General features: G+C 44.1%; 3 protein-coding genes across 5 annotated transcripts; all 3 read left to right on the top strand.

Annotated features, from left to right (window-relative positions):
- The first annotated feature begins 27,225 nt into the window (after positions 1-27,225).
- HSD17B12 (hydroxysteroid 17-beta dehydrogenase 12) lies at positions 27,226-103,297 on the top strand. Its single transcript, XM_066997592.1, is given in 13 exon segments — positions 27,226-27,270; positions 27,272-27,346; positions 27,349-27,637; positions 54,485-54,531; positions 58,306-58,381; positions 70,927-71,037; positions 75,691-75,755; positions 76,716-76,760; positions 86,689-86,723; positions 91,922-92,003; positions 96,086-96,151; positions 101,008-101,157; positions 101,358-103,297. Coding segments are annotated over 13 exon segments (1,179 nt in total). The 5' UTR covers positions 27,226-27,240; the 3' UTR covers positions 101,466-103,297.
- Positions 103,298-103,596: 299 nt separating this feature from the next.
- On the top strand, positions 103,597-122,315 carry ALKBH3 (alkB homolog 3, alpha-ketoglutarate dependent dioxygenase). 3 transcript variants are annotated; one of them, XM_066997593.1, is made up of 9 exons: positions 103,597-103,733; positions 104,693-104,808; positions 106,002-106,036; positions 108,051-108,098; positions 109,602-109,705; positions 110,935-111,023; positions 114,069-114,278; positions 121,304-121,402; positions 121,947-122,315. In XM_066997593.1, exons 1-9 carry the CDS (start codon positions 103,664-103,666, stop codon positions 122,037-122,039), a joined length of 864 nt encoding a protein of 287 aa, XP_066853694.1. In that variant the 5' UTR covers positions 103,597-103,663; the 3' UTR covers positions 122,040-122,315. The 3 variants fall into 3 exon arrangements, with proteins under 3 accessions (XP_066853694.1, XP_047913709.2, XP_047913715.2); XM_048057752.2 differs by lacking the exon at positions 103,597-103,733 and adding an exon at positions 103,903-104,217; XM_048057758.2 differs by lacking the exon at positions 103,597-103,733 and adding an exon at positions 105,146-105,247 and having other exon boundaries at positions 104,260-104,808.
- A 9,570-nt stretch (positions 122,316-131,885) lies between these two features.
- On the top strand, positions 131,886-132,994 carry C5H11orf96 (chromosome 5 C11orf96 homolog). Its single transcript, XM_048055651.2, has one exon. It carries the CDS (start codon positions 131,901-131,903, stop codon positions 132,609-132,611), a length of 711 nt encoding a protein of 236 aa, XP_047911608.2. The 5' UTR covers positions 131,886-131,900; the 3' UTR covers positions 132,612-132,994.
- The last annotated feature ends 9,722 nt before the right edge of the window (positions 132,995-142,716 follow it).

The following is a 142,716-nucleotide window of genomic DNA, read 5'->3' as shown; positions in this document are numbered from 1 at the left end:
CTATCACCATTATTTTCACAGAATCATAAAAGCCATGTTTTCGATATTAAGAGAAGTTCTATGCATGTCATTTGACCCCTAGAGTTAACTTAGGCAAAATACCTACAACCTTTAAATCTACTTTCTAAAATTACATTTGTCTGGGGAAAAAAAGTGCAGAGGTAGCTCTATATAGCCTTTGTTTGTATATATTATATATTGTGAAAGATTATGAAAGAGATAGGTCATCTTACTTATATAGAATTCAGACTTGGGGGAAATTAAAAATTTAAGTATAGTAAAATCTAGGAAAAACACTATAGGACTACAGCCATCAGACAGATAATTTCAGTGGGCAGCTTGTTTAAAGTAAATATTTATACTAAGTGGTAACCAGTTGAAAAATCAGTTTCAGGGAAGATATTTTCCTGTATTATATTCTGGGAAGTTAGGCTCATAATAGCCAAAGTACTACGCAGTATGCAGCTAAATATAAAACAAAGTAAGCTCAGTTATCTAATATAGATATAAATATAAGTATTTGTGAAATCTATTTAGAGCAAGGGTGGGGTATTTCATACCTTAATAAACAGAGAAAAAAGCTGAAGAGGGAATATTGTTTACTTTAGCCAAAATCTCAACTGACTATTTTTTCCTTTTTGCTGGATTTATTTCCTAATAGGAATAAAAAATATATAAATTATCACATACTTCCAAAGAGTAAGCATACCCAATGGTTAACAAATTCATAAGGTAAAAGTTGGGAAACAATTGGATTTTTGATTCCTGTGGACTGATCCTGCTCTCCTAAAATCTGCTGTAAAATTCCCTTTGGCTTCAAAGGGAGCTGAATTTCATGTCAGCTTTTTAAATATAATTTATTAACTATTTAGAATTTTGCTTGAAAATAAAACTTCACTGTTTCTTTAAAATCAAAGTAACAAAAATGTTAGTTTAAAATATAAATAAACAGGAGTAGCAAATACTGTAAAAAAAAAGCTTTTAGGTGGATGCTATTATTAAGCTATCAGCTGATAATTGATAAAAAGAATTCAGTCATATTTGTCTACTGTTTTTCAGTGGTTTGTAGAATTTAGATGTTTTATATTTTCCATTTAACATATACAGGAGCTGAAACAAAAAAAGCCCTGCCCTTGCAGAACAAATACAGAAATATGTTTTAGCAATTAGAACAGAAATGATAAAGCTGCTGAATCTAAAACTTAGTTACTTAAGTATTGACATTTTTATATTAGCAGTAGAAAATAAATGAGAGAAATTTTTGCATCAAGAAAGAACTTACTTTAATAAATATATAAATTCGATCTTTCAGACATGAAAAAATATTTGTATTTATCAGTTTGAATTTATAGTTTAGTACATACATTGTTTTAAATAGGGAGAGATAATCTTCAAAGAGGGGTATTGGTAAGATTAAAACTTAAAATTTGTATAAAGAGAAAATATTTTGATAAGAGCAAACAGAATCAACAGAAGTCAGTCTGGGGTTTATTACTATCCTGTGGATTCATATAGTTCATACTAATTCATATGGTTCAAAGACTAAAATATTGCAACCATTACTCATCCTTACTGAATATATTTCTATAGAAAATTTATGGTTTTTTTTTCCTCTTTTGAAAAAATTGCTATTGACTTTTCTACAGAGAAACAAACAAAAAAAGTCAGTAAATTTGATCTTAATTCACAAATACTTCTTATCTTGAAGCAGATTTTACTTTGAAATTACTAATAGGAAATTATTTTAACTTTTTTTTCAAGTTAATTTATGTAAGAAGCTTTTTGAAGTTTATAATATTGCCTTACTTATAACTGACTGCAGCTGGAATACAGCCCTTTCTCAAATCGAATACTATACAAAATAATTAACAAAACGTGGATGTAGGTACAGTTACAATTATTAGGAACATTAATTTGCATTGTTGAGTCTTAGTGGGGGGTTTGTTTTTTCTTAAGGCTTTTAAGCAGTTAGTGATGAAAATAAATTGAGATTTAAAAAAATCTATTTCAAATCTTCCTTAAAAACTTTTAAAATGTTTATAAACCTTTAAATGTCATTTGATATATTTTTGCCTATTACATATAGGTTATTTATAAACCTTCTTACGATAAAAGATTTCTATTTATAGATAGTTCATATCACGAAACTGACTGAACAGTCGGGGTTAGATCCTACTTGTTTGTAAGATTAACTGAGACATACTTAACAGAACAATGAACCATATAAATATTCTGCATGAAGTTTTATCCAAATAATACCACTTGTAATAACTAATGTATGTCAACTGTCCCATACTGATCATGTGTCTGGAAGCTGTCTTTTCTAGTACTTAGTACTGTTTTTTTGTTTTTGTTTTTTTTTCTTTTATAGCTTCCAGAATAATGAACACCATATCCCTGTTGTTTTTGAAATTTTAATAAATAATAAATACTGATTTTGTTTTGATATAGGAAGAAATTAGTGACAGAAAGAGATATACAGCTATTGTGAACAGGTAACTTTATGCAACTGAAGTTTTAAAGTAAAGTTCTGAAGTAAGGGAAAGAGTTTAAAAGAAAACTGCAAACTAAAAAAAAATAAACGAACTTGAATCAAAATATTTTAAAACGCTGCACATTTTTCAAGAGGGGAAAAGAGCTTTCTCACTTTGTTGCTGTATTCAAATTCAAAGAATACTATTAAAACTCATGATGCTAGTTCCACCACAGAATTGAGCTTTTCAAAAGAGTGGTCATCTCCTTATATTTAACTGAAACTATGTAAAAAATGGTGTGTTTTCATGTACCAAGTAAACCTAAAGGTTTACCTTGAAAAGAATAGCTGCATATGTATGAGCAATGGAGATATGAACACCACAAAAGTAATTTTTTTCAAGGAAAATAATTATTTCTACTTAACTTTTAAATCAATGGGCATATGTTTATTGGCCATATTTGTGCTATAATCAGTACAGTAAACTAGGCTTTGCAAAATAAATGGAGGGTAGGTAGAGGTAGAGCTCTCTGAAACAGGAGAGAGCGGTGTGTGTGTGGTAGCAGGACATAAATAAAAATGTCAGGAACTTGTTCGGAAGTCCAACTTCTTTGATTACAGTTCCCAGTGAAATACTACCTTAAATTTGAGTTTGCTAATTTTATGTGCTTCAATGAAATCACGTGCTTTTAAAAGGTTTATTAATAAGCTTAAATATGATTGTGTTATTAAATATTTCATTAATTAGAAAAGTGAGTTCTGTAAGCCATTGTGTAAGACCAATATGGAAAACAGAACTGATGTATTAGTAATATGCTTCATTCTTTATTTATTAATGAATGGCTTTAGAGGTGAATAGTAAATTCTCCTGAATAAATTCACAAATGCATACCTCTAATACCTTTTATGAAAACGTTTTGTTCTCCCCTTGAACAAATTTTGTACCCTTTTTCTCTCTATAAATAATGCCAAAGTTGCTGAAAGGGTCAAACATATTACCAGTTTGGTTTAAGTTCTGAAAAAAAGTTTTTCAAGCTTTTTATATTTCACATTACAATAAGGTAGATGTTGAAGATGATTCAATGTAATCCATTAATTTTAAATTTCCCAATGATGAAGATTCAGCTATAAATTATTATTACTTTAAGACATTATTATATAATTTGATGTGAATTTCTTCTGTAGGACACCGTAAATATAAGACAAAGTCCTGCAGTCAAAATTCCCATTGATGATATCAGGTTTGGCAAAGCAGGTACTGCAGGATTTGCAATGTAGTATCCAGAGTAATGCCTGCATTTGTGGCTGTAATCTTAAAACCAGAGAAATATCTACATTAGAGGTTTAAATTTTAGTATTTTTTTTAATACTACAGCTATCTAGATTTCTATTCTATTTACTAATACAAGCCCTGCTGATGTTTTCATTGTTAACGTATTTCAAACAAGAAGACCCAATTGCTTGGTCTGTGTTCTCTAAAAGTCCAACCTGTCAGGATGAGAATTAATTATTATAGCTTTGATTAACTTTAAGCTTTCCCCCTCCCCTTTTCTCCCTGGTTAATTTGGGAGAGGGGAAAAATAGGACTCAGATTAGTATAATTTCCCAACTTGCATCAAATTCTGTGTTTCTGTAAGACAGATTCATGGGGTAATAATGACATGCTGCTACTAGTATGCATTTTTTAACCTAAAATATACCATTAATTAAATTTATTTCACTGAAAAAAATTTCCATTTAATTGGTCAGAGGTTGCAAATTGCGGTTTTAGTTATTAACTCTTAGTTTTAATGGTTGTTATTCTTATAGTAGCTGTATGCATCAGAATGCTATTTAAACAACCAGGCCTCATGCTTTTAAGATTTAAAGCAACCATTCAAATAATGTTCACCACAGTTCTTTTACAATAATGTAGCAAATCTATATTTCATGATGTAGGGATATGAAATGAGCTGGCCGTGGGTGCACAAGGGCATCTAATGGGAGCTGAAAGGAGAGCGCTCAGAATGCGAGGGTATCTGCGGTTAAGTCAGTTAACACCAGAACTCTTTGTAAATAACTGCTGGCGATTTCCAAGTTGAATTCTTATGAAATGATAGCTGTGAAGATGTGAAATTTATAGACGGCCTGGTCTACCGAAACCCAGCCAAAAAGATTGTCGGTGATCCCTGGCTCACGTGGTTGCAGTGACCGGTGGTGCTGCAGTTGGACTCCACACTGAGTTTGTTGGTGACGCTGGGATGGGGTGGAGGCAGCGTCTGAGCTTCGTGGGCTGGAGGTGGGCCTGGCCCCTTCGAGCTGCCCAGCCCTGGCATGTGGACGGCTCCAGGTCTGTGGTAGTCGTCTGAACTACCCCAGTCCTCTGGACGATTTGGGTCAGGCCTCCTTCTGCAAAAATTACTTGGCTCCGTTCTAGTGCTCAGTACAGTTGATTTTAGTCAGGCGGTATTTTTCACAATATTCCTGTGTACTGTGTTCTGTACTTAAGGGTTATACTTTATTCTTTCTGCTGTGCTTAAGTGGAACTGAAACTTCAGGAATAGATATCTACTACGTTTTTTTTCCAAAGAAAAACTATTTTTATGTTGAACAGATTCCATATAAAATAGATGATACGTCACCATGCTGCTGGGGTGTTCGTTCCTTACCACATGAGATGGAAAGTAACGTGGAGCTAGAAGGTGTTAATGGCTGCTGTAAACTAACAACAGGTAAAAAGCAGGTTGATGCTGGCAGGTTCACTCGCCATCCGTGAGGGCTCCGTGTGCGCCTCACTTTGCAAGTGTAATTGAAATTAAGAATTTTTCCCATATTCCACCGTCACTCTCTGGAATTTCCAGAGGTCACCAGTTGCACACAGAAGTGCAGTGACGGTGCAGCATGGGTCGGACTGTTCTTCCGCTGCGTGGCCTATAAGCGGGAGATAAGCTCTGGAAGGTCAAAAGGGAAAGAAATCTTAGCTATGCTGTGTTGATTCACAGTCTGCGCCCTCCGTTTAGGTTATGAAGGAGGAGTGACAGAACAAAGTTTGAATTAATATGCTTGAACCCTGTCTTTTGTTAGACTTTGTACTCTGGCAGCTGGCTGGGTCCCTGTACGAAGCACAGGAGGACAACCTTCAGTACCCTTACTGAGAGAGCAGAAGTGTCTTACCCTAATGTAGGAAGTGGCCACTTCATACTGCTTTGATCAGGAGTAAAAAGTTGGACCCACAACCCCTGTGTACAGATAGGTCTATAATTGAGTGACAACGTGTGCACAAATACCAGGCCCAACTCTTTTTCTTCTGTGCACATGCCTGATTCTTGATTGTTCCAACTATGTCTGGGTAGCTGGGGAGGACTAGGTTGCTATTAGCAATGGCTGGAAATCCTGCAGTATTCAGAGAAATAATGGAAACCTTTTTATGAAATCTTCATTTAAAATTGGGGAGCTACAAAATCATATAGGATGGTAAGATATTGCCATGGCAAAGACTGACAAGACCTCATTCTTCATAAAAATCTGTAGGATCTGGTGTAATTTTTATGGATCACTATTTATTTATTTATTATTTTCTCTCTGTCCCTTTTGTCTCTCTCTCTCTCTCTTTTTTTTTTTTTTTCAGCAAGAGATCCAAATCCCACCTGGAATAGTTCTGTAAACAGAATGTTTCATTTTCTTTATACAGAAGTTCTGTACTTTGAGAGGTTGGAATTAGCTGATCATTAAGGGGTCCCTTCCAACCCAAACCATTTATGATTCTGTGAAGTCCATGGGATTTTGTTTCATTCCATTTCAATTGTGTCATGCCTGGTACTGCACTATTTCAAAGCTCTTCACTTGCTCGGTGATAACAAATATGCTTTGCTATTTGGGAATGGCTGGACCTGGTGTCCAGGAAGAGGAGGCTGTACCAGTTTGTCCAAGTTTAGCAGGACAGACCTCCGTTTACAAATCATGAATATTTATTCTTGGGGACTAGATGCAGGGTATTTTTGGATGGTCTTCCTGAGTGAGTGTAAAAATGGATGTTCTGGTCATCCTGGTAGTGGATGGTTTCTGACCTTCATTATGATATGAAGCAAAAAAATTTCTAGCCAACCACTTTTGATCAGGGGGTGTTATTTTGTTATGCTAGCTTCTTAAGAGGTCAGGAGAAATAAGAGGTATTTTTTCTTTTGCAAGCAGTTTAATATAATATGGTGAATTGAGGCCATTTGCCTAGGTGCCCTGCAATGTAAAAAAAAAAAAAAAAAAAAAAAGTAGAAATAAGTAAAATATATTATTGTCAAATTTGCTGTAGGAGAGATGGAATACCATCTCGCCCAAGCTACAGCTGGGAAAGGACCTTGGGAGTGTACAGAATTGGTCTAAACACAGGAAAACCAAAGGGCTGTTTGGCAATAAGTTGTTTTCCTAGCTGAAGCCTTTCAAAAAGGTGGAGGGAAAGAGAGCAAACTCATCAGCTGTCTCCTTACAAGCCAAAATAAATGACATGTACCAAGGTCATGATACATTTTGAGACAATCAGAATCTTGGGGATTTTTCGACATGCTGAGCACTTCTCCCAGCTGAGATGAGTGGCGTGTGGTTCTTTCCTCGTCTTCCCCTAATAACTCATTCAGGAGGACTAATGGTTTTGGACTATGAGGATCGTGGCCTGCTTTTTAATCTTAGAATGATACTGAATATAAGGGGAGAAAAATAGAAAAGGTAACCGCTAAATGAAGCATTGATCAGGTTAATTGGTCGGGTCTTCTGTCAGTCAGCCCACCAGTAGGAAAAATAAATACTGTCTTTCTTTTATCTCAGATGGTTGCATGGCTCAGGTACTAAGTACGTGTGGTGTGGCTCCCTTTCTTGTTGGTGGAAGCATATGTTTTTCCTTCTTTGTGACCTACTGTACGCAGTTTCATTACGTCCATTACTTAGTGCTGTATTTATCAAACTTTCTTAATCTGTGACCTCCTTTTTGATTCCTCTTTCTTGTTGTTATGTTCTTGAAATCTTTGTTTTTACTAAGATAGTGACTGTCTGTAATCACTACCTGGAAACTCGCTCCCTTTCCCCTGAAGCACTGACTTGCTGACAGCAAGCAGAGGTAGGTAGCCAGCCTAGTGGCTACCGCAGATACTTGCAGCTGCATCCCAGTCCCCTGATGTCAAAAAAACAGAGCCACTGCTGATGAACCTTGTTTTTTTCTGACACTGTGAGTGTCTTTAAGTTCTTTTGGAGCCTCTATTTCATGAAATACTTGTGAACACGGAGGTAAAGTTCCTGCCTTTGTGCGTACCGATGAATTTCCGAGCAGCACAGATTCAGCAGGTGGCAGAACCAGGTTTGTTGAGCCAGGGTGCAGGGACGCTCTGCCCATGGTGGCAGGGGATCTGTGCATTTCACGACGGTGCAATGTGCATATGATCATGTAAGTTACAGCTGTCTTCTCTCGTGTTCCTCTTCAAATGAAAGTATTCTTGTTAAAGGACATGGGTGGTAAGAGATTTTGATGTTGGTATATTTAATTTCAATTTAAGGGAAAAAAAAAAAATCCCGTGTTATATGTCTGTTGTTTCAGATCCCGTGATGGGTTGTTCAGGGTTGGCTGGTCTTTAGCTGGAAGTTGAAAAAGATTGTACTGGAAATCCCTGGGGGCGTGTTACGTTGGTTGGTTGAAGTAGGGGTCAGAAGACACGGATAGCACCTGTGCTGTAATACTCACTGTATCTCTGTCGGTCCCCTTGCGGATGCTGTTGGCTCGCAGTGACAGGCGAGGCCCTCGGAGGGACGGGGATGCTCTCCTCTGACCCGTCCCCAGCAGCTGGCCTCGCTGCTGTTGTGGTGTCTCTGGTGAGAAGGCCCCGCCGAGCCCGGAGCAGGACAGTGCTTCGGGGACCGGGAAGAGGTAAAGACAGCCAGGGTCTGGGGTGTTCGAGACTGAGCTGGAGCGAGGACGGGGCGGAAAGTCAGCACACCTGTCACAGGCGCTGTTTGGCCTGTTCACATCTCGGTGCCTTGGTTTAACCCGCCTGTCGTGACCGTCACTCTCAGCTACAATTATTATTAAGAATGTGACTGTTACATAGCACCGGGGCTATGCCTGATGCCTTACAAAACAGATCCATTAATGAGTATTTGCTAATGCTCCCTTCCTCGCCTGCGGATGGGAGGAGGAGAGGAGAGGCAGGCTGCTGGGGCGTCCATCTCTGTGCTCAGGAGAGGGCAGCGGGGCATTAGGAGCCCAGGGAGCTGCTGGCGTGGCGGGGCAGGACACCTCACCCCGGGGTCTCTCGTCTGCACTCAGGAGTTAGTGTAACACAAAGCATCAGGGGAGGAACGACCACCCTCCTTCCCTAGGCTTCGACCCTCTGCCCTGCTCCCCGTGTTGGGAAGGGTTCGTTGACAGTGCTTGCTGTGAGGCATTTCTCCTTAGTATCAGGAGACAGAAGATAAAGAGCAATCACACAGCTAAAATTATCCAGTTAAAGTCATATAAAATGTAGAGTAAATATTTATATGAAAAGCAGGTAAAATACAGGACAGAATTCTCCAGAAGGAACTAATTTCTACCAGCACACCAAGAGCTGCATTTTAAGAGCAAGCCTAAGTTATGAAACACTTCCTTTACAGGAACCATTTTGAAACATGCCATTTTATTTCCCTGTGCTTCTTTCTGTCGTTGGTAATGGTCCACCAGTATTAATTGATGGATAATTACTGATTTCACAAGTGCCTCTAAGTTAAGCTTCATTGTTTCTTAAAGAAATTGATACAATTCGGGGTCTTTCCTCCTAAAATCAAACGCAGTGAAAGATAGTGGTAGCAAAGTCTTTTTTTTTCTAGGACCGCTGTAGGACTGGGGGAGATGTAGCCCTGGGTGAGAGCCTGGTGCAAACTCCATGTGATAGCTGCCTCCCACCAGAGCGCTGCATCAGCAGCTCACTTGCACATTAGGAAATCAGGGACAAACAAGTCTGAGACGCTGCATTTAGGCAAGAATGAATTTCACCCTTTGGAAGGAAGTTGGCTACACTCGGACATCCAGGTAGCGTGTTGTGTGTGCTTCAGTGACATTCAGTGTTGCCATCGTGCCTTGTGGTAAACTGAGCTTTGCGTGATCCAGGGCATCGCCGTCGCCTTGCACTGCGTGGCACAGAATCGCCTTACGGCACGGGTGACCCGAGTGAGTGAACAACCCCGCTGATCACGGGAAGGGCATTTCTATGCTTAAAGTTAAGTGTACGTGCAAGTCTCATGTCGAACTGGCCTTGGAAGCATGAAAGATGTCTGCTGGGGAAAGGAGAGGAGTGGTGGAGGAAGGCAGAGAGAAATCGTTTGAGGGGGTTATCCTTTGCTTACTCTGCTTCTGTGCGGTGGCACCAGTGCGCGGGAGCAGGGGAGCGTTCGCTGCGCACTGCCACGGGAGCCGCGCGTGTCTGGGCGCGCGGCGTGATAACATGGCAGGTGCACGGCGCCAGGCGAGGCAGGAGAACGTGCACGTGTTGGTGGAGGGGTGCGTGAGCACTGCGCGATGCCCCGCTTCCGTTTGTGTGGGATACGGTGCAATAAAAAGGTGAGGTAAATAAAACCGAGATACGAGTATTCTTAGGGGAATTGCATACGTAGGCTTTTAAGATTTAACATTGGGCATGTAAACAGGAGAATAATTACCACAAGCAGCTAATGACAGTTTCTGCGTGTGCTTGTGGGACAGAATTCCTGGGGAAGAGGTTGGAAAAGTGAATGTTGCACAACCCGTATAAACCCTAAAGTCTTTCCCAGTAAGTCCCAATGTCTCAGGAACCCCTATGTCTACAGAGAGAGAAATTGCAGTGCCTGGGTTGCTGGAGCAAGGTTTCGTTGTACGTGTGTGTGCATACCTGTACATCCGTGTGAGTTTATGGATGCGTTTTAGGGTCTGTCATAAAGCAGGAATGGAATTTAGAAGGGAAGATACCTGTTCTGAGAATATAAAGGGAAGCCATTTTTTTTTTTTTCTCAGCTGTGGCTAATTGTAGTTTCTGAAAGCATTGTGGTTTGTCCTGACAAAATGAGGATTAAATAAGCGTATGTTTTGGAAACTTTGACTAACCAGAGTCCTGGTGAAAGACAGTAGTGTTTCTGTAGCGCTTGGGTGTTTCGTGCAGCTTGCCCTTGGCACAAGAGGCAGAATTAGTTATCCGCAGTTGGCAGCAGGGAGGTACGGTGTTCCCCCTACCCGTGCAAGCCAAAGTCGATAGATACCCTCTCATTTCATATGGCCCATGTCAAGGGTATTTAGCTAATTTAAAAGCAGACAGAAAGGTAAATGCAGCAACTGTTCTGTTCCCCCCCCCACTTTGAGTTTGAATAGGAAAATAATTAAAGGCAAGCATCGCGTTTTATAAGCAACATATTAGTCTGCATGTGGAATTTCTTTGTTGCAAATTACAGACCCAGGGCCTGATCCTGCTGTAAGGGACATTAGTGGCACATTTCCTATTGATTTCAGAAAGAAGGAGCAGACCTCAGCTTAACATGTGACAGGTGAAAGCTGCTCCTTTAGAAGGATGCTGCCCATTACTTTTAGGCCCCCAATTTATGCTTCCTTAGTGTCCCGAACAAAAGATAGACGTGAATTGTACATATTGTAAGTGTAATGGGGATTGTTTGTAAACGTAAATGCTGTCTTTAACATTGCTGAACCAAAAATATAAAAGATTGTGCCAGTGAATGAAAGTGAAACTGGCTGAGAACAAAAGTGAAACCAACAGGCGCCTTTCACTCCCCAGGCTGAGTAAAATGCAGAAAAGTAAATCCTGAACAGGTGATGTTGAACAGTAAATTTGAATTTTTAAAATTTCCTTACTTTTATTAGCGTAGAAAAGTGTTGCAAGTGATCCAGGTAAAGATTTTCCCTCTCTAGTATAGGTGTTTTCCTTGATGGTATCTCTTTAAAAAGTCAGGGTTGATAAGAAATGTCTTTTTTTTTTTTAAATCTTTTTTTCGTTATGATGTTAAGGGGCATCTCCACATGTCACCCCCTTTTCCCTCTTCATGCCTTGCATCACAGTTTTCCGAGCCATTTACACAAGTATGCTGATAGGAGCATGTACTAGAGCAGCACAGGGCTCACCTTGCTTTGCAAAAATATGGGTGCCTGTTCAGCAAGTTCCTAGAGAAGGAAAAAAAAAAATGTAGCTCTAAAAACGTATGAAAATGACGGTAGAATATGTTTAATCTGTGAAATACTAAAAAAGTGAGACAGTGTAGCAAATGGGAGAGAGAGACATTCAGTTCTTCCTGCCCGGTCAGCAAGAGACAAATATACAGAAAAGTGGGCGAAAGCCAAGCAAATAACAGCAGAGGGTACAATAAAAGCATAGGGTGCCATGGAGAAAAAGAGAGAATGGAGGAAAGAAAAGGTTTAGATACGATAACCTCGTGCAAAATGCTTCCTTGGTTAACTTTTGTCAATGTCTAGGAAATAGGGTGGAAAAATACATGTGGCAACAGTCTGTAAGGATCTAAGCACTATGAGGAGGGGAAAATATACGGAAAGAGAAGCGTAAAAGATGGAAGAAAAGATTTCAACATAGGCAGATCTTTTTTCTTTCCTTAAAAAAAAAAGGCGAAGCTATTTACTCATAAATGCTACACACTACACTACTGGGGTTTTCTGACCATGGCTTTCATTGATAATGTTTATTAAATGACAAAATTGAAGCAAGGGCTTTTTTGGGAAATTTACTATGCTGTGAATTTGTACTCATTATCTTAACTGTTTTTTGTCTGAAGTTTGTTTGAAAAGGCACAGAGGAAAAAAAGGGCGTAAAAATGGTGTATAGACAGTGATTTTAGCTGGCAGCTGCCTCACAGGTGAAGGAGGAGATAGAAGTCTCAAACCTGCAGGCCTGTGTGAATTCTGTGTTATAACAAATAAGTACGCAATAACACAAATCCCAGAAAAATGGGTAAAGCAAACATTGTATTTATCTGGGAAGGTGTTCAACTTTTAAAACAGGGGAGGGAAAAGTTGTTGTGGGAAGGAGTATCTCAGGACTCTGTCCCCCATATAAATTGCTTTAAAAAAAAATTCAATTTATGTGAAATAAGTGATTTTTTTCTTTTTTAGTATAAGGTCATGCAATTTACAGATTAAATGATGCAAATGAGATGCAGTTTGCAGCAGTTTACGGGCCTCTAAGAACTTAAAAACAGGTTTGGAGATTCTCGAACTTGTGTTGAACATGTAGGGGGATAATTTTTAACACGAGTACCTGACTTATCAAAAACAGTTTTGATGGCCCTAGTTAGAATATAACAGGAGTTTTTTAAATGCTTTTCAGCATGAGAAATAGAAAGCCTGGTGACGGCCAGATAATTGGAATGATGAGAAATGGGCCTAAATGTATAATAATTTTAATGTATTTTCTCTTACATTGTAGGGAATGTGGCACAGCCCCTGCTTCGGACAGAAAGACAGCCGTCCAAAGGAAATGAGCATCAGTTCTCAGGTAACGTGCTGTTACTCATTGCTTTTGACATAGAAAGAAAATAACTTTTCTGTTCGGATTAAATAATACCTGACCCTTTGGCCTTCTCGGTTTTGTAGTTTGTCGGTGACATTTTGCACAAGCCCAAAGATTTTTGTTTTATTTTGGGAGAGGTGAGGAGGCAAAGTGTTGTGAGGGAGGGCACTAAATATGAAGTCCTTCTGAGGTCTGGTCAGTTGCATGAGAATAGCAGTGCTGATTGTGTTGTACTGGATTTTCCCATTAAAACATGTAAACAATAGGATGTTATAGAAAGATAGATGTATTTGTTAGCTGTGGTGTGTGTTTCAGTTCCCCTTGTATTAGAATACCAGATAAATTTGAAGTGGTTGCTGTAATTTGTGGTTGGTCAAAGACAGGGCTAAAAAAAATAGTTCTTTCTAATTGTTTGTGGCTTTATTATATTCACAAATATATTTGATGTCGTAGCAATTAAAAATAGTCTGTTTTGATTAATTTGAAGGAAAGATACTTGTTTTTAAAGCATGCTGGTTAATTAAGCAAGAGTCAGTAAATGGCATAAAGCTATAGATAGGATGCTTTCTGATAATATGCAATTCCTTGAGGTCAAATTAGTCATTAAGTAAAATTTTCTGATCAGGAAAGAGGCTATATTTCTAAGAGGTTGTATACTTTGTGTGAGCTTATTATACACCAACAGAGAGAGGAGCTGTGTTAAAGTGTTGGACGTGCTGTTGTATTACGGTTCATAACTTATTCTATCTGGTCTGGATTGTTTATTTAACTCTGATAATTTAGACAAGAGAGAAATGTAAATTCCATTTACCAAATTGGTGTTTGTAGCATTTAAAAAAGAGAGAGATTAAAAATGGCTTGAAATCTCTAAAATCTATAATGTTGCTCTGCAGCCTTTTAAAAGGCAAAAATTCAAATAATAATATTTCCACTACCAAAATAATATACAATATTTAAGAACAATAGAAATTGTTGTTAGAAGGACTTTGAAATAAACAATACGTTCAGATAGAGAGTTAGGTATTTGCAGTAGTTTTCTTCCCATATTCTCCCTCCTTTTTGGAAAGGAAAATTGAAGGATTTCTTTTAAATATAAAATGAATAAACAAATACAATTGGAATGAAACGTTATGCTTGATATTTGGTGAAATTTGTTCTCTTAAAAGTATTTAGTTTTTTAAATGCAAGTGCTGTGAAATAGTCCATCTCAAAGTTTGTGGGTAGAAAATGTTTTAGCATTTTTGTTCATACCTGAGGAATCCATTTTAGAAGTCCATTTTTCCTGTTTGCAAAATACATTTTTATTAGATCTATGTATTTGGGTTAAGACTTACTTAAAATTACTTAATTAGGTTATACCGAAATTCTAAGTGATTTAAAAAGAAGGATTATGGTAATATGACAAAACATAACACTATTTTCATTGAAATCCTTAAATAAAGCCCTTTTAACATGCCAATTTTAAAAATCTATAAATTTGTGGTGTTAAAATAGTACAAAATATAAAAAGGCCGAACTCATAATGGAATATATAATCCTGTAGCAGAGAGCAGGGATTTTGTAGGTACGTCTGGAATATGGCAGGAGGTCATTTACACCTTCAGTTTGTTTTTGAGCATTTCTCTTGTGGTATTGTCCTTTTTAAGACTTTGTCGTATATATGTGGAATACTTGTAAAATGTTTGTGATTGATTAGTGAAGAGAAAATGTAGAGAAAGAGGGAAAAGTGTAGGTGCGCTAACCTGGACGGGAATTGATTGTGTTTTCCAAGGAAATTTTGAAAAACATACCAAAGTAAAAATTGCCACAGTAAGGAATAAATTTCAAATAATTACGTTTGTGCCATTTGGAATAGCGTGACTGTGAATTGTCTTTAAAAACCTCCTGTAAGTGTCTGAAAAACAGTACAACATAAAAAGGCTTTCCAATTGTGTTTTCTCTAGATAAACCTATTGGCTTGAAGGCTGATTTAGGGGACAGGATACCAAAAAATAATCTTAAAAAAGCAGCTATATATGTGCTTTTATTATCGATACTTTTTTTTCTTTTTTAAAGGAAAATGTGTATGTGTTTCTTTCCTCTCTGTTGATTGTGGTCTAAAATAAATAATAAATTTGTATTGATTTATTTTTTAAAAAGAAGTATTTGTATGAAAAACCTGGCAGTAAGCTTGTTTTACTTAGTGTTTTAATTCTGGAGAAATAGCAGAATGTTTCTGGATATTTGCATTTGTTTGAGAGGTTGGAGCACAAGCCAGATTTCTGTGTAGTCTGTCAGGCAGTTACACGTCTGAGCATGTTACAGTTTGTAGCACTACAAATTAGAGCCATTTGACTTGTATTTGCTGTACGGTGCTTTCTTAAAAAATATTACAAATGAAATAGACGTACAGGACACGAACTCTGCGTGTGTTGGGGGGGTCTCGGGGCGCAGATGCACAGCTCCGGCGGGGGGCCGGTGAAACCCAGGGAGTTTTACTAGGAGGTTGTACTGTGAATGAACTTATATTGTCTCCCCCCTTCAGTTTGTGACTTTAGAAATGGATTCTGACTGCGTGGGTTATTTTTTAGCTCACAGTAGGTTATTTGTATGCACATAATTTGCTGCTTATTTTAAGGCAGGAGTTGAAAAAGTGCCGCATGTGTTAATAATACGTATACTGGGTATCTATATGAAGAGCGTATAGGAAGCAGGAGAGGGCAAAGTGTGATAGCGTGACAGAGTTTTCACACTACTTTCTCTGCAGGGCAACACAGTATTTCCTGGTGACGTCGTCCCAAAGTTTCTGGGGGCTCGTAAGGCTGTTTTTGAGTTAATTTACTTACTAGAATTTATCTTTTGAAGTAATAGCACTAAGGAAAAAAAAAACAAACACACCAAGTCTGAGAGGACTTGTCAGCAGCTTGTTATTAGCTGGCAGACAGCGGGCAGCGCACAGCCCCGCGGCCGGTAGCCAGGAGCTGCAGCGGGGACCGGCAGCTCCGCCGCGGGAGCACAGGAACCCGGCGGCCGCCTGGGCCGGGCCGGGCCGGGCCGCGAAGAGCAGGCACCGCGGGCCGGGCCGGGCCGGGCCGGGGGCGGCCGTGAGGAGCCGGGGCCCAGCGGGGGCCCGGTGGCGGCTCCACCACGAGGCAGCGGCGGCCGCAGGGAGAAAAGAGGGGCCCGGGACGGGCGGCGAGGGGCCGGCGGCGGCTGCGGAGCCCCCTCGGCGCCGCAGAGGGTTAACGGCGGGCGGCCGGGGGGCGGCTGGGAGTTGTAGGCGCCGCGGCATGCCGGGAGCGGGCGGAACAAGGCCGCGCCCGCCCGACATGGCGGCCGGCGGGGCCCGGAGGGTGGCGGGGCCGTGGGGACGGGCTGCCCGGCTCTGCCTCTGCCCGGCTCCCGGCCGGAGCCGCCGCGGGAGCGCTGCTTTTGTCCCCCGCGGCACGGCACGGCCGGGCCGGGCGCCCGCAGGTCAGTGGCGGCTCTGCGCCTTCCCCCGGGGGTGGCCGGGCCGGGCTGGCCGCCTCCTGCCCGCGCTGCCCGGCACGGCACGGCCCGGTCCTGCCCCGGCGGGCAGCGGGGAGCGGCCCCGGCTCCGGAGCTCGGCCGCCCGGGTCCGCTCGGCGTGCACCAGCCCGAGGGGAGGCCGGGTGCTGGGACACCCGGAGCTCGGGAAGGGATGTGTGTGTGTGTGCAGGTTCTAGCCACGGGGGCACAGGCTGAGCAAAAATAACGATGCGAGAGGGAAGAAGCGAGCTCCGTGCAGGAGGTGAAGCGCCTTGGAGTTCTGGAGGGACAGATCTGCAAAGCTCCCGGGACTCGGCAGCAGGGCTGTTTTACCAGAGCGCCAGACGGGCAAGGAAGGAAGAGGAGGAAAAATATTACACGTTTGTTTGGTTTTTATTAATAGTAGGCCCAGAGGGCAAAATCAGGTGCTCATTAAGCATTCTGGTGTTTTCAGGGAATCCGTTCCATTAGCTAGAGATAGCTTCTGTTATGTGGGAACGGAAGAGAAATAAAAGTATGTAAAACTAATCTTAAATAGACTTGAACTTTAACTTTTTCCCTTTGTTCTTAGAAGGCAAATCTTGAAAGATACTGTTGCATGCATCAGCGGTTAACTGAACTTAATATTGCTTAATGAACTTAAGCTGAGCGTGTTTAAACACTTCATGGGAATGGTATAGGAAAGATTTTTGTTAGGCAATCTCATTTTATTGTAATTGCAATCCTCTGGAAACATGGAAGAAAGCCTAAATTATTAGTTAACTAGTAAATGATTATGTGCAAAAGAAGAGATGTTGAGATGACCTGAAAAATGGGAGTACATCATAATTTTGTGTTCTGTCGCGCATGTCATAGTTCAGGTCTGAGAGGAGGTATGGGAGGAACTCTACAGAAGTCTTTGTGTCAGAAAGTACACCATATTTTGCCAATAATCACCATCTGTAATATTGCTGTTAAAGTATATGTGGATGGATGTAAGTCTCAGTAGAAAGACAGCAAAGAAATGTGGGTTTTTTTGAGGGAAGGTATGGTTCTAGTGGAGAACAAATGTCCTTTTGCTTACCAAAAGAAACTGTTGGTTGTACGCAAAATGGGATAAGAGTCTGTGTGCCTGCTTTATGTACCCTGGTTGTTCGGACTTGCAGAGTTAAACTGTTGAAGATGATTTGAGATTCAAAATCAGCAATTCCAGAGCAAAATAAAATACCATAAAAGAAAACGCCAGTGTCTATGATCTGTTGTAACATATTTTAAACTTCTTAGTGCATAGCCTACTCTTCACAATTGAAAAGAACCATTGCTTTTCTAGTTCTTCATTCCAAAATCAATTTTACTGGGTTCTGTTTTCTTATTTCAATAACAGTGGAATTACATGAGCGCAGCAAATAGAATATATTCTCTTTCTAAAAGTGTGTAACTTTAAATACCATATAAATAGTGGAAACTACATGTAAAGGGTGGGAAATACTTGAGGATGCCAAACGGAAGGACAGAGTTTGTAATACCTGTTTTCTAATCTCATAGCCATAATCCACAGGCTTTGAAGGAAGAAATAGACAAAGATAAATGAAAAACGCAATGAAACGCAACATATTTTTAGGAAAAACAGATTGTGCCAGAATAACTTGTTATTTTATGTTAGGATTTTCTCGACAGAGAAAATTCAGTAGATCTAATATGTTTTATTGTCAGGTACAGTGATATTGGACCATGGGGGGAAATTTGTAAAATGGAAAAAATTGGGACTAATGAAACTGTAATGCAACTTCGGAATGCATTGAGAGATAATAGATGGAAAGAGGATGTACTGATGGAAAGGAGGCTGCAATCTGAGTTTTTTTGACTGTGTCAGAAATTATGTAGTGTTTTCCTTAGTGACGCTTGTACAGAAGTCGAAGTGCAGTAAGGAAATTTTATGACACAGAGCTGGGAGATGGCATCAATAGAGAGTGGGATTGGAATATCCATGTACCAACAAGATGAAGTAAGGCTAAGATTAATAGAATTTGATGGGATTTGCTGATGCAAATAGAAGCTAATCACAGTCTCTCCTAGAAGAGCTCATCAGTTTGGCAGTGAATTAGTAGGTGGTGTAGTAGTCAGCAGCAGAATGATAGCATACTGCTAATATGATGTGGCTGAGAGAATAAATAAATAAATAAGGTGGTATCCTAGAATGTATTACGGGAGGGACTTCCACTACCTATAGAAGATATTGTTGAAGCGTGTAGTTTTCGTGAGACCTTATCCGGAGCCCAGCTGATCACCCACATTCAGGTAAACTGTTCCGAACAGATGGATTGAACAGATGCAGAAAAGGATTACATGGATGTTAAGAGGAATAGAGAGACCATTTCGTGAAAGATCCAAAGTTGACAATTACACAATTTTTTTTTTTTATATATGGGAGGAAAAGAGCTATGTGAGCTCAAGGTTAGTGTAAGCAAGCTAAGACAAAATGCATGTGAAAGGGTTAATAAACATGATTTGCTGGAAATTACAATAAAAGTTTTAACTATCAGGCCACAGATATTCTGGAGAGGTTTCAAACGAGATAGAAATCTAAATTTCTTTTAAAATGAAGTTTGGTAAATTCACAAAAGAACGTCAGCATGTGGTTCTGCAGAGTGGTAGGGAGTTTGACTCAACAATGCTGGATATCCCATCTCCTGTGCTGTTTTATATCAGCAAAATGGATCATGAGATGGATGTGTACTTTTGCGTTGGGCCCATTTTGAAAATGTTGTTCTTTGTCATCCTGGTTTCCTTTTCCATTAATCACGTTACTTTCTTTCGGACCCTTACCATCAGCAGAAGAGTTCAGTTATATTTGTGGAATCATACCGGTTGGAGAAGACCTCCACGATCATCTGGTCCAACCATCTCTCTGCCACCAGTATCACCCACTAAACCGTTCGCTATCAAGTACATCTCATGTATGTTTTGAATTGTGCTGGCAGAAAAGAAGCCATGTTTTTTACCCTGCTGCCATCAGCATTTGGAGTTTCTGTACGCTTTGGACATGTTGTATATCAAATAATGGCTGAAGGTGTACTCGCACAGCACTGCAGGACTTCTTTGTCCCTGAATGTGCTATTTGTAGATGTATTCATGGAACAACTTTTAGGAAAGTATTTAAATGAAAAGCTTGAAGTCATCTAGGGCAAGACAGTATTGCGTTCACAAATGCGTGTATAATCAGCTCCCTTGGGATGTTACCTGAGGCCTTGTATCTTTTTTCTGCTTTTGTTCTTAGACTCAGTAGTTTTTACACATAGTACTTAGCGCAACACTGAAGAATTAACAGAAGAATCTTAAAATCTAAGAACATTGCTTTCTGAGCAAGGCTGCCATAGCCCAGGCAGACATTTTAGATTTTTTCCTGACGTCACTATTTGGGAAATTCAGAAAATTCCCACAAAGCAGGGAAATACACAGTCACTGCTCAGCCATCCTTTCTTATTTTATCTTTCAGTCCACAACTGTCTCCGGTTATTCAGAGAGAGAAAGAATTTGTTTTAAGGAGGTAACTTTCCATTCAATGGTCAATAGAAAACTAACCGATGGAATCAATCTAATCATCAACACATGCATTAAGTGCTACCAGTGGCACTTCTTCTAGTTGCTGAAACAGAGTAGTGAATGGATTATAGGGATTAAACTTCCTTCATCCCCCTAGAGGTGAACAAGTCATGTGAAAATGGAAGGCTCATCTGGTAGGAGATGGAATGAAAGACTGGGAAGACAAAGAAAAGAAATATTATCTCTAAATGGTTTCTTGCACACTTTCCCTATAATAGATGGCAGCGTGTGAGCTGCAGACAGAAACTTGAAGCTTACAGGGCAGAAATGTGACTGTAAAGTGATTCTGTGAGTATGGAATGAAATGTTCTTGGTCATTATTTAACTTGGATTCCTGAAAGATTTTTCTCTTCCATCTTAAGTTTGATTTTCTAAAGAAATACATACCTACCATAGCATATGCTTTCTCCTTTTCTTCTCTTGACCTTTTTGCATTAGAAGGAAGTCGTGGTCTTTCCCACTGTAATTCCGGGAATACAGCAAAAGGAAATTTTCTGACCTGATGTGCCCGTGTCATCCTACAAGGCTGTCTTTCCACTGCATAAAAAAGGCACTTTCACAAATGTCAGCAGTTATTTTCATTCTCTCATGCCGTAGTGCACCTTTTGGAATACAACTGGTCGGAGGAGCGAATTTATTAGTGAGAAGCGTGCGTGTAATAAGGCTGGTAATTACATCCACATTATTCAATAATGAAATCAAAACAGGAACAGAAGGTAATGTTTTAATATTAAAGATAAGGCGTTGATACTGTTATTAAGAGTAGAACAAATCCATTCTTTTGCTGGTTTATCGAGACAAGTATGGGTGATTCATGCCACCTGAATAGGTGGTCTTCTGCATGGGGGCATTTTTACGGTGTCTCCTGCCTTATTATGTAGTTCACTTCCTCTTATTCTCAGAATGAAAAAAACAAAGGAGAGGTAATGATCAGGTCCCCTATAAGCTCCTTCCGTAGGAAAAAATAGCTCAGAACCCCCTAAAATGATCGTATAGTTGCTACAAAAGCTGTCGGATGTTGTTGTTATAGCAGCATCTACAGGAACAGAAATAGCAAGAAGAGAAAAATGCAGTTTGGCATTCCCTCGGTCTCTCTCCAACTTGTGAAAATCTTAGGAAGGAAATGACATCTCTTGGAGCTACTTTTTCTGCAGTGCCTTCTTATGCAGAAACTTACCTTGAAATTTAATCAAAGCAGAATAACTAATAAGTAAGATAAAAATATTGTTTGCACTTGTTCCAGAGTGGTGGTGGTCATTTCTGTCTCAAGTGTTTCTGTGGAAGGAGGCCAAACGATCGCTACTATTCTTATTCTGGTATTCAGGGAAATGACAGCTCGATTTAAAATACGAATGTGAAATGAGTTTTGCTGTCCCACCGTAGTGCACAAAGAATATTTCAGTTAGAGAAGACAGACCTCGCCCATCTGAGCAGGGCAATACCATAAATTCCCCAACATCTTATCGCCCTTTGATACTGCTTCTCCTCTCACCATCCCTGAAGGAAAAACTGGAGCATCTCGGTGTCTTCTCAGCACCTAAAGCTCAGGTTCAGCCCCCAAGCCACCTGCTCGGGTGCCACCCGTGAGAAGACCTCCGTTGCTGCCCCTGCCATCTCTGAGCGCTGCAGGGCAGGGTGCTGCCGCGGGGCTGTCCCAGGAAGGCCCCCCCCTGCCACTGCCACGGGGGGTCTGCCCCACCAGGCGCTCCTGCAGCAGGCCAGCTGGGTTCAAATGGTTAAAATTCACTGGTAGAAATCTCTGGGAAATGTGGAAGCCAGAATTAGGGGAGGGGAGCATAACTGGGTGTTAAGGATATGCAACGTTTTTTTTCTTCTGTTCCTGGTAGTGCCCTCGTTAACTCTTTGTTCCCGTTTCCTCACTTCGAACCATCACTCTTCAGGGGCATTCTTCAAAGCATAATTCATGCTCGTGAAATGCTGGGAGTGGCCCAGACAGAATCTTCTGGAGGTACCAGGTTACGGTGGGGGCACCAGAACTATCAAGCAAACGGACCTTGGAGGAGGCGCCCAAGGAAGAAGGATTTTTTCTAAAGAATATAGTGACAAAGCTAGTCCACTGGAACACGGGAGGGGGGAAGTAGGTGCGTGGAGGGGAGGAAATGCTGTGTGTTTTCCTGTCCCGCAGATAGGAACCAGCTTGTGCTAGACAGAGCCCCTCAGAGACATCGGTTGCGTTGGTCGGGGGTGGGAGGAGGGCTGTAGGCACAACTCTGCATTCAGTACACTCCACAAAAGGATCCAGTGAAAGAGGGATGAGTGTATATAATACAGCGCGGTGGGTGAACAATAGGTTATAGTTGAGGAGACAAAGGTTTATTATCAAATGTAGTCCATCATCTGGGGCTGAAAGTGAATGCAGCATGCAAGGTGACATTGCGTGTTGGCAGTGGCGTGAGGGACACGCATTCCTGAACTTTGTTCACTTCATGTGGACAAGTGTCTGTATCACTTATCTACAGTTGCGAAACTGGATAGCGGAGACATCAAGGATTAGACAATGAGAACACAGTATTTTGTTTCTACAGATGATATTTTCAGCTCAAAATCAATACACTTCAGTGGGCTGTAGGATTGAGGAAGGTTAATCTTCTGTTGCCGTGGCCCATACCCTGTCTCTCCAATAAACACGTTCTGCACTTGGGCTTGCAGCATGCACAACTAGTACAATTCTTTTGAAGAAGTACTTACTTGATTTCCAGCATTGCTGGTGGCTTAAAAAACCAAACAAACCAACCCAAACCAAAACTAAAAACAAGACCAAACCAAAACTAAAAACAAGACCAAAAACCTGCACGTGCACGTTCTGCTCAAACCTTTTCCAGTGTTGCATGAGGAGGGGATCTGCAACTCTCCATTTTAATAATTTTTGGGAACTCTGAACAGAGAATGGCAACAAAAAGGGGAATACTGAGGCTTTATGAGAGGCTGCTGAGCTTGCCTGTTAATCGAGAGTAAGTAAAAGTAAAAAATCCCTGTATAAAGTGCTAGAAGTTTATAGCGTCATTTATATTGTTTTCTATTCATTGTAAGAGGAATTGAACAGATCTTCTTGTAAAGACCCATGTGCACCTGTGTGACATGTTAAATTTACAGTCTAGACTTGACTGGTTAACACACAGACAACTATCTTGCTTTAGTTTCTATTTAGCTGTCACTGCCACATTTATCTGGAGTGATCAGTTGTTGAGAAATCAGGGATGTTAATCCCTAACGCAGAAGGGTATGTTCCTGGTGCCTCGGTTTTATTTAAGAAAGAAGAAGCAAGGTGTAGTTGTTACACGGTATGGTAACCCCCCAAAGCCTGGATGACTTGGTTTCAAGGACTTGTGTTTCTGACTTGTGTTGGCAGGTTCCTGTCCTTCCAATAGAAACTGCAGCCGAAAGTGTTCAGTTGCAGGATTAGAGAAACGTTGAAATCAACAGCGGTGCTCCTTTGCCTACTTAGTGTGGCCCTTCGTGTCACTAGTTCTGTCCGTTTCCCTCAGACTGCCCCTGTCAGCCGCCCCTGCACCCGACAGCCCTGCAGAGCAGGGGCGATCTGCTCTTCCGTGGCTGCTGAGGGCCCGGCAGGGCCGGGTGCCCCTTCCTTCTCCACGGGTGCTTGGTGCCTGGCGCTAGGCCCATGGGTGCCGTGCGGGCTCAGAGCCAGCCGAGTCAAACAGATCCCCACGGCCCTGTTCCCTCTGGGAGCACACGAGGGGTGAGGAGGGTCACGCAGATACCTGCTTCCAGCGCTGCCCATAATAAGTGCTTTAATAACTGCTGCCTTAATGAGTGCTTGAGGTTTACGTATGGGACAGGGACGAGAAAGCTACCTCCAGCTCCCCAGTCTCTCCGATCCCGCTGGCTTTCCCTGTCCTCGCTTAGGCTGACGGATGGGTGATTATCCGTGGGTGCTGTGGAACAGCTCGGGCAGGAGGGACTCGGCCTCACCTAGCCCACGTTCGGCTGGTACGGACATGCTCGGGCAGAGGGGAAAGCTGAGCTTTGAGCACCTAGGTGAGCGCTGACTGGTGTGTGGGCTGGGAGGCGTACGGTGAGCGCTGCAAGGGGGGTGGAGTAGGGGCCTACGAAAGGGCTCAGGATTGGGAATCCCAAGCCAAGGTATCTTGCTTCAACCCCGAGTTAGGATTCACTGCTATTTGAAGTGTCTTGAGAGATCTGTGGACGTGTCCAGCTGGTTCACATAGAGAGTTTTTCACTTCCCGGGTTGGTTGGATCCCCGTGTTGGATACTCTTCTCTGCTGCTTCACACCCTGAGGCAGGGGGTCTTAATTCGGAGCTCTGGATTTGGGCAAGGCAACACTGCAGTGCTAGCCCTGTGCTGGATGTGGCCTCACTGCGATGTGTGTGAGTAATGGTAGCAGAGGCACAAGAGCAGGATGACTGTACAGGAGAGAGAGCTGCACTTGACTTGCTAGAGTGAAAAACGTATTTGTAAAGGGATTAAATTAGTGCTGGGTACAAGAACGCCACTTAGTGAAACAAATGACTCTACTTCTTCTCAGCGGCAGGAAAAGTGACACATCCCGGATAACCGGCGGTCCCCGCTCCTTTCTCAGTGTCCCTGCGGGGTGGATGGCGCCAGAGCCGGGTGAGGAACGAGCGCCAGCTCCGGCCTCCTGCGTGCCGAGACCGGTGGCAGCGGCGGTGCTGGTGGTGGCAGCGCTGGTGGCAGTGGTGGTGGCGGTGGCAGCGCTTCCCAGCTACGGAGCTTGCGGCAAGGCCTCTCCTCGGTGCTGCGAGAGCGGGGCGGGAGGGAGCAGGCACGTGTGAGGTGCTGGAATGAGATCTCACCCAGCTGTGGGACCGCTTGTGAGGTACTCACGTGGCACAAAGTTTTAGGAAATAGCGACGGTAAAAATTGAACATCTCTAATTACTGGCTGCACTTTTATCTTTGTTCTGTTTTATTTCTCCTTCTTGTCTTCTTTACATCTTTTGATTTCTTCCTGTCTGTAGCTCTGCGTCCTTATTTTCATTTTTGTTTACTGTTGCTTTTTTACTCAGGCATGTACTTGCTCCTTTAGTTTTCCTAATTTCTTTCTCTTTTATCTCTCTTGTGATCTGCCATAGAGTTTGGCCACCGTCCATGTGATGGAGCAATGGGAGCAGTGTAGCTGGGTTGTGGGTTGACTTGCGCTTGCATCACTGCAACCCTGAACAAGATTGCATCTGCAGTCATCTGACTTCATGCCTGGACTGATAAACGGTGGTGTGGAAGCGTGGATCTCAGGGGCCTTGGCAAGGTACTCGTACACATGTGCGTGCATGTTGATGTGCGAGCACATTCAAAATGTCTGTGGGTTTGATCAGCACAGCTGTCTGGGTGCTCCTTTAGGCTCTGCAGCAGCTGGTGGGGAGTGAGAACAGGTCTGTGGGAAGACCAGGATGAACCCTGGAAAGGGGGATATGCCTGTTTCCCAGGAATGTATGATGACCTTAAGCAAGAGATCTAAAACCCCTCACTTGACCTTTGTATAATTCTTTCCCTTCCAGTGAGTCCCTTTCCCTGCTGCCTGTGACTCATCTTTGTCTAAATGTAGGCTGTAAGCCTCTCAGAGGACTGCCTTTCTTTCTGAACAGAACAGCATAAAAAATGGCAATGCTGTTGAATAACCATTATTATTTTTTAACACTTTCTTTTTTTTTTGAGGAGTGCCTTGCTGTATTTGTGCTTCTCTGTCAAGGGATTTATTGGTTGCCTGGGAGAACAGTGGGGCAGGTTCTCTCCTGACCACAACAAGAAGGTTTTTCAGATGAGGTCTGGGGAGCAGCACGACAGCACTACTGTGGGCAGCAGACGGTTTAAGAGAAGACAGTGGGCTCTGACAGAGGCCAGCAGGTCTTTCCGTAGCACCCCAAGTTCTGACCCCTTTGTGAGTGGCAGCATCCCCGTGGTAAATGCAACCTACATGGACATGCAGCGCTTCCGTGGGCTGCCCAGTGCCCGTCTCCTTTCTTCCAGCCTCTTCCAGTCCACTGCTGTTCTCCACACTGTGGTGACCCTGGTGGTACCGTTCCCTTCCATCCCTCACTCGAGCTGGTGTTTGTCTTGACTTGGAGCAGGTCTCTTCCTGAACCTTTCTGAACCGCTTCCTTTTCTCTTTGCAGATGCTTTTGCAGTATCCTGTCCCCTCGTTGTGTTGTCCTCTGGAAGGCAGAAGAATGAGAACCAGCGGTGTGCCAGTATCCTGCAAGCAGTTTGAGAACTCCTTTGTGAAGAAAAGCAACCGTGCAGTGTGAGCGCAGCAAACTCGTGCTTCCCGACAACCTGCAGTTGCACTGTGTTCCCCATGGGAACTGAAGCTAGGTTCTCCCTCTGGTTTTCTGTGTTCTTCTCTGTTACCGTAACAAAGTTGTTGCTCTCCAGCTCCCACATGTCCATGCAAAAATGCAGATATTCTCCACGCAGATTAAACAAGGTCTGACATTCAGGAAGGGCTTGTATGGAATGGAAGGAAAACGAAAAATTTCCAGCAGTTCCGCACCCGTAATCGAGTCCTGCCTGTGGCCGTTGTCACATGAGGCAAACACTTGGTGAGGGCTCTGGGAATTTTCCTCGTGTAGAGTGCAGGATTTAGCCCTAGCAAGGGCACTGGTCGAAAAGGGGTAGCAAGAGGTGAGCTTTCTGGGGGAAAATAGTGTATTTTTTGTACATGTATTTTTTGAGTGAAAAACCACCGTGTACCTATGTTTATGTAAGAGATGTAAAAACAATTTATTTTCATTAAACTAACAAAACGGGTGAACCTCCCAAAGCCTGTGTTAATCTCTTTTTTTTTTGCGGTTCCGTTCCCCTGGCGCTTGGTGACCACCCCACACGCCCCAGGGGTGCCCCCCCCGCGCCAGCAGCCCAAGGGCACCCCGGAAAGGACCCGGGGGCGGCTCGGCAGCGCGGTGCCACGGCCGGGGGGGCCTCGGGGTGCCGGGGGGGGGGACACCCGGCCGAGGCAGGGCCTTGCCGAGCCCCCCCGCACCCCGCGCTAAGGGGCAGGGGGCGGCGGGGGGGGGCCCTGGGCCCGCGTCCGGGGGCGAGGCGGAGCCTGAGCATTTTATGAATGGGCTCATATGACGTCAAGGGGGGCGGGAGGAGAGGCTCCCCTACCCGCCAATCCCGCGAGGCCCCCGTGCCGGAGGGCCAACCGCAGCGCGGCCTCCGCCTGACGGCCACCTCCGCCGGCCAATGGCGGCGCGGGAGCCGTGCCGACCACGCGGGTACTCGGGCCGCAAGTAGTACGGGGGCGCGCGGCCGCTCTCTGCCTCCCCCCTCCCTCCCGGCGCGGCGGGCGGGGCCGGCGGCGTTGCCCGGCGACGGCGGGGGCCGAGCGGCGGCTCAGCCAATGGCGGCCGCGCGGGGGCGGGCCCGGCGGCGGCTGCGGGGCGGCGGTGGCCGGCAGGGCCCATTGGGCTGGCGGCGCCCGGCGGCATGGGGCCGGCCGCGGGGCTGCTCTGGTGGGTGGGCGCGCTGGGCGCGCTCTACGCGGCGCTGCGGGGCGCGCTCGGCCTGCTGGGCGCCCTGCGCGTCTGGGGGGTCGGCGCCGGCCGCGCCGCGCTGGGGCCGGCCCTGGGCGCGTGGGCAGGTGAGTGCGGGCGGGGGGGGGCGGGTAACGGTCGGCGGGGGGGGGGGGCTGGGGAAGGGTTTTGGGGACCCCCCTCCTGCCCCCAGGGGGCTGCCCCTGCTGGAGGGCGCCTGCAGGGAGCCCAGAGCCCCCTCTGGAGAAGCGCCCCTTCCCCTGCTGCCCCCCGGCCCTCCCCTTCCGGGGCCGCTGTGCACGCTCCCGGCGCCCCCGCCGTGCCCGGCTCGGGAGAGCCCCACAAAAGCTCCCCCCCCCCCCCCCCACGTAGGAAACTCTCTTCTCTTTTTTTTCCCCCCCCCTCTCCGTGCGTTCGCCCCTGGCTGGGCTCGGGGCTCCCCGCGTTCCCCCGTGCCGGGGGCGCCGTGTGCGCGTGGGGTCTGCGGGCGCGGTGTGAGGAGTGCGGGGAAAGTTCCTGGCCGGCCGCTCCGTGCCGTGCTTCCCCCCGTGAATCGCTCCCGGCGGCCGGGAGCAGCGCTCCCCTCGCCTCGGAAGCGCTCCGGCGAAGCAGCCCCCGGGCCTGGTGCCGGCGCCGTGCCGAGGAGCCGCCGCGGTGGCCCGGCAGGGACGGGGCCGTGCCTCGCCTTCCCCTCCCGGGCAGCCCCGTGGGGTTGGACCCCAGCCCCGGGGTCCCCTCCTGGCCCCCTCTGGGGCCACGGGGACTTGCTGTTGTTTTAGGAAGCCGCCTCTTCTTCCTGGGTAAGATGGGGGGGGGACAAAGAAAAAACAAAAAGCTTTCTCTCGTCAGTAAATGGTGAAATGAAGTCGAGGTCCCGTGGTGCTTCCGTCTAGAGGGAGCTCGGGAGGCCTCCCCTCCAACCTCCCGCTCGGAACCAGGGGTCCCGGGACAAACTTTATCTTTTCTTTTCCCGGCTCAAAATTGCGAAGCTTGTAACGAGAAGTGACTTCTGCTTTCGCTTTCTTGCACCAGGAGTGGCGTGTGAACTGGAGGCGAAGTTTATTCTGGCCGTTTACTTGGCCACGTTACACCCCAGGAAAAGCCTGGTTGTCTTCCAGGCCTCACAGCGGCTTAGCAAAGCGTGCTGCTCTTCCCCGGCGCCTTCCATGCAAACCACGCGGAGCGGTGCTCAGGCGCTGGGTGATTGCAGCGTCCTGTTCGTGGTGATGCCTTCTCATGTGGCGAATACAGCTGTGCAGTTGTATTGGGGCCAACAAACGCTCGCAAAGATGAGCCTGCCTTAATTAGCTTCTTGGAGGTTATTCATTAATGTGCAAAAATAACCAAATGTGGGCAACTCGCTCTAGATTTCTTAAAAAAGAACTTGGAAGAGACCATTCATCAGGACGGTGCTCGCAACTGCCTCTGTCTGTCTGTAACTTATTTTTAGACAAAAACCCCACGTTCAGTCTTAAGCTGTTCTTTTCCTGTGCGAGCGCTGAGCAAGCCCGTCCTTCAGCAGCAGCGGGGGTGGGCGACCGCTCCCTACCTGTCCTTGCTGGCTTCTGCTTACCAGGGCTGGGCTTTGCTATGCGTGGTCCAGCATCTAAAAGCAGTGATTTCTGGGGGGCTGCTAAAGAAGATGTGAAAAATAGACGTAACTGGGTATACGAGCAGTGGGGTAGACAGCAATGTCTTAACAGCTAGGTCCTTTAAAAACCAAGAAAGTGCTGGGTGGTTCCCAAGCTCTGAGTGACTAGGAAGCTGGGGTAGGAGCAAGCTCTAAAAAGACCTTAACAGTGATCTTATTATCGTACGTAATATGATGTGATGCTTACATGAAGGCGAAGAAGTGACAAGCTGGATTTTGTGCTTGTAAAGAGTTTGAATTAGATTTCATCATGTTCGAATATGCTTCCTGTAGGCCCCGGAAACAGTGGCTTATAGAGCAGACCCCGATCATTAAGTTCTTGGGATAACCATAGTAAAATAACTCTGGGGATAAATCATTTTAGTGACGATTTAGGAAGTCCTTACAAAGCACATTCACTTAAGCCCTGACTAGAGCGCTAGCCAGGTAGTAACTTGTTGATAACTGGGAGAACGGCTTTTGCAAGCAATATCAGTTTCAAGCTCCTTTGCATTATGTGAAACGAAGCTCTGTTACCGGAATGGTTTGTTCGTGTTTACTTTTTTCGTTTTCTGAAAATAAATTTCAACCGCTTGCACAAACGAGTGCAGTCATGCTTTGCAGGGCCTTGGCGCTGTGCAGCGGCAGTTGGCAGACCCCCTCGTAAGTCGCTGCTGCAGACGAAAGCGGCCAGCCCGGCGCAGTGTGTGATGAGGCTGGGGAAACGAAGCGGGTGTCAGCACTGCTAGCACTGCTCTCTGCAGGCTGTGAGAGGAGAGGCTCGCTGACACTCCCCCTTTTCCCTGCACCTGGAAGCTTGGCTGGTGTGCGGAGAGCTTTGCTCTCTCTCGTGCTTCAGCAGAATCACTTGCTCAGGGGTTTATCGTCTCCAGCGCTTCGATCTGTGGCAAGAGATGTTTCTGTAATGCTCACAGTAATAGGTGCTCTGCAAACACTTGTGTGCTAGTCTGAAATAAAGCGTGGCACTTGTCAGCCCCAAAAGTAATGCTACAAACACGTGAAAACACAGCAGCTTGCTTGTAACTCCTGGTCGTGACAGCACAAGTCAAACACGCAGACGGGAGCACGTTACTGTGTTCTTGTAGGGTTGTTTGCAAGGCGCTTACGAAGGGTTACTGCACTAAAACGTGCCTCTAGAAACAATCTGCTGCAAGCCTCCTAATCCTGTCTGAGCTTCCCACAAGGGCCGTGCTCTAGCACATATGGCTTTTTCTTCTTTTCCCATTTGCCATGCGTTCTCCTGTGTTGCCGATCATCCAGCTCTCTCCCAGCGATCAGACCGGCCCTCAGCCTCTAATTTAGGCGATTTCTGCCAGTGTCTCCCCGGCCTTCCCTGCGTGCGGCCAAGCAGGCGCGGTGGAGCTGGGCTCTCTGACCCTCGAGCTCTGTCCGGGCCCAGCAGCTGGTGCCGTGCACTGATCCTGCTGAGACCCGGCCGGCTCTCGGAGGGGCTCCCTGCTGCTTTACGGGGGCTGGCTCGCTTGCTGGACGGTAGACAGGAGCGAGGCGTACCGGAGCCTGTTTTCTGAGATTTTGCTGCCTGTTTTTTTTTTTTTTATTGCTCCATTTAGGTGCACTTTGCGCTTGCCGTTTCTGCCTGCTTAAAATGTCTGCTCGGTGGGATTGCTCAACACTCGCCAAGCGCTCCTTTTTGCGCGCGGATACGGGGCAGAGCCAGCGCTCAGCACCCAGACGGCCGCGTCCCGTCTCCAGTTCTGCTGCCTCCCTGCGGACAGGCTTCGGCAAGTCACGGCTGGGCCTGCGCCGGCTCCTGATCGGGCCACATGCTTACGTGCAGTCACTGCCACCCACGGCGCCAGCCCCGCTCGCCTGCATCGCCGGAGCTGAGCTCGGTGCATTTCCGTCCTGCTGCTGCTTTGAGATACGCTTTTCGTTTTTCAAGTGAGGCCTGGACGGGATGCTTCAGCAAGGCAGAAGTAATGCCACTGGGGAGCTTACCTCAGAGTACGGGCGGGCTTTGCCGTAGTTAGCTGCAGGAACAGGTGCATGTGAGGGGGAGTTCAATGCTGTAGCATGGTCTCTCCACCCCAAAAAGGGGTTGTGGTGAGTAGAGGGCGGATGCTGTTTGCATTAAGAGGGAAGGGCCACCCATCTCTGATAGCCTGGGAGAAGTGCTTGTGGGGTTATTAGCCCAGGGGATGGATAGCTGTGTTAGTTGAAGCTGGCTTATTCCCTTCAACCTTCTGTATGTTATAAAGTATGAATGCTTCTAATGGAAACCCGTTCCTTGAAACTAGAGAACTTAGGCAAGGAAGTAGTAACTTGCTTCGCTTTCTTTATGACACTTTGTTGGCCAGCGTGCTTCCCTCCCCTTGGGGCGGATGACACGTGAAGCACCCACCTGAACAGGTGGAAGAAAAATTGCTTTGTGCAGAGTAGCATGGAGGTGACTCTCAGGTAGCTCCAGCAGTCAGTCACACTGAGCTGTGCTGGGCGTTGGAGGCAATTGGTGAACGCGTGCCTGTGTGGGGAATCCCGAGGGTCACTCCCAATCCATGGGGCTGGGGACACCCTGCTGCAGAAGGGGTGGCAGTGAGAAAATCTTTCCTAATGCTTCTAACAGAAAGGCCAAATGCGATTCTTCAGGACTAGGTATGAACATAAGCAGAGAAGCTCGTGGGCAGAGCATCTCATGTTGCGTGTATTGAACGCTCGCCTGAATAGACTTAGGGTTGCTGCTCATAACTTCAGATGACTTCTGTTGATCATTTATTGATAGGCTTTAGGAAACCTGGGTTCCTAGAGTAAAGGAGAACACTAAGTACATTAATACGTGAAAATGCTAGAAATAGGGTTTCTTGGCTTCTTTAGTTTGGCCGTGTAGTATGTATAATTGTGCAAAAGGGTTCTTCTACCTTGAATCTGTTGGGTTTTTGTCTCCTGATTACTTAACGTTAATGTAATATTTTATGAAATCTGTGCAACTTCCCAGATTCCTAGAGGAGTAGAGCAGTACAGTCACCCACAGGATGAATCACTGGCAGAGCTGAAAATCTGATCCACGACAGAAGCCCCTCTCCAGCTAACACTGGATACAGGCCATTTGCAGACTTTTCTGCTGAGCTTCCGACTTACTCCTGTGCGCTCAGCAGGAGGTGGTGACACCTGAAATCCTGGAGCTTGGCTGCAGGTTTTGAAACAGACCTCTTGTGCAGCAGCTCTTAAAGCTGGAGATGGGATGTCCTGGAAAGCAGAGCCTCAGGAAAACGGTGCCTGTTCCATTGCTTCTTGTCCTTGTTTTTTTATTTTTATGGTGCCCTCCCTGCTTCTGTCTCTCCCCCAGTTCTCTCACACTTCTCTCATGACTCGGTGGTCTGTCCCAAAGAGGGTGGGAGACCGCTGTGCGGCCCAGGCTGAGGCAGCTCTTCCTGCGCAGTGGTGGCTGTCTCGCTGGTGTGGCAGGAAGCAGCATGTGTTCTGCACACACTCCGCACCTCTGTCGGTTCCTAAATTCTGACCCCAGATCCTCCATTTGCTGGATTGTTTCTTCACCTTTCCTGATTTTTGCCAATTCTAGCCTGCTTTGCCTGCTCGCTCCGACCTTCGGGGCCTCCGTGTTCGTGCTGCTGCTCGGCCCTGCCCTGAGCCGTCTCGATTTGCCCGCAGCAGGGCGGGCGACATCCAGGCTGTCCTCTGGGGTGCAGCGAGTGGCTGTGGAGGCCTTGCTGGTGGGCTCCCACAAGCTCTTTTCAACATCTGGGATGATGCTAGGTCTCGTATTGATCTGCTAGGTACGGAGCACCTTGCAGGAAGCAAAACTTTCAGCCAGTCCATACACCATAGCTTCAGTGCTCTTCTTCCCTGGCCTCATCTTGGGGACGGGCCAGTTGTGCTGGGCTATATCTAAACCTTCGTTTTGTTAACTGAAATCCTGATGTTCTCTGGTGTCGAAAATGGGGGTGGGGGAATCTGTTCATCCAGAAGTCATCTCAGCAAAACTCTCGTGGTTTACAGAGAAAGAGGTGGATTTTCTAGCTGCCAGCTCTGCGGAGTTACGGAGGGATCTCACCCCAGCTGCATCCGTCGCTTCCACGCTGTCGCTGGTGGTGGTTAAAAGCAAAATGTGGAGGTTCTCATAGCAAACATTGCCTTGCCAACATGTGAAAATAATGTATTTGTTCAGGGAAATGTTAGTGTGACATACCAGTGTAGACTGACTTGTTTCCATTTGGATCGAAACCATGTCTCTCATAAACTAACACAGAATTCATCTCCTTGCAGTTTTTTTGGTTCCAAAACTTACTGAACTTGCTTGCTTTCAGCACAAATTCTGTACAAATAGGGAAAGTAGGTTTGAGTAAAAAATGTATTGCGTTTTATAAATACATATTGTTTTAAGATAGTCTGAGGAAATTGGTATATATTTTAGCACTATGACTTGTATCTAAGCAAGGGATGTTGATCATAACTAAGTGTTCAGTCTGTCCCGTGTGTCGTCTTGCTAGCTGTGGGTTTTCTGCAGTCTGAAGCCTTGCGTTCATTCTTGAAATATCTTTATTTTTTTAATAAAAGAAAGGACAGTGATTATGATATGTAATTAACACAATTTGATGCATTTCTTCCCTTTATGGTGTGCCTTGATAACTTTGATGCAAGCTACTTCCTCTAGCCGTGGTGGTCATTTTTGGGGTGAAGGTGTTCCCTAATTCAGCAGCGTGTTGGTTTTTGGGGGGTGGTCTTTCCTGGAGGCACTGGTTAGTTTCCCCAGTGGTGGCAGCACGGGGCTGTGCCGTGCCCCAGCTGGCCCCATTCGTGTGGTGAGGCCTGCATAAATGCCCTGTCTCTTGTGGGGCAGCACTGCCTGCCTGGCCTCGTCCTAGGGGAGGCACACGGGTTCTGGTCAGCCGGGTCAAGATACCCTGGTCAGCCTGTGCAGAGGTGGTGGTAAGAACAACCTCCTGTGCTCTTCCTCGTGCCTGGCTTCTAAAAGGTGCCAGGGGGTTCTCTTGGGCCAGAAAAGAGAAGAGCAATGGCAGGCCCCCCGTCCACGCTCAGAGGAGTGGGGGGCGCTGCTGGAGGCCACGTCCAGTGTCTGTTCCCCTGGGGGAAGCTGTAAGGCGTTCTAATCAGGAAGCTGCCGTGAGTCGAGACAGGAGAGCTGCAAGGGTAGGGCGTCCAGAGGCGTGCGTGTGGGAGAGCGGCGAACAGAAAAGGAGGGATGGGGCAGGAGGCTCATAGGGTCAACGAGGGGTCCGGAGGGGTCCGACCTGTTGCGGCTGCTGCTTTCCAGAGCAGTCGATGGATGCTTCTGTAGTGTTGCATCTTTGGATGAGGGATGGAAACTCCTCCGAGCTTCCTTTTCTGCATGCTGGGGCTGGGAAGAGCTGAAGAGCCCCGTGGCCCCGTTGTTTGGCAGGGGGCTGTGGGCAAGAGGTGGGCGGATTGTGGCGAGGACCTTGGGAGCACCCAAACCTCGGCTGCTCAGCAGGAGCCAGGACAGCGGCCGGCCCCCGTGCGCCATGCCGCGTCCAGCCCACGCTGCACCCACCGGTGCTTCCTCTGCCTCCCCGACCCCGTCCTCCAGCGGGAGGACTCCGACCCTCCCGTGGGGAGGCGGCGCGGCACCTCGGCTGGGGCTGGGACGTTTAAGGAGGCTTCCTGGCGGCCTCGTTTATATAGGAAGATCTGGGAGTTTTCCACTAGGGAAAACACTGCAAGTTTTCAAGGGCTCAGAGTGAAATATAGAAGGCGTCGGTGGCTGTTGCTTTATTTAGAAGCAGGAGGGGAAAGGGAGTGCCTTCCGAGCTTTTCCTTGAGTCTTTAACGCGAGCACCTATTGCGAGACAGCCGATGCAAATAAAACACTCAACGATTTCTAAATCGCTTTAACGTACGTCTCCCCCTAATGCTTGATGGTAAGATACCGAGTGCATTTCTTGTGAGACAGCTGTTACCTTCCAAATTGATTCATCTAGGTGTGTTATCACCCCCCTCCCCGAATGGTGGACAGAAATAATTAAAGCAAATGTAATCAAGAGTGTGGGGTGAAAGGGACGTCTGTGGAACGTAATTCCCAAATAATCACATTTTAGATAGAACAATATAAATATTCCCAGGCCAAAAAATAGAGGCTAGCCTTCACATTTGATCGGTCTCTAGCGCTGTGTATTCGTCTTTCAGCTCTACATGACCCCCTTTTTATGAATGGTAGCTTTTGCTCGATTGAGGAGACATCGGTTCTGTGTTCCTGCTTAAAAATCTGCGGGCTAGAGGGTGCTGGCGAGCACTTGAGTAATCTTTCTGACAATGCGGAGAAGAAAGACTTTTCCGAAAGGTGTGGTTTGAGCTTGTTTAAGCCTCCGTTCGAGAACTGCAGTGCACAAAAGCAAGATAATCAGATGACTTCTAATTTGAGCAAAACTGCAGTTGTGTATCAGATCCTAGTGCATGAGCTAAGATGTAAAATGCAGGCTTTAAACAAGATATTGCAGGGTACCTCTTGCTTTTTGTCAAAAGCAGGGTATCTTTTGAAGATAAGTTTAATGGCTTTTCAACAACTTCAGACTTTGTCTTTTTTTTTGTATGAACAGTCTATTTGAATAGATTGCTCCTCATCATAATTAGGTAACTTCTGTTCCAAAGACTCTAGACATTGAAATTATACTTGTGTTACTTCTCTTCATTTTTAGGAGTTGTCTTTGTAACGTCTTGGCAGCTGAATAAAGGCTTGCCAGCTACATCAGCTCTTATCTGTGGTTGCCATTGCATCTTTTTAACAGCACATTATCTACTAAATATGCTCTTAAGCCATCTTTGCCTATGACAACAGGAGAAGCTATTTCCAGTGTGACCGTGAGGGCTCTGCTTCTAACGGGAATAGGTCCTGTTTAGGGTGGGGGGTGCCCTGTAAGTGAACTAGTCTGCCCTGTTCTGTGCTTGGGAACTGGAGATCGGTGTGACCTGAAACTTTGGGTCGTCCCGTTCGGTGGGAAGAGAAGCACTGCCTTTTACCAGAAGATACACTAAGATCTCAGAAGAAGAAGATATAACTTCTCACGTAACGTGTGTGCTACTCGCAGGAGCTGTCTAGGCTAATTAGTGTTCTAAACCCTGCAGTTCGGTTCCCTAATTTAAGTGCTGGAGGCTCTCACCTGTAGTTGTCGGATCAGCTTCAGCCCACGCTTAAGCATGTGGATTTAGCAGGGATGCAGGAGGTCGACCACCTCACCTCGAAGCTGCAGGCGAAGCACAGTCCCGCGGGCCTTGCGTGGGGAGCTGGGGGCTGGGGGAAAGGGGAGCAGCCCTGCAGGCTTTCACGGCAATGCGGTAAACGTTTCTTGTCCCTGTGTGCAGGGCTGTGTAAAATTCCCTGGGTGATGCTCCCCGTGCAGCTGCATTGGGGTTTCACATGCCGAAGCTTCGGTGCTGCAGGTTTCGTGGTTCAGGCGTGCTCTTGTTGCCACTTGAGCTGTTCTGCAGAACCCGTATTTTCATACCTCCGTGTCCCTAGAGCTAGTGCAAACTTCTCGGTGTACTGCTTGTTTTAATGGTGCTTCTAGCCAAAATGAATAAAATATCACTAGGTGTCTTCCTGCCTCAATTTCTGTTCTACTTCAGAGCAGTTAGGATCTCTAAGAGGTTAACTCCCTGTTCCGTACATGGCTTCTGAGTGAAATCTCTCCAAGTCTCACTGTGTGGTCGTGCTCCTTTTTCCACAGACAGGTAGAATCCGTAAAGTCTGCAGTCTGAATCTGTTTCTTGATGCGTGTGTAGAAGGGGGAGAAGTAACCATACTGTGTGTAGTGGGGAGGCAGAACTGGACTGCTCCCAACAGCGAGCAGTTGTCAGCTCCTCCACTTCTGTCTGCCTCGTGTGGTCCGTGGTGTGATGAGAACACACCAAGAGGGGAAGACCTTGGAAACATCCCGGAATAAAACAAATGCACTTGGTGCACTCAGATCCTGCCCTCTCCCTAGCTGTCAGGAGCCAAAGTGTCAAACTGGAAGCAAATGTTAATGCTGCCAGTGCTGACTGCAGGCTGTGCAGACTGGCCTGGGGAGTGAGGAGCAGACTGACCCGAGCTCGAGTTGTTTTTTGTTGTGTGGCTGCCTAGAGAATCATCTGGCCCTGGAACATCAGCAGGCCAGTAATGCAGAGTTTACGTAGATCACGAGCAAAGGTTTGGCTCTACAAAAGCAGCAAAACCCAGGCTAGACGTGAGTTGTTATCCACATGTGGTGCATGTAGGGGAATTCCTCGTGAGCACTGAGTGCTGGCCATGACTACTTCAGACCGTGATAAATGGGTGGTCTGAAATAGCAGGTAGGAGCTGCTATATATACCCTGCGTGTGTTAAGCCGAGGAGTTGAACTCTGCATGGCAGCAGGTTTGGGCTTGTGGATTTATTAATATATTGAGTATGTGACCACGCACTCAAAATAGTAAGTGCTTTTTTTATGTCCCCTTTATGTCTTCCTCTCTCATAGCCCCCTGGGGATCAGAAGTCAAACAAAAGTAGCTGCTTGTGTGGTTTTGACTTCAGGAGTACCTCTGTTTTTGGGGAGGGGGCAGCTGGAATTTGAATTTATAAGGGATTGGTGCAAAACTTAGAAGTATGTGTGAATCTGTTGTACAGAGGTCCCCCATGGCTGCTGGAAAACCTAAAGGGTCCACAGATCCAAAGGGCTGAAAAATCCCTATTCTACTTTAAAAATAAAAATAAGATTTAAAAAAAAAAAAAAGGGCCATGGTATTTCTGGAACATTTCTTGTTTAGAGGATTTTTAGACGTTAAAACAGTCACATAGCAGAAATGTGTCTTAGCAGTTGTCAATTATACACTTTTTAAAAGGTCTCTAAGAATGGAAATAGCTTTCAGAAGGATTAGTCTTCGTGGGCTTTTCAAAGTCTTCACTGAAATTCAGCAGAAAAACCCACAATCTGTTTCATATTCTGTCGGAAAATCAAGAGGTCAGAAAATCCCTGTACAGTGTTGTGTAACTTTTTGTCATACACAGTGCAGGGCAGGTGTATTTGCTGATAGATGTGTGTATACTTATATTTTTTTCACTGGGTGTGTGAAATCTGAGTCTTTCCTAGAATATATAACTTTAGAAAGGGTTATTTCTGTTGTAATACGCTGGTGCAGAGAATGGGAAGGTTACAGCACAGGGTTATTATGTTTCTTGTAACGTGTTTTAATATGGCTTGGGCTCTTAAATGAAAGGCTCTGGGAGAGCCCTTGCAGCTATTGCATCACTTGCTAAAAATAGAATCTGTACTGCATAAGGCAGCTTGTCTGCAGTGTGGATAGACTCGAGAAATTAGGGTTTCTTGTGAATGATGTTCAGTCATTTTTGCTTCTCGGCTAAGCAGGTTTTTAGTCTTAATTTTGAGGCAAAATGAAGGAAAAGGTTTTCTTATTTTTTGTCCCTGGGGGTGGGCTGGGTTTGGAAGTAGCAGCGTCCACAGTTCTGTCTGCAGCATGAGTCTAAAAATACATTTTTAATCTTACTAAAACTACAACTTAAAGACACTGATAAATATGTTGTTATATTGTAATTTTCTAGGGAAGGAGAGAAAAGAATTGCTTTGTGCAGCACAAGGTAGTTGTCTGCCACTCTCATCAATCACTTAAAATTTAGGAGTATTTTTTAAATTGCAATTATACAATGCAAACAAAGTATAAAGCTAATTTGAATTCTTATTAAAAAAAATCTAAATCCTTTCTCTTGAAAATAAAAGGTATGTTCTACAGTGATTTTTTTCCTCTCTTATTCTGAAATCTTAGTCAAGCTGTACCAGCAAGGGAGTGTGTTTGTATTCCAGTGGTGTTGCTGAACCAGACAGGTCTGCAGCACAGCATTTTATTTTTAGACTCTAGGTTGCCATTTTTATCCTGTAAAAAAATATTCATCAGCGTCTGGGTGACAGGCCATCAGTTTTTATAAATGTGTCAGACCACGTTTTTTCCACCTCTCTCTCCCTCCTTCTCCTTTTATGCCCTGCTGTATACAATCCCTTTTGGGGGGAAAGGGAGAGGGGTGCGGGTTTTAATTCATGCATTGGATTTTTCAATTCACAGATCTTTAGCGTCACCCGGTTCATTCATCTTCTGTGCTCGGCTGCTTACGCAGCTTCGCTTATTGTCTGTAATGGGTGAACTGCTGTGGTGTATAGAGCTGGAGGGATGGGTGGGGGAAATGGCTCTGGTGCCCCACTGATTGCATCGCCACGCACCCCCAAAACGCACGGATGTGGCCGTGGCAGCGCTGCCGAGAAATACCCTGAACCTTTATGTGAAGCTATCTATCGGGTATAAAATTACTTCCTGGAGAAGCTATTCAAGATCTCCTTGCCGTAAATTTGTATAGGTCAGATGGCTTCTGAAAATAGAAGTGGGGACACCTCTCGTGGCCTGGGATGAGGAGAAGGGGCTGGTGCGTGCTGGTAGGAGCTTTAAGGAATGAGCTTTTAGGATGATCAGGCAGCGACTCTCAGCAAGCACGAATCTGTAGCACAGATTTCCTCTCGTGGCAGGAGTGCCTTGTGCTACAGGTGCTTGCTTGCATTGAAGAACCTCCGCATTGTGGCTGCCCTGTCTGTCCACGGGTGGACTTTCCTATTCCCTGGTCCCCAGCACTGTCACAGCTTGTTAGCGAGTGGCTTTTGGCTTCCTTGTGCTGAGGAGGAGCTGTTGCTTGGGGCAGCGGCGTGCAGGACCCAGGTGCTACTGGAGCTGAGGTAGCTCGCGGCCTAGCAGGGCCCTGGGCCGCGCGGTGCGCTAGCTGGGCACGAAGGCCTGGAGCAAATGGCGGGGGCCTCGCGCTTCAAACACTGGAAGAGAGTCTCGCTGGGTGAGACAAGGCAAAATGGTGCAAGTATTCCACCTGTAGCTGAAGGTCTGGCCAGCTCTGGCCTGAGCAGTTTTGGCTTATTGATAACTTTATAAACTTCTGAAGTCTTGGCAGCACTGGTACCCAAGGTGGTTCATTGGGGCACTTGAGTGCTATTCGGGGTAATAGTAGGAGGCACTGGAGTGCTATGCTGGGTAGTGATAGGTAGTCACAAATGTAAAGGCAACAAATTGATTAGGATGGATGGTCACTTTCTTTTCACCCTAAAAATGGAGATTCGGTGTGCTTAGACTCCACGTGAGCGCGTGTTGGTTAGTTTTCTTTAGCAGGGGAGGAAGGATTGGATTTTGATCTTATTTGTAGAGGCACTGTAGACTTGAGACCTTCCTACGAAGGATTCTCAGGTCCAATCCATGCACCTTTTGTCTATGCACATATAACATATGGAGCATGTGGAGTGGTTTATGTGGTAACCTCCCTATGTGTGTGTAATTAAAAAGTAGCTTATCAGAGGTATGCTTTATCAATTATATTTCTGCTGTGCAAGATAACGATATGCATTTCTCGGGGTTAAAACTTGTCGTTGCTTCTACACAGATAAGTAGCTGTCCTGATTTGTGATGTTCTTTCCTAAAAATGGAACTTCTTCCCCTTCTCATTTTATGTGCTAGGGTTTGTAAGCCCTAGGAAAGTGGCCCTGTGGAAAAAGAGAGAGTGGTAGGTGGTATTCCAGCATAAATGAAGTAGCCTATATATTTCAGATTTTTGATCTCCTTTGAAATCAAGTTGTAAATAAGAGGTTAAGAATTTGGGGCTGGACCTAAAATGGCTTACTGTCACGAGGGGTAATGATACCCAGGTCGGATAAATGTTACTGGAGAAAGCAGTGTAAGGAAGAAACACTTCAGTGACCGCATGAAGTGAGCACAGCCGTGGCTGGTCCAGGCTAGCTTGTCCACACGTGAGGCTGCTCCTGTGCAGGAAGGCTGATGAAGAGGATGGTGCAGCTCTGGCTGGGTTCATGGTTCTTGAGCTCTCCAGGAGATTCTGTGGGAGATGACTTGGGTCTGGATGGCCTTACCAGCTCAAAGCTGGCACAGCTGTGTTATGTGATTGTCGGCCCCTGAGAGTGTCTGTAGCTCTCTTTCTTCCCAGAAAGCATCTACTCATCTTTCCCAGAGAATGTTTTGTCTTGGGCACAGTGACACACGTAGACTTATGTGCTGCAAGTGGTTCTTATCTTTGGCACAAGGCAGAGTGCAGATGAGGATGATGAAGAAGTGTCTGAGCAGTTCTGCAGCTTGGGGGTTCATTGCGGCTGGATTTTTTTTTTGAGGTCTTGCCAATCACCATCTACAGTGTTGCTTTTCTAGTGTGTGCTGTGCTCCCTGGCTTTCCTATTTTTGGTACATTGTTGATGGATTGAAATTTTTTCCAGCTCGCACTTGAAGTGAAGATTTTAATCATGGAGATGGAAAAGGAGCATGATTTTTCTAGTAGATGGAATACCTTTAGATCATTTTGATATTTTAAATGTATTTAATCACTTCTTAAAATTCGTTTTCTATCTGCAAACCTCTAGTCAAAAGACATTCTTATAGACTTCTATCAAAGGGTTGCCTGAATGTCTAACCTTAAAACATTTTTATATGTTGGATTTACTAGTTTAGTAAATAAAATGACTTGGAAGTCCACAATGTCAATTTAAAGGGTGGAAGGAGAGCTAAGTGATCAGTGTCACTGTGATTAGGAGCTGGTAGAGAAAGCACCAAATCTAAAGCTCGCACTTCACTTCCAAAAGGAGAGAAGGAGGGGGTGCTATTTTCCATGCAGGGTGTAGTTAAGCTGTGTAGCTTCCTGTTGCAGCCTGTATTAGATGCTAAAGGCTAATATTGACTTAAAGAAAAAATACTAGTGTAGTAGATCTTGATAGCTTTTTTTTCCTATAAATCTGTCCAAAGTCTCCAGCTGTAGTCCACCAAATCCTGGAGTTGCTAGCTGGAAACAGAAAGAGTTGTGCTTGGCCTCTTCTTAAATTCTCTCCTCAGCACTACCAGAGACCACGTCTTGGGTGCGTTGGATCTCTCTTCTGAGGTGGAAGGTCTGTTCTTGGGATACAGCTCTTCTTCTGAGGGGCTCATCTGCTGGTTTCCCCTCACTTTCAGTGTACCCAGTTGGCTATGTGCAAACGGAGGGAACAGGTGAATAATAACTGGGTGTTTTTATTAAGTTAGCTGTATTTTTTTTTCTAGTGACCTGATGCTTCAGGATGTGCCGTGACTGTACTGAATGATGCATTAGGCTTGAAAATGTACTCAAACCTTCATTTAAAGGGTTCTTCGAGACCATGTTTTGTATAATTCTGAGTAGTTCAGGACCTAATTATGAGGCTATGAAATGTCAACCAATGTTTTAAAGCAATAGAGAGAAGGTTTTCTTTAGCCAATGCATTATGAGATCTCTTATGAGGTACAGCAAAGAATTATGGCTTTTAACACCTCCCATGTGATCTTAAAAACCTGTTAGATGGCTTCATTGCTTCATTCATGCCCCAAATTTGTTTGGAGGCTGATGAATTCACTGCAAATATGGAGATGCTTGTGTAAGATGACTGAAGTTATTGCCAGCACAAATGATGGTCGTCTGACATTTTGGATTGCTCTGCTGCCTGCAGAACACCTCGGAAAACGTAGCATCGCCCCAGCCCCGAGCAGCGTGCTTTCACCACTTAGTGGGGGGGGGCTCTTATGTCTAGCTGCGATTTGTAGACCAGCTCTAATTCACTGAAACCTTTTAGTTGCACACTTATCCATGAAGTGACACCTCTGTCAGTGGCTACCCAAGTAGCTTTACATTGTCTACTGCAGACCGAGCTCAGCACTGAAAAGCTGTCCTCCACCTCGTGCCCTGTGTTGATGTACTCTGGTTAAATGAGGAGAGTATACTTGCTGCACCTGTAGCCTAAGAGCTACTCTCCCCTTCCTTTAGAGGCTCTTAAGGATGGACAGGTTTGGTGTTTTTTTCATGTTTTTGAGAGGGAGTCTGGGAAATACTCGTGCTATCTTGCTTTGGCTCAAATGCAGAACTGATCGCCTGTATCATGGGGTCATGGGCTATTTGATGGATGTGGAAGCCCAGGAGGATAAAGGGAACTTCTGTCTTCCTGTCTTGTGCATACAAAAGCACTCACCAGCATCCTGTTACAAATGTAAGAACTTTGCTACTTTCAAGGTTTTTATTTGGGAAAATATGCAGAAGTAAGGAAGTTCAGATTATGCTGTTCGTTAAGGGAGAAGGGAGTGTCCCTGTTGATCCAAGCCCTTCCTGATTCAAATCTTGTCCATGCAGTCAAGCTCCTGAAATCGACCTCGGTTCTGTTAGGACCACCGTGCATTCATCTCCTGTATCTAGCTGCAGCCAGCCTCTGTCTTGTTAAAAGATGAACAGAGATGCTGGAAGTCAAATTGTGCATTTAGATGGGGAGGGGAAGAAAGAATTTTTCTACTACCTTCTGACAACCTGGGGGAGTCTTAGAAGCATGGGATTAATACAGTGTTTCAAAAACAATCAAACAGCAGTCAGTTTTGTTTTGTTTTCCATTTTCCCTCCAGTCCATTGAATTGGATACTAATGAACACACCAATTCCTATTGCAAGTTTTTCTTCTGTTTGCAGAGTTACGTCTGTCTTGCTCTGCATTGCTGTCTTGTATCTCGAAGCTCCTTCAGCAGTTCAGCTTCTTTGCCTTGTGGTCTCCAAAGTCAGATAGGGAATTTTTCTCCTTTGAGACATCCTCATTTCCAGGAGTGCTTGTGACCACCTTGCATTTTCTTCCCAATGTTAATCTGAGCTTTTCCTTTTCTGGTGAGCTCATGAAGAGCAAACAAAACCCTTTTAAACTCATCTCCCAAAATAGGCAGCTCTTAATCATCTTAGCAGCCCTTTTTCGCAACTGTTCCCATTTAAATTACTTAAAATGTATTATTGCTTTCTATTACGACGGGAAACACCTCGGTGGATGCAATAAGGTTATATAAGTTGTCTTTATAGCTGCATCAGAATGGCAGTTTATAGTCCATTTTATATGCAACCACTGCACCCCAGGTACCTTTCTTCCATTGCCTCCAATTGTCACCTCAACTCCAAGCAAAGTTAGTCTCAAGAGCATGACTTGACATCTGGTGCTGCCATGTCACTGGGTAGTATCTGGTAATATTGTGTCTTTATTACCATGGTCTATAAAATCCTCTCACTCTGTGTGGTGGGATGCTGCGATCCTTCTCAGGAGTTAGGTTGTCTGGGAACTCCATAAAGCATTCCCTTCTTTGCGCAGGGGTCACCGATACCAGTACTGAACAGGGTCTGTGCTGAGGTCAGTCTGTAAGGAGTGTAGCTAGTAATTTGTTCCTGTCCTGGTAAATTCCCCCCTTTTTTTTTTTGGGTATGAGCAGTTGTAGACTCCTCCCCAGCTAGTTCCTGACGATATTTTAAGATTCTACATTTGGTCCCAGTCACCTTCACACTAGTAGTTTCCTATGGTCATAATATAAAATGATTTTCTCTTGCCTCATGGGTCTGGAGCATTATTCTTGTCTAAGCTAATCACGCTTTAAAAAAAGAAAAAAAGTTTGGCACAGATTGCCTTTTGATTAAAAATGGATCTCGTGTTGCATTTGATCCCATCTCTGCTTTTTTCTATGCTCCCGATTATTCAGAAAACTTGCGTAGCTCTGAGTTCCAACGAATACAGCCATAGCTTGCCAACATCGTGTTATCCTTGTGTATTCTCAGGTGTTGGGTTTTGTTTGTTGCTGTGTCACCAGCTCAGACTTATTTTTCTGCCTGTTACAAATATATAGTGAAAAGAAGAAAATCAAACTTCTTCTAGTGACTTCTCGTATGGAGCCTCCTCCTAGTCTTGCAGGCTTCAAACCTGGAGGCTCTTCCACTGGCTTCTTTGCTCCTTCTCAGAAAAGCAATTTATCTATGCATATTTCCGAGCAAGCACGCTAAAAGCCTTCAGATGGTGCCAGTCCTGAGCTATCTGATCTTTAAAACTTACTGTTTGTGCTCTCCTAGAGGCAGGAAGGATCACCAAGGGTGATGAGAACGACCTCCGTGCATGTGCTTTCTCGGAGTGGCCATGCTCAGTGTGACAGTGAACGTCCGTCACGTATTTCACAACGAAAACCACATGAGAACTTGTTTTTTGCCCGATATTGGTGACCTGCAGCAACTCTTGAGGTAGTCTTACTGAGCAGAAGGCAGCTGGAGGCTTCGCCTGTGCTAAACTCGACTTGAACAGACCTGGGCAGGTAACGTGGCCGGCCTCCTCGCTGCTGCAGAAGTGAAGTATGAGGCTTTCCGGCCCGCCTGATGTTTCCTAGGTCACGAGCCTGGAGAGCAGCATAGCTCTGAGCTTTGCGCGGGGTGCTGCCAGAGCTGCTGTGCACGGGGGAGAGGAGGAGGAGGAGGAGAAAGTTCTGCCCCCCCAGACCCCGCGGCCGTCGCACAGCCCCCGGGGCCAGCCGGGAGAAGAGACCTTACGGCAAAGGTTGGAGTTTAGTGTGGGTGAAAGGAATCCCTGGGGCCCCAGGAGATGTAGCACAGAGGGAGTGAGAACCGATAGCACGTAAACGTTCCCCGCGGCTTTCGTGAACCGTTCTGCACGGCTTGCTTGCTGGGCTTTCTAGATTGCTTCTAGCTCTCAAGTCTAAAGAAATCTTAGGAGTGTGCTGCCCCAAAACCTTTCTTGCTGTAGTTCTGGATGAAATGGGAACTTGTCAGTGCTGCGATATTTATAGAATATTTTTCTACCCACAATCCTAGCTCCTAGACACAAGCTGTTACCAAGTAAGTGTTTGGTTCTGGGAATTGAACCTCTTTCTGTAGCCTGTCTTTTTAGAGCCTGACCATTAGGCGTTAGCTCCTTTGTGCAGGAAAAAAAACCCTTTACACGAAAAAAATACACTGAAATTCTGTGATTTCAGATGAGATGCAGATGGTCTTTCTGATGAGGCTTCCTATTTCAGCAAATGAAACCAGGAGCAGAAGTGAAGTTAGTGTTATTTTTGCCCCCAGTTTTCTGTTTTTATTTCATAAAAATGCAGGGAGTTACTGCCGTCTTATTAACTTGCAGCCGGCATGCTTATCTTCTTTGTTCTTTGTTAAATATGAGCTGGCATGTGTTAGACTGCGTTAGTGTTCACTCTTTGGGACTTCAGTGGTTTCTAAATTTGGCATTGCTAAGCCGGTGCCCTGTTTGCTTGAATCAATTGGGGCTGCTATTTTTAGCAACAAAAGGGAATTGAAATAGCAATTTTCTTTCCATGTAATAGATCCCCAGGAGGAATACTGATGCAAGCTCTCTGTCATTCCATATTCTCCCCTTCCCCAAAAGCACTCAGACGAAAGGCAGCTGTCACGGTTTGCGGCTGTATTAATCTTTAATCAATCGAGTGTTTTCTGCATTCAGGTGTTCAGGGAAAAAAGGGTCACGACGAGGATCTGCCTAGAATAACTAAGCGCTCGTGCATGGGCTGTGCAGTCAGGACTCGGTGGGTAACGGCAGGGAATAGACAGAGCAGCTAAAAATAGCGTTTGCTTCCAGTGTTTCTCCAGTCTATTTTTGATGCTTGATTTTGATAAGGTTGATTGGGCTCTTACTAAAAATAGCTGTTCCTAGCAAGCTGAGGACAAAAAGTAGAATATTTTTAACCAGCGCAGACTAAAGTACTTTTGTTGGCTGGAGATAATCTAGAAGCTCGGTATTGGTCAATTGCCAGTGATTTATATAAATCTGTAATAGATGAAGCGCTGCTTGATGCCAAGCAGGGATAGTCTCTTCTCCCCTTGCCAGCTTTTGTTTTCCCCAGGAGCTGTCATATTCTTAATATAGCCTCCGTGTTTCGTAGCAGAAGAATCTCGACTCTTTAGTTATTTATGCATTGTACTTTAAACCTCTGCTAAGGTTAGCTGTGCTGGGAAGTTTCTCTGAACTGTATTGCTTTAAAAAGCCACGTTAGCTTCCTAGCTTATTCCTTTTGCTGCTATCTGCTGCAGCTGGGGATTGTGCAGTGATGTGACAACCTCGCTGCTATCTCCAGCCTGTCTTGCAGGACTGGGGCTGCTCTTCTGTAGAAGATGTAGCTGGGAGAATTACTCTGCAGTGGCCATTTTGACAACAAATTTGAATACCTCTCAGTGGGTTGGAGCTGTAGCTGAGCTGCCCTCCTTGAGATTGGGTTGTTAGCTTGATTTTTTTTTTTTTTAATTTTTTGGCAGAAAGAAAACAGCTGTTCCCAGATTGCAGGACCCACATCTTTCTAGGGGGAATAATGCTGTTAGTAGCTTGAGTCCTCCTTCTAGGCAATGCTGTGCATGAGTGCATCTGCAGTACTTTGAAGGATCACCTAAAAACTTACTTCTCTTAATGAGAACAGGAAAATGGCCAAACTTAAATGAATTTGTAGTTCTAGGAAGCCAGTAGAGAGCACACATAATAGCTGTTAGCTTCATTGTGCAAGGAGTATGCCTGGATACAAGTATTCCATGTTTTTTCTCCATTAGGCAACTCAAAAAGCTTATTTTGCTGTAGAAAACGTGTTTGTATCTGAAGGCAGGCTTGATCTCTTTAAGCTTTGTCTCCACTGTAGTCTAACCTTGAATTGGGGAGTCACGAATCTCTAATCTTGTTTCAGCGTGAGTGCTCTGCAGAGCTGCAGTCGGATTCTCTGCGCTTGCCGTTGCTCGCTCTCCCCGTATCAACACTGCTCCTTGCTCCTGTCGTGAGACAAAATGATTTCTGCATGCCTGCCTCATGCTTTACTGCACCGTTCTGTGCTTTTGTTTTAAGATGTCCTGGCTGGATAAGAAGCAGATAAAAACGTTCGTTCAAGGCCTCGAATATTCACTCCAATTGGTAACCAGACTGCCATGGTCTCCCAGGTGCTGCTTTTGCTGGTCTGCACGATGGAGTCACCCTTTTAAGAGCAGACAATGGCTATCCAGTAAACCTCTCACGAGGTGGTGGATGTTCTCTAGGTCACCTCTTCCTTGGGAAGGCAGCGGCTGCTGCTTGTTGCAAGCAGACAGAACGTGAGCACAGGTCATGCCCTGTGCTGCTGGTGGGGGGGCCTCGTCCTGTGCACGTTTAGCCCTGGGGTTTCTGAAGGATGCGGGTGCTACTGGAAGCATTCACTTATTCACCCCTTTGTAGCCCATCTGGAAAAAAAAATACTTTTTTATAGTCCCTGAAGCCATGTACCACTGGGCATATTGGTCTTCTGAACTGAAGTCACTGCCTGTGTATGCAGCGTGTTTTGTAGGCCTGGTCTGTGGCCCTCAACAGCAGGAGAGCTCTTCCCTTTTAGCGCAGAGCAGGCGTGTCACTGACCACTGAGCCCAGTGATCTTTGCTCCTTGTTTGTCAGGGGTTACCTTGGGTTTGCTACCAGATCGGAGGTGACGCAAGTGCTTGTAAACTGCATCATGGCTGTTGTATGTGCCAAAAGCTGTGAAACACGAGGAGGCAAAGCGGCTAGATGGCACTAAGGCTTAGAGAGTTGTGTCCATTGATAACTAGCCCAGTAGTGGAGGTTGTGATGGATTCCTGTGTATCTTTATCTTAAATTTAAGAGATCACTGGAAGAGGTCAAAGATGTTCGAGTAAACTCAAGGTGGAAGTTGTGATCTTTTTACCGTACAGGAAGCAAAATTCTGGCACAGTCTTCAGGGCAAAGATGCTATACTGTCCTAAAGTGGAGATGGATTTATACAAGCAATTTCATGATGTGGTGGGGATCTAAATGTAACTAAAAACATAAACTGGTGATATGAGTTCTTGTGCAGTTGATTCGTTAGTATGTATTTAATGGTAATTGAAAGGTCTGGAGACTTTCTGTGCTGTATTTGCTGCAGTGTACTTAATCCTGTATTTTAGGACTTTGATTAGTTGCTTGTAAAATTCTGCAGTAAATACCCTGAGGTTTTAGAGAATAAATTCTGCCCTTTCTCCTCTGCCTTCTGATGGTGTGCTGAACATGGCAAGCAGTGCTCCAAGCCCCATCGATACCTCGTGGGGAACCCAAGTGCACATCTTGCTCACATGGCTGAAACTGATTAAATCATGGGAGTTCAAGTTAGAAAGGTTTTCTCCTCCTCCCAAGCCTGGTGGTTTGACTGGACCATTGCACTTTGTACCGTAGCATGCATTGGGAAACTTCCCGCTGTTGCACAGACCTGAGGTCTGTGATCCTGACCTTTTCTATACTCTTCCTGTGGCATTTCCTGTGGTCAGAGATCACAGGTCATAAATTTGTTGGGTGTTCTTTCTTGAGTGGTGTGGATACAGGGGAGTGAATAATTGTTCGTTCACTCTTATGTGGATAACAACTATTAAATGAATAGTTTTTGATTGCAAGGGCAAGGAGCTGGAGTCAATAACTTAAGTCATCTTTTAGTTATTAGTCCTGATGGAATAAGAGGCTTGATGTCAATACGACACAAGTGGAAATACACCTGCCATGTTCATTGTACACATTCATTTTAAGTTCACGTTCCAGCGAGACCAGCCATGTCTTTGCATGTGTTTCCTACTGATGCTCTGGCTGCCACCGAAGCTGACAGCATAAAATACAAAGCTGTTGAATACTAGACAAAATCTGTTCGTTGCTTTTCTGTGCGATGCTTGCATGTGTTGTTTTCCCTGTCCCCCAGTTTTGCAGAAGGTGACAGTAAATGCTGCTTGAATGATGGTTCTGCAGATCCACGATGCTTCGAGTGCCAGAGGCTGTGGCATCAGGAGGATGAGAGTAGGGGCTGAGGCTCAGTGAATCCTAGAGACAGGAAACATCCGGATTGTCTGGTACCTCTGTCTTAAACGGGCCTGACTCTAGAATCTGCACTGTTATTACTTAATTGCGTGTTTAAAATTAGTTGTTGCTGGACGCTGCATATTTCTTAATAATACCGAATTTCAGGGGTTGGGAGAAGATATTTTGGTATTCTAGAGAAATTCTTAGCTTGTAGTGATGATTGGTACAGGCTTTTTTAACGAAGCACAGGAAAAGTTTTCCTCAGCTAGAATCTGGCATACAAACAGATCTCTTTTTTTTTTTTTTTGCCTTATTAGAAAATCCGACTTGCTACACCTTACGTATGGCATAACCTCTGGTGGGGGGAGCAGATGGCACCCCGTATGGCTTTCTCTGGGGACCTAGGTACTATGTTGTAAGTTCCTTTCTATCTGCTTACACCATAGAAAGGCTATATTCAAAGCCTTGATGGACTTAAGTGACTTATAAGTCACCACAGTGTGCGATGTACGCTAGTGGCTATCATGAATAGCGATTCCAAGTGTTTTACCAGCTTTCCCACCTCTCGCCTACCGTTCTGAACAATGTAGGGTCAGTTGGAAGGGGTGCGCAAAATAAGACTGTTCATGCACAGCAAAAGTGAAAGCGGTGACTGGAGGATAAAACCCGGGCACACGCCTGTAACCCGTTGTAATGACTATGTCAGTCTTAACCAATTTAGAAAGTGTCATTGTATAGAAGAGCAAGAGTTTCCCCTTTCAGTGCGTTGTGCGGGGGACAGGTTGTGCAGGCTCTGACATGGAACAGGTCTTTGTGCAAGTGTTTCAGAACTGAGAAAGATTTTGTAGTTCTGTACATGTTGACTCCATATTTACGTGTGTGGTAGTCAGAAAAGTGTGTTGTGGCCTGGGAATCTGTTTGACATGCAGTTAATTATTTTGTAAAACAGCTTGTGTCCAGAGTTACTGGACTCTGGCTAGTGATACCTTCCAGTGGTAGAATGTCCAGCCCAACACAAGCCAATATGCTGGTGTATTGAGTGATGACGTTCTCTGTTTTCAGAGTGTTTTATGTTACTTGATGCCTTCCCTCATTTTCCCTTATTTCCTTTACAGTCCCAAAAGTCGGGGGAAGATGGGTGTTGACTCCTTTGCCTAAAATCAGCCAGTGCTTTGGTCCCAGCTTCCATTCAGACAAACTTTAATTCAGTCGGCTCCTACACAAGCTTCCTGGGCATTCTTCTCGCTTCCCCTTGGGAGACAACAGATGGCTGAAGTGGGAAGCTCCTGCAGCTAGTCTGACTACTGAGTAAATGTGTATAGTCACACTTAGGAGCTGGTGCAGCTTTCTTGCACAGACAATAACTTATTCCCACCCCGCTTGCTTTGCCTTCTTTAAGCTCTGCCAACTGCAGTCAGTTTGTAACTTCTTTGTTGGAAGGCAGTCTGGAGGAGAAACAAAATTTAAAAGCTTACTCCACACTCGGAGTTAAACTAGCTTCAACACATCCGGGTGATGATTGAAATTTAGTTAAACTGGTGCAGTTCTGCACGTAGCCAGCGCGGTTGAAACTGCAACGCTTGGTTTCAGAATGGCAGCTAGAGATTTATGTCATCAATGTGAAAACTAGGTGTCTTGCTAATGCACAAAACCTCTTCTTATTGCCCTCTCCATCCCCATAGCATTCACACTTTAGGTAGTCCAAAATGTGGAGGAATGTGAGATAGCTGAACCTTGGCTTCTGTGACGTTTGTCCAGTTTGGTTGCCTTCACCCCTCCCGTTTCCTTGCTTTCGGAACATCAGGTGTAAGCGTTGCTCTCTGCTCTGCAAAGTACCTCTTCGGGCAGCCTTCCTGACCCAACACGCTGCTCGGTAGGGTCCTGTAAATGGGGAGTTACTGCAGCTTGCTGGCTGGACTGGGCCCTCCTGGCCAGCAGCAGGAGGTCTGTTTGTCCACGCTTGCCGTCACAGTCCTCCAGTGCTGACCTCGACGCCAGCATAGCCCCTGATGGGAAAATCATTCGCTTAGGCTGGGTGAGAGCTGATCTAGGCTGCTTCCCTTGCCTTAGGAAGGGAAGCGTGGCTTGAAGCGTTCTCTAGGTTATGGTACATTGGAAAGCAGTCCTCGCACTGTGTTTTCCCTTCAAGATGGTGCAGGAGCATGGAGCAAGAGACTGTTATCCCTCAAAGAGAAGCCACCGATAAAATGGTGTTAGTGCCGCCTTGTGAGATGAGGGTTTTCCTAAGGAAAAACTAGCTGTGGACTTTGCTGTAATGTGTATGCCTTTACCTGCAGCAGAAGCAAAATTATGTGTATCAGCTAGGTGTGCCTTAATGTAGGCCATGGCCCAGGAGTTTTTTCTTCCTGGTGGGATTTTATAATGTTTTTCATCATTTACCTATATCATACTAATTTTCAAAACAGAACTTTAGAAGTGTAGGCTACTGTAATCTCTAGACTATAGGTCCTTTCAGTATGAGCTAGGGCCTAAAAAGGGAGAAAATATCCTAAATGTCCTGTTACTTGTAGGTCAGTTTGAAAACCCTGATCTCCAGCTCAAGTCTTATGCTCCAGCCAATTCTACTACAATTTACTTAAGCAATGGATTGAATAACTGGGGCAAATATCTGAGATTGAAATGGTATTTGCACTCTACTAAGCCTTCGAAGTGCTACAGATGCTTTTCTAAGTCCCTGTCTTACAGGGCATGCTTTCTCACTTTCTCAGCCTCAGTTGCTAGAGGCTGACCAACTAGTGATGTCAGAAAACAAAACGCTATTTAAAAATGCTGAGCTTGTTATCTGGGAGCAAAACTTTTAAGTCCATGAGTTCTGCGTTGGAAGAATGAGAAACTGTCAACAAGTGCTAGGTGGAGGGGCTGCTCTTTAGATGCCTCACTAATTGGAACGAGGAAGCAACCCGTTTCCGAAAGTCACTGAAGCTGAATGTCTTTCACATTGGGTCAACTTGAATTATGTCCAATTATTGTTGTAAGACCAGCAGGGAGTGGTGCTGCTGCAGGTTTTCTCTATGTTCTTGTTTATTTCGTTATTTTGTTTATGCATTTTCACAGTTGATTATTGCTTCATGTGAAACCTAAGGTCAGCAATGCTGAAATTGAAGCCCGGCAGTCCTTGAGCTAAGGGGAAGGCACCATCCTGCAGGGCTGTGCTGCCTTCTGGATCAGTGGGTATCAATACTGACACAAGCCTGGCTGCGGGCAAGCAGGTGCCTTGAATGTATTCTTGATGTTTTTTCCAGGTCTACCTCTTCCCATTGTTTGGACCATTGCTGGGACCTTTCTAAATGTGTATTTGTTTCTACAAAAAGATTTTACTTGCAGTTGCCTAATTATAGTGGGATAGGAAGTGGCAAAGCAGTGTGAGACGCACGTAGGGCTTTCTCAGTGCAATTAGTGGGGGCTGACAAGGCAACAGCTACAACTCCGATAGCTGCAGCGGTCTGTGCCTGCAGAATGTGCTTGTGTGGGCATCTTTGCCGTATCGGAGCTACGGCATCTTGCGACTAAAGTTGGAAACCAGGGAAGGGATAAATGTAGGTATGTATACGTTCATGTATGGTTAGTACTCAGGCGGATGAGGGGCACCTGCATCGAGTCACCTGCAGACACGTCTGTTTTTCTGAATCATTGAACAAGCCCCGTTATTTGAGGCATGCCTAGGTTCAGGGGTAAGCAGAGGAGATGAAACAAGCTGTTCTGATCTGTCTGGGGACAAGCAGGAAAACCCAGCGTGTTCTGTGGCCACTGGAAGAGTGAGAGCAGAGGTGGATAAATGGGTGGAAAGCTACACGGGTAAGGACACTGAGGTGTGGAAATAGGAGTTGATGAGAAGAAGTTGAGAGAGAGGGGAAAAAGTGCTGAATGTGCTTGTTTAAACGGTGGTTGGAGGAGCAGATTCTGGGTGGAGGAATTGCTGTTTAGTGAGTACACTGAGATGATCAGCTACTGGTGTGGTGAGAGCCCCGGAATAATCTGTCAAACTAATGGCATGTTGAGTCACTCAGTGATTCTCAGCATGTGGTAAGGAATCCTAGAAAGACGTGAGGCTTGACACAGATCCCAGTCCACCCACAAGTGGAAAAGTTTGAACTCTGGATGCCCAGCTTGCGACTGGCTGCATCAGTTAGGCACACTTACTGGTGGTAGGCACGATGGTCGCAGGGGTCTGAAAACTACTGGGGAGTCATTGAGCAGATGCCTTCTGCTTTGAGACGTGTCATAAAATGTTTGTTTTATTGAATTCTCACAGGCTTTAAGAAGCTTTTTATTTTACTATATACTTAAAACTAAGTTGAGAGCAGATTTAGTAGTCATAACTGAGCTTTTTCAGTTTAATGACTTTCTAGAAATCTGTCAAGCCACAAAGCTTCTGAAGAAGCGTACCAGGACAGAAACCTGGCATGAGAAGAGGTGCTGAGCATGATTCTGGAAACAACTACTAGGTTCCTAACTCTCTCTTCCTCTGCTTTCATATATATGGAAAGGCTAGTGTGAGCTCCCTGAGAGCTTTAGTGAAATTTTAAATTGCCCACCTATTCCAGAGACCCATGTGTCTCTTGGCTGGAATGAGTACTTGAATAGCCTACTAATGAACACCCATTTTAGTTATGTCTGTGAAGCAACTAATGGATATCCATCTTTCTTTCCTAGTGGTCACAGGAGCTACTGATGGGATTGGGAAAGCCTACGCAAAAGAGGTAAGGATTCCTATCATTTGGAGCGGCGTTCTTGATCCTGGGCAAGGTATCAAGCAGCGGCCTTATTCCTTTACCTTAACATACATACGTGGTGAGATTGAGGTCTCTTGTATCGTCTCCCTCAGGTGACCAGCCAAAAGTCGGATCCTTTTTTGTTCCTTTCCATTATTTTTGACTTCTGTCTTCAGCCCTAACCTTGTCCTTCAGTTTTTACTGTTAGGTTTTTAAGTTACTATAATTTTAACTTTCCCAACCCTTGGGATTTCCTTCTAGTATTTCTAGGCATTGACTAAACAGCATCTCAATCTGCCTGCAGTATGTTCCAATTATTCCCTATAGTTTATGAAGTCTCTGAAGCCTGGGTTTTACTTCTCTCCCTTTTACTGTAGTTTTGCTCTTGATGGATATGTGGGCTCCAAATATGGTACTGGAACGTATTGCTTAAGACAGAAAGTCCCCGTTAGTATGGGGCAATTTAGCCTATAAGCCCAGAAGAACATCATGACAAATAGTGCTGACTACAACAATTCATAGCAAAAATAACTTTCAGCCCCAGCATTGGTATCAAAGTGAGCCTGTCTGTACTCATTTTTTTTATGAGGGTGAGGAGATGAGCTGTGAGAGGTTCTCTTCTGGATTTTTTTTTTTTGTTGTTCTGCAGCGCTCACAGGGAAAGTACCATTCCTCTTTAAGGGTAGTCCTCACCCTTCAGATTTCCCTTCCATCCCTGTGTGCCCTGCCACATGCACACCCTTCCCCTAGGTTCCTTTCTGCTTTGCAGATTGTAGCACCTTGCCCTACTAGGTCAAGATGGGGATAGTTGGCTGCAAAGGGAATTAAGTCTGATGTCAAGAGCACCTGATTCTTGTGCAGAGCTGACAGCTCATACATGCCAAATTATCGCAGTTACATGGCACTGTAACAAATTATGCAACGCTTAAATAACTGCCTTGACTGAGTGGAAGCAGGTCATTGTGCCCAGGGCTTAGAACTATGGGGAGGAAGTCCTCTGATGTGGGAGATGGCCCCCTGAGCATCACAGGAGATTGATGTGGGGCCTTATATGTTAGGTTATCAGGCGACTGAAACTGCAGCTTTGTTTTAGGTTCTGCTGGTGTCTCTGAGATGTAGGCTGCCTTCAAACACAAATATGTGCTGCTTGCAGACCCTTGTGTATGTACTCCTAGCAGGAAAGCTGTTCACAAGTATGAGGTCTTGCTGGGAAACACTGACTGCTTCAGCTTTTTTGCTGTAGTTGCTGTGGGCACAGAGCACCCCAAAGGGTACAAGTAGTCATTCTTGGGCTGTACAATAAAACACATTTCACCCGTTGCTAGTTTAGGTGGATGTAGAATCCTTGATGAAGTCGAGTGGATGCAGGTGAAATACGAAATACCTGAAAAGACTTCTCAATCTTTCAATTAACTCCAGGGATGTCTTCATAAGACTGCCAGCAGAGGCTTGACTTTCTACTAGGAATTCCCTTCAGGTTACTATAAATGCCACTGGCATACAGCTGCTTGGGCATTCACAGCTGTGAATAGAATCATGCAGATTACTTCTTCTTGGAGGAGTTTAAGTGAGAAATACAACCGTGGTGAGAGTCTTCTCTTCAAAGGTTTGATGTTGTCACCAATTATCAGTGGAAGAATGTTACAAGATTGTGTGGATTCATTGGTTTATACTCTGCTCTGGTTATTTCTTTTCCAAGCAATAACCTGTTTTTATAGTTTTCACTCTTACAGTATTTAAACCTTTAGTCCTTGCTCAGCACCAATATCCTTTTCATTGCTTGACCATCCCTTCAAGAAAGGTAGTGGCCTGGTAAACATAAGTGTTCTTCTCTGCCCAGGTAATTCTTGCTCAGTCAAGGTTCCAAAGCAGTGCATGTTCTTTTTTTTTCTTTTTTTTAAAAAAGATATACTCAGGAGTTGCTGTTTATTGCCCCTTTATTGCTGTACTCCTGATTAAATTTCTGCTGTTTGCTTTTGCTAATCTTAGATGTGTTTGTATGCTCATGATAAGCTAGCAGTTGTGATCAAGTTGAGTACACTGCGGTGCACATCTACATCTCCTTAGTACTGCTTTTTGTAGATCCTCTTGCTATACATGCTCTAACAAGAGCTTTAACTCTGCTTTGGAGGGCTGTCAATCACGTTCCTTTATATTTTGGAGAGAAAGGGTTTTAACGGCAGCTATATTTTGCTGTTGAAGTAGAAAATGTGGTAGTTACTAACATTGGGTTTATGGAAATTAGACACCTACATCCACCAACTCAATTTAGAATGGTGACTTTTGCTTGCATCAATTAATCCTTAAGCTACAGGAGCATCTTCCCATTGTACGCTACTCTGGATTAGTTTTTGTGATTAGTTTGTCCTCTTGTTCAGGCTTTTTGTGATTCCAGGGCCATCAGTTGAAGATCCAAGTATGATGGCAGGTTATCTACAAAGCACCTGGGTCTTCCTCATTCCTTATGTAAAAAATGTGATTAGTTACTGGAATCTCAGAGGATCTCTTGCTCTTTGGACTGGTGTGTTTTATTTCAATTCACTCTGCCTCTGCCAGTGAATATTTGGAGGGACTCAGCAGGAACCAGTCAAGTTGCATCAGGCTGCAGGTGAACTTGCCAGCGAGCACTCTATCTTTTTTCCAAGATTGATCAGTTTTCTTAGGTGCTATTCATTCCTAGTTACAGACTCTTTCCATGGTCATTTTATCTGCTCCGTACTTAAATAATTCCTCTTGCAATTTGGTTTCCATTTCCAGACTTAGAATTAGCTTCTCAGTGCATCCCTTCAGTGTCAACGTGGCAGCGATTTCTCTCAAGCTTGCTCTTGTGGTGAAAGTTCTCAAACTTGCTGAGACTCTGCTAATGAGTTGCAATTGCGTGGCTTTACTTGATCTGTTTTTGTGTCGTGCACAGTTAAGGTACCTGGTTAAGTAACCTGTGAACCCAGAGTTTATGACTGCTGAAAGAAAGCAAATGGCACGGCAGCAGTCTAGAGCTGACTTTAAAAAGAAAAATGGCTTCAGTAAACTATGTGCCTATAACAGGATATATTGTTTTTACTTTTTACTGGAACGGGCAGTTATAATAGAAAGATTAGTATTTTCCATGCTGGTTCAGATATGTAACTGTCCTTCTGCAGAGTCTGTTAAATTGAGTTGTTAGATCCTATTACAAACATGCAGAGGTAGGTCTGATTTGATGACCGGGATATATCCTGGCCACAGCTTAATTTACACGGGTGGGTTCCCTAAAAGAACTGTGTGAGTAAATTGAGCTTTATATCTATGATTAGCACAAAGTAAGAGTGGAACCCACATCCTTCGTAAATCAATTGATAAAGGAAACAAGTATCAAGTGCTGGGATAATTTTGCAACACAGATGTTCAAGTGACCATGGATATCTTAACTGGGCATTTTGAGCTTAATTGTAGGAAATAACTTCGCTTGGACTTGCAGCAGTATGGGGGAGGGTCTGTAAAATATCTGTTGTTGCTTTTCTGTTGTATAAATGTGCCTTATACACCTGGATGGGATGACTGACAAGATGCTAAATTTGGTGTGAAGGAAATTTCAAGAAGTAGCATGCCTGTATTTGTCCTGTTTTTCCTCCTTCATATCTCTATTTGAAACTGTAATTTTTCAAATCCACTGGTCAAATATTGTTACCATGTTTGACAAATCGTGCAGTTCCTGTAATTAAGGTACTAATTTGGAAGCAATTTATGACCATTCTTATGTGTCCTGTTTTTGTTTTGTTTCAGTTAGCGAAGCGTGGAATGAAGGTGGCTCTAATCAGCAGGTCAAAAGAAAAACTGGACCAGGTTGCTAGTGAAATAAGTGAGTTGAAAACTTCTTTTCTAAATGTCACATGCATGCTTATAGATAAAATAAATGCGACTACATGTGAATTTATTACAGGCTAATATATACAGCTCTAATTAAAAAAAAAAAAGGTTCTTGTACACAGTGCAAACATTACAGATGTAAGTAGTAAAGAACTTGCTGACTAATTTTACAGGTGTTCTTATTTAACTTCTGAGAACAGTAGAGTTTAATTCTGGAATACGTACTTCCAAGACTGTTAGTCTTGCGAAAGAACAGCCTGCCAGGTCAGACAAAAATACCACCTATTGCCATAGTAGGTGTCTAAAATCATAACGAAGAGAGAAACATATAGCCATTACCTCACCTGAATATGCAGTTTGAAGCAAATTTGATTTCATGGGCTTCAACCACAAAGGTGGTTTCTTTGTAACTCAGTCATTGAATACATGTTCCTTATGATTCTCATTGTATTACCAAGTAGGCACATTTATGGTGGGTGGGTGGGTGTGGTCATCTTCCCCTCACTTCCCTTCCATTTTCATTTTGGTTTGGGTAAACTACTCAAAGATCACTTTTAAGAGCTGTGAGCTCAATTGGGCTCAAGTGTGCGTAGTCATTAGAATATGGGGATGAGCAAGTGTGCTGAAGAACCTGTACTAGGGATTGTTTCTTCAGTAAGCATGTAGTAAATGATTGTGTAAAAAAAAAAAAAAAAAAGCATACAAAAAAACCCACCCAGTAACTTAAGTATTCCAGTCACAAATGTAAAATCACTATTTGTACAGGGTCAGTTAGGCTCGTCATGTTTCTTGCTGACAAATGTTTTTCCAACCAAGCCAAAGTATAGCCATAATGCATAAGAATTCATATTGTAATCTACATCTTTTATTAAGGCAGATTTAATGTGAAGCTATTAGTTTATGCAGAGTATGTCAAGATAAAGTGAGAAATGTAGTCTTGCGTGTAGAGGTTTTTGATAAGTAGGAGTGGGAGTCATATACTATAAAGCACATCTCTCAGTATAAGGATGTTGGGTACCAAAACCTTTAAGATCCTGCTTCTGTTACCCTCCCTTGTTTTTTCCTGCTTTCCTAAATGGTTTGTGTACATAATACAGGTAAGTGTAAGAGCTGTCTTTCCAAGGACATAACAGACTCAAGCCAAAATAATACAGTTAAAACGTTTATTAAATTTGCTGGTGGCACTGCTTTACTATAAAGTATAATCTAGAAGTAACCTCAACAAACTCTCCTCTACTAAGTTGTAATGGGTTGCGTAGTGAATGTGATGATGACTAAGTCACTCAAGGGCTTCAGCTTGTTTAATGACTATTTTACTAGTTTGCTGAAAAACAGAGGGCATACAGTTCTCTGGATGGGTTTAAATATATGTACCTGTAGTGTCCATTGTAGGATGAAACTGTTTCCTTGACAGAAAAGTCTTTGTGTGTATATCTATGGTAGAGAGCATCCTTAGAGTGCAGATGGCATCAGGTCCTACCTTCTGCTAGTTTGGAAGTAATTGTCCCTGTTCGTTAGCATCCTGCGTTTCAGGATGTCGCTGCAGTGACTGACCATACCTGTGATACTCTAGTCAATACAGTCACAGGGGAAATGTGAGAGTAGAGGTATCACTGCTCAGGTAACCTGTGTGAGTACCAAAGCTTACTGCAAATACCTAAGTAAGCTGCAACTACAGTCTTTTTGGTGATTGACTGCAGTAGCTGGATAGTAGTTTGTGTATGTGGGCATATGCAGTCACATTTTTTACTACGCTGTATAGAGGTGTCTTGCTAAAAAAAAATGTAATTGATAAAAGTATCTACAAATATCTTGTTCTGGAATCAAATGGTTTTTAGCGTGAAATGACAAGCCTCCTGAAAGCGGTCATAACCCTTTCTGTACCAGTCTGGAAATCTCTTCCTCCTTGGGACTTAAGCATGATGCTGACAAGACAGATAAATCTACTGCTTTGAGCTTCCAGCTCTGAAATGATGGCTGCTAGGAGAGTTTTTCAGATTCTAAAAAATAAGTACATCTACCTTTGCAGAGCAGCCTGTAATACATAATTACCGTTAGGCCTCACCCAAACATTTTTCTGCTTTCTTTCCTAAACCATTCTGAAATGAGATGACTCATATTGGGTTTTCAGAACATTCTTTTGACAACACCGAGCTAGTGAAATGTATACCTTGTTCCTTGTAGCATATGCTAAAGGATTAGGATAGTCTGCATAATCAAACATGTCTGAATCGTGCTTTCAGGTCCTGATAGGCTTTAGCTGGACAAAGTTTTCTTGTCTTCAGGCTCCTGTGATCTCTGCAGTCTGTTCAGATGTTGTCATATATAAGGTGGGAAAGTGTGTTTTTCGTATTATTTTGTTAAGAGCTAATGCTTTAACTATCTGACTGCTTCCCTTGCAGACTCCTAAGGTAGATTTATACTTCTTCATGCTGGTCCTGCAGTTGTTCTTCAAACAGAGCCGAGCTTGATCGTTTCAAGTAATGACCCTTAATCACTTGAAAGCAGAATGGCTGTTTAACTCTGAATAATTCCAGTTCTTTGAGTTGTGTGAGCCATGCATGTTTTCTGTTCCTTTGTCATTTTCACTGACCAGAGTCCTGCTGATACTAGCAACAGGTTAGATGCCCTCTGCCACAAATAATGAGAAGGTTTCTGAGGATCAGGTACATTCATTCTTTTCAGAAGAATCCTTTCTTTTGCTCTTTGAATGTACTTACATTAGGAGTTATATCTGTGTACAAAGCACAAGTTGCATAAGCACTGTTGTAAGAGAAGTGCTGATGGGACTTCATGAATGGTAAATGCCAGCTGACCTGAATTAGATTATTTTTTTTTTTGGTGTGTGTGCGTCTGCATGTGCACATTAAACTGGCTGTACTGGTGTAACAAGAAAGCCAACTGTCCTGAACTTGTAGCTCAGTTTGATCAATGAAAGTTAGTGGATGAAGTGTAAGTACTTCAAGATTTCAGGCACGCTGGAAAGTCTCCTACAAGCACGTTGTAAAGCTGAGTTTGTTTGCAGAATGCTTAGGTGCTGTAGGATTTGACACAAAAAGGAAATTCTCCTTTGTGTCCTGTCAGTGATAGGACTTAGGCCACAGAACGAAGAAAAGATTTTGAATTTCATTTTAAGTGATTGCGGTCTGCATATGCATGAAGTTGGATAGGTTTTTCTTTAATTAAAATATCCTTATAGGAACACTGACTTACTAGGTTCACTCTACAAAATTCTTGATCTAGTTTAGTTCATAATACATCAATGTTCCACAACCTTTTTTTAAGGTGTCTGTTGTATTATGATGTTAAACACTTAAGCAGGGAATGCGCTGTAAAGAGAGCTTGCCAGTAGGGAAATTGCCAAAAGAGGAATTTGGTATTTGTACATGTTCTTAGCTTATGGCTTCACAGGACAGGTGGTAGAGTTGTGAGTGACCTGTGAGGAGACAAGAAAAGGCAAGTCATTGTTTTCCAGTCTTTAATGCTGCTTAAGAATTGCTGTCCAAAACTTTGATGGTTTTGTACCTTAAGTCACTGATTTTTAAGTTGCTTGGTCATGGTAGATTCATCTTGAACTACTCTGTAATCCAGAGACTTCAGCTGCATCATAAGCCGGTAGCTTTCCTGTTTAGAATTGGGACCTATCATGCTCACACTGCTCTGGTGCGATTGCTAGTAAGCACAAGGAAGGAGTGGGGTGTGGTGCCAAAACCAGAAACATTCCTTCTGTTTCCGAGGCAGATGGGTCTTACTGCTTTTTTTTCCCAGCTTTCTTGATAACAAAGTTGTGGATGGCATTCTGAAGCGGGTCTGATGCTGATAACTTTGCTCGTGCCTGAAGTGTTGCTGTGATCTACTGATACAAATGGCCAACGACCTGCTCCGGCAAAGCTGTCCTCTGCACAAGTTTTCCCAGGCTGTAGCTCAGCTGCGTCTACCTTGGAGTGCTTTGCCACGTGATCTCTGACCTGTCACTGGCATCTCCTCCCTCCTGCCCTGGTAAATCCTTCCCACCAGCTCTGAGAGGCAAGGAGAAGTGTTTGAATTTAATAGAGGAGGCTGCAGAGCAGACATGCTCGATGAGGAAGGGGACATCATCTTCTTACTTTTCTTGCATAGGATTGACAAGGTTCACTTTCCTGAGCTTAACTTGAAGACTAACACTGTCTGGCAGTTATTTTGACCTTTTGTGATCTACTTCAAGGTAAATTAATGTTTGCAGCCTTCCATCATCTGAGCTAGCTTTGGCTTGACGTTCTCTGTATCCTCCTATATTTCTTGGTCTTGACAAAATGGCTTCAAATATTTTGAACTCGTCTTGGTGCACTGAAGTCACATTTCACATGCTATACCATAAGGATCTTGGATTCAAAATGAGCTCTTGGTTTTCACTTGGAAACAAGTTTCCCTTGGATGAGGTGAAGGTCATTTCCCATGGGTTTGTCGTGAATCGTGCCAGCCACTTACTCGACGAGCAGCTGTCAGACACCGTAGAGAGCTGAAGGAGGATTCACAAATTTTTATTAATTTTTCAGTAAATGAAATGAGGAACCCCGAATACTATCAACATGACATGTAAAAGAGTGATTGTGTAGGGAGCTTATTTTTAATTTTTTTAAAAGTCCTGCTTCTGTGTTTTTTTCCCCCAGTCCCTCTTTTTTATCTGTTTCTCATATAATTTCTCAGTGAAATTTTGCCCAGATTTGTGTTTAAAAAAAAAAAAAAAATGACCAGAATCTTTGAAGAGAAATATTTGACAGGTGTCCAGCAAACTGCAGAATGCAGTCCTGGAACAAGTCCACCCTTTGGGGGAATTTTGAGGCAGCAACAAGGTAGGAAGAGCCAAGAGTAAAACATTCTGCAGGTGACTAGTAAAATTCTTGCAAATCATTGTGTTTTCTTCACACATGGCAAGACCAAGGTCTTCTCTTGCAGACAGAAGAACTGGAAGCGTGCTGGCTGTGAGAGCAGTGAGACTGTTTCTGTGCAGTGTTTGTTGTGTTGATTGCTTGTGAACACACACATTCCAGGAGAAGAAAATGTGTAAAGATTATTTAAATGTGAATTAGGTGCTTTGCATTTCCTTTGCTGACTATAAATTACAGCCGAAGTAGCCTCTTCCACACCTTAAATACTGTGTATATTGTGTCTACAGATTCAGGAATAACTGTCCTGTTGGTGTCTTGAGCCATAATATTTTAGCTGCTAGGTAATTAAATTGATAGGGCAGCTGACTTGCTCAGGAGTTTTGAAATCCTGACTAAAGAAGCAGGAGGAATTAGTTATCCCCACAGGCATTCAGGGTCACTGCTGCCTCTGCTTGGCAATAGCGGAGTGGGGAAGAGCTTGCATTTTCTTTAATGCACAGAAACTTAATGACTCTCTCTGCTTAAAAACAAACAAAAAAATAGCACAGAGAAACCCAACTATTTGTAACATGCTTTCGTGGATGCCAAAAATGAGAGCTCTTCTTGTTAACACAAAAGCTGCGATATATTGCTTATCACTTTCAGCAACAAAGTAAACTTAGTATTACATGGAAAATGAATACTGGATTGTTTTCATTGAGTGAAAGTCTGCATTGCAAATCTGTTTTAAGGCAAGGGGTGGAAATCCTGTTGTCTGAGAGATTTAAAATCAGGACTTCTAAGAGGCTCTAGAGGCTCTAGACCAGTCTCTCTCTGGCACAAGGAGAGGACCGGATGATCCACACAGTGCTGTCTTCCTTCTACAACTTCACTACACAGGTGACTTCTGTAGCAAGTTGAATTCCATTACAGCAAGTCCTTTCTGCCTGTCAAAGCTGTGAAAATCCACAACAGACTTCACAGCTAAAGAAATGCTGATAGCCACTTCTGTGTTTTTCAGGAGCATGTTGTGGCAAGGAAAATAATGACAGTTACTAGTTCTACACAGAGAAAGGAGACTCAGCTGATCTGTTTTTCACTACAGATTCTTCAGGAAAAAAGAAAAAGATTATAAAAAATAGATAAAATAGTGCGACTAATGGATACAAGTATGCTAAACAGGTTTTGCAGCCAACATGTGCAATGCTTCCAGTGCTGAGCTGTGTGCTATGCTATTTTATGTATTTTATGTAATTACTGGACTAATTAACAATGTATTTTCTCTTGCAACTAATGCTTCGGAAAACCCTGAAGTCTGTGCTTTTAAGTGCCAGGCTTTTGACTGCACTTTCTTCTCTGGATGCCAAATCCAGATGAAACTATCAGGGACTTAACAAATAATACTGAATAACTGAGAAGCTGTTGGCTTTAATTCATGCGGAGTGACTGACTTAAACGTCCTGAAATTGTCTTGAGAGTAAAGGCATTATTTTTTGTTAATCCCTAGTATGATACCTTTCTGTCTCTGTAAGTGACTCTTAAATTCTTCTAAATAATCTTCTAAATAACATACTAAATAACTCTTCTGGTCATTCTGGAGTTCAGTCTGTTTAATTTGAATCTGAGGAGTTAAAAAAGGGGAGGGAGGTCATCATTACTGTTGCTTTTAATGGTAAGGGCTGAAGAAAGTAGATTTTTATTTGCAGAAGTGTTTTTAAAAAAATCAGCTTTATATACATCATGCATATACGTTGTCACAATCATACCTTAGCAATTATTATAGGAAGTATTCAAAATAGGCTGTGTGCCATTCCTAAAATGGAATGCCATTCCTTCAGTGAACTAAAAATAGTTTTCTCCGTGCCGTATAAAACCCAGTACCACCAATGAAGATCAAAAAAAAAAAAAGTCTTGGAGGGGCAGTTGAAAGTAGCAGCAGGGAAACAGGAGGGAAGGAACTGAATTTGTGCCGTCTGTCGCGTAACGTTGATCTTCCCCTACCTCTCCCTGCGCTTACCTCTGCACCAGTCTGCGACTGCACCCTAGCAAATTCTTTGTGAAACTTCAGCCCTAGTGGGTACTGTAAGGCAGCAGCGAGGACAACTACACGCCGTCACGGTGAGACGTGTGGGTGGGCAGCACTCCTGACCCGTGCAAGGGCAGTCACGCTCTGTGTCCGTGGGTGCAACCTCCATGCCTTACCTGCAGACCCGTTTCGGAGCGAGGAGGGGTGCGCGGCGAGCAGCAAAGCTGTGCTGGTGTTTCCTGCGGAAATAACGTTGACGTTTGGAAGCGCTGGCCTCGCTTGGCTCTGCGGCCCCCCTGGCTGTTCGCGTGTGCAGCTGTTCTCGCAGGCTGCTTGATGCTGTATTTTTAGTTAGCTGTGTAATTGGGGCAGGCTTGATTTAGGAAAGCTTACAATATTGAGCATAATATTTGGGTGAATGGGCTTATTGATTGATCCTGTGTGTTGCTAAGAATGTTCTTCTGACTTGATAAGTGTATCTTTGAAATGATGTATTTTGATGTGACGGGATTCAGGGGAGCAAATAGAGGCAAGTGTTAATAAAGCACGTTTTCTTCCTATATTTTGTAGTAACAGCGCTGTTCAGGCACATTATAGAAACTTAAACGTTCCATATGGCAGAAGGGTTCGTGGACTTTGGCTTTAAAATCCATTTTCTGTCTCATTTAAAGCTGAGAAGTGAGGAATTGATTTGTGTGTGCGTACTGAAACTTAAAGCTGTATAACCATTTTAACATTATAAATAAGGTCTGACATTTTTTCTGTTCTATGCTTGGATGTGATTAGATTAAGTATTCACTTTTTAAAGGACATTGTGCAATTAGTACAGTATATAAGGAATTCCCTGGCAGTGTTGCTTGTGTAGTAGAATGAAAGGAATCTGTCCCTATTCTTCAGTGCTTGACCAAATGTGTATATGCACATGCTTTGAAGGGTGTGTTTTAACACAACAAGTTCTGTTAAATCGTAGGTAGGCATCTTGTGATGCTATACAGAAACTGATGCAGTATGGTGTTCCTACATGGAGACTTCTGTGCAAAACAGGTGCAAACAGAGCTCTCTTTTAGGTATATTTCAACTGTTTATTATTCTGTTGGTCACCAGTACACTGTTTCAGAGTTTTATAAGAATATCCATAACTTATGGAGGGGTTTCCATTTGGATACCTATCTGTTGCCGTGTATCTGCTGCCCTTCTGAACACCCACGTTCTCTTCCATTGTGTCTCCGTTGTGCAGCATCCCTCTGAATTAGGGTCAGCAGTGACTCTTCCCTGTCTTTGGAGCCGCTCTGCAGGCGCTGGTCTTGTTTCCTCTTCCACTTTTCACCGAAGAGACAAGTGTGATCTGTCCTCTGGGACAAGGGCTGATACAGCTGCACAAATAGGGCATCGCATCTCTTCCGGAAGGCCAGTGGTTTAGGTATTCAGTATGTCAGTGGACTTGGTAATTCAAACAAATAAAACACAGGTGGTTCCAGGGACTTTGCTCTAATCACCCTTTTTCCATCTGCACTACTGTGATCTTGTTCTGAGGGCTGTTGCAGGTTCTCCAAGGTTTCTGCTTTTTTTTTTTTTCAAATAGGTGTCCCCAGGTGCCTCTGGTTATTCTGTATTTCACTGTGTCTATGTTTTGTATCCCACTTTAAATATCTTACTCAATGAAGTCCAAGATACTGAGAAACTTAAAACCTTAATTAGCAGCAGGTCACCATTCTTCTGTAAGGCAAAGCTCATACCTTGCAATCTTAAGTTCCTACAAAATGACCAGACAAAACTAGGTCGTGTTATACCTGGCTGATTTTAAGGTGTTTCTATCTGGGGAGTAACATCAGTGTGTAGCAACAACCTGCTCTCACCAGTCTGGAAGTTATTTGATGGTCCTGGAAAACAGATTCCACGTGTCCATGGCATTCAGTATGCTACTCCTGTGAACTCTGAAAGGCCCGAAGTGGATACATTCCTGAAAGAAACGCCTCTGCCTTAATAAATAAATAAATTGTAGAGCTATCTGCAGCCACTCTATAGTCTTAAATTCTTCATGTCTGCTGTGCATAGATGCAGTACTAAACACGCAGGAGGTTTTCGTGTTTTGACTTCATCTCTGTACTTCTTTAGAAGGTATTGCAAGATTACAAACTCTGCTTCTAGAGGCTTGGATACTGGATTAGTGTGAGTCTTGCCACTGCTGTGATACTGGAAATATGAGGTTTTCATTTGTGAACGGTAGTTGAATCACCGTACTTTTACTTGACCAAACTTCTTTCCTGTGTGCTGAAGAGTGGAGAGATGTTTTTTGTCTCCTGCCACTGCTTTGCTTGCATCTCCGGCCACCCTGAAGCTACGGACCAAGTGAAACTCCTGGTATGTTTTTGCAAGCAGTTTCTTTACCGCGTCGCTGTGGCAGTGATGTTTCTATCAGACTGAATGTAAACAGCTGAGATTCTCCTGTTCTAGCAAGAGTTTTTAAATGCAACCTTGAGCTTGCAATCACTGTTCCCAATACCTCCTTAGTGTGGACCTCAGATGCTTGATCCTGAACCTCCCTGTTGCAAAGTTGCCTGGATTTGTTTCAAAATATGCAGCATAAATCATGCTGCTGTAGCCAAATGCTTTTAACATTATTACTATTATTTTTCTTTATGGACAATCTTCTAGTTTTCCTGTTCCTGCAGGGTTTTTGACCACAGACCCCATTAACACTGATGCTGCCTGTGTCATGTAAACAGCACCAGGCTGAGGTCTGTCTGCATTTGCAGTGAGGCACACAAGGCTACTCCTCTGGGCAAACATTCTTTCAAGTGCAGTTTATTTGGGTGTGAAAACTTCATTTCCTTAGTGTTTTTTGTAGCTTGTCCACCAAGATGTCAGCTAAGGGAGGGCTGCTGCTTTCAGCTACTTGTTTCCAAAAAAATAAACTTTAAAATGTTACCTCCCAGCCACTTTCCAGTACTTTTTTTTTTGTTCTCCAGAACTTCCATGATCTTTAATTTTTTTACACATTATGTAAAATCAGGAGTTTATGAAGACTATGCGATCTGAACTAATAGCATAGCACATCATTTCTTTTCCAAGTGCGAGTGTACTCAGTCCTGTGCTAAGAAGCATTTGAAGCACCAGTCCCAAAGGCGAAACGCCAGATTCGCTTGTCAGTATATCAGCGAGAACGCTGGACACACGGGCACATAATATCAGCTGCTTCAGATGTTCTGGTTGCTGACTGCAAAAAATGGTTTGTCCTTTCCTTCCCTGTGGCCCCTGAGAACCTCAGGGTCTTTGAGCTGGAAGCTCTGTGAGGGAGTTGAGGTTTTCTCTTCCTGGGTGGAGAAGAGTCCAGTCACTGCTAGTTATCCTGGATTAGGATGTAGCCTTCTTGCTTCTTCCTCTGTTGCGCTTCATTTCAGTCTTTCTGGCAGATAAAACAAGGATATGTGCTACTGTCTTTTCTAGCCCATCTCTTTGAAGGCATCTTAATCGTTAAGATCAGGGAAACTCCCTTTTCTGGTGTTCCTACAGAGCAGAGCACACCTGTTCTGCTCTGCACCTTGTGCTCTGACTACTAGCACAAGCATACGCAGCAGTGACTTAATGCTGTCTGCATCGTTACTTGACACAGAACCATTTTACCAGATGTGTCTGCTACTCTTTTCTCCAAGCAAGTGGGTTTTGCCACCTATTTCAGGTTCTGGGGCTGAGTGTGGGGACTCTGGCTGCTATGTGAAACAGGGAGGTAGAGCTGGGTCAGTGCATGGAGTCTGCTGCTGGGGCAGGAAAATCTGGAGTGTCTGGAGCGAGCAAGCAGCTGCACAAAGACTCTGTCCTCTGGCCATACCAGTAGGCAATCTTTTGCTTTTCGTATGCTTTATACGTTCTGCTACCTGCCATCAGCCCACAAAGGGTGCTGCGTGTTTTTGTAGGGGTATTGCGCAGCTACCTTGAATGCAGTGGCTAATTTTCTGAAGGCTTGGAGAAGTGATCGTATACGTGCAGCGGTGTGAGGGCTTTTTCTTTTTTTCTATTTATAGCATTAGGTCTTATTTTTTTCTTAACTCTTCCTCTCAGCATCTCTGTAGTGATTTCAAAAAGCATAGAGGATAAATGGGTAACAATCCTAATGAAGAGTGTTTAGCTTAGAAGGGCCAGGAACAACTGAGCAAATTTGTGAGGATGGTGTTTGGGTCCTTTAAACAACTTGCATTTCATGAAGCATCTGAACGGCTGTGAAGACAGCTGCAGATACAGTAAAACAGTTAAAAACAGCGTGTGTGTGGAAGTGTTCTCCTTCGGTTTCGCCCGCCCAGTCCCCTTGCACATATTTGATGTGCCTACAACGTTGCCTTTAATTCAGTGTCCTGTAAGAATTCGAATGTGTATGTTAAATATTAGAACAGCTGTGTCCAAAAATAGAACATCCCCCCCCCCCCCCCAAATGTTGAACTTGATTTTCTTCTGACGCGATCACAAGACTGCTGCTGCAGTAGGGGCTTAATGCTATTTACGTCGTCATTCCACATAGCAACATCTCTCGGGGGATTTTTAAACAATGCAGCTGTTCACGAGAGATGAAGGGGTTGAGGGGTGGGGAGAGGGAAAGGAGGAGAAATAATTTCATCTGCCAGGAGGGATACTGGCGGGGGAAGGGAGGCAGCCAGAGCCCAGCGAGTTCGGTGGATTCATGATTCTGCATGAATGGACGGCAGAATCCTGGGAGCTGCGACTTCCCCTGAATGGGAAAGAGCATCACGGGAAGCTGGCTGCTTCTAATCTTTTTGTGAATGATTCTTTTCCTTCAAATTGACACCGCTTTTATGAATGGCCGCAGGGGCAAAATGCTGCAAAATCCTTCCTGAGATGTATACAGCCACCTTGGGGAGCGCCAGGGTGGGAAGTTAGGCGCAGCAAAACTCAGAAATGCTTCAGTGTTAAGCTGCTGGGTTGTTCTTTTGAAGTCCGAGAGGACATCGTACTGATGTTAATTAAATGTAATTAATCTAGCTTGATGGAGGCAGAATTGCTCTTTACATGAGGAAATTCATATACTTGCTTCCCTTTTCTATTTCAAAATGCAGTTGGTTGTATGTATTTCCCCTGTTGTGTTAAAGAAGGAGATAAAAGCATATTGGAATGGTTTTGGAGTGACTGAACTCACAGCTCTGCTCTCGTTCACCCACAAGTTCCCTGTTCTCACTGTGTTCAAAACACTAAATATTTGAAACGTTTTATGGCATCGGAAGTGAGAATGCAAATGGAGGGCAATAAAGAACAGTTTTGCTCGATCTGAAGCCACTCGTTTACCATTTGCCATAAGCTGGAAGAAAGTGTCCTTGTCAAGTTGTACTTGGACACTGCTGTGTATGTGTATTTTCTGATTTCAGCGTTTTTTGGCTTCCGTGCAAACCTGTATAATTTGTTTTCTTGCCATTTTCACGGTCCCTTACAAACAAAACGTGCTGAATCATTTGAGAATGCATGTTCTCACCAGAAATAGCTTAATGTTGCAAACTTCTTATGCAGGTTACATTAAAATTCGAGGATTCCTGTTGAAGACATTAAAATGTTAGTGTAATATTAGCTACTTAAAATAATGTTGTGTAAAACCACATATAGTATTAGTGTTTGAATGGTAATTCAACTACTTCAAACTTTATAACTTTTTTTTTTTCCTAGCGGAGCAGTACGATGTGGAAACAAAAGTTATCGTGGCAGACTTTGGAGAGAGAGAAGATATTTACAATCGAATCAAAGCGGGACTGGAAGGCCTGGAGATCGGTGTTTTAGGTTTGTATCTTGTCTTTCTAAATCTTTCACACTGTGTTTTGTTTCAACACGCTTACTGACTTTTTGACATTTAAAAGTTTTTTGAAAACAATTCACAAAAACTAATCATTTGCCTGACTAAGACTACGTCACTGTATGCTCAATATGCTTTTTTAGCTCCCCGATGATGCACTACACGAGCTGGTGCTTGCATGTGTGCTCAGGTTCTAGGAACTGAGGCTTATTGAGTGTTTTTTGTGTGTTATTCTGCAATTGTTAAAGGCTCCTTTAGCTTGTGACTGCATGCACAGTTACTTGACCCAATGCCATCTCAGAATCCGAGCAAGCTCTAGATACTTAGATTCAGCTTAGCAGTAGAGCCCTGTGGGAGAACTGGTAACTTTTAATTAAAGAGCTGTTGAAATTTAATCATTAGAATATAGCATCAAGTAACTGTCTCCTGTCTCAAAAGCTTTAAGTACGTTCTGGTCGTGTTGGGAAGCTGGTGTCCTTCTGCTAGCAGCAGCACAATACGCCCGAGCGTGGCCTGTGACGGTGCAGAAGTGTAGGTGTTACGGGAGTCCTTGAAAAGACAAGGTGATCCCCCCGTTACGTCGCAGAGTGTAGAACTGAAGTCATTTCGGGAAGGTGTCTATCATGTGTTAAGAGGAATTTAGCCATAACAGTGGTTTACGTGAATCTTACCTGAACTGTGGGGCAGAAGCACACATACCTGTGCATACCCTAGATTTCTACAGTTTCTCAGTATGGGGATGGGAACCTGTCATGCTAAACATAAGGCATGACATTTTTATGAAGTCCTGTGGCTCAGATGCCTGCCAGTATGTCATCTGTTTAAGTTATTTTGTTACTCCAAAACTCATTTTACTAAGCCAAAGTGCAGTAATTGGAGCTAGAACTATTCTTTTAAAAGCGTATTTCAAAATAAATTTGTCACATGTGGTAATATTGTATATGAGCTCTGTTTCTAATAGATGGATCTTGCTTTATGATGCCTGCAAATAATGCCCAAGAAAATAGTATACATAAAAACTCAATTTAAAAATGCTGTAATTAAATGATGAAGCACAGAATGCTCCCTAATACTTCTGACAGATTTGAGTACGTGCAACTCATGACATCCAGTATTTAATTACTATAAAAATTCAAATCCACCTAAAATTGGAGTAAGGGCAGCTGCCAACATCTCCCCAACATGTTGCCTGTACAGTAGTTATGACAGAGCTGTGGATACCTCGTTTTTTCTTTCTGAAGGAAATAATTTCCAAAGAAACTTTGAGGATTAAAATTAATGTTTATTCTGATCTGTTGCAAGCTGTCTGTCACATAGCAATTGCGACAGAATAGTGTATCATGTAAATATCTCAAAATTCAGCATATCTTTTACTGTGTGAGGTACGTATCCAAACTGAAAAGGCTTTTTTATTTGTTAGACTGTGCTAAAGTTATGGTGATGCACAGAATCATGAAAATCTGACTTTCTGTAGGCTTCGGGCACGAAAGCAGTGAATTTGTTTCAATTTCTTTTTGTCAGCTTACTACAGGAAAATGGCATTCTTCAAACAGAGCTTGGTTATTTGCACAAGCACCTTGACTAAAAACATGGTAAAAATAGCAACTAAATGCTTGAGAGTCGTGTATTCTCTAGCTGAGTTCTTTCACCATTTTCTTGCAGCCATTGCCAATGCAGGTTTACAGATGCCTTTTTTTCTGGCTAAGCAGGATGTTCACTTGCAATTTTAGTAGGTCTCATGCTTGAGATCATCAGATTACATGATACGTAGGATTTTTTCTTTCCCCAGATACAGCTGTATTAACAAAAACCACTTATCAGTGTAATTTTTCAGCACAGGCTATGGCTACTCTAGAAAGACCATATTTAATTTTTTTTGTGGCAATTAAATTTCATGCTTTAGTGCCTTATATTTTAAATTCTGTAGCATGTGTTGTAATCAAGAATACAGCTTTTGCAAATCTGTGTTTCGCATGTCTTTGCGAGGAAAAACATGGGTTTAAATGAGAAGAACCATGAGGGATGAGTTCGCAGGTTACAGCTTATTTTCTTCTTTTGCGTCTCATCTAGAAGAATATCTATGAGAACCCTTGGCAGTATAGCACGGTTGCTGATGATCTGTGGTAATTATTTTTTTAACGTTGCACTTCGACACAGGAATCTCCACATATACTGCTGAAGATTGAGCTTCTGGTTATATAGTTGCACTGAGTCTAACTAAAGAACTTACAGATTGAAATCCTTGTAAACTTCTTATTTGGAAGCTTCTTCTCACCCACGTATGAAGGCTAAAAGAGTTTGCATAATGTTTTTGCTGTGTGTTCAAAACAGCGTCTGTCAGTGACTTCGAACATGTGCTAGCTACAGCAATATGTTAAACAAGCAGAGGTGGGAAATCTTGCTTTTGCTGTTCTTAAATCCCTGTGATTCTCGAAACGAGTTAGAGCTGGACAGCTTCTTATCCTGTTATCCAGTTCTTTTGAGGTAAAATATGCCTTTACAAACTAAAAAACATTAAAAAAAAGTGTTCCAAACTACAGAAAAATATCATCTGGTAGAAAAACGATGGCTAAAACTGGAAGGGTACATAACTGGGTCGCAGTTTCTAGTAAGGGGTGTGAATTTTGTGCAACTATCCCTGTAACACAAGTCATAGGCGATATGCTGGATTTAGAAAGAACAACCAAAGATAGTCCCAAAACTCTTCTGCAGTTCATGGCAAAAATCCTTTCCAGAGAGATGGGCTGAAAAATGGTTTAATATAGGATGAAAACCAGGGGGAAAATCTTCTCTCTTGCTCTGGAAATAACAAGATTGGACCTTGCTCCTTTTTAAAACTTAGGTCTCTAAATGTAACAAACATCGGTTAGGAATTTGTCAAACCCTGTTCTCCTCGATTCCTTTCTTTTTAAAGATTATCCAAAAGTTAAAATTTTAAAGCACATTATGACAAATCAGCTAAGGGTTTCCATAGATATACCGAGAGGTCTGGGGTAAAAGTGCCGTTGTTTGAGAGAATCTGTGAATGAAGCATGTGAACTTGTGCCAGAATCTCCTCTGCGTGTTGCCTGCGTGTCCTGAACGTCTGCTGATGCTTAAATAGCTTTCACGTTGGGTGTAAAAATTACAGCTTTTGGCACAGGTGTAGGGGCTATTCAAAAACACAACCTGAACTGTCAACATAAAAAAAAAAGGCATCAGTACCTTTTAACTGTGTTTCTTACCCCCCTGTAGACTGTACCCTAGAGGTGAGCAGTGCTGCTGAGCATATATAGCACTTTAGGATTCTCTGGGGTGTAAGACGCTATATAAATGTAAAATGTTGCCACAGCAACCAAATGTCACAAGATTCACTTGCGTAAGATGAACAACAGATACTTAGGAAACGGAGATCCCATTTGCTTGTTTTTTGTCTCCATACCAATCTGCTTTATTAAGTTTGAATAAACTGAGGCTGCAGAGCTGCATTGTTTTCTAATGATAGCAGAAGTTTTCCACTACTTGGGTTAAGACTGGAGAATGAATGCTGGTTTCAGGTCTCAGAATAAAACCTTGCCAGGCTGAAGTGTTGCGATGAAGGGAGGAAAAAAAAAAATCAGGTTTAAGTAATTAATACATTCGCTCAGTTAATTTTAATGCTGCCAATGGGGAGGGATTTTGCAGATGTGAGGAGCGTGTTGGGGGACAGGAGAGCAGCTTACTGCGATGGATCTCCGTGTAGCACGTCTGCGAACGCCCAGGGAGAGCAAACCAGGAACCATTTCTAAAGGCAGAGGCTCTGTCAAAAACACAGGCTGCTTAATGTACGGAGACTGTCATTAATGTGATTTCTCCTCACTCGGAGCTGTGCCTCCTCCTTCCCCCAGCCTCTCCGGGAGCGCTGCAGCGCCTGGGCTCTTGCTGCCACCTACTGTCCTCTCCTCTCCTCTCCTGTCCTCCCTTCTCTGCTGTCCTGCTCGCGGGCAGCAGTGTATTTCCTTCCTGGGGCTCTCCTGGGCAAAACCCAACACACGTGTTGTTTTTCCACCCCAGTCTAAGACTGAGGAGGGCTTTGGTGCGTGTCCCATAGCTGTCATCAACCTGCATGCCTTGCAACGGGCGGGGAACAGAGCGAACGTCCCAAGGAAGTGTTGAGGGATCTTAATGGGAGACTTCTCCCTCTTATTTTTGTTTGGTTCGTATTTATTTATCGAAAAAGATGCTGAACGGCTTCACCGAATGTCCTGCCAGGCACTGGGAGCTTTCCTTTGGCGCGAAGCTCTGGTTCTGTGGCTGCATTGCCTGTTACAGCAGTGGAGCTCGTCCGCCGGCACGGCATCTCCGCCGGGGGAGGTGGTCCTCTGCTGCGCCGGGGGCAGCAGCACGAGAGGCGTGCGGTGGGCTAGGCCATAGAAATGCATCAAGAACATATGGGACACCATGTGAACAACTGCAGTAACATTTGTGTTAAAAACGCCTCGCGTACTTGCTCTCGCACCCCGCTTGTGTACAAGTGGATTTGCAGTTAAGGAAACTTGACTGAAGGGGTACAGTGGTTCGACTGCAACATTTTAAGAGTATTACTTGAAAGTCGCGCTTAGAGCGTCGGAAATCAGATAGATTTGAAGCAATTTGAATAAAACTTCTTGCTTTCATTTCAGTAAACAACGTGGGAATTTCGTATTCATATCCTGAATATTTCATTGATGTTCCAGACCTGGATAATGTGAGTGGTTTTTCTGTTGCTTTGCAGTGTTCTCATTGTTAGCACTCAATGCTTAATGGCTGAGGCAAAAGTACTGATATTTGGTGAAGGTACACAAAAAAACACCCAACAAGGTTCTCTGATTAGAATTAAGCCAAAAGGGTTCTAAGAGCCTTACATAGGCAACATAGTACAACTGAGATGATGGCAGTCTGTTTTTTGAGCAGTGTTTTTTATATGTCAGATGAAGAACAATGGCAGAGTGTAGTTCTATTTCAGACAGATGCTCTGGTCAGTAACTGAACACCACTCTTGTCCATGGTCTTATCTGGCTGTTGTTCTTGAGCTGCTTTAGCTTGTGGGGTGATTTTTAAGTGATGGAAGGGAATTAAGCAACCTCATGAATGGTAGCTGTATATTCCAGAACACTGTTCTGAAACTTAAATGTGACCCCTTTAGATGTTTGGTAATGTAGAGACAACTGTGGTTGCATTGAGTACTTTGTAATTGCAGGTTTTCAACACTTTCACTGGTACATGAATTTGTTTCCAAACCCTCTGTAGCTAACTGTATACATTGTGGTTTTGGGCTTTCTGCTTAGAAAAGTAAGCACTGAAACAATGTTATGAAGTGGTGAAGAGCACAATATAAACATGAATATATGAACATGTCTGAAATATCAGAATTTATTAAAGTTCATAAATATTGCAAATGGTGTTAGGAAATGCAGTGTCAATGAGATATATCTGTGTTGGTTTTTATTAGCAGGAGTCCCTATTCAGGGATAAAACTTGGTCAAAAGCAATTGTGAGACTGCTCTGAAAGTCTGTCACTGCTCCTGATACTAAAGCAAGAAGGCACAAAGTAAAGGTGGATGTAGAAGAGTAAGGTTTAATTTACCCTAGCACTTACAACCCAGGGGGTGTGTAAATGTTATGCAACAAGCTTACAACAAAACACAAATCTTTTGCTTTCTTGCAGACAATTGACAAAATGATCAACATTAACATCATGTCTGTTTGTAAGGTAAGCTACCTGTTACCAGCACTTGTTCTGGGAGTCTTAATTCAAAACCAGTATGCAACTCTAATTCGGTTGTCTGAAGCAGTTACTTTCACCTGTTGGGCCACAAGTTCATTTTTCATCTTAGGGTAACCTAGAATTTATGATTCTTGTAGCGGAATATTCTGATTGTTGTGTGAAATATGATTTGTTACAAAGATAATTCTTAGCTATTTAGAAGAGCAAGGTGCGTAAACAAAACAACAACTTAATGCTTCTTCACGCTTGTTGGTATGATTCTTCCCGTAAATCCTTAACTTTTCTCCCTCTGTATCCATGTTTTGTGGGGTAGGCACCGTGATCACTGCATGTGTCAGGTTTTTGTACGCTGGTTTGAGAAGGTACATGGATGTTTACTGTAAAATACAAGAGGAAGAAGGAAACACGAATTTACAGAAGTCTGCATTAACTTTTGAAGTATAAATTTCCCTTTTTGATATTTAAGCTGATGTTTCTGTTGGGAAGAAATCAACAGCAGTTCAAGCTAAAACGCTTAACATTTATTAAAAGGAGGTTCATTCAAACGTCAGTTTGTCATCCTTGTACTTCAAAGCTAAACAATGGGCAGGGCTAATAGCAGCTGCTTACCGTGACATAGGAGGTCGCTTAGTGTATTGGGAAACAGTGCTAAAGAAACTCCCTTGTGATTATTCACTGCTAAACCTTAACTTTCTCTTCTGCATAACAAAAAGCTTGCATCTCCAGCAGCTGAGGGTTAACCTTCTGCCTCGAAGCCAAAATGTTAGGTGCTTCAAAGGTGACTTGAAAGATTTGGCTTTCTTGCAGCTGTTCTGATTAGGTCGAGTACTGAATTCATCTAACATGGTGCTCTAGTAGGGGAGTCTAAACTGTAGGTGTCTTGTTTCTGAGTGAGGAAGCGCAGGACCTCGGAAAATAATGCCTCTGTAGGATTTTCACACCTTGTTTAAACAACAGCAGTGAAACATGCAACCCTTGCATGACTGAACCAGGAGAGCAGCCTGCTGCTAGCTTTCACTTCAGCGTGCATTTATTTGACATGTTAGAACTAACTACTTGTTGCAAAGTTAGAAATGCTACAACAGTAGGCTTTCAGCAACTTTTCTAGTTGAAAAACACAGCTAATGTGATAAGCACCGATTTTAGTTGGCCCAGAGGGTTTGTAGGCCATGGGGTCTTGTGGCACTCCTGCAAGACTTTCATCAGAGAAGTCAGTTATTGCTGGGCACCTTTGAAAGTTTCTCTTACAGTTGCTATTTAGCAGACTTTTTTTTTTAATGTTAACACAGTTACACCAGGTGTAATCAGAAAAGTGGTGAGGTGTGACATCTGTACTGTGCCAGCAGAGGGAGTGCACTATTCAGTGATTAAAGAATTTGGGGTGTCAGCCCTCCTGGAAACGTTTCCTTAGACTAGGAAAGTTTCAGCTGAGCTGTTTTAATATGTTCTTCTGAAGATGGTAGACTGGAATAATTTGAGGCCTGCTTTGTTGGATATGTACCTAAAATTCCAGAGACACAGCCAGATTATATTGGTTTCCAGAATGAATTAGCGCTGCTTTGAGTTTCCGTGCTTATAATCAGTGATATCCAACTAAAGTTAACAACAACAACAACAAAAAGTCATGCAATTTCTTTTCTGGTAAAATTTTCAGTGTGTCAGCGTCTTCACATTATAATGTGGTTGTTGCCACATATGTAAAAATGTACCCTCTATTTGCTGTGAGGCTAGTGTGTTAATAGTATTTTTCCATTTGTTTGAAAACTTTTTCTTGACCGTGAACAGCTCGTGCTACTGGGTATAATCAGAGTTTGAGCATAAGCTTCCAGGCTTGAAAATGTTCCTCCTGCATGAGCCTGTTGTGTAATTAAACAGTAGGCATGCCAGATGCTTACTGTTTTGGGGAGAGGAGCACATTAGAGATATGTACCATCTGTAAGTCATTTTTTCAGGAGAACCCATAGAAATAGAGAATCGTGGTAGGAGACAATTTTAGGAAAAATCTGTGCGTCCTTTTGCTTAGGTTTTGGGGACAAAACCCTGTGAACAGTTACTTCAGGGTTTTATGGTGATAACATCTCTTATCCAGGGGTAAAAAATTGTCCACTTAGGTTCTGGAACGTAGCTACCCTACCCACTTCATTTCCTTTGGGATTAAACCTCCTCAGTACTTAAAATGAAGTAGTATCTTCTGTAGTAACCTGCACCACATGCCATCAGCAACACCTCTGTAGGACACTACAACTTTTCTGGCACATGTCAAATAGCTAGCTAAATCACTTCTTAGGCTTGAAGTGGGAAATTTAAGATATTCAGCATAGTTGGATTCTGCAGAAATGTTAAGGTCTGTTCTGTTGCCACAAGTGTAAGCATTTTTGAAATGTAACACTCACTTACCCCTTCCCTTCTGACCCATCTATCTCTTTGTTGAGCAGCTCACTGGATTTCCTAGGGGATAATCTTCATGTAGGAGGGGTTACACAGAGAGAAGACCCATCTTAACCTCCCAGGATAAATTACCAGCCTGGTTGGTTCTGCTGCTTAACCCTTATGTCAGTGCTAGTCTCTAATGTGATATAACTTTCCCCAGTGTTTAAGAGTGTGTTTCCTGCCACAGCTGCCTAGCCCTGTCATGTCCTTAAAGCACTGATGGATTAGGTGACCTATGAACCCCATGCTGTTGCAATTTTGGGGCTCAATCAATCTGGCATCCAATGTTGTGATTACTGTGACCTGCCTTCAAAATGCCCTTTAAACCACTGAAGACAAGCTACGTAAAACCCACATCTTGGAAAACAGGGGTGCAGACAACTCATTGCTTGGTGTTAAACAAAATACCAAGTCAAAAGTCTGGGGGTTCTTCACTAACAAGCAAGTGCTGAAGAGCCAAGATTATAGTTGCCCTCTATAGTTCCTTTTTATCAACATTGTCTGTTTCTGTTTGCTTCACCTTTGTATGCTGCAACGGACTTTGATTTCACTTGGAAAAACAATTCGACTTGATTTGGCTCTTGGATTAAAGTACTGGGAGCTAGGGATGCCAGACTTGCTGTCCAGTGGAAAAAGTGGGCAGGTAATAAGCACAGAGAATAGTTTCTCATGGTTTAGGGAGCTCTTCTTTCTCCTTTGGAAGTCACAAGAGCTACTAAGTATGTGAGAAACAGCAAGTGCCTTATTTCTGTTTGCAGCATCACAATATGCTAATTGCATTGGGAGTGAGGCATAAACTTGTGTTCTCCTGAAAAACGAGTGGGACTAAATAGTTGAGGGAGTGCTGGCTTAGCGCTTGATTAAGCAAGGAGATGAATTGGTTTGAAAGCTATTATGTTGTAGAGGGAATGTGGTTTTCAGGCTTGCAGGCCAGGCTTCGGTTGGAAATTGGCATTAACAGAGGAAGGGAGAGAGTAAATTACAGACGCATACATGCCTTGGAGTCTGTGCTAATCTTTGCCTTGATCACCTTACTTGTGCTTTTTACCGAGTGTCAACTACAGAAGGATAATAGGCCTACAAGATCAAGGATTTTTATCATTATTGTATTTGAGAAGCTTATAATTTGCTTAAGACTTCAAAATACATAAATAGTCTGTGTTGAACTGAGGTCTGGTGTCAGTTGCCCTCTTAATGGAAGAGGAGGGAAAGGTGAATTGCACCAAGTAGTGAATACTGGGCAGGACAAGGGAATGACTCTAGACAATGCTTGAAAAGTCTGAAGTGGAGTTTAGGGGAAAAACAAACAGCAACCTATACAAAACTGAAAGGAGTGGATGAAGCTAGTCTATTTGAAAAAGAGGGGAAAAAATTCTTTTGTAGACCTGTGCATAGAAAGAAGAAAAGCCTGGGGAGCAGTAACCCTGAAAGCCAGCAATCATATTTCTCTGGCATGGGTGTTCAGATGGGTTAGCTCAGCCTGATACCCCACCTATACTGGTACCTTTCCAGAGGTCAGATGACTGTTGCTTGTCCCCTGCTAGAACCATATGTGAATTATTGCATTCATTGCATATTGGAAAGGATAACAGCAAGAAGAGCATAATTGTGAGGGATGCGGTGACACTGACTTGTGAGAAGAGATCTGCATGTGTGCGCTTATACCATTCTAGTCAAGAGAACTTTTACATTTGTATTCCAAGTCATAATCAAGCAGGGAAGATGATGATTTAGCCAAGTCGATAATGCAGGTTGGTGACAGAGAAGTGCAGTTGCCAGTACTTGGAAGAGGAGTAAGTGTTCTGTGAAGGTAGGCATGAATATCCCTGAAATGATCCAGAGGGAGAAATTAGGTGCTGCAGTTGTCCCAGCTTGATGTGTATCATGCTCTTAGGTTCAAAGTCAGCAAGGTAGGAGAGGGAGCTGCAACAAAGACCTCCCAGCAATGGTAAGGGGAAGCAATTAGGGTTTTTTCTTAAAAGTACAAGCAATGGGTGAGCTTTTTTTTTTTTTTAGGAAAACCCTACACTTCTGTGTTTGTGTTTTTTTTTTTGTAGGTTTGGGGTTGTGAGAAATACACATTGCATTGAAACTTATTTGAGTTATCTTTTTTCCTACACAAATGGGAAAATGGCTTAGTTGGGGAGTTTTCCTTGCAAACTGGGCTCTGAAAGTCTGAGGTTCTAAATAGAGAAAACTTTCCTAGAAGTGTTGCTCAATGGAAAGTCACTGACAATGAACAGGGGTTGCAGCATGTTAAGTTCATAGTTCCACTTGTATATCCTATGTTTCCCTTTCTACTTACTGACCTTGCCACGTGGATTATTGTATGATTTTCTGTTGAGCTGACAGCGGTTTTACCCTGAGCCGAACAAGAATAGTTTATATTTGTAGAAACTGGCAGGTATGAGCTGCATTAAGAAATTGTTGTTTTGAAAGAGATGCATTATGAAAACTTAATAGTAGATGCTGAGAATAGCTTCATGATCAATTTAACTAATAGTGTATGAATATAATTCCCTAGTTCTTTTAGAGTAAGTCTGCACAGGAGAGTTCCATAGGCACAGTGTCAGTTAACTAATTGTTAAATAGCTTGGTGCTTTTGTGAACTTCTGTCAATCCTCTGCCTGGGCAGTGTGAGTTATCTTATGGTAGCAATTATGGTTTTGTACAAGAGTGGGTGCATCACAGGGAATTGCTTACCTTTATTAAGGTTATGTTGCTTTGAGTTGTTGTAACTTCACCCCAGATCTGCGAATGAAATCTGAAGGAGGCTTCTTAGCTGGATAACAAAATAAAAATCTTGCCCAAGTTCTCGAGCTTCATCCTTTTTGTACTTGCACAGGCTTCGTTACAGTTCCTTACACCTTTTGGAAGTGGAAAGAGTGGCTTGCAGTCATAACATCTTACTGTAGAATGATTTGTCTCTGAATATAGAACAGTGGTATTAAGTTTCTGGCTTTGTATGACAGTTGTGGCACATAAGATGTGAAAGATGACTTTGAGTATTTTACATCAGTTTTTCCTACTGCTTATAGCAGTCTGAGTGAATATCACCTTCAAGGTGTTCTGAACTTCACAAGTCGTCTTTCTTCCCTAAGCTCTGCTCCTGTGCTATTGCTTGGATCAGAGTGAGAAAAGGCTGCAATTCAGTGATAAATAAGAATGGGAGAATTTATTTCTTCCGAAGAAACCCTGAAATTGCATTGTTATAAATTCTAACTATTTGTTTGTCTTCTAATAAGAACTTTAAGTGTAGCACCTGTTTCAGAACGTAAATCTAACCATATGGCTGTGTGTCTTTGCAGATGAAAATAGAAACTTCTGTTTCTCTAGACTAAAGTAGTCTTCCTTTTTTTTTTTTCTTCTCAAAATTAAGGGTAGAAAAAAAAAGGTAGAAGATAGGTCTGGAGAGGAAGAGTGGACAATGTAAGCAGTACTTGGCAGGCACGTAATAAATTAATTTGCAGATGCATGAACATCAAGATATGACAGCCGCCTTTAAAAGAGTGATGAACTGGCTTTAATAAATCTCTCCCACTTGTTACGAGCATCCTGGGATTTACGAGCTAGGAGTTTGTGTGAAAGAAGTTGACTTTAAAATAATATAGCCCTTGTCCTGTTATCTACCAAAACAAACGAAGGAGACTCCAAACTCTGTGGTAGCGTTGTTCAGAGTTTTACACATGTATATGTGAAATTATTGGGAAAGAAGCCCTACTACTGCTTCATGCTTGTGTGCCAAAGATTTTATCAGACTATATAAAACAAGGTATTGACAACTTCTGACATAAAAAAGGCTGTCTTGAGCAAATTTTTCTGACGCACGCATGCACATGCATTCTCACTCTGCTCTAATTCAAACTTTCAGAAAGAAATAAGAGATTTCTTTGGCTGAGCTGGCAGTTTTTAAGTAATTTGGTGTCTGGCTACTCTGCCTGAAGTTACCTGAGCCTTCTGACTCCTGGGGGAGTACCCATGGTTTCAACTGCAGCACAGGTATTTCTGTGGAAAGCAGTAGTTCTTTCAGAAAAATGGTTGTCTGAGGAAATCTGAAGTGAGTTCAGTACCCCCCAACTGAAGGCATGCTATTTAGGATAGTTCCCAGCCTTTCTTTTAGGTTTTCTGTCACTTTTTTCTGTCACTTTCTTCTTTCTTTATTAGATTGTCTTCAGAGAAAGAAACCCTACAGTAGAGTTCTCCTGTGTCCTACCTGTGAATACCCACGGACTCAGACTTGCAGCGCTTTGGCATTTATTAACTACACCCCGTTGCAGAACTGGCTGTCTCTAAATCACACCTAGATTCTTTGATTCTTTATGTGGAACACGTTTATTTAGTTCTTGATCAGTTTCTTGTTGAACTGCCGATTTCATAATGGCGTATCTGAGGTTATGGCTGTTGAAGACAAAGACGTTGGCTGGTTTGGTGATTTTGAATAAAGATCATGTAAGCAATTGGACACAGTTATTAGTGGAAAAACTGCATTTTTGCTATAGTTTGTTTTCTTTGAATTGATGCTGGGAGTATTTTATACATGTGTATAAAGTAGAGATGTGCCAGATAATCTGAATGTGCCTACAGAAGGCTTTGCCGGCATTTTTACACTAGTGCTCTTGCATTGCTGGAAGCCTTACCATGGGTTGGGTGAGGTGAGACTGACTCAAAGAGCTGCCTTCTGTTTCTTAGTTCTTTAAAAAACAAAAACAACAAAAAAACAGTATTTTTACTGCACAAAGATATTAAATATTCATGTTTCTCTTTACATGTTACAAGAGGTAAAAACATAGGAAAAACAGCTTTGCCTTACTTCGCAGTTTTTTAAAGTTCTCTAAAAATGCTCGTTTTAATGGAAACAAGTGGAGGTGATGCTAAGAATGAAATCCAGTTTTGTCATCAGTGTTTTTCTGTGGGGGTGTTTGTAGGGGAAATACGATTGCCTATCCAGCTGAACTTTGGAAACCGACTACGTAACAGCAAGCTGTTGGGGAGAGCGTTCTTCATCTCCACTGGTGTTGTGTATGTACTGTTATGTCTCAGTTGTCAGTGGCTTCATAGTTTCTTAACCTGTGTAAGTCAAATACTAGTTATTGTAGCATGTTTTTCTGTGCTCTCATTTGGGTAGCAATAGTAACCAGCAGCTTCGTAATATGCGAAGCTTAGAGCTGTGTGTCGGCTTGCAGTTGGGATTCAGACCGTGAATGCATTTGTAAGGATTTATGATGAAGTTTCAAGCATGTGTTCCCCTCTGCATTACAATGGGAGATGCTATACTAGTTTTTCAAACCATTTATGGGTTGCCTAAGGGGAGGCAATTGCAGTTCATGTCCGCATGTCAATCTATGAAGATGATATGCAGCATTATACTGCCCTGACAGGCAAGTAGCAGTATGCTGCTTTTTGCCAAGGGATCTGTGGTAGAGATCATAAAGCTTGTACCAGATAAAAGATCTGCTGTTCTTGAGCTAGTATTAGACTCAGCCGAAATCATTCTTTATCCGTACAGAATTAAAATAGGCACTTTCACATCTCTTTTGAAGCATTACTATGTGAAAAAGCTCAAGTATAGTTATGTCAGAGTTTGTTTCGAAGTTGCATCAGACCTGTTTAGCTCTGATGTTTACCACCTCTGGAAAAACTTGGCTTGACTTCTGGGGCAGTGCTGAGAGGTGCGTGTGTCAACAGCCCACTCCATAGAAGTAAGGTCTGTTCAATTCCTGCACGTACAGTGACCTGTCGAAGCTGTCACGCAGCATGGCTGATGGCAGAATCTATTCCAAATGAGAAGTGCCAATAAAATACAAAACACAGCCCTTCTCTGCCTCTTTCTGTGTATCGACTGTGATCAACCGAAGTCTAGTTTCCTTTCGTGGTTTCTCCTTTATTCCTGAAATGGTACGTTTTACGATTGGAAAAGCAAACAAAAGCAGATTCCACCACGTGTAAGTGTTAATGCAGTAGTGATACTAATATGAATAGCTTGCTACAGTAAGTCAGGTTTGCTGCTTCTAATAAGAGTGCTTACAGGTGCTTTGTACTTCTGTATATGCTGATTTTTTTTCCCCTCCAATCCAACTCAAATCTCACATTTTAAGGTATCATGTTAATTTGGTATCAGCAGGGATACTGTTGCATTTTGGTGCCATTAAGTATTTTCTTGCACACCCATCCACCATTGTCTCAAGAACTTTGTTGGACAGCATTTTCATTTAAAGTTGTATGTTTCTTGTCTGATTTGTCTGTGGTGTCAGTAGTATGACATGTTAGCAGGGTTGGTTGGGGGCCGGGTAGTATTTGGCACAAGCTGAATTTTTTCTTTTACTACATTATTTCTTACAGGCAGAAACTTTGGATTCAGTTCATATTTTAGGATGCTAATTAGTGTTAGAAAATTAGTTATTTCATGCTGTCTGAAAATTCATCAAGGTTTGGATCAATGCTTGATTTGTTTCTCTCGTCAGAGCTGCTTGCCCTGCGTTTGGGAAGCTTGTTTTAGGATTGCTGCTCTGGAGGATCTTTTCAGCTAGGTTGCAGATGGATTGCTCTCACACCTGATGAAGGCAGCACTTTGCAGAGCAGTGGGGAAGTTACCCTCCCATGAGAGAAGTAGCCAGGGAGGTTTCTTTTATTGTGGACAACATCTGTGTAATCAGGAGAATAACGTTTTGGGGTCCTAAATGCTTTCTGTATGTAAGATAATGTTTACAGCTGTAAAACTAGGGCTGCTCAGAACTTACCACTGAAGCAGTAGCCTATGAACTCATTTTCTGTACGTCCACTGCAGTAATGCTCTCACTTTTACACAAAGGCTGCCCTTGGTCAGAAGCAAACTAAATGCCTTTTGCCTACCTTCTGACGGTAACTATTCTTACTGTGTTAATGCTAGAAAGCTTTAATAATATTTATTATAAAATAAAGGAGATTGGTTTGAGCAGTGAGATGTATTGACATGGTTACCAGAGCTAGAATGCTCATCTTCAGTACTTCTGTCCAGTGCTCTTGCTGCTCCAGTTTGATTTTTTTTTTTTTTAACTTAACATCAGCAGTTCAGTAAGACTAGCTGAAATGCACTGCGTTTTGTCCTGGGTTTGGCATGGGTGGTGAATTTGGTCAGTCTTAGGGAACACAGATGCTTTTTGTGGGGAGAGAAAGGTCATACACATGGCATAGTATGCTGGTGTTTCAGTGTTCTTCAGGAGCCATGGATGCTGCAGGGTGGTGAAGGCATTTTTATTTACTCTTATTGTACTTCTGCTACTAGCTGGATCGGTTCACTGGTTTCAGTGCACACACTACTTGTCAGAGCCAAGTTACCCAGGTAGAATAAAAATAAACTGCCCACGCAAAGTATGGTCTCTGCTTCCCCGAGCCTTGGCTGGGGTGGAGGGGGTGGCAGCTGCTTCTGGGAGGAAGGGAGGCTTCCCTCATCTCTGGCTGTCTGGTGTCTGCATTCTCAGCCATCACGAATGTTTTCTTTTTGCAGATGACACGATTGGTGCTGCCCGGCATGCTGGAAAGGTGAGTCACACTAACACTATCCAGACAAAGTCATCATTATTTATAGGGGAGAATCCTTTCTTGAAAAATTCATTACTGTGACTAATCAGCCTAGTCTCCATGTTTTAATGGCAGAGTAATGCTGGGTGAGTCACGCTGATGGTGCATGAATCATCAGACGGTGGAAGCCTTTTCCACTCGATTCCCTTTTTATTTTTCCTCTCCCTTCTCCACTGTTGTGGTGATTCCTTTTAGAACAGAATTAAAAAGCCCGTCTGACTCATCGGCACTAACTCAACAACCTGCTATTCTGAGGGGGTGGTTACAGTTCCTGGGAATAACCTTCTTAAGGCTATTTCTCTAAGTCATTGTAAGTAAAATGGATGCAAAGAATATGTTCTCATTATACAGTAGGAGGTATATTGAGGAAAGTCTGTGATCATTTGGTAAAGTAGAATTGGAGAACAGCTCTTTAAAATAAGAGTTAATGCACACCAGTGTCGCTGCGGAAGACGTGTACTGACTTCCCAGCCAGCTCCCAGGTGAAACTAAAGACACGGATGCGGTGTGCAACCTCCAGGCTGTTCTCTAGGTGATGTTGGCTGCTGCAGGATGTTTGCTGTCTGTTGCAGTGCTAACCCCGGCTGCTGGGGGCTGCTCCAGGTCAGGGCTGAGCTGCGCTCACAGCGCTGAGGAAAGCCGCGTAGAACAAGCAGTGCATGTTAGTCGCCGCGTTGTTACCTCCAAGTGAATACTATAGGAGGAGTGTATATACAGGGCAAACCTCAAAATAGGACAGATCAAGGGGAGGAAGAAAAATATCTTGTATCATCCTGCTCTCTGGGAGTTTTCGTTGCAGATCATGGTTCAATTATGTAAGTGCTGTGCAGATGGAGAGCGAGTACTTCACATCTAAAACTGTTCCTTTGTGAGTACAAACTGTCAGAGCTAGTGGCCAGTCTGGGGAGCTGGTACCTAGCACATCAGGGTGATGGCAAGCCTGGACTTTTTGGCTTAGGTAAGAATAGAAGCAGAAGAGAGTTTATTTCATGCAAAGAAAATTGAATTAGAAAAACAAAAACCCTGGAGTCTGGGGGATGTGGGAGTTGATGTTTCTCAATAAAGCTGGGTTGAGGATTGCACTGCAATAGTAGCAGTTACTCAAGGTTCATAAGTCAAAAGTTACTCTTCGCCCATGTCCTGTAGTTGACAGATAAAAGGACCTGGCTTTTGTGAAACCACCGTCCCCCTGAAGATGCCAACATGACTAAAGCCATTCTGCTTTCTGAGGATTAATGTGCTGTTGATATGAATTTGTGCAACTTTGAAGCTCTAACCACAGTTTATTGATTCAGTTTCTTCTTTGTCTAAAGAAATGTCGTAGTTATCCATTTGGCCGATGGATACCTTCAGCTTCACAGAACAGAAAGATGTATATTCCACTTAGAGAATATCCTGTTTTCCTACTAAGTATTAAACCAGGTGAGATGGTTTGAATGAAAGCAGGATCCTGGTTTGCTGCCTGACTTCTGCTTCTGAGTACCCTTGAGCAAACATGGAACAACCTTCCATATTCCCTTTGGTTTTGCAAAGGCAGGTGACTGCAGTGCCCACAACCCAGGTGTGCAGCTGCCCACCCCTGCGCAGCCATGACACTGCTAAGGGTCTGTTACTGCAGGAGGACGTGGACGTCCAGCGAATCCAGGAGCGTGAAGGGCTGGTAGCTGTACTCAGCTGTTCCGTGGGCCACCCATGCCTTGCTCGCGTGGGACTGCAGGTTAGAAGAGGGATCCAGACTGGGAATCCCATCGCTCTTCCTCACTGGTTCGAGGCGGGCGCTGTGTGAGTACACAGCAGTAACGTAGCACGCTACAGCATCCTGCACCCACAGTGCGCATTTTTACGTATCCGAGTATCGGTTTGATGGCCTTACGTCCCAAGACAAATCCAGGAGTAGAGCAGAGCTGACATGCTTTACATCCAGGTCTGTAAGCAGAAAGCACAAGTGCGTCTTGGTGTGTCGGTTACTTCTTATTTATGATAAACACAGCGGCGTGAGATGGATGCCATTTCTGGTAATGGCATTTAGACACTGCTGTTGCTCCTCTCCTGTGCTCTGAGCACTTAAAGTGACAATTTATAATCTGCGGCTCCCTATTACACTTAAATGAGCAGTTCTCCCTGTACGTTTTCAGGCAGCTGTCTAAGGTGGGAGACTCGCGGAGCTCAAAACTGAGCCTTGATGTCTTCGGGAACAACAACAACAACAAAATCAGTTGACTGTTTCTAGACAAATACCAAACTACGGTATTTATTGCCGGGGAAGTAGCAAGTGCATAATTACATTACAGAGGAAGCTTGCTCTTTCCACTCGGCGTGCAGCTGGAGCAGGCGCTGGTTGCTGCAGCAACGGGGAGACAGCTAAATTTAGCATCCCCGGACCATGCCGTGCGCCGAAGGAAGAATGACGGGGAGGTGCCAGGGTGTGCTCTGTTGGGCAGGACGTCTGCCTCGCCGCACCCTCGCCCAGGGTGTTGGTGCAGCATGTGGTCGCGTTGGAGGCAGGCGGCGGCGTCTTGCTGCGCCGGTGTCCTCGTAGTCCTTCAGGTCCCTCCCCAGGATGTTTCTTCTGCAGCTCTTGCAAGAGACAGAATTGTAATTAGAGTAATTGGAAGTGTTCCCCCTGCACACACGCTGCTGTTTCCTTTTATCGGGAGATTTTAAGTTGCATGCTTTTGAAGACTAGGACTCCTTTCTTTATAAAGAGAATGCAAACTACAAAACCCGCAGTTGCATCAACAGCTTCAAAGAGTCCAGTACACAGTGCGTGTGCAAGAGGCTGGTATTTACTTTTTTCTAAGAGGGCTTTCTGCGCTGGATCAGAACCGAATGCACCTAAGGGACGGTCACTGCAGCTGGGAAGTTGCAGTCAGGCCAGCCGCTGCGAGACTTGTGCCTTACCACCCGAGTGCCAGCCTCTCTGCTAAAGCTTCAGTTTGTTTTGGGAGAGTGAGGCTGTGTTTATCCATATAAATGCTCAACCCTTCTTGAGTTCTGCTAAGCTTCTGTCTTCAATTAAGTTGTGTGGCAGTGACTCCTGTGGTCTGAATATGGGAAGAGCACTTCCTTTTATTGGATCTAAATTTCAATCTCATTTAAATAACTCATCTCTCTTCTGTATTATGTGAGGGTGTATTGTTGGTTTTACTAGTCTCTTAAATAGCTAAGTGAACAATCCTTTCACCTCATCAACACATCAGAGCCTTTTCCCTCCTATTCTCCGTTCTCAAATCATAGGATCACAGAATGGTTTGGGTTGGAAGGGGCCTTAAAGATCACCCAGTTCCAACCCTCCTGCCGTGGGCAGGGACACATCCCACTAGATCAGGTTGCTCAAAGCCCCATCCAGTCATCAGGTTCTTAGTGTTTCTGTCCTGTATTTGGAGGGGTGGAGGAGTGGTCCATAGGCACAAAACAGGACTACAGTGATGGTGGACCTGTCCCTGCCATTCCCTACCATCCTCTTTGGTTGTTCTTGATGACTGCGGCACAACATAGTATTCCTTCTGGACTTTGTTCGGGATTTTCAAGGGAATGGATAGTTGATTTAGAATTCTGCAAAGTGTGATTAATTCACTTTATTTTCTTTAGTATGCATTGTTGGTTTTGTTAATGTTGATTTTTCAGTTGTCATCCTGTAGTCTGTTCATGTAGCCATCTTCGCTTTTTAAAAAGTTCCTTATAGTATCCTCCAATCTGGTAATCTCTTAAACTGCATGAATACTCATTTCACTGCCAATCCCCATTTGAGTTGATGAATAAATATCATAAGCACCACCTGTCTTGATATGAAAAACCTCTAGCATCCACTGTTAACCTTTTGCTGTTGTGAAAATTCTTGATTAATGTGTAGTCTTTTCTTCATACTGCATATTTTGATCCATGTCACTACTTTATTTCACCAACAAAGCCTTGCAGATAACTCCTGAAAAGTATAAGAACTTTGGCAAAGGTGTTTGAAAACCTGAATGACTGCAAAATGATTCTTTTCTGTTATGTCAACTGTCTCATTTCCAGAGGTGAATCATTCAGACTTAATTCATACTTGTATCGTGGCAGAAACCATATTGGTTTGAATCTATTGTCACAATTCTCAAAGAATTACAAAAAAAAAAAAATAAATAATAATGGTCACTTAAACTCAGCTGTTTGTTTTTAAGATGATTACTTAAATCATTGTGGCAGCAGTGGCATAGTGTATGTGTAGTTGAACAAATATGATGAAAAACTCACGAATCTGCAGCAGTTAAGCTGCATGATGAGTATCTGTATGCCTGTTCTGAGTCCTCACTAACCACAGAACACCTAGTTGTGTGTTTGGGTAAATTGGCTTCAATCTACTCTATGGTAGGAAGAAGAAGAGATACAGCTTCCACTGTATTCAGCTGTCTGGTAGCATCCTCTAATAACTTGCTTGCCCTAGATTTTTCAACTAATTCTTATTTCTACCTAGCACTAAGTAATGAGTCTACTTTTTTTATGTAAAACTAGTCATGGAAGTGGACATGTTCGAAATCCAGGGGTCTTACTGTCTGTCCTAGCTGCACATGCTTGAGAAGTGCTTGGCAGAGCAGGTAGTAGCTACTTTCGGGTTGGTACCCTTGGCTATATATTACTGTGGAATAAGTCAACTATTACTGTAAAACAACTTTTTTGTAGTCAACCAATGGGTATCCTCTATGCTATATTAGAACACTTCTGTATTTGAGCAGTAGATTCAAATGCTTGCTATCATAAAGATCCATCATTAAGGTAACATTTAGAAGATATGTAGGCTTATGACAAAAGGGACTACCAAAGTGTAAACCACATAACAAACTCGTGTTGCCATTTCTGCCACCTTCACCTGAGGTTTAGAAATTGCCTTTCAGATTTGTGCCAACACTCGACTTTGCATAGTGGAACCACATATAAGTAGCTTGTTTCTCTTGTATTGACCTTGGAGTTGTTCCTGATTTATACCAGCTAACTGAATATTTATATAGTGCTTGAAGACTATGGGTAAACTTCAGTTAAGAATTTGGTTGGGGGATCTAAACAGATCTTAATCTCAATTTCATCCTAAAGATTTTCTTCGGGCTTGCAGTAATTTTCTGAAACATGAAAGATGTTTTTTTTTTATTATTATTTAATTGGAATATATCTTTGCTGCCTTTCAGATCAAAAGGGGTAATCTTGAATATCTCCTCAGCTGCTGGGATGTATCCAACTCCACTGCTGACTCTTTACTCCGCATCCAAGGTAAGGTACTCTTGCATACAGAAATAGTGTCACACATAAGCCAACACTACAGGAATAAATGTTTTGGTGTCCATCTAGTGGTGCTTTCATGAACTAAAAGTACTGAGTTTCTAACTTTAATTTTGCTGGTAGTGGAAGGTCGAGACAAAAAATGAGTTCAAGGGTTTACTGTCATGGAAACGACTATTTTATAGATTGCATCACACATTCATCACACAGAAGTTCTATACACTGCATCACACAACAAAGGATGTTACTATACCAAGCAAGCTTAGTGTGAGGTTTAAGAGCATTGACTAAGTTCAACACAATTTCTTGTTCTGATACTTTGAATCTTTTTTCTCTAATCTTGTAAAAGGTAGGTAGATAAGTTAGGTATGTATGGGCATACATGTTTAAGTAGGATTTTTCTGGTGATTGCTGGAAGCAAAGATTTTTCTTCCTCTTTGGTTAGTTGCCTTAAGTTTAGCATTTCAGGTAAGAGATAGGGTAGAGCGCTTCAGTGTTGCCAGTACCAAATAGAGAGTCATTTTCTCTTGAGCTGCATTAGTAGGCGATGCGTCCTTCTAATGTAGCCCAGTATGTGGTTTGATGCTCTTGCAGTGAGTGGATTATTGGTTTATCTTCTCCCTGGCAGCCACCATAAATTCCAGGCTCTTTTCAGCAGTGCTGCTACTTAGCCAACATTAAGGCATGGGGTTATCCCACTCTATATGCAGAACTTTGCACTCCACTCTGTGCCAGTCAAGAAATCTCACAAAGTTTAACAATCATCAGGTTTACCAGAATCCCTCTGGACTGAAGGTCTGTTGTGTCAGCCACTCCATCTAATATTGTCATCTACAAATGTGCTGAGGGTGCACTGCGTGCCATCATCTAGGTCGCTTATGGCAGATATTGAAGAATATGGGCCTTGGTATTGATCTGTGGGGTTCTCTGCTTGTTACTAACCAGAAGTCAAGCCATTAATCATGGCCCTTGGAGCCTGTTGGTCCAAACAATTTTCTATATAACCAGCAGTTTTGTTCTTTCAGCACATATCTGCTCAACTTCCAAATGAGAGTGCTGCAGAAGATGGTGTCAAACATATACATTCTAGACATATAGTATATTACTAGTATAGATCTACATCTTATGTTAAGCTTACCTGCTCTGGTTTCTCACTGAGTCACTTGGGACGGTTTTGCCTTTCTGCAGCTGGGGTTATTTCTTTTCCAAAGGTATTTGTATGGCATCTGAAATGGTCTCATAAAAGGTCTCCAGTTGACACCCTAACACCAGGTACAAGATAGGTTCACAGTATGGAGCTAAAGTATAAGTAATAAAACTAAATAAGGAGACATTTATGACATGGTATTCAAGCAGCATAACACTATAGCTTTTTTTTAGGTGCATCTGGTAATTACTTTCAATACTTAAAGGATTTCAGACTCTAAGCAGAACCTTGATGGAATAAAGATGCCTTCAGTTGGTGTCGTTCATGTCAGAATAGGCATATATGTTTCCTTTAAACTCTCCAATAACATCTTCATGTATCCAGAAAGGAATTGATGCACGCTGTTTTATGTATACTGAAGGAATATTAGTGTGAATAAGGGATATTTAAGTTTAGAAATCATGAAAGCCCAAATTACTTATGCTGATAAAATTTTGCTCCAGAAATAGACATTTCCTGAGAACACACTTCTTAGTGTGAAAGGTCAGTTCTGTTGTTGCATCGCTTTCAGCTTTATCAAATGATTTGAGGTTATGTTTTTTGTGATAATACAACTTACACTTCTTTGCTTATTCTTTATTTTTTCTCAATTATAAGTACAAATATTCCTTCCCTCTCCCTAAGAAACTCAATTACAGGTTAAGTAATCTTGCCTATTCTCAGCACTGTTCATCTTCTACCATAGCAAGGTTAGTAAGCATGAAAGTGACTCCCCTAATGTAGCTATAGAAAGACTGTATCTGCAATTTCTAGTGTTTTTCCTCATCTGTATAGAGGGGTTTTAAAGCATAGTATCCTTCAGGTCTAAGTCAATGGCTTTGGCTAATTATCAGGAACAGACACAGTCTGCCTCTTTAACCTTCCCCATGGAGAATTCCCTGTCTTACAAGGCAATTAGATGCTTTTAAAGGAATCATATTCCTGTTTTTGACACTTCCCTTTCTGCCTGCATTAATAGTAATGAGAAGTGAATTATGACTTTTTTTCCTACTATATCTCAAGCATTTGGGCTTGTTACTGGATATCCAAGGAGAAGAAATTGTTTTTTTGTATGGTGTACTTACCTGCTTTTTCAGGGGATGCTAATTTAAAGATTGTTCTTAAGACTGCTGTAAGTTAGAGGCTGTTGGAGCACTTGTGCATCTGGAGGTAGAAAACCCAACTTGTCTTAAAGTAAGTCCTCTAAGAAGAAAAACTCCAAAGTTTATTTGGATACTGGAAGTTGCTTGTTCCTTCTCAAGTAAAGTGAACACTTTATTGCAAAGCTCGTATCGAATAGTAGAGATGACATTCTCTTTATGTTGTCTCTCTATATTTGAAGCAGTAACTAATTTCAGGACTGTTGTGCAGAAGTAGTGAGAGCTTTGAATAATCAAAGCATTTTGTGATTAGCAGAATATAGTGTTTTTTTTAATTTTTAATAGATTTATGTACTTTGCAGTTATCACACATGCATCTCACAACTGTGTTCAAGGACTGCACAAAACTGCATTTGTATTCATGTTCTTTGTTGCAATAGCATGGCCAGCTCACTTGAGTCCTTGCTGTTAGGCCTCGTTTTCAGGGACTTGATGTTGAGTACTTGCTTTATTAAGAACTTAAACTGGCAGGAAAAGGGTGAAGATACGAACAGTCGAACAGAAGATACGATTACTTCATTTAATGAGCCTCCTTCTAGCTTTTACATGCAACTTGAAGAATAAAAGAACCCATTGGCTACACAGCAAAATCTAGTTTTCTTTCAGATCTTGTGTATGCTCAGAAAAGTATCAATAGAAATAGCCCAGAAGTGTGGGAGTGTTTCTTTGCTTCGTGTATTGGTTGAGTTCAGTAGGATGACCTTACTAGGAAAAACACTGGGCACTGCAAACTGTAAGCACCGTGTTTGGATAGGATTTGTGTTAACCCACTGATGCCATGGTCAGAAGAAGATGATTGTAAAACAGGTGCAGTATTAGAGTTTTGCTGCTTGTTTTGACACTGGTCTGAAGCATTTGTGGCTACTTTTAATAGCCTTTTATTTCCTCTAGAGTTGTTTCTTCTTAAATACTTGAATTCGCCTCAGTTATGGATAGAATAGTTTAATTCCCTCAGTTGAGGGCGCTCCATTTATCCTACTTAGCAGTATCATTTTTCTAAAACAAGAAATGGTAGTAGAACCTAATATTTTGGCTCATTTGACTTGGGGGAAGAGAAGTAGAAGGGTGGCTTAGAAGAAAGGGAGGGGGAATTTATGCTGGTTTGAATTGCTGAGTAGCCTTGGATTATTAAGACAATACTTTTTCAGCATTGTATAAGGTATCCATCTCAGAGTAAGTGGTAAGGAAAGAGCAAGCATGTGGATCTCCCTTTATGGAGGCAGTATATCAGATGTAAGTGCATCCTGAAGGCAGGTTCTAGTGTCCACCCTTTAAGCCCTTTTGCTTCCTTCTTTGAATGTTTAATCTTGGAATTTCTAAAACTTCCAGAAGTTTGGAAGAGTTTTAGGTAGTAGTCTTCAGGATGCCTACTTAAATCACTCTTCTAAAAAAAAGTCTAAGGGGATGACACAATGTGAACATAACGTTTTATTTTCCTATTTTAACTGGACTTTATGTAACTAATCTAGTTCTTTTTCCTTCTAAATTAAAAAAAGAATTTTATTTGTTTAGAATGTCTCACTTCGGGGAAAAAAAATGCTTTGTAAGCACGGGGTTTCTGTTCAGATGGCATTGCTGTAACCTGCGAAGTTGCACTGAAAGCCTAAGGTTTTTCACTTCGAAAACAGGAGCTATAAATAGTAATTCAAATATGCTTACAAAAAGCTCCAAACTATAGTTTCCATTTTAATGCATAGCATGCTGCATTTCCGTTCTTTTCATTTTAGGCTTTTGTGGATTACTTCTCTCGAGGCCTCCATGCAGAATACAAGAGCAAGGGCATCATTGTGCAGGTGAGTAGAGTTTTTCATGTAAGTGTGGTTACCACAGCAACATTGGTGTCTTGGTAACAAAAGGAAATCAGCATATTCTTTTATTCATGAATGTGACACAGATTAAGGATGAGGATTTCCTTTGATCCCATTAGCAGTTTTCTTAAGTTACCCTGAAATGATGCATCTTGAAGTAACAAAAAATATATATAATTTATCTGCTGGTGGTAATTGTACCTTTAGGTATAAAATATTCCAGAAAACTGTGCAACTCTATAGAATACACCTTTATACAACTAAATCTCCTGGAATGTACATTTGGAGTTCATTTGTACAGATACTAAATAGGTAACTGCTCAAAAGACTAAAATAGTAGCAGTCCCTTCCCTGCGGTGTCAGTGAACCAACTGCTAGCGTAAGCAAAGTAGCAAGAACAAGCAGACACCTTACAAGTCCTTTGTATGTAATGGGCTGTCTTAGATTTTCTTCAGTACTGGCTTTCCACGTTTCTAGTGAGTTTTGTGTTGTGCTCCACTTGTTCACCTTCCATGGCTTTAGGTTTTTTTGTTTTGTAGGGACGTAAGAGGAAACCAAGCCAGTCTCTCAGCTTTATGGGGATTTTGTGTTTAATATCACTTTCTACATTCTTTAATATTTGCTTCCAAAACCTAACTAAAGTTTCCAGACTTTGGTTTTGGGTCACAATTGCCGAATTCTTCATTACCCGTTCCATCTGTTGCTCTCCAGTGCAATAGTCAGTCTTGATAAAGATTTTACCGGTGCTGTAAAGACAGTGGTAAGTCATCTTAAAATTCTGTTAGGGTTCTTAAAGACAGAATTACCCCATGTCCATGCCTCTTGCTTTCCCTCCCCTTGTTCTGTATGGTGGTTCTCAATGCCACCTGAACTCCAAAGGCACTGTGAGAACTAAGTCACAAAGATGCCGGTCTTGTTTGTGTGATCATTAAAGGTGGGAGCACAGCTTTCATTGCTGGTTTTGGAATACAGAGAAGCTGTTACTAACTTAAGGCTATATTACCTTTTGGCTTGCTGGACTTTTTTCCTTCCAATCATACTTACCAAAAAGAAGTCATCACTAGGAAATGTCCTGTCCCAGTTCATGAGAGGATTATGTTAGACTTTCAGGGAAAAAAAGACAGATACCGAGTAAGCTATTCCCATACATTTTCCTTCAGCAAAACCAACTTGCTGTCAGCAATAGAGGATGCATAAAAACCTAGCACTGTAAACAGATACACCTTCAGCTTACAGAGAGATTTGTGTGTGCTCTCTACTCCTGAAATGGATTGATCTGGAGCAACTTTTAGTGTTTCGTCTCCTTATTACTTTCTCTACTCAGAATGCTTTTCAGGTCTTTCCCTGCCTTCAGCTCTGGACCTTCCTGCAATGTTTTTATCACAGTGCAAGTTTTTCAGTGTTCTTTTTACTTTTGCCCCACTACGTTACTTCTGTCTCCACCAAGTGATTCAATTTCTGTATTGTAGACTTAGCTTCATATCCCAGAACTGTTCCAAGTGTCTGTGCAATATGGACCTCTTTTAATCTGTGGTCACAGTCTCCAAGACTGAAGGAAATGGTAGTGCTGGTTTGCCATGCTACCTTCGTTGTGAGAAGAAGCCTCACAGAGAGCATTTGTAAACATGGTTCCTTATATTCGTGTGAAGAGAATGTCCTCTGAGTGTGGTTTGTGTGATGATACTCTAGAGCTCAAGGCAGGCTGGAAAACATAGCTGGCTGCTTGCTCCTAAGCATAGAGTCATTGCATACATTGCATACAATATGCAACGTCTTTAAACAGCAGCCTGCATAGAAGGGAGTTTATCTAGGAAACTGGTTCACAGAGTACATCTCTGAATCATGACTCTTAAATGAACATTTCAGGCAGATGGAGCACGAGTGGGATGGCTGACGTTCTTAGCTGTCTTCTAGACCTGAAGTTAACTAATCGCTCTCTCTCTGACTTTAGATACTGGTGAAGAGTGTCAGCCCAGATTGTTTGTGGGGTTCTTGTTGGTTTTATTCTTGATTCTGGAGTCAGGAAGATGCCTTTTGCAAATTCTCTCTTGCTCACTCATTTAAAAACTTAAACAGGATGCAGCACCTCTTGATATTTTTGCATCAAAAGGTAGCAGATTCCGGACCAGCTAATTCTAGAACGAACTGCCCTCAACCCAACTCACAATATTCAGCCCAGTCTGTTTATATTTTGAAGTAAAATATGGAGTAGCTCTCAGGTTTGAGAATACCCTTCTCCTCATAAAGCATTATGATTAAAATTCTACTAAAATATTTGCGTATAAATAAACCAGGATGCTGCTTTGTGTAAGCAAAAGCCTTGTTTTGTCTGTGTCTTTCATATGTTTTGGGTATTTAATAGAATATTTCTCTCTTCTACAGTAATACAATTAAGTCTTCTGGTACGATTTCTTTCCTGCTCAAGCCTACCTACAAACTGTGATGCTCTGGCTCCTCCAACACACAGCTTCAATGGCAATAAAGCTGGGTGTGATTTATTTTTTTTTTGCACTCCTGCCCTTCCATGTGGCCTGTGGGTTTTTCCTATGTGAGGATGCATACTGCCAATAGGCATGTTCAAGTAAACTCAGGCAGCATTATATTAGCCTTCCATGGAAGGCATTTTTCATCCTCGAAAACCCTTCCAGAGCAGGCTGTAGGAATTTCATTCAGATACTGATATTTTGTTTGGAAGGAGGTGTTTTTCAGTCTCTTGTTATAGTAGGATGTCGAAGATCTTCCTGTTTTCTGCTGTTTTCTCAAGTAAAGGTGCTGATAGTTATGTCAGTATGAGAGTATTTAAAGACAGATGCTTGACTGAGAAAGAAGCATTATATCTTTGAGATGTGTTGTTCCTGTGTGCATTTGTAGCCAGGCAGTCTCATCCTCCTGAAGTTTTCTCTAAATAACATTCTATCACTTTGAGAGGAAAACGAAGACTGAGCATGCACTGCTCACATATGACTCCATTCACTGCAGAATTCCTATGAATACTGAAAAAAGGTGAAAAACAACCATAAAACACCACCAAAAACAGTAAGGCGTACTTGGCTAAAGGTGTTAAACACAGCATGAACACACACATTATGGGGGAATACTTTTTAGCTTCAGATATGGAAAAGCTATGAAAAAGTTTCAGTGTCTTACATTGTTAAAATAAACAAATGAAGCTTAAATCTGGTTTTCTGTATCAACAAATGGCTTTTCCTGCAGAATACTTAATAGGCTGTGGTAAGCTGATATCCTAATAGCACTGGTTTTTTGTCCATTAACATAGGCAGTGAATTGCTTCTTTGAGTTATGTGGGCCTGATGACCAATAGCTATCACAGCTTCAATTTGTTATGTTAATTTTATTGCGGTCCATGTCCTTGTCCTGTCATTCCAGCCTAAGCCACAATAAACCACTAATGAATATTACAAGTACATTCCTGTGAAGACTAGCTGACATACCTCCTTCAAGCCATTAGGAAAACTGCACCCACTTCAGATTATTTGAAGTTCATCTCTCTGACCTTCAGAAACGTAGTGCTTTTAATTCCTGACTTGCACTTCTGTTTGAGCTCACTGTTTAAAAAGGGTTAATTCTATCATGCCTATACACGCACAGTATTGCTTTGTCAAAAGTGAAAACAGAGTATAGGTGGTACTTTATCATTTCCTGAAGTTCAGCGTAAGGTATATCAATGTTGCTCAAGTGGAATGCCTCTCTGTGGAAACTTAGTTTTGATAGTATATGGTGCTTTTGCTGCAGTGTAGACATACATAGGTTCAAAATACACTCTGGCTGACAGGCACACTTAATTTTACAGAAACAGCACAGTAATAGCGTAGATTAAAATTTTGTGTTTATGTGCATAGGAAGTGGTATGGATCTATAACAGAAATTAGGCAAAAAGAAAAGGAATGAGGAAGACTGCGAGGATTTCTCCCAAGACTCTTTTGGAAAAATCTCTGCATGAAAGGTTTCTGCAGACTCCCAAGTTCTCTATGAGTGTCTGAAAACATTGGTTATTTACCCCTTTCTTTTACTACCTTTTTTAACTTAAGTGGATGTCAGCATTTTCTATTGATACTTGCTTACTATGCATAGCAAAAGTGGAACAGTGAAAACTTTTACTACCTGCTTTCATCTACCATATTCACTACATACAGTGTCAGATCACAGACTGATCGACGTCTTCGTTTGAAGGAATCTTTAGGAACTCTACTTGTCTAACTTCCTGCTCTGTGGGATTGCTGCTAACTAGGTCATGGGCTGGCATGGTTTTATCCAGCCAAAGCTTGAAAACCTGCAAGGACAGGGATGCCATGACCTCTCTGAACAACCTATTTGAATGTCACATAGCTCTCCTACAAAATGCCTTTCTCTCTAGTGTCCATTCTGAAAGTCTACAAACAAAAACTGATAGGTTTGGTTCTTTTTATTTAATCTGGCAGTGCCAAGAAGAGTTTGGGTCTCGTAACTGCCCTTGAGATAATGAGAGGCAGATGTTAGATCGCCATTCTCCAATCTCTTCTTCAGAACACTAAACAATCCCAGCTCTTCCCCACCAAGCCCTTTCCTTCTCTCCCTCTCCCTCTCCCGGTAAACACAAAAGCATGTTTCACCAGGCTAATGGCATGGCCTTTCTCCAGACTCAAAGCTTTTTAGTTTTCTGTACATGTCAGCTCTGGTTACTTCAGTTCTTCCATTTCCCCTTTACGTCCCCCACCCATGAAACTAGCATGTCTCAGAATTCAGTATGCAGATTACCTGATGGACAATGGTCTTTGTTCCTTGTTGAATCTGTGAGTTAATCTGAAAGCGTTCTCTGCTTCATGTCTCTTTCCTACATGCAGAGTGTTCTGCCGTATTATGTGGCAACAAAAATGTCTAAAATCTCCAAGCCAACCTTCGATAAGCCCACTCCTGAAACGTATGTACGAGCTGCCATAGGCACGGTAGGCCTGCAGTCCCAGACCAACGGGTGCCTGCCCCATGCCTTCATGGTAAGTCACCTTGGAAAACACAAGGATCTAATATGTGATTACTGGGCAAGAAAAGCAATGATTAATTTTGAATATTAAATAAGTTATTTTTGTTCTTTAAATTTTAATCATAATTTTGTAATGTTTGTGTGTGCTGGTAATGGTTTGATTTAACTTAGAATAGACAATAAAAGCTGAGACATTTTTCCTTTGATTTTTAGGGCTGGGTCTTCTCAATGCTACCTACGTCCACTGTCATGAATTTACTCATGAAAACAAACAAACAAATACGGGCTCGTTTTTTGAAAAAAATGATGAAGGAGAAGTAAGTTGCCGACAGCTCGATCTGTGGAAGCCTGAGACTCCTGCAGGTTTCTTACTCACACTTCAGCACCAAGTAGACCTAATGTTTTAAACATCTTCAATTGTAGGTGTATTTTCTAATAAGCAAAGCGATATTGTTTTGAGGATACAGATGAATCTTGACTTCTAATACTGATATCAAATTAGGCTTGTTTATATATATTATAGGTATATTGGGGGGGGAGTGCTTTGGACTAAAATTGCACTGTGCTTTAAGAAATACTTAAATGGATGTGATCAGACATTGCACTGCTGAGGAACGGCTTGGTTATATAGTGTCCATCATGTTTATGTATTATGTTTTTGGGTGAAGGGCAGAACAGCTGTAGTTCTCTGATATTCCTGGAAAAGTGGGGAAGTGTGGGAAGAGAGCGTATTTGCTTGAAGGGTAACCTGGCTCAATTCAGAATGTAACTTCTTCCCGGTTCAGGTTTAGGGTACTTGAAGGATTCAGCATTTTCAGCCAGCTAGCAAGTGCTCCTCTGCTTACACAGTCCATTAAACAAAACCGGGATGCCATGGGCAGGGTGGGATCAGCTTAGGGGCTGCTTCCTGGCTGTGTAAAAGTCATCGCTCTGTAAAACAAAAATACCAATAACCAAGGTTATGTAACTGGGAAAGGATCATCACTGCTTGGGAAGGGTGACCATGAAGTGATCCTTAAATCTGATGGTTTTAGAAACCTGTTCATGTGTTGGTACTGTATTGAAGTAGGTTCTTGCACCAAAACCTGAGCTGTCAGCTAGGCGAACTTCAAGGGTCTAGTGTGATTTTTCTGTTTGGTTATGAACTTGAGGAAAATGGGCCAAAATAAAAAATTAAAAAAAAGTGTAATTGCTCATCTATAAATATATACATAAAATAACATTGCAAAAAGTATTCAAATTCTTGGCTCTTGAATATGGATTCTAACTCTTCAGTCATGTAATCTTTACAATTTGTAATAACATTTTTAAAAGTTCAGTGCCTGTCCTTTGTAATAGATGGTGATAACACAATGTGGATGTATGTCACAAGTTGTGTTACTTGCTGGTTGTTATGTAAAAGATTATTGGCACTTTAAATGCAGAGCTTGAAATGAGTTACTGTCCTTGTCAGCAATGATGGATAGATTATTTCTGAGATGTGTGTCACTGTGTCTTTTGGGTGAGGCCATTTGAAATGTGAATCCTGAATATTTGTGACAGCTTTAAAAATGAGAACTAGCAAACTTTAAATGTAGAACTTCTTAGTATTTTTGTGTTTAACTGATTTATTCCGTAGTTCTATTCCAAAACCAAGTAAAGCTGAAGTTACCCAACTGGGAAACAGGGATCAGAGTGTGTGAGAAGTCTGTACTGCTGTTGTCTGTGTTGACCTTTAAAGATATGGTGTCTAACATTCCTTTATATAAATGTGAAGAAAAAAAAAAAAAACACTTTCAAGCCAAATGAAATTGTAAGTAGCTACCAATGTTTTCTGTGGTGACTGCCTTTGGTTAACAAGTGGAGATTGTTTTGTCCTTGGAAGAATAATTTCAAGCTCTGGTTTTGAAGTTAAATGTGTTGCACTGAAACATGATTTGGGGCTAACATTTCTGTACATTGAAAAAACCCAAATACCGATGCAATGGTGCTGATCAAATCTGAGCTAAAACTCCTATCCCATAGTTTTCTTGATGTTTTTCTTGTTTCCTGGAACAGGAACGGTGAGGTCAGTTTTGTAGGACTTTGCTCAGGAGGTGATGTGGAAGCATTGGACTAACTAATCTGTATGGATTTTCACTTGGTAAAACCAATAAACTGGCATTCACTCTCAAGCTCTGGTGCGTTGGTTTCCTTCTTAAACTGTTTGCACTTCCGTATCTCAGACTGAAGCTTTTTATCTCAGACTGAAGACTCTCCCTGTCCGGCTGCGGCCTCATTGACAATGCGAGCATCTTAAAATCACTGGACCAACCGGCTAAGCTCTTAGCTGGAGCTACTAATTAAGCTGTTATTAAGTTCCTTCCACGCTCAGGCCCCGCTGCAAGCTCCGCAGCCGCCACCAGAGGGTGCCAGGCGCTCAGCCATGCCGCTCCGCGGTGCCCGGGGGGCCGGGCGGAGGCGGAGCGGCTCGCCGAGGAGCCCCGGGCGGCCTGGGGGGGGGCCGGGCCGGGCCGTGCCGGCGCTGAGGCGGCGGCGCCATGTCGGAGCGGCGGCGGCGGGCCCGCGTGCAGGGCGGCTGGGCCGGCGGCCCGGCGGGGCGAGCCGCAGGCAAGGCCCGGGCGCGGTGGAGGCGGCGGGGCCCGGCCGCGGCCCGGGTCTCAGGGGGGCGGCGGGGAAGGCCGGGGCCGGGGTACCGGGGGCTCCGGGGGGGCCCCGCGGGGAGCGAGGCGGGGCCCCGCGGGAGGAGGAGGACGAGGGGCCCGCAGCAGGCTCCTGCAGCAGCCGAGACGGCCCCGCCGTTGTCGGCGGACAAACTGCACGGCCCCTCGGCTCGCTGGTGAAACTGCACCGAGGTGGACTGTGGAAGAAACTACACCAGGTTTAAAACCTGGATTATTTATTTATTGTTTCTTAATAACGTGATACTGACTCGGGTGATTTAACAGGCTTGCGCTGCTGAATTTGATCCCGATTTTGGAGGCTATACTTTTAATAATGCGTTGGGCCAACACCAGCAAAAAGCAAGGGTAAAAGAAGCAAGGCGAAGCTCGCCTCTCTTAGGAAATGAGTTATGTGTGTGTACATGCAGTCTGTAAGTTCAGAGTTCTTGAACTTGGGAGTTTAATAGTTTTAATGCAGTTTTTTTCATGCCGTAATGACTTCTGTTTCTTTAGTGCTCCACGTTTAGGACTGTGGTATTCCCTAATGCCACCATGCATTCTTTCCCACGGTTTCCTGTGAAGAATATCAATTTCACCTGTCCCTTTTTCCCCTCTGTTTTAAACTTAATGTTAGCAAAAGGCAGCACTTTTGATTTGTAAGCATCTACATTTGGCAGAAACTCATTTAAAAACATTTTTCATTTGTCCATAAATAACAAAAATATTCAAGACGCTACGCACTTTTAACTGTTATGTGATGTAGGTTTGGTTGTCACCAGAAGTCTCTGCCAAGCAGAGGAGAATCCTTCAAAGAATGACTCCATAAGGCCTTCCGAACACGAGTGTTGTGTTTTCCATAGGGTGAAGTGCAATTTCATGTGATCTGTTTTTTTTTCTTTGCTGTAGCACCAAAGGCACTTGTGGCCAGCAACATTTCCCCTGCAGGCACTACTGGACAGGCATGGATGCAAAAAGATCAACTTCACACTCAAAAGCAATTTGTCTTTGAAAAGCCATCAGAGGTAATTAATTATTTAATTAAACACTTATTACCAGAATCTCAAGTTTTCTGAAACTTTAAACAATTAACTGAAAAATTACAGACTTTGATATTAATGGTCTCATGTTTTAAAACAAACGAAAAACTCAGCTGAGCTGAACTTTTAGGGATTTTTACCAAGCGGAATTTGAAACTCTTATGGTCTGTCCATCTGTGTAGTTTCACTCTAGGAATTCATTACATACCTATTCATAGCTACTTTTGTTTGTTTGTTTGTTTTAGGAGAACCAAAGAATATATTAAATATTCAGAATGATGCAATGTCCCAAAGCATGATTTGAGCTCTGTTTTGGTTTCAGGGTATCTGTGATATTTCTGCTGGGGGAAGCATGTGAGATTTGTTTTCTAGACTTTCCTTTATGGCCCACAAGGAGATGAAGGATATTTTACTGTTTGCAGTGGTAAGGTAGTGCCTTGCTTGTGAAAAAAATCTTGAACACTTCTTTCTAAGCCAGAAATATTAGAAAGACCCTTCATGGCTTGCAAGGTTTGGAGACGTTCTGGGAAGTTTTTCTCTTCTCTGCAGCAGAGCCCTGGCGCCTGTGTAATACTATGTCTTGACTGTTTTGCATGGTCATTTCTGTAGCACCTTGCATCTCAGCCCTCCAGTGAGCTCAGAGAAGAGAAGCATAAACCCCTAGGGCAACCAGAATGATAATATGGGCTGGATTCCACGATTTAAAAAATAAACAAACAAAACAACAACAACAACAAAAAAGCTGTCAACAACAAACCAGCTGTCTCAAGCTGCCATTTTAAGCTGATGGTTCCTTCTGTCTGATCTGTCTTACATTTTGTTAATTGGGGCTGATGTTTGTTCATCCCTTCTGTACTTGTTGTACATTTTTAATTCTGAATGAAAGGCTAGCATTTCTTTGATTGTAATTCAGTATTGTGATAATACAAGTAGTTTAGAAAGGGATGTCCTTTAGGGGGCAGTTGGTTGTTAAAATATGTCTGGAGTGGTAGCTGCATCTGAGGGATGCGGTGGAGTGTTGCTGCTTTACCAACTGTCCAGAGCTGTGTGTTTCTCACTGACGTTTCAGTCTCCAGCTATCTAGAATCACTAGAGATGGCAACAAGCTCTGTTTGACTAGAGCGTGTCAGGTACATAAACACTTAGTATTCACCATGTGTTGTCTGGTTACCTTTCAGGTGGAACGCAAAGTTCCTGAGGCAGGTGTGATAGAGTGAGTATACTGCTGACTATCTGTCTAGCTTGCGGCTTTTCTGTTTTTCTGGTCAGGGGGAATATGCTGAAAAGAGTTCCTTTTCCACTTAAACTGACTATACCTTTGGAAGAAATTTCAGTACAAAATGTGGACTTTCAACCCTTTTATCCTGAACTGAGTTTATGTTCAGGAGAGTCCAAGCGTGTCTTAATAGTTTTTGTGGCTTTAGCATAGCTTTGTAAGTCAGGAAAAATGAACGGTTGGGGATTCTTGGATAACAGAACCACAAATATGTCTATGTTGGTTAACAATGCACGTTTTCTTGCAAAAGTCCCTGCGTAAACTATACTGGAAATTACTTGCTGTTATCCAGGTATGTAACTGGTATGGCACCTCAAGCAGCGCTTCCTTTGAAGGTTCAGAGAAGTAGCTGCTCGTAAGTGTCATAGTGAAGCTAGATACTCATAAGCTGTAGATCACTTGCCCTTTGTGTCAGAAATCTCAGGGATTTGCTCAGAGTAAACATGGCATGAAGTATGGCAAGGTGTGGTGGTGTATGGGGAAGATACAGATTTTGAAAAATAAATTTGTTTCAGTTTGGTCATCATGATAGAGTTTTCTTACTAAGCGGTTCCTATAAGGCAAGTTGCAGATCCATCTCGAGTGGGATTTGCATGTTCTTACATCAAGGGGTCTGCTGTTAGTTTTCTGTGTGCACTTCAGATTAGATGCTGGGTGGGTATTCATGCAGAGCAGGCACGATTCAGACGCCCTCTGATGCCCCATGTTCAGCCGCCCTCTCACAACTGGTGTGGTAGTGAACTGTTCGTTAATTAGAACTGCTTGTGAGAGGTGTTTCTGGCAAGATGCAGGAAAAATACTGGTGGAAATAGTAACAGAATTTCCCTGCAACATTTAGAGATTGTAGCAGATACCATGTGTCTGCTAGCAGATACTTTCAGTGTGAATGATACAGGCATATATTCTTTGCTTATTGTTTATTAGTAATAAATCTGTGTACTGAGCAAATTCAGTGTGTTAAAAATGCTCTAAAAGTTCACATGACTTTATTACTCTTATTTACAAATTAAATAAAAAATACAGGGGAAAAGAAAACTGAGATGCTGTTCTCATTAAAACAAAGTGCTGTAGATAATATAGTATGGTTTATGCTCTGAGTGTATGTGCAATATGGAAAAGAGTGTAGAAGTTCTTGTTTATCCAACTGTCTTAAATACAGCACAATGCAGAACAGTTTGTGATGATCTTGCAAGTTGGTGAACTGTTTTGAGGGAAAAGCAGTGCTGGACAGCAATTAATTCAAGGAGTGTTTCAGGCAAAAAGCAGTATACAGATTGGAGCTAGCTTAGGAGAAAAATGAGATTGTAGGTGAAACGAGCAGTTCGTGTGAGAGAAGATAATACTTCACAACTGTGCAGCTTGTAACAGAGGGTAGAGATATTTACCCTCTGTACCAGCTACACTGGCTTAAATATGGTTTGCATACCTGTAGTTCGGTTTCTCTGTGTCCTGCAGGCTGATGAATGCTTTGCTGTTAGCAGAAAGGTATCTGTTTTCTAACTGAAAACTGGATTACATGTCCAGTTAGATTCGTGCTCGTTGTGTACCTATAACTGCGAACATCAACCATAATGGTCAGGGCGCGGTTTTCTGTGGTTGTCTCCCTTAGATTCCCTGTGACATCCCTCATTTACTTGTCTCTAGAGCCCTAAAACCATGTCTTGAGCCCTGGCTGAAGTGGGAGCGAGAGAGAGGAAGTACACACAAACTCATTTTTTCTGTGACATCCCTGGCTGCCTTAATCTAACCTGTGTCTCTTCAGAACATTTTTGCTTCCCTTAGTACCACAAAGCTTTTTTTCTTTTTTCTTTCTCTCTCTCTCTCTTTTTTTATTTTTTAAAGAAGACTCGCCCTAGTGCAGGCTTACAGCAATTCTAGTCCAGGTTGCTCTGTGTAAGATCACTTACTGTTGTTGGTGCATCTGACAGCTCTTGCTTTTCTATACCCTCAGCAAGCCTGGTGTGTATGAGCTCAGCACAGGACCAAGCGGAGTTTCTAGGTAAGTGGATTACATGTTTTTTGAAACTTGCCATTTGCTGCTGTTGAACAATGCGGTGTTACTCAGCTTTCTGAAGTCTAGTCTCTGTAGAGTGTTCTGACTCGGGCAGGTGCCTATTGCCCTTCCTGTGTGTCATGTGTTTAGAGTACCGCTGGAAGTACTTTGAGTATCAGGCAGCAGAGACTTACACAGTTCTGAGCAGCACTGAGGAGGCGAAATACAAACCTCTTTAACATCTAGCACGTACTGCGTCTAGTGCTCTTGTCTGGGATAAGGGAAAGGGGCTACGTCCGTTTGTTTCATGCACCACAGTAAGTTGCTGCTTGAAATTTGGATTGGTATTCCTGTGTTAGCAAGGGTGCGGGGTCTATGTCATATATAGTTGAGAGCTACCAAAATCTTTTAGATGTAAATTGGACTTGTTTTTAATTGATACGATAAAAGGATTTAACTTGAAGCAGATTGGCAACTTCGGGGTTGTCCCTTTTAGTTATGTCTTTTGTCTTAATTGTTACAGCTTCTGGACACTTCAGAACCTACTTGTTTTGTGATTCTGCTAACTTAAAAGCATTTTATTTCACATTGCTGACTTAGCTGCAATATCAATATTCATTCTTTTTTTTTTTAATGATCTTAATAGACTTCTTTTTTCCAATATTGGAAAAATGCTTGAAAGTTTTCATCTTGTTTTATTCTAAAACTGCAAATAATTTTTATACAAATTTCAAAACAGCTTTGACCAGTAGGGAAGAGAGAAAAAAATACGCAACCAGTTGTGTTACTTTGCTACTTTCAGGAGCTTATATTTTCATAATATATTGCTGTACTATGTACGTATTTCAAAACAGTTGGATTTTACATCTCTTTTTAACATCTTTGCTACCTATTCTTACTGTGGTGTCTTTGGAGCATTGCATACTCCGAAGGGTAACCTCTCATGAACAGCTTTCCTGCTTTCCTACTCCGCAGACCAGCACAGTGGCCAGAATTTTTCAATGCTGCTGTTAGTACAGTCTAAATATAAAATGTACGTATAAAAATATGAAAACTGGAGAGATTAAATGCTTATAGGATTCCTGTGCTTTCAAAAGAAAAGGTAGTGGTAGTAGTGAAAAAGGGCTATCAAACTCTTAAGTGCCATGGAGATGACGAATTACTTACAGGCAATTGCTTACCTGTGTTGATTTTTTACCATAATTGGGGTATCTAATTTTTCAAGTGGAAAGTTAAAAACAAGTAAGGATGCCATTTTTCGCACAGTATATGGCTGATTATGGAACTCATGGGTTATTGTTGCTTTCATATGTTTTTATAGGTTTATAAAGCAACTAGACATCCTTAGTTAGGGGAAGACCTATCAGGAGTTCCTGCTGCCTTCTGTTCTGCCTGCATTACAGGCATTCTTACCTTAAATTCTTTGGGAATCCCAGAAATTAGAGTATTTTATCTAAGCATATATAGAGGTCTTTATTCCTTCCTTCTTTTCTGTATCTTCTTTCTTAGGATTCATTTGATTCCTGGCTTCATTGATTCGGAACAAGCAGACTGGATGTTTGAACAACTCCTTCAAGACATACCCTGGGGTCAGAGAACTCACATCAGACAGGGTAAGGATGTGCAGACTAACTTCTCAGGTTGTTCCCATGCTAAAATCCACACAGCGCACATCACGTCATTGTTTTTCATTTCACACATTGCCACTCCTTCACATACTTCCTTCCAGGTTTTCCATGCCTAACTGAAGAGTACTGCTTATCTTTCAAATCTGTATCACCATGTTTGTATTCACAATTATTTCAGATCTTTCCAAGTTCAAGAGATGAAAATTGCCTCTGTCTTGTAAGTCTAAAAGGAATTCCTTTCTGTGGCATCTTCAGTTCTTTTGTCTTGCAGTCTTTTTGATTAAGTCTGTGCTCCATCCCTTCATACCATCTCCCAGTGATGTCATGAAAACTATTTTCTTTGAGGTTTCTGTTACCAGGAGTATTTTTGCCACTCTCTCTTAAAATTCCAGCAAAGCAGACTTCTTTTCTCTTGTTTTTGCTTCTTGGTTGCAGTACAACCTAAGTGAAGAGTCTGCTATTCTGGATTTGTTCACTAAGGGGCCACCTGTTCTAGCTAAATTTATCTTTTTAGGCAGGAACGGACATAACAAAATACGTTGGAGTAGTTACCGGTCAGGGCTGGAAAATTTCTTCAACATCTGTGTTTATTGGCTTGTATTAAAGGTAGTGTAAAATGGAGAGTGTTACCTGTCAAAGATGAGAAATAGCTACCAAGGTAGTCTGTTCAGAAGCTGAAAGTACTTTAACTTGACGTTTGTATTACAGCGCAGAACACTTGCATATTTGACAAAATAGTACTTGTTCAGCTTCGTTGCTTTCTCCTTCTGTAATGTCCCGTCAATGCTCCAGTCCCTGACACCTCATCCTTTCCAGAGGGAATACCTTGCAGTTAATGCCAGCGTATTGGAACCGGGAGAATGTAAAGCAAACTAGGATTGTAAATAAAATTTCAGTTTCATTTTACTATCTTTAATTCATTATTTAATTATTATTTCCTTGCCCAGTCTGGCATAGGGATGAGAAAATTGATGTGGCTCCAAGATTTTGGCAAGGGAATACATTTCTCGTATAATCAAAAATGTAGCACAGGGTCTGCTTTTGAAGAATACTGCTTCACTTGGGTTCATTCTGTAATGTAATTCTTTAAGGAACTACTTTTTAACTTCAGGTGAATCAACAGTCCCTTTTTGATTAAGTTTTTTGACAGAATTGTGTTTTTCCATTTTCAAGTTCTTTGATAAGGCAACTAAGAAGCCTTCCTGTTTTTTCAGAAATGTCTTTTGAGGAGCCAAGGCTTACCTCCTGGTATGGGGAACTTCCTTACACGTACTCCAGGATAACAATGCAGCCAAACCCAAATGTATGTATATTTTTACAGTTTCCTTTTATTATTGTCTACAAAGAAACCCTTTGCAGAGATTGAGAGACAAAACCTTCCTTCTGTCTTCTTTTTGTCTAGAACATTTGTCAGAATTTCTTTTGTGACCAGCAACAGATTCTAGTGGAAAGTGGACAACTTTGTAAAATAAGCATTTTGAGTGGATTGACTGAGAGGAGCATTTTTCAGTGAATAAAAGTTTGGAAAAGGAAATTGCAGCTCCAGAGTTTAATTCTTAGTTCACTGTGTAGCTTTGGACAAAACTCTCAGTTGTTCTGTGTGACTTACTCTATGCATCTTTATATTGAAGACTGTAGCGTACACAGTTGTACGGAGTTTTTCTTGTAGAGATATAACAACATCAGCTACTGAAAAATTTATGTTCAGAAACACTTAGATTCAATACTGCTTAAATGTGAATTTAGGCATATTGTTGATTCCTGTGTAAATGTTACGAGATTCAGCACGTGACGTGCCTGCTCAGCCTCTCCAGATTGTGTCACGCAATTTCCCATGCTATTTTGGAACGGTTAGAAACCTTCCAAGTGACTTGCTGATGTGTTGGTCGTGTTCAGTTACTCTTGCTGGCTTCCAGCCTGTTGTCCCATCGGCCCGTCTCTTGGTATTGCTTTGCCTGAAATTGCCATGGCAGTAGGCTGCAGTGTTCTGAAGCGTAAATGAAGTGTGACTACTGAAGGCTGGATAGGGTTCAAAAGAAAGAAAAGTGTCCCAAGTCCCAGAACTGCTGCCGGATGGGACGCTTCCCAGCAAAGCTCAGTTTGAGGGAAGTGGAAAGGTGTTATTTACCAAGATGAGTTGTAAAGATTTTGTAGTTTCAAAAATCCCGTGGCTGGTAGTTTAGTAGTGGGAAAACAGGCACTTTTTGTACTCATTCGTGGAATATTATTTTGAATGGACTTTTCTAGAAGCAGAATGACTTTAGGGCTTGGAAGTGCCCCCCGCAAAATCATTCTGCTGTACACTAGTTATTTATAACTAGTTCAGAACTGCCTGATGTGGAACCTGTTGCTGCTCAGAGGTTAGACAGAGCCTCTATGCCCTAGGTTCACTGTTTCAGTCCAGTTTGCTTGAAGTTCAATTAGCCATCACTGGACCACTGCCATCGTCTGGAAAGTGCCCGTAGCCAGATATAAGGGTAGACTGCACATAGTCACTCTGACACTGTATTCAGCTTTGTAGGAGGGAGTTCTGCAGCGTAGAAGCAGCTGTGGATGGTATAAACAGCACAGCCCTTACCTGTGGAATAGGTTTTATATTACAAAAACATCCTCAGTGCCAAATCACCAAATGCAATTTGGCGCGCAGGTTCGTCAAAAACAGTTGGCTGCCTTGAACATTTGATCTGTAGGAGTGATTAGCTTTGCGCCCTCATTTTTTGTTTGATAAGGCTGGGTGTGATGGCAGCACTGCTAAGTATGATCCAATGCTGCTGCGTAAATGAATTTTTGTACTAGAAGGAAATGTCTTTGTAAGCAGTGATATAGTTGGGGATGTGGTAATGTTTCATAACAAACTTACTTCCACTACTGCAGGTTTATAGTGAAGTTTCCACAGAATTGTAAAAACCACCGTATAACATTTTTGCTAATAATACTTTTGTGATAGGAATTGAAGGAATCCGGTCCAATGGGTCACTAAGAAGCGCTTTCAGTCATTCTCTTTGGACTCTCCTGTGATTGCATCGCATGTTTGACACATGCTGCAGTTCTGGAGATCCTGTGTTTTTTCCTTCAGGCAACCCAAGTACAGGCTATAGCATTTTTGGGTGCTGTTACTGATTTCCCTACATATCCCATAGCTACAGGCTGTGTTCATGTATAATTAATCATTCACATGATGCTTAGTCATTGGAGGGGTGGCTTATCTAGAAAAACACCAAACAGAGAAAGATGACACGTTGAAGGCTTCTGAGTGTAGCCAATAGGTTAAAAACCCTCTAAACATGGGTGAGCATGGAAGGACGGTGGTGCAGAGTTATTTGAGGTGGATACTGGGAAATAACTCCTGCTCTCTGTTCCTTCTGCCAGTGTTCGCTGGGAGGTTTGGAATCAGTTCTTTGTCCTCTCTTGATCTCTGTGTTTCTGCTTATATAATGGGCAAAAGATTCTGGCCTACATTGCTCTGAGCCTTTTTTTCTCTTTTCTTTTAGCTTATGTAGTACTTAAAAGCACTCTGACAGCTGAAAGTCATGATGTAAGTTTATAACATTGAATAATGATTCACTGGACTGAGCTGTAATGGAATGTGCAGAGCTGCCACAGGCTATGGGCCCAGCAAGATATTAGCAAAGGGAAGGGGGAAATTCGGGGCCTGCGACATCCATTTTGCGAATCACTGGAAAGTTACAGGGCTGAAGTCAAACCCCCAAGAGAAGATGAATGGGGCTCAGCAAGCTGTACTGCTAGAGCCGGGAGCAGGGGGCCACGCTGTGGAAGTGTTAGGCCAACTGCTTCTCGTTCTGTGTCACCTGCAGGGAACGGAGAGGGAGTCACGTGGACACCAACTGCAACTTTTTGGGTGCGCTACGCCCACCAGCAGTGGTTAAGTAACTCAGGTGTTATCAGACCCGTGTGTTAAACTCCGCTAGCGTGGCCAGGAGATTAAAACAGACAGGTATGCATGGGAGAGGTTGCACAGTTTTTGTTCTAGTTAAGAACTGCTGGTTTTTATCTGTGCTCAGTTCAAGCAGAATATACTCTTATCTACTTCCTCACCTTTCAGTTAATTGAGGTGGCTAGTGGCTGCTGCTAGCAGGCAGACTGGCTTCTTATTTTTAAGAGGTGATTTAGTGGTGAGCCATAGGTAACATAAGCATATTTTGCAGAAAGCCTGTTCCTCAGCTTTACTAAAAATTCAATCAGAATTGTTCAGAGGTGTTTGTTTGTCTTCAGGTTCGTTGTGGTGGAAGTGCAGTATCCAAGAGTAGTTTTCTCCTTGTGTCCTGGTGTTATTGTGTGCTGCCCTGCTTTCATTGTATTTATCTTGCTCCCTCTGTGCCGATTGCAGTGGCATCCTCTGCTGACTATGCTAAAGGAGCGCATTGAAGAGTTCTCTGGCTATGCCTTCAACTCCCTGCTCTGCAACCTGTACCGAAACGAGAAGGACAGCGTAGACTGGCACAGTGACGACGAACCATCACTGGGAAAAAATCCCGTCATTGCCTCGCTCAGCTTTGGTGCTACCCGGACCTTTGAGATGAGGAAGAAACCCTCCCCCGTGAGTATTCTTACTGCAGTGGAAGAGTCCAAACTCATTTGTTTAGTCTCCTTTCCCTCTGTTTAGAGAACTTAATAACTAAAAACATTCAGTTATGTTAGTAATTAGTGGAAACACTCATAAAGTTCTGTGGAATAAGTGTAGGAATCAAAAAAATCTGTTACATGGAACGTGACATCTTCAGGGTGGAATGGAACCACTCTAATAACGTGCAGCAATGTGGTGCTGCAGTGAAATTGCAGCCTACTATTTTGTCCTGATAAGGTCCTTTCCCATTACTTGAAATCAGTGATGTTAGAAGGAAGCTTTCACTATCTAAATGAGCCATAGATTCGATGCTGTTTTGTTAAGCCCCAGTAATGGTGTAATTCATAGTGTATGTGTTATGCAGAGTGGCTCTGACCACTCTTGTAAGTAAAAATCCCCCTTAGCATTGTCTGAATTTTGACTTGTGTGTGTTCAGGTTGAGAGCCAATGAAGAGCAGGAAAGAGCAGCCCATTTCTTTTACCTAAAATACCAAGCTGTCGTATCATACTTCACAGACTAAACGGGGATCGTTACTTTGATAGGAGGCATATGTGAACATCCTCTCAGGAATTAGTTTCTGATTCAGTAGAGAATACTCTTTCTAGATAAAATGCTGTGTAACAGGCATTTAAGCAACAAGTAACTTAGCACTTAGATTTTGCATTTATTGAAGTAAAGGGATCACATTCTTTTGCTGAAAGCACAAGCCTCATTGTAAGGTATCCTGCTTCAGATGTCTTTCCTGCATGTTTTCTGTTACGTGGTGATGTTCTTGCTATGAACTCTGAGGAAAACTTTTTTTTTCTGATGTAGTCTGAAAAATGTAGTCTGAAAAGCACTTTGGGATCTTTGAGAAGATGTTTGCTGTCTACTTACATTGTTACTTATTCTGAATAAACTAGTGCAGAAAGCAAAGGTGGACATGACCAACCTATAAACCGTGCACTGAGGTATTGAAATGTGCCCTTGAGGAGTGACAGAGGGTCACCTAGTCGTGAACAAAAAAGGTCAGAATTTGAATCAGAAAACTAAATAATTTGTGTTTTTCACCAGTTCTTTAATGTGCAAGTTCTTTGTTGCCTGAAGGGAGTTTAACCCTGTGGTCCTTGAGCATGAGATTACATAACCAGAGCATTGTGTCATTGGGCATAGCGTGAGTAAGTGTCTTTGATTCTGTGATGATAACATAATGTCAGCTGGAAAGTTCATGCCTCTGGGAAGCTGTAAATGGTGCCTGGGTTCATTTCTAGAGTGCATGTATTCCTTTTTGATGGATCGGAATTAAAGCCACCTAGATTTCAGTATAAACTTTGCAATTTTCCCCTGAAAATTGAATGCAGTTCTTGAGCAAGAACTTTGCTGTTTTCTGTTTTCTCAAAAGACACTCACTATGTGTAAAGGGGGAAATTCAGTCTGTGCCACTCACAATTGGCCACCTTCTTTAATCTGTACTATATGGTTTCTTCCCTTTTCTTCCTGAGGTGGATGATTTTTTTTATGTATATATCCCTCAAGTGGCGCTCATTTTTTTTCTTTAGTGTCTTTGACCTGATATTTCTGACTAGCTCAGTGTTGTTATATATAAAGTGCATTCCTTTTGCAATTGTGACATACCTGTTTCTAAAATAAGATCCCCACGTGCAGAGTGATGCTTGAACAAGTTGCTATTAACTGTGTATCATGTGCCTAAGGGAATTTGTACTTAAAATTATATGTCACGTTACGTATTCTTTGCACATTCCAAAAGCCTGCAATTTTCTGAGAGCATCCTATGACACTAGGTGCTTTGCCAAGTGGGAGTTACAAGGCCCTCTGATGGAAATTACAACCTTTCAGGCTGTACCACCAAAGAAGTAATTTTCATGCTCCATTGTAATGTAGCATTCTCTCTTTCATTAAAAGAAAGTTCAAGTCGATTGCAGATATTTGAAGTTTGATCACTACTTGGTTAAAAGCAAGTTACAGGAACAGGAGTAGCCTAGGGAAGGGGGATTTAGATTTACAATCATCACAGGCATCTCAGGCTCTTATCTGGTTTGTAATCTGCCATTATTTGTACGTCAGGTTTTCCAGAGGTAGTCTTCACTGAGGGAGGAAAAGAGAAAGCAAATCCTTTTCCTCCCAAAATTAAGCCTCTTTGAGGACCCGAATTCTAGTAACACTGATTTTAGAGTTTGAAAGGCCTTCATTTCTCTCTGTTGTAAATGCTTTTAAGTAGTTCAAGATGAAAGACGTCATGAAAATGTAAGATGAGAAATACTGTGCTAGGGGCTCACCATGGATAAGTGATGCTGGAAAAAACCTGAAGCGATTGCCTGTGTGTGATCGTGTACTGGGTACAAAACAGCATGTACCGCGAGTCAGGTAACGTCTTGTAGTGCAATTGAAGAGCACTAAATCGGGGCCTTCGGAGACTCCAGCTCATATTGGTGACTGTCTGTACAAGTAGTGTCCAAATTTAACTGTGGATGAACCTCTTAGGGAATAAAACCCTATTTCTCTAAGACAACTATAAAAAAAAAAAGTTAATTTTGGTAGGCTTTTTTTTTTTGGTTTGGTGGGTTTTTTTGTTTTTGTTGCTGCTGCCGCATGTTTGTGTGAGATTTTTACATTTGTGTTGCAGAAATTTGAAGTTTCTGTAGGCAACACTGAAACTGCCACTAAAAGAAATCTATCTGTCCTTGGAGGAGGAAAAAAAAGTTATTTAGCTGCAAGTGGCATTATTATTATTGTTGTTGTTGTTATTTAAATTGTTCCAGAGTGAGGTTAAAGAAAGGTTCAGTCTGCTGTTGTTTTTCTTTTTAGTGACTGCTGTAGTGGATGAATAAGTGTTCATTATATAACAGGGAATGAGTATAGACAGTCGTGCACAGCCTACTTGAATCCACATTGCAAACATCCCTTCTGAATAAGCAGAAATAATTCCTACTCAGATTTCAGCCCAGAGCATGTTAAAAGAAATAATAAAAAGCTGCATATATTTTGGGAGCAAATCCCTCACTGGAGTTGTTAAGGAGACTTTTCATGGAAGTTAACGTGATTCCAGGAAGTGTTTTTCTTCACCCGCTGGAGTTTATCTTTTTAAGGATTCTTTCTTCTAAATACTGCCTTTTCTGTTTATTTGGACCAGTTGTGTGGCTGTATGTGATGTTTTGCCTTTGCTTTCAAGGGTTTCTAAGGTTTTTGGATGCTTACTTGGTAGTCTAAAGTCTACAGTGAAGTGATCTAGTTTCTTCTATTTTTTGCCTCTAGTTCCAGCAAATTACTTAAATTTTTTCTTGCCTCCTTGTTGCTCCCCGATTGTTGTAGCTCCTGCCTGCACTGGAACCGAGAGGCGAACACTTTGTTTTGGAGCTGTGATTCATACTGAAGTCACGCACAGCCTGCTGGTTAAGTCAGCGAGCCCTCTCATGCTGTCCCACAGCATACCTGTTACCTCTGCCTTGCCACCTCCTCCTGCTGCTCTCCACACCGCCCCGAGGCCCTGTCCCACTCATACCTGACTTAACCATCCTACTCCTGAGGAACTGATTTCGCTGCATTACGTGGGTCTTCCCGATCCAGCCTTGGCACCGCTTTTACTATTGCTTATCACTGCTCAGCTCAGACAGTGCCAGCTTATCTGATTAGGTCTTTTTGGAAACCGTGCGAGATTTTAGGTGAAGGGTGATATTTGATGTCCCAGTAAGCTCCCGTGTCCCGCTGGGAGCTGCTCTGCAGCAGAGATCTGGGTGCCACACGGACCGGTTCGGTGCAGCTGCCCAACGAACTGCAGTGTGAGCTGTGCATGGAGTTAGAAAGCCAGCTGTCAGATTCATCTGTCTGTAGCCAAGGAAACTGATGGATGCTGGGCAAGGGAGGGATTTTCGTGCGTACGTTAAATAATAGCAGGATGTTCGTGGTGTTCTCAGAATCAGCCTTCAGATGGGTCTGTCCTTCAAATGAAACACTAAAACAAGGTTCTTCTGTCCTTGAGTAGCTCTTCTAGCAGAAATTAAAGATCTCCTAGTACTTTTGAAAACAGAAAAATAACCCTCGGTGTCCTAACAGGCCTAACTGAAGACTGACAGGAGTAGATGGAGCACGGTAGAAACCGAGCCTTGGATCAGGACGGGGTTGGGTTTGAACTTTTGGATTGCCATGAAGGAGGCTTGCTTCCTTGGCTTTCCCCACCAGTATTGGCAAGACTTGAGCAGCTATAGGCAAGCAGAGGGGAAGAGGCGAGTACTTTAAGGCTGCCATACCACACTTGCAGAATGCAAGGTCATCAGCAGAAAGACTGAGGGAGTTTAAAGATAGTCCTGTGTAGGTGGGTGGGTGGATTACATGAGGAAAGGGTAATATGACTGGTACTCTGCCTTCTAGGTATTTTCTATATATTCTCTATATATTCTAGATATTTTCCCTTTCTTACCTCTTTGATTTTAATACCATTTTAAGAAAAAAAAAAAAAAGGATGGAGTCCAGGAATACTTTCAGTTTTTATATTGATAGATTCCCATCTACTCATACTGAGCTTTTGTCACTTACGACCTGTAGTTCCTTGGGTTAAGAATAGGCATCAAGAATAAGTTTCCTTCATAAGCTTCCTGAGCTGTGAAACCCAGCTGAGTCTCCTGTATGTCTGACATCAGCCCTAAAGAGAAAAGCTCTGAAGTGAGGTTTAGTGGATGTGTTAGTATAGACATGTAATGTGTCTAACTTCACTGGCTCTGCAAAACCAATGAACATACAATTCTCTTTTTCCTAGGTAAAACTAAGCTCAGATGTTACATTTAAAATGGAAAGAAACTGCTGGTTTTACATACTCTCTTTTCTAAACCAAAAGGATGTTTTCTCCTAAATCATTTATCTTAGAAGGTTCATTTTAGTTGTGATGAGCAAGGGACAAAAATAAATCCACTGTTGTCCTTCCACAAAGTGAAATGGTGTAATCCAGTGAAATAAAAAGACAGCCGTGCACTGCTATTTCACTGCTTTTCATCAGCGGTCATGTTTGATATCTATTTTTGAAATTTCCCTTGTTTCATCTGTTGTTTAAAAAAACACTTTTGGCATTGTGCTTTACTTCTAATAGAGCAAGATAAATGCCTCTTAATTCCAAAAGCTTAAAAATGTATTTTGCAAATGGACATTGTCCTTACAGAGAACGAAAATACTACAGGTGATTCTCGGTGCCTTCAACACTTCTGATTTCAGAGGTTTAGTGAGCTTAACTAACTGCTGAAACAGCCTCAGGCCCTTAGGTATCCCCAAGAAATGCACAAACCCAGAATTGCCAGCCATGACTGCCAGTTGCACTAGCAGTACTGACTAACCTTGTTCTGTCACACTGTGACTAACTTCTAGTCCCAGACGTGAACAGAAAGTTGCTAAGATGCTAGTCAAGTACATGAAGTGATGCTTTTTGTTATTGGGAATTGATTTCACCCCAATCAAGCTCTTTTGCATAAACAAAAAATTTGATTTGGTGAACTCTTTGGGAAAAAAAAAAACAAAAACAACATCAACAAAAAAAAAACATTCTCTCTGCTTCTAGATGCAGTGGTATAATAACAAATATATTTTGAATAACAAATTTTCATTCAGACTGTTTGCTATATGCAGCCAACTCAGAACAAGGTTAACCCTGTATTTGTACTGTGTAGTCCTTGAAAACGAGAACCTCTCATACTCTTATTTATTTTCTTTTTGCTTGGAAAAAGTTTATCATCTGCTTTACTATTTCAGGTTATCTGATGCATTCTTTAACTTAATAATAAAAGACCTTGAGTCTCCTCCCTTTCGACGCTAATTAAAATATTTCCTCTAACCCCCTCTTCCCCCAAATAACCCCTGTATTTGGAAGGTGATTTTCTACTAGAAACTTCCTTGAATTCCTCATTTCAGAGGGTTGCTTTCCATTCTTCTTTTGGTAGCTTTCAGATTTGGCAGTAGAGATCTACAAAAGGCTAACTATGTACTTCCTTTTTATATTTGGGGAAATAGTGGTTTTCTTATTTACACTTTAATATTAACGAACTAATCCAAGTTCCAGCATGAAGTAGTCTACATGTTAAATAGAAATTGTTTAAGTTTTGCAGCAAATTTTTGCAACTATTGAAAGCTAATACCAGAAAATAGTGAAGAGTGCATAGAGCATTATAATATCAGCCCATGTGGCAGTCTGGAAGATGGTTCATGTCAGGCGGAGCGTGATCTTATGAGGATGCTACTGTTGTGACAGTGAGACTTCCCTAAGCAATTGGACTCCGCAGGGTGGTGGTCCAGAGTAAAATTGGAAGGAGTAGTGCAAAGAAACAGAGTTACTATCCTGACTGACACCATTTATATCAGACTACTACTGCTGTGTTGCTACATTTGGTTGTGGTAGTTGTGTTTTAAAACAGTAGTACGTAATCTGAAGGCTTAACAAAAGTTTTGCAAATGATGTGCATCTTCTAGTTGAGCAGTCTGGTTTGCTTCATGATGATCAAGTTTCAGAGAATTTGTTTTACAAGGTACTATAGGAAAAATATTTTTCGGTAGGAAAAATTATTTATTAGATAATACTATAACAACAAGTAATGTCTGGAACCTGAAACAAGACAAATTGAGAATAGGAGAATGTGTGTTTTGGATGAAGTAGTTAACCATTGGAATCATGGTTATGATTGCAGAGTGTTTCCACACAGAACTGTTCAGTTCAAGTGGATGTTCCCAAAATATTTGCAGCCTTGCTCCAGAATTTTGCACTGGACTTAGGAAGCAGTTGTTGAACTTCACCAGTGTTGTACAGACAGTGAGATGGAATGGCTTTTCATCCTTAAAATGTTCAGCTCCTCAACTCTTTATGAAGTACAGTTGAAGAGAGGTTTAGTTAGACTTCCAGATCTCATAAAAGCTTCCTTTCATCCTTTCCCCTCCCTGTTTTTTAAGTTCTGTTATAGAGGACTGAGGACTGATTTTCTACCAAAAGCACTTGCCTACTTCTTCAGTGTCCTGTGTTTCTTTTTAGGAAGAGAATGGAGACTATACTTACGTAGAGAGACTAAAAATCCCACTTGATCGTGGGACTCTGCTGATGATGGAAGGAGCTACCCAGGAGGATTGGCAGGTAAGAAATCCTTGGCACTGCTTTTAAGAGCTTTATTTGCAGTGCAGTTCTCTAAATGTGTGCAAAGCACTCCCATAAAGGTACAAAATACTCGGCTTCCAGTGAAACAATTATTTCACAATGCTTTCTACCTCAGAATTTCAAAGCACCCACAAAAATTATGCGGTTTTATTCAACTGCTAAGTGATAATAGGAATCAGCTCACATGCTGATGTTTCAGCATTTAAGTTCAGCAGTGAATGCTGCAGCCTGCAGCTGAAAGAGCAAAATCCATTTAGGAACTTAGAACATAAAAATGTTGAACTTAATTTAACAAGGCTACAGTAATCTACAAAAGACCTTTTATTTCTTCAGTAGCCCTGAGTAGTCAGAACATGAATGTTCTGCCTTAACTAAATCTTTAGAAAAGTTCATGAAAAGCCATTACAGAACATTAAGGTTTTTTTATGTTGTTTGATTACCTGTATTTTAAATACACCAGCTCATGAGGTTTTTTTGTGTGTTTGTTTTGCCTTTTTTTTTTTTTTCATAATGCCACTTACAGCATCGAGTGCCTAAGGAATATCATTCCAGAGATGCACGTATAAACTTGACCTTTAGGATCATTTATCCAGAACCTGATGGAGTTTGGAAGTGAAGAGGCACTTTGGGCGTTGCTGAACACACTGCAGATCGAGAGCCTCGGTTGGCTACGTGTTTTACAGGAACAGAGAGTTCTGTGAAATACCTGATGGGGAAAAAACCTGATATCATTGAAGGTCTTTGACAATCAGAAGTTACCTGTTATGCGGACAGTGCGGTTTTGTTTTCAGAAATGGTATGCTTTTAGATGATACTAAATCACAGGCTTTGTTTGTGATAAGATGATGATCACTCTTAAAGAACATGGAATCTCTGAGAGGTACTGCCTGGAGCAGACAGATTCAGTGAGCAGTTATTTTTGCACCTTCTCGTCTCCCCTTTCTCCCCAGATAGTGATCTACATTCAAGTGACATAGATCCAGAACATGTTCAGGATTCTTTTATGTAAAGCCAGCTATATGTGCACTGTGTATGGAAATGGGAAAGCTGCACTCTGTGATGATTTCGGAGTGTTAATCACTTCACCAAGGGGTAATGCATTGCTTTTTATTTGTAGGTTGCAAGAGTCTTTTGCAACAAAGCAGTCAGTTTTGTTATTTATAAAACTGCTTGAATTATACTTGTGCCTAGTAGAACAGCGGGTCGAGGCTTCCTTCTGCTATGTTCTCTATGGGCAGATTTCTGTCCTTACTGCTTATTTGTGTAGACATGTCACAAAAGGGCAAGGAACAGAAACATCTTAGCCATGAATCTTATCAGCTAGGTCAAAACTGCTGATTTCTTGCGTGCTAACAGTCTTCCATCCCTGTTGGCTTGGAAGTGTTAGCTCCATGTTGTAGGCAGGAAAACAGAAACAAGGAGATAATTTTTTTTTTTTCCAGAATTTACTAATGCATTCTTAGTTTCTTTTTAGAACAACTGACTTGTGGCTTCCAGTGATTTCAGGTGGGACAAGAAATGTCAGCATCCCTAAAATTCATGCTTGCGCTGCCAAACTTGATATCCAGAATTGGCCCAAAGATTTGGACACAAATTATTATCATCACACTGTAAGTTGTAAAGCTGTAAGTATAGTGTTAGTATCACCAGGCACGGCACCCGGTCTGGTGCTGCTAGCAAAACATACTGCTCCTAGATCGGTGCTTACTGCATTAGAGCAGGGGTTGCTTGCAGGGCTCTCTCTCAAACTGCTGCTGTTACAGAGGAGCAGTCAGCAGCTCAGACCCGATTCTTGGTTGCCTTGCTGGAGTTTGCCTGACCTAGGTACGTCCTACCTGTTGTTAGAACCAGCGAGCTGATGGTTGCCTTCTCAGTCGTCACACATGCTGTCTGCGTGGTTCTCACTGCAGCGGATGGCATCCCCTGTCCTGGATCAAAACACAGGTTGGGTATGGCTTCGCTTTCGGCTTGAAGCAGGATCTAAGCACGGGTAAATACTCTGTGCCTTGTAGCACACTGGCAAGCTTCTTTAATGCAAGAATAAGCTGATGGTTGGAAAACGCCTGTCTCTTCTAAGCCAGCATTTTCTGTAGTTTAAAGTTGTTCTTGACAAGAGCAGTCAAGTTGTTGATACTCAGTTATGCCTATTCTTTAAGGTACTGATGACCTAAAGGACAGACTGTTGAGTCGTTTCATTCCCTGTATTCTGAAATTTGGCAGAAACATTTTCTTTGTGTATCAGACAAACTTATTAGCAGATTCTCTATTTAAAACACAATACAGATTTTGAAATAACTTATTCTTCTAAAATGAATGCATGTTATTGGAAAACTTATTTTGTTATCTAATAATTTCTTCGCTTTTATCCCAGTTCCTAAAGCAATATGTTTTCGGAAATATGTTTGAAATAAGTTTCCAAAGTAATATTAATTTCTTGCACTTGAATCTAAGATATGGACTCAGTGATGTATGTCTTGAGAATTCATGCTGAAGCAGGTGGACATTTACTTTAAAATTCATTTTCTTCAGGTAACTGGTGCTTTGTTCATGTCCCTGTATGTGTGCCCAGTTATTGCAGTCCTTACAGAGAGTGTTTTTCCTTAACCAAAGGGCATCTGATTTTTCCAGGTATTCTGACTAGGCAACGTGTTAGCCTTTAGTAGTTCATACATTTAGTTCTACATTTGTTTACACTGTGTTAAAAGCAGTCGTGCTGCAAGGAGGAGTAGGAGATGGGGACTAGTGGGAACTTCTTAAACTCACAAACCCGAACCTATGGAAATTGTAACTTGTTTGAATTCAATGGAGCCACGACACACAGGCAGGGCCCTGGAGGCTGATGCTGTTGAGGAAAAAAACAGTTCCTTGCTTACTTTCTCAGTTTCAATTTATAATGTTAGCAAACTGTGTTGTAGTTTTGTTTATTTGGTTTGAACTGGAAGAAGACAAAGGTTTGCCCCCCAGAATAAAACAATTTACAAGAGAAATGCCGCATCCCACGGAGCTCTCCTGGGGTGACATCACTTTATTGCTGCTGTCTGTGTGCTGCTCGTGCTCTTGCCGGCCGTGCTGCTGCTTGTATCCTAAGCAGGATGACGGTGGGGAGAAGGCACGTGGCGTGGTTCCTCCCCCTGGCCTGCATGCCCTGGCTGCGAGGGGAACAGTTGGCACAGAGGTCAGGTTTCTTCATGCCAGCTGGGAAGTTGTGGGTCCTTCCTTCCTCCCCCCACCTCCTCCCAAAAAAGTCACCTAGCCAGGTGGCGGCAGATTGCAACCTCCTGCCCTCCGGAACCGCAGGAAATGGCTCCGAGCAGAGGAGATTCCAGCCCACATCTCCTCAGGAGATCTTTCTGCGGGGACGTTTTTCTCCTAGGTAGAAATCTGTTCTTTAATACTGCAAGCACTCTCATGGTTCCCAAAGCGGATGTGTGCAAAGGTAGGGCTTTTAAAGGTTTTTAATTCTGGTGTTGTTTTCATGACACCTGAAGGCTTGAATTTTAGCTGGAGACCAGCCAGCTTGAGAATTTGGAGTGGTACTGTTCAGCTCTTTCTGCTGTTGGAGTCAAGCGCGCAGTGTGAGGTTTATGTACAATGTAAACGTGTAGCTACATTCTAGGCTTTAACTTACAAGCAGCTGGAGGAACTTTTCCTCTAGTTATGTGGATTTGAAAACAGTATCTCTAAAAATGCTATCCGAAAGGTTTATTTTCCAGTGACAAGGTTTTCTTCCTTCCCAGGACTGTTTTGACAGTACAGGAATCCCAGCCGAAAGCTTACTGAAAAAGTTGTAAACTCAGAATTTGTTACAATAATACAAAGTAAAATACATTGCAGGACTGTTCGGTTTATCCAAACCCAAATGTTTTTACATGTACAAAGGATTCAGAGCTTGAATATTCAGATAATTGAATATTCAAGATATTCGGATAATTGAATATTCAAGCACAAACTCTTGATGAGGCTTGGGGTTATCTGATTAAATATTCCAGTGTTGGGCCATACCAGGTTGATCTGTGCACGTTCTGTTTGAAATCAAGAGTAAAGTTCATCATTTCTCTTTTCCAAGAAAAAAAAATCTTTATTTTTGGCTGTGATTAGCTGTAAAGCAGTACATAATTTTATTTCTCCTGTGTCAGATTAATTCTAGCTATATATTTTCCACTTGTCATGACTGACGGGTTTAATATAGCTACCTGAAATTTCCTTCTGACAGTAGTAATTTAGAAAGAGACAGGGTGCCAGGAAGGGGTTAAGAAACCAGAATTTTTGTACCACAATACTGGCAGAGTACAGAAGATTGTTCTCCTGGGGTTCAGGACAGAAGACGTACGATGGGTGCTGCGAATCCATAATACCTCCTCGTCAAGTGCCGGTACTATTGACTTAGCTAAAAAGCATTTAACACCCACTTTGCCTTTTCGGGTCATAAACATTTTCGGAGTGGATATGAAATCTGCCTCACTCTGTTTTGTTTTTGAAGTGCTTCTTATAAATGCTTGAGGTTTCCATAGCAACCTGTGCCATTTGTTTAAATCGGCGCTCGCTGCCCTGTCCTCCCTGCACCGAACTTCTGCTGAGATCCTGCCGGTATCCTCTCATTTTCTTGGCATGCCCGAGAGCGGCTTGTAAGTGTTATTTAGTGGCTCCACAGCAGTTCTCGGTAAAAACGCTGGCCCTTCCCAAAGGGCCACTCACTCAGCGAGATGACAGATGTGTGCTTTTCTCGCTTGTCGACCTATTTGATTTACCTCGTGCGTTTCCTGCATAGCATTCGGCGCGGCTCTGGGAGTTACTCCGTGCTCCTGTCAAGAACAGGTGGGCTGGCAGGTTTTTGGCCTCTCCCGCTCTGAGGACGTGTCTCCAGGTAGCTGGGACACCCTCTTTTAAGGGAAGGGAGCGGGTAGCATAGTGTAAAATTTTAATCAGAATAAGGAGCCAGGAGGTCTGTCTCGCAGGGCCCCACATTTCATTTAGATTCTCCAACAGAAACAAAGCCTCTTTGTGTTCTGATCGCTCAGGAGGCTTTTTCTGGCTGAGCAAGGCTTCAGATCCCAGGGGATCACCCAGAGAGACAGCGTTCGTTTGATCCAGAGCGGTGCTCAACCAAAACCGATTTCTGCCTGTAGCTGCCTGCGCAGCTGCTTTGCCATCAACACGAGGCTGTTATCTACTCGGTCCCACGGTGGAGACGCCGTGTAAACCCCCACCGGAGCAGGCTGACGGTGCAGCTCAGCTGAGCAGGGAGCTACCTGTGCCAGCCCTCTGCCCGGGCGCGCTTCCAGCAGTTCCCTTGCGCCAGGGCAGGCTGCCACGCAGCCCTGCAGGGGCTGAGCCAGGGAGCTGAGCCGAGCGCGGTCCCTTCAAGCAGAGCGGAGCACAGAGCCCGCTGCCCGGCAGGCAGCACGGCCAGGAGAGCCCCGGCGGCGCTGCGTGGGATGGAAGTCGTGCTGGTGACTCGCGGCTGCCCGTCGGGTCCTCGCCACGGCTGGGGCGTGCTGCGGGAGGACTTCTTGCCCTGAGGAGCTTCTGATGCAGACAGCAAAGGATGAAGCAGGAACAGACAGAGGCGTGAGTTGCTGGAGGGCAAGCGGCAGCGCGAGGAAACCCTTCAGGCCTCGGTGCTGCCACGGGTACAATCCAGCAGCTGAGTGTGGGCTGCTTCTCCCTGAAAGCTCTCCGCGTTGCACTGGGTGCTTTTCTCTTCTCTTCCATCACCTCCTCAGTTAGCTCCTGCCTTGGGTGCCTAGAGCACAATGGCTCTGTTCTGTCTTAGAAAAACTTCCTGGCGCTCAGGTCAGTCCTCAGCTTTGAGTACAATTGGCTTTCATCTGGCAGGGATTCGATTACTCTTTTTTTCCTTTCTGCTTGTCAGCGTTAGCATCACATTGGATCCTCTCCTCAAGGCAGGGCTTTGGCTGCTGGGACAAGCAGCATTCAGCTATTTACTGGTGTCACTTTCGCAGTTTTTGCCTAAAGTCCCTGAAGAGGGTTAGATTGATTAAACAACATTCTGCAGGATATGATTACCTAAGGTCTGATAGTTCATTGTGGAGAAACTTTACATTTTCATCCCTAGACTCCAGTTGATTTCTTTCTTCACTACTTGTAAATAGGCTTAAAAGAAGGGGGGGGGAAGGAAATGTGTTCTGCTGAAATACCTGGGTGCTCTGCAGTGTTTTTAGACACAGAAGAAAATGGAAGATCAAATACTTCAGGAGTGCTGGGATCCCACCCGTGGCACCAGCCTATGGTTATAAATCTCGGCTCACATGGGAAAGCTTTTGGTTTTGTCTGACTTCCAAAGAAGCCAGAGCTTATGTGCCTGTGCTGTCAGCCCTCCCTGGCTAATGAAGAGCTCACTGGTTGGTTTTGTCCAGATCTGACAGAGGGTAATAAAGGTCTCAGAAGTAATCACGTTTCCTCAGCTCTTGCAAAACTCAGCAGCTGGGTGCAGAAGAAACACCGAACCCAGCGTCACGTGCTCAGCACAGCTGCCCGGGGAGGAGCAGGGAATCCTCCCTTCCTCAGTCCTTCCCCAAAAACATTCCTGGTCCTGTGCCTGGAAGCAGGCACGCGCCCCCAGCACCGTCCCGGCTACCAGCTGGGCATGGACCGTGCGGAGGGACTGGAAATCCCTGCGCTTGTCAGTGAAGTTCTCCCCCACATGCACAAAAGAGTGTTTTCCCCAAAAACTTCTTTTGAAAATGTGTTTTCTCAGGGAAAAATATTTGTCAAGCTTCTCAATCTAAGTCAGGATGTGCTTTATGAATTGCAAGCGCTGCTTGATTAGTAGCATCACAGTAACAATTAGAGGTAGAAATACGTGTACAGGTAAAGCCGTGGAAGGTCATAGCTGAACTTTGCTTTGAGCGCCTGCGACTTGTGTAGCAAAAGCAGCAGGAGTAGGCAAGTCTCTCTGTTGGTTAAAAGCACAGATTCTTTCTTTGAGCAGCTGATGTTTCTGAAATAACCGCTCGTCTGTTGTCTGAGCTGCATTCTTATCTTGTATCCTCGCAGCATCATGTCCTGATACGTCAGTAGCAGTGCTGGGAAAAGCTGCCATCCGTTCTGACGCCCGTCAGGCCAAACAAAGGAAATTTAATGCAGCAGTTTCCGTCAGGGAACATTTTGCAGCTCTTTTTGAAAACAAAGAGCTTTATTACCACATTTATTAGTGGTAGCGTGATGACAGCCAAATGCTGTTATTCTGTGACATTGCTGCTGAGATGCTGGCTTCACTTCAGCTATCACTTTACAATTAAAATAATTAAAAGCAGAATAATATGATATATTTCTGTAAGGAGCATTAATACATTCGAATGTTTTGGTCTGTACGCTGTCCAACTGGTAGAGAGCAGCTTTATGGGATTTATTGTGGCTTGAAGCACATAAACAGGCAAGACTGAAAGTGAGCTATCCGAGGGGGTGGGATCTCTGAACGCACTTGGCGTTAGCCATGCTGTCCTATCGTCCGAGCTCCTCACAAGAATTAGCGAGTCTTTGCCGTCATCTGCAGTCGTGCTGTGGGTGCATCCTCGCCCTGCAGTGCTGACTGCTGTGCTTGAGGGAATGGACCCGGTCCCAGACCTCACGGCAGGCTGGCGCGGGGAAGCGGGTTTGGAGAAGAGCTGAACGCCACGTATCCTGCGGGCAGTGTGCCGCATGGCCCCCGCCGGGTTTTGCCGTCCCAGTCATCGCCCCCAGCTCCGTCCCTTGCCCTTGTTGTTCCCCGTGTTGTTCTAGCCTTGGTGCTGCCCTTGGAGGGGCCGTGTTGCCCTCCCAGCCCCAGCAGCTGCCGGGTCCCCTGCACCCAGCCGCCCGCACCGCCTTCAGCACTGCCCGCGGTGCCAGACGCACGTCCCTGATCTGTGACCACGCAGCTGAAATGATCTGGCATCGCACGTAAGTAGGTTGTGTAAGCACACGTGTAACATAACGGAGGGAATGTGCTCAGGCTTGAGGTGGCCAGCGCTGCCTCGTGGCCCCGGGGAGTCCCCAGCCTGAGGGGCTGGGGGCGTGGGGCCAGCACCGAGGTGGCTGTGGCCGAGGGGGAGGTTTCTGGGACGGGCCGAGGAGAAGATGATTGTGGTAGCTGTGAGGCTGTCTGTAAGAAGCTGTGAATCCGCGACTTAGCCAAATTTAATTTTCAAATGGCAAATTTGGCACTCTTTTTTTTTTAAAGGAAAAATGTTACCAGGCTGCTGAAGTCCCAGCTAGAAACACCGGGAAGAAAGACAAAGGCTAAAAAAATGCATAAGGAAAGGGCACGTCTCGGATCCAGCAACCTGGGGAGCGTAGCCCTTGCAGGTAATGAGCCAAACAACTCCCTGTGCTCTGCTTTGCTCTGTTGGCGTACAGTCACCAGAAATTAGTGATGGTTTTCCAGTCGGCAGACTCAAAGTGGGTTTCCATTAGGCCTTCTTGAGTAACCTGGGTTCCCCCATCAGGAAGATAACGAATTCAAGGTTAAATCATGCGTGCGTGCAGAGAAAAGGGTGAGAAGATTTTTTTTTTCTGCTTCCAGAAGTAGTTTGTATCGATTACCTGTTTATCCATTTCGTGCTTTCGTATTTGTGAGCCGGGACCTGTTAGGTTGCAGTTTTTGTTGTAAAACTGGTTGTTTCGAGATGTGAACTGAATGGGAGAAGAACCTGAGCCCCTTCCCGGTACCTCGTGAATTATTGCCAGGAGCAAGATCCCAAAGGGCTGGTGCGTGCTGCCAGTCACGGCGTGCAGGCTCGCAGAACCAAAAAGCGGGACTGGCAGCGCCGGCTGGCAGGGCAGCGAGAGGCAGGTTTTCCTCTCGAGAGCTTTTTGGGAGGAGATTTGAAACGCCTCTGCTGGGTATAAGCATGGAGGTGGATGTCACCATCTCCCTCCCCATCTTACTCTTTCCTTCCCCTTGTGTGGCACTCGCTGTGGTAGCCAGCAAGAGGAGTCGCTAAAAGGCTGCGCGTCTCCTGTAATTGCATTGTCAGACGAGTGACCCCATGCCATACACTCATTTCCCTGATAGCGTTTCAGCCATGTTGGCTGTTTCTTCTCTCAATCTGGCGCTTGAGCTTCCCAAAGTTGGGCAGTGATATATTTTACGTGAACCGTACGGCACTCGACATGCTCCCAGCCTCGGGCAGAGGTCCCTGCAGCCCGGGTGCCGTGCCCTGGCGCGCGATGTGACTTCAGCTCCATGCTATGCAGGAAAGAAATCCCCTCGTATGATCACCATGGCCAAGGGTTTCTGTAATCTATACGATGAGGTCACATTTCAATACCGGGAGCAACCTAGATTAAAGGCATGATTTAAGCCACTGGAATAAATATAGTTTTTTACATTAGCGCATTGCAGACCTGACTTGGGGGTTTATGTCACAGGATATTTTTTTCTGAATTGTCTCAAACAAAAACTTAAGGCTTCCTGGTTATTACCATGGTGATGTTGCTCCAACTCAGCACGGAAATTTCCCAGAGCCTTTTATAGTCCTAATTGCGAGGGAATTTGGTGTTCGTCCTACCTGCAAGGGAAGCAGTTTGCCCTCACTGAACTTTCTTTACGAAACTTGGTGGGTAGTTCGGGGATGCTCGTGTTGAATTTCAGGCAGTGAGTCAACTGGCCTTTTTTCTGCAGGGCCTTGGATCCTCTTATGCTAAGGCTGTTGCTAGAGCAGATTAAATTTACCTTGCTTCACATGAATGTGAGATGCTTTCCTCTGCTGCCAGTTTGCTCCTGCAGGAGAGGCGAGCTCGGCCCCAGGGGTCCTCCAGGTCTCACCCCGCGGTCCTGCCCTCCCCAAGGGCTGTGCTGAGGAAGCACAGCTCGGTCCTCGCCGTGCTGCAGAGCCCAGTTCTCAGGAATAAAATCTGCTGTAAGCGGGTCCCTTGGAGAGAAAGTCCTCGTAATGCAGTCAGGGCTTCAGGGGGCTAAATTTAGCCATTAAACTCAACAGTAAAAAACACCGTCTTCTCCAAACTGGAATGATTCAGTTTGACCCGACAGAAAATTGTTCCCTTATTAAGTTAATTGCGTCTCCCAATAAAAAGGCTTCAAACTGAGGCCTGGCCCCGGAGCTGCTTTGGGGAGCCAAGGAGCGGCGAGACTGCAGCCAGATGCTGTCTGCAGCCAAGGCTCCGAGCGATCCCTCGGCGCCGGCGACAAGCGGAGCAGCCAGCAGCCCTCTGAGGCGCGCTGACGAGAGCCGCCGGTCACCTTTCTCCCAGAGCAATTTTAGGACCCCTCGGCGAAGCAGGAACCCGGAGTCACGCCGAAGCAGGTACTTAATCCCGGATCAAACCGCAGCCGGGAGGGAGGTGGGGACGGCCCCAGCCCCTTACATCGGGCTGACCCTGGCACCGGGGGGGGGGGGCAGCAGCTTGGGCCTGGCCCCGGCCGTGGGCAGGGGGGGGCCGGGGGGCGGCGGTGCCGGGGGCGGAGCGGCGGAAGGGAAGCGGGCAGCGGGGGGGGCCCCGCCGCCGTCTGAGCATGCTCGGGCGTGGGCAGCGCGGGCTATATAGCGGCCGTGCCGAGCCGCGCCGAGCCCAGCCGCTCTGCCGGGGCAGGCGGGACGCCAGGGGCTCCGCATCGCCCGGCTCAGCTCCCCGCTCCCGGCTCAGCACCGCTCCCGCCGCCCGCTACCGCAGCGCTCGGCTCCCGTCACCCGGCTCGGCTCCGCACCGCTCGGCTCCCATCGCCCCGGCTCCTCGCCGCTCTCCCCCCCCCCCCCCCCGCCGGGACCCGGCTCCCGGCACGGCCGAGGCAGCGCCCCCCGCCCCGCCGGCCCCGGCGCCGCCCCCCGGCCCGGCCCGGTGCCCCCCGCCGGGCGGCAGGATGGCCGCCAAGCCCGCCGAGCTGCTGGGCGTCTGCTCGAGCTACCAGGCGGTGATGCCCCCCCACTTCGTCTGCGTGGCCGAGGAGTTCCCCCCGCCCGCCCGGCCGGCCCGAGCCCCCCGGGGCAAGCTGCGGCGGCCGCGGCAGTCGCGCTTCAAGACGCAGCCGGTGACTTTCGACGAGATCCAGGAGGTGGAGGAGGAGGGGGTGTCCCCCATGGAGGAGGAGAAGGCCAAGAAGTCCTTCCTGCAGTCCCTCGAGTGCCTGCGGCGCAGCACCCAGAACCTCAGCCTGCAGCGGGACCGCCTGGGCAGCTGCCGCCTGCGCAACAGCCTCGACTCCAGCGACTCGGACTCGGCCCTCTGAGGGCGGCACGGCCCGGCCCGGCTCGGCACGGCCCGGCCCGGCCCGGTGGGACTGCGCCCGCCCCGCTCCGGCAGGGACCCGGCCGCAGGGAGGCTCGGCGGGGCGCCCGGCGGGCCGGGATGTTTTCTGAGAAGGCGCTTGTACCTGCGTTCCTATTCGATTGTACGAAACTCTCCGTCTGAAAGACACACAGAAAAAAGGAAAAAAAAAATCTTTTCTATTCGTTAGAAGAAATATGAGCTGTTTTAGATGCATTGAGCTGCTGGACTTTATATTTATTTTTGCATTTAAACTGTTGACTGCGTTAATTTAATATGTTTCTACCCGAATGTCTGTTGTTATTTCCATAAAAGAGTAATAAAATCCGATATATTTGCACAGTACCTACCGGACTGTCCTTTTTTCGGGGTCCTGCTGTCCCCTTCGGGCTCTCCTTGCCCCTCTGGCGGGGGCTGGAGGGGCTCAGAGGCTGCCGGCAGCCCGTGCAGGAGCAGCAGCGCTCTCCCCAGGGATGCTGCTCGGAGAGGTTTCACGGTCTGTGCCGCCAGGTACACGCTGATGAGACAGGACACAAGCTAGGCTGATTTTAGACAAATGTATTTGCCTTTCAGAGATCTTTGTGTTAAAGTAGCTTGATGTCTGAGGACTGTTTGGAAGTGCTTGTGCCTGAAAACGTTAACGCAGCCGGGCAGGTGTAGTTTGTTCAGAGCTGGACGTGTGCTTTCTGGTCTCCTACGAATTGCCGTTGTCCCTTCCAGCCCCTGAGCTGCCGGGCGCCGCAGCTGGAGCGAGCACGGGTTGGTTTGGTAGGGTGAGCGGCGATTTGGGGACGGGACGGGCTTGTCTTGCAGCCGAAAAGCAGAGGCTTTCCCGTGTGGGGTGGCAGCGGAGTTATGTGGGGCTTCGGTGTGTGTGTGACAGACTTCCCCATCTCTCCGACCACGGTATTTGTGCTGAGGAGTGCCTGAGTCTCTCTGCAGGAGAAGCAAATCCCTGGACCGAGAATTTCTCTGTTCCCTTGCGCTGTTCCTGCGCTGACAGCCTGCTCCCACGGCACGTCCTCCCTCAGGGCACCCCTCGGGCAGTTTACACTTCCCCATTACGAGGGATTACCCCCTAGGGATTCGCAGCCTCCAGCTAACACTCCTGGGGGTAGACCCTTGTGGGGTGGGAGCTTTTCCTAAGCCTGTCCTTACAGCTGGCGAAGTGGCTCCTGATGGACAGCATCCCGCTGGCTTCCCCGGGGGCCGTGAGGGCTGGCCCAGAGGCAGGAGGGGAAGGTGGTGGCGATGGGGGCACCCCGTGGGGTGCGTCTGCACCCACCTGAGTGCAGGCGGGCTGCCCGAGGAGCACGGCTGAAGCCTGGCTCTGGCTTAAAGCTGAGGAAAACCATCAGGGAGGAGGAGGAGGGTGCACTCAGCGGCTCTGGGCTCTGCCCCCCGCTGCCCAGGAGGCGTTTAAGCCCTGCATGGCTCTGCGAGCCACCTCGGCTCCCCTTGCTGCCGGAGCCCAGCGGCTGCTCGCTGTGCGGGCACAGCCCCGCGCACCGCCTGCCCGCAAGGTGCCGCGGCCTCGCCTCCGGGACAGCTGCCAGCCGGCAAGCCAGGTGCTGTCCGAAGTGATCGGCTTCCAGCGGCTGGGCTACGTTGTTGTCAGTGAATTCTCCTAAAGCTGTTACAGCTCTGGGAGCTTTGGTTTTGCAAAAGGGTTTGAAGCATCTCTGGGAACGCTACAGCCGTCTGCCTAAGCGTTGCGTAAGGTACGCGGAGTGCTAATGAGCTCTGTGAGGTTGCACAGCATCCTCCCCGTACTGCAGGCTCGGTCTGCTTTTCGGTCGTGCTTTGCTTCCACCCCTGGTACAAGTCCCAGAGGTGCAGGCGCTGCCTGGTCCCCTCAGGAGGCTGTGAGCACGCCGCCCTCTGCCCCCGTCCAGCAGCGGGGCTCGCAGCAGGCCGTCAGCCACCGCCCGCCTCCATCGGGCACCGGGGCCTCGGGCTCCAGCTTCCCCGGGGTGCCCGTGCTCACTTTTCTCTTTCAAGAGACAAACCCGAGCTGTGCTGGATGTTAACGCAGAGGATAAAGAGGGTTCGAGAATCTGTTGTAGCACAATATTTGAGAAAAAAGACGTATCCCATTGGAGAGGCTGAGTAAACAAGTTTCTTTCCAACAGTTCTTTGTTAACATTTTTCTGCTCCCTCTCGAAGCGACTGACATGCACATGGGAGATGCCAGTGCTAAAGACAGGCTATCATTTATCTTCCCAGCTGTTACGAGCTAGGCAAAAGGGTGAAAACGCAGGGTGTTTTAGCTCTGTCCTGGAGAGGCCATACTGCACGCAGGTGGAAAAGCAAACCTTGTGCCAGGCCTCCTTTACTCATTTTGAAGGTTTCTATTGCAATGCTTTTTAGCATCACGGATATCTGTCCTGTAAGGATTAAAAACAAAAAAACAGAAGCTACAACCAAACCTTATTAAATTCACTTCACTGGGGCTAATGACTGTATCAGAGGCTTTTGAGTCTGTCACCCACTACCCAGGCTTGAGACGTGGGCTGTACATTTCCCTTCAGCGGTTCACAGCTTAAAAATCATCCAGCAGATGCCACTTGTGGTGATGCTCAGGATGGCAGCGAGTAGGCACGAGCATCCTACGTCTGCAGGGAGGGGCTGGGAGCCAAACTGGTGGAAAAGCAGGATGGGGCTTGGGGTGGAGGGCAGATTGGGCAGAACAGGCAGGGCTGGAGGGAGCCCAGGGGACAAATCCTCTGATTCACAGGAAATTGCATGGCAGAAGTTGTTTTTAATGTGACCCGATTTTACTCTCAGATTGCTGCACGCGTAAATCATCCTGTCCCGAGGAGCACCCAGCGGGGTGAGTAAAAGCTGTTCTCTGGATAGGCTGAATGGTGCAGTGCTATTGCTCCTGTGGCATCACAGAAGGGAAAAATGTCCTCTCTGTGCACCTTATGGATCTCATTTCCTGTTGTTTTTTTTTGGTTGTGGTGGTGGTTTGTTTGATTCTGTGAATCCACAAAAACCTTTAGGGGAAATATTCGGGCTGGAAAAGACCTCTAAGATCATCTAGTCCAACCCTTAACCTAGTACTGACAAGTCCACCACTAAACCATGCTGTGAGTTCTACATTTACACCTTTCTTGAAGACGAAACCACCAGGGATGGTGACTCAACCACTTCCCTGGGCAGCCTGTTCCGATACTACACTACTCTTTCAGTAAAGCCATTTCTCCTAATGGCCAACCTAAACCTCACCCGGTAAAACTTGAGGCCATTTCCCCTAGTCTTATCACTTGGTGCTTGGGAGAAGAGCCTGATCCCCACCTCACTACAACATCCTGTAAGGCAATTGTAAAGTACGATGAGGTCTCTTCTCCAAGCTAAACAGCCCCAGCTCTCTCAGCCGCTCCTCACAGGACGTGTTCCCCAAGACTTGTTCTCTTTTAGTTATATTTGACTCAGCAAATTCAGGGAGGATTTCTGGCTGCCGTCGAATGTCCACCTCACGTGGCTGAGGATCGAGGTGGCCGAGGAGGAAACCCCTGGCTGTGGGCAGCATTGCTGCCGTCGGTGGCTTCTCCCACCTCTGGGCTCCCAGTGTCTCACCAGGGACACCCCAGGCTGGGGCTGCTTCCAGGAGCGAGCAGAGGACATGGAGCAGAGAGGGCCCTGACAGCTTTTGGGGATGCAAGAGGGTGCAAGCTGTGCAGAGCACTTCAGCGAGCCTGGCTCCAAACTTCAGGACTATTTTGTAAGTATGTTGTAAGCTGAGGAGAAAATACTCACAGGCCCAGTAAAAGCTCGTGCAAGGCCAGCTCACCTTCTGCAGCAGGAGGTGGTTGCACAGTACGGTGGGTTCAGCACCTCAGCCCTGCAGCCAGCAAGCAGTCTGGGATCTTTCACTTTCCACCTCTGCAGCTTAACGAGCTTCCACTTAATTAATTCCCAAGCAGCATTGCATCGCATCACATCGCATCGCACCGCATCGCATCGCACCGCCGTGCCTGGGCAGCCCGGTCTGGAGGGAGTGCTGCTGTACCACGAGCATAGAGGAAAGCACCTGCAGGTATTTAATTGGCAGAGCAATTAGCGTAACTGGTGCCAGGGGACGAGGGACCATGCCTCAAAGCTGTGTAACCAGTAACTGCGGTGGCAGAGTCACATAACCGCTTCTGGAGCACCAGCTTGAAGGCTGTGAAACGTGTGAACTGGGTCATCATGCGCTTAGACGCACCGTGTGAGCGAACGTGCTGTAAATAGCAGGGGGTCAGCTCCCGATTTTGGCTGTGCTCGTGTGAGGCTGGCTTCGGTCCGGCCGTGCCCTGGCGCTGCCCCCCAGGAACTCGGGCTATGTGCTGATGTTCCTAAGCACGTGCACGGACCGGCACGAAGCGTCCGAGCCCGTGCTCCGCGGCGCCCAGTGCGCTCCTGGGCTCTGCACAGCCCTGCAGAGCCCTGACCTGGGGCTGGTGGCTGGAGGTGGGCAGCGGGGAGCTGGGGTCCCCACCAGAAGTCCCCACCAGAAGACTTGCTTGCTTTGAAACCCAGGCGAGGTCCGCTTGGGTCAGATTTCAAACAAAACAAGATCCGCCGCGATAATTTACGACTCTGTCGCGAACAGGGATTCTTTGTTTGGAAGCATTTGCATCGAGGAGGTTGAAGTTATTTATTAGGAGCTGGTGAAGGGGAAGTTTTCTTCCTCGGCTTGATTTAAGACCCTGTTGTTGTGGAAGATTTTCTTCCCTCTGCCTGTGAAGAAAATGACCTTTCTTGGGCAGGAGGGACGGGGCCTGGCGAAAAGGCAGGGAGGGAGGGAGGGAACACAGCCCGCCTGTGAAACAGCTCTTGGCTAGCACAGAGCTGCATGAAAGATGTTTATGTGCTTGTTACTTTTAATCCCGGCTTCTGGCAAGTCTGTGTTTTCCCTTTGAGAAATATCTGGAGGTCCTGCCCTTGATCGTTAAAGACCCATTTCAGGCTCTTTTCGCAGCAGCCTCCGATGGCTGAGGGAGCTCGGGCGCTGCTCCCCCAGCCTCTCAGGGAAAACCCAGCAAGGCAGCACGGCTTTCTCGCTGTGCCTTGAGTGACATGGTGTAGGAAAGGTAGCGCTGAGCTCACGCTTTCTCTTAAACAACTGCTGCCGAGCTGAGCTGGTCGCGTTTCAGCTGCATATTGGCAGCACCAACGTGGCTGGCATGTTTTGACTGGGGACAGGTGTTTCAGCCAGGGACGTGTGTTTCGGCTAGGGACGTGTGTTTTGGCTGGGGACATGTGCCAGCGGTTCCAGTGGGGCACAGGGTGACAGCACAGGGACCCGCATGGCTTGCAGGTGCTCTCAAAGGGGCAGAAACAGGGAAGGATGTGGCTCAGTGCCTTCACTGATGGTAGACAGGGCAGGGCTGCAGGGGATGGAGCTGCTAGAGCAGCACCATCGGCACGGGGAGAGGCAGGAGGGGAAGGGAGAAGGGACTAACTTGAAAACAGCCATCCTCAGGGCGAAGGGAGGCACACGGCACAGCCTGCGTTCGGTCACCTTCCACCAGGAGCACGCCTGAGGTCAGGCAACCCCGGGATCCAACCAAACGAGGTGAAATGCTGCCCGCTTATCCTAGTTAAGAAACCTATCGATGTTTTTCTGTGACATATCTGTTTGTTTCCCAAAATGACTGTTAGACTTATCAAGCAGCTCCTCCTCTTCCCAGAAGATCGGCCCAAAATAACCAATCCACCAGTTTTAGGGGTTTAGTTATTTGTTTTATGACTATGTCTATACGTGCATGTTTACTCCTGGGTGAAGAGTCCCTGTGTATTTTTATTGTGGAGACAAGCGGGCAGAGCAGGGAAATGGCAGGATTGCCCAGATTTCTGCTTAGTTTTAGATGCAGGATTAGCTTTAGGATTTCAGGCTGGGGAGGCTGATGAACAGTATTTACCCTTTGCTGAGCTTGCATGTGGCCTTCTCAGGGGTCCTATTCCCAAGCTCAGGGACCAGAGCCTGGTGGCTCACCTCTATGCAGGGACCCCCTGGTGCTTCCACACTCGGAAAGGGCTTATTCTGCCAGCACAGACGGGAGTCTGGACCTGGGAGGAAGGGGGGGCTTCACATGAGGGAACACTCAAATTTCCTGGCTTTCTAGGGTGAAACTTCCTCCCTCCATCCTCTACTGTAAAGAAGTAGCTTCAAAGATGAAAATTAAAAGGAAAAGAGTAAAAAAGGCTTGCAGATATCCAGACTCTGGATATGAGGAGTCTATGATAAATTTAACCACCAGAGAGACTTTTCAAAATGAATAAAAATAGCTAACATAGTTAAATAGTAGATAGAATATTATTGGAAGTAAAATATATCCTGCAAAAAAAAGCATAAATCATGTCCAAAGAGGCAAAACTGGAGGCATCATAAATGCTGGGATGCTAAATGTGAAATCATAATAAGACATGCTTAAAAAAGATTTTGAAGAATGGCTTGTAAAAGGCTAGAAACTTCTTCTGATATGAACTTTTCCAAACACATAGAAAGAAAAGCTGACTAGAAAGTCTTTGGCTGTCCTTCTGAATGGGGATGAGAATGAACCATCCAGGAGGATAAGGTGGTATCAGGAAAACTAAGTGCATTCTATATGACCCTATAACTATGTATATTTGATTATACATTCAACACAAACTACTCTAAAATAGCAGTTATTATTGGTAGTGAAAGAGATGCTGGAGTCATTGTGGATAGTTTCATGTCGGCTTGCTTCTCAGCAAGGATTAAGAGGTGGGAATGTTGAGCATTAATAGGGAAGAAGCCAAGAGCAAAACAATGATCTTAATCTGCCAGCAATCTAAAACCACAGTGCTCTGGTATCTTGAATTATCTGTGTAGGTCGAGTTATTTCCCAAAAAAGTATTTCAAAAAAAGTATATATAAAAGTACCTGTTGCAGGATGGAGATGCAATAGTGTAGGACCATCCAGTTCAGAAAATCAAATGAGAACAGGGGAGAGATGCAGGACCTCGTGAACACTTTGAGAGATCGGTGAGGAACTTGTTATTAATTTCTGACAATACAAGAGCTGAAGCACCATACGAGCTATCAGACAGCAGGTTTAGGACAAACAAGAGGAAATATTTTTATTGCACAATAAATAACAGAAGCACACAATTCCCTGCCAAAGGATGCTGTGGATGTGGCCTGCTCAGAAAGCAGCCCGGCAGATTGCTCGCAGGGAGGTTTGTGTGGATCTGCCATCCTGCAGTCCTGTGGGGACAGGGACAGGGATGGGGACAGGCTCCCCAGCAGCCAGGCGGGTGCTCCTGGGTGATGTGCAGGTTCTGCCCTGCAGCAGCCTGCCGCTGCACTACAAGGCAAAGTCTGTCCGTCTGTCTGTCCTGTCCGCGAGCCCTGCCTGCACCCTGTCTGGGCAGAGCACTCAGTGCGTGGGTTTGTGTGTGTGCTGGCTGGTCTGGGTGCTTGTAAGAGACTGGAAATTCAGCTTTATAAGCACAAAGTAGAGATTTCTCTCCTCGTCCGTCCTCCCATGTCTGTGTCCCTATGGATGTGTGCCTTATCTCCTGCCCTCTGCTTAATTCCTGCATAAACACACGAAGGCTGATCTTGAAGCGAGCACCAGCGCTGCCTCCAGAACATAGCTAAATAAAGCAGGAGAAGTCGGGTGCTGGCATATGAGTCCTTTCCAAATGTCATGTTGGTCCTGCTAGAGGAAATGGTTACAGGCTGGAGGGTTAGCGTTTCAGGGGGCACGGTTACAAAAATAAAATGAGTGCCTAAACAAAAATAATTTGGCCAAATTTTGCAATGACTAAATAACTCCACTCAGTTAATGGAATTATACCGAGCGAGGGATAAATCACCACAGACTTTGGCTCTGGGTCCACTGCTGGAACCCAGACAATAATAACAGGTAGACCGGGATTGTGCGTGAAAAGCCGGGATTGTGCTTTTTTTCCCTGCTGTTACCAAATGTGCAGTGCCTATTTCTGTTGAGTACGTTTGGAGCTCACGTAGGACGAACGGGAAGCCCCTGACACGGTGCGATGCCCCCGCTTCCCACACAAATAAGCACACGCACGTCTGCAAGTTCTTGGCCGAGCCCCGCGGCCGGGCTGGATGCAGCCCACGGGGCTCTGGAGGGGTGCTGGTGTTGCTGGACGCCTTGGCCCCAACAGGGACCCTCTTGCTGCAGGCTTTCCAGCCTCAGCCGTGCCCTTGGTGCTGGCTGAGTTAGCCTCCTACGTTGTTAGTGCTCCTGTCAGGGCCCACAGGTTTAAAAAACAGCGGGGCCATGCTGCGGCCACCTGCTCCTCCTCCTCCTGGGGCAGAGGGGTTGTCCCCCTGCAGGCCCCTCCTGGCCTGGCTCAGTTTGTTTCCAGATTGTTCCATCCTCGGCAGGAGGAGGTATTTTTTAAATACAGCGTGCTTTTCTGTCTGTCCCCGCCACCAAGGACCAGCCCTTGGGCTGGTGTCTGTGCTCTGACAGAGAGCGGTGCCGCATGTCACGGCCTGGCCTGCACTACGTGCACGGGGTACGGTGACACCAGGGGTACGGTGACACCAGGGGTACGGTGACACCAGGGGTACGGTGACAACAGGGGTACGGTGACAACAAGGGTGCAGACACCGGAGCTGGAGGCCTCCAGCACACGTGAGGAGGGGGCTGCAGCCTGTGTAGGGGGGCGGTGGGTCAGGGCCACGTTGAGACCAGGGCTGCTGCACACGGAAAGCTGCCACTTTGGGCCGTGCTCCTGAAAATATGGTTGAGGTGATGCTTAGCTCAGCCTTCCCCAAGCACGTTTTTGTTTGCGAAGCTGTTGGTTGGTGTTCCCGGCTGAACAAAACCGGCAGAGCTCCCCACCGCAGTGCACTCCATCCGTCACACCCTGTTCTGCTCCTCCTTGCTGTCGTCCCAAAGTGAACAGGCTTCAGAGAGAGCCATAACTCTACTTAATGCTTGCACTGCCTGCCCCAGTCTTCCTTGCACTTACAAACCTGATTTACAGCACGCAGCCTGCTTGCCTCTATGAGCCCAGCAGATTCACATTTTCCATTTTGCTATCTCTCCTTTGGCCTGATGCAAGCTCAAGTGGGACAGTGTGTCAGACCTGGCCTCCTCCTCAGCAGCTTGTCAAAACAAGTGTGATTTTCACCATCTCCCTCTGCTTGCTGGTAGAGCAGGTCCAAAAGCAGACCTCACAGCTGCATCCCGCTCACAGTGCTTGTCCAGCAGCTGCCCCAGCATCTGGTGGGGTGGGAGCACCACATGGGCTGCCTGGGTGAGGAGCCACCAAGCTCCCAGCAAGGGCAAAAATCACATTTTGAAATTTTGGGTTTCTTTTGCCAGGAGGGGATCACTTCTGCCTCTTTTCCTGTCGAACTCCAGAAGCTGCCACTGATTTCAGCCAGACACCGGCGGGCGAGCGAGAAGGCAGAGGGACGGGAGGAGGCGTGTGGTGCCGCACATCAGCGGAGGCAGCTGCCGGAGGTGACCTTTTAAATTGCTGCCATAAAACCTGTTCAAGTGCCCCTGTCAGAGTCTTCAGACTTTTTATATGCATTGCTAAGACCTTTTATTTAATGCTGTTATGCTAAGGAAGCGGTAGGGCCCCTTGTTGCGGGCAGGAGGACCAAGGACCTGACAGCGTGTGAGCAGGGGAGCCTGTGAGCGCCATCACCCCCCCCCGGCCCCATCCCTGCCTGCCCACAGGGATGCTGTAGCCTGGTCACCACCCAGGAGGAGCTCTGCCCTCTGTGTCTTGCTCACCTAGCACCGTCAGCACAGTCCCAGCCCCAGCTGCTCCCACCACGCCATCTCTCTTCTGAGCACCTCCAGCCAGCAGACCCAGAGCCCCATGTCCTGGCCGTGGCCCTGAAGCCGGGCGTGCTGCTGGGTGGCTTTGCTGCTGGAGCTGGGTCAGCTGGCCCATGCCGCAGAGAGAGCTGCCAGCTCTGCACAGAGCCTCCTTTTAGGCTGGGACCTCTGCAGCCAGAGCCGGCTGCGGAGGAAAATGATGCGCCAAGGCTTGCCCCAACCTCACGCGGTGCCGCGTGCTGCCTGGAGGTGTGCACTTGGGGTTCTGTGCACAACACA

This window comes from Anser cygnoides, chromosome 5 (genome assembly GCF_040182565.1).
Source record: "Anser cygnoides isolate HZ-2024a breed goose chromosome 5, Taihu_goose_T2T_genome, whole genome shotgun sequence".
In the NCBI taxonomy this organism is placed as follows: Eukaryota; Metazoa; Chordata; class Aves; order Anseriformes; family Anatidae; genus Anser; species Anser cygnoides.
The sequence above is the reverse complement of the archived record's forward strand: the minus strand, read 5'-3'. Positions and strand labels throughout refer to the sequence as shown.

Bases quoted from the DNA above. Each gene is read 5' to 3' on its own strand.
- C5H11orf96 (XM_048055651.2), top strand. From the start codon at position 131,901: ATGCTCGGGCGTGGGCAGCGCGGGCTATATAGCGGCCGTGCCGAGCCG.
- ALKBH3 (XM_066997593.1), top strand. From the start codon at position 103,664: ATGTCGGAGCGGCGGCGGCGGGCCCGCGTGCAGGGCGGCTGGGCCGGC. The intron at 104,809-106,001 runs GTAATTAATTAT...GTTACCTTTCAG, and splicing joins TCTTTGAAAAGCCATCAGAG to GTGGAACGCAAAGTTCCTGA. The intron at 109,706-110,934 runs GTAAGGATGTGC...CTGTTTTTTCAG, and splicing joins GAGAACTCACATCAGACAGG to AAATGTCTTTTGAGGAGCCA.